Genomic DNA, 141,592 nt, shown 5'->3' on the forward strand with positions numbered 1-141,592 from the left:
GGGTGAGCTGAAGAGGAGAGTCCACAAGTGAGGACCAAGGACTCTGAAGGATCTGAGAAGATTCTGTATGGAGGAATGGCCTCATGCATTTATATGTGCTCTCCTACCTCATCAAGCATTATAAGAGGAGACTCACAGCTGTTATGTTGGCAAAGAGAGGTGCATGGACTACTAAATGCAAAAAGATGTGTGTCACAGTTACTGGCATGCACATCTTCTTCAGAATAAAAATCATTTTCATATGCATACTATGTATGCACTTTTCCTGGGCTAAATGCTCTCATAAACCATCATGTTTTTATCCCTCTGATTTTATGTTTAATTAATGAAGTCCTGTTGAATGTTTGGAATAAAAAAAACAATGCAGGCAGCTGATTTTTTTTCCCCTCTCTCCTTTAACCCCTCCCAAATTTCATGCTTCAGTTTTGCGTCTTTCTCAGTTTCACCTAAATGAGTCACAATAACAAGCTATAAGGCAATCTGTTTTTTAACCAGGACACCAGCTCCACGGAATTCCTAACCTAGCCCAGGTCAGCCATTGTCAGGACGTTTCACCTGTCAGGAATCGGGGATGTGTCGCCTGCTGTTCCTGTGGACGTGGGCCGTGGTTCTGACCCTGGCCCAGCCGGACCGCCTGGCACCTGCTGCAGGACCTGCTGATGACAGAGTGGCCCAAAGCGAACTCACCATGGCTACAGTAAGAGTACCCTTTTATTGGCTTGGAGCACAGATCGAGGAGCTCTCAGCAGGCAGATGCACCCTTTCTCCATTCTTGCTTATAAGAGGGGTAATAGAGGACGTTCACTTGTGTGTATGCGCTTTGAGGGCTTACAATGCTAATATTATGTTACAATTTCTCAAGTGCAAGTCATGTGATATATTTTAAGTGGCAGTTATATTTGTCTCTCTTTTTGCTATTTATGATGTGGTAGCATATATTAATCGTCCCGCTGAAGTGAAGATACACCCCAGAAAAAAAAAATAAACATGTAGACAAAGATTGTATGGTGAAAGTCAAGTAAGTTTGTGGGAGTGTCTGCTCAGCAATGAAAGAGAAAACGCAAATGCACATTCACTCATCCACAAAGAGGGACCACAAACCCTGTTAAAATGCTACACAGAAATTAAATGCAGATTCCTCTGATGGCGTACTGTTTGATCTGAATGTTCAGGCAGACATTCCTTTCAGACGGCAGGGGGTGAACCATTGTTGCCATGTGACCGTCCTTGCAGCCAGATAGCTGCAGGTTTGAATCCCAAGTGGAACAGTGTGGTTTTACCCTTGAGTAACCTACTTGAAAGGCACTCAAAAGCTTCAGGAAAACACACACTGACCTTCAGATTATAGAGTTACATCTGCAGGCAGGGCATTAGAGAGATATCAAGCTTTAGAATATTGAAGCCACAAGTTTCATGATTGGGTTACATGACAACAATGTCAGCTTGTCAGATCATGATTTGAAAATTAACTTCAGCTGTTAATCTCACAACAAAGCAAAAAGAACATTCTTGTGTTAGTGACTAGTCTTTCAGATAAACATAACGTAGAAGACCGTGATTGTAAACTAAGCGCTTAACATCCAGCTTTACAAGTAGATGGTGTGTCATTAGCTGACACACCCTGGATATGGAGATTGTTCTAATCGAAGGCAGAATGTCCTGCGATGCTCCAGTACAATGGAACTGCGATCATTCTTGTTCATATTTTATGATGAAATCTTTATAGGCACTCATCTGCTGAAACATGATACACGCAGTTCGTGGGGCACTATTTGAGCAGCTTCAGAGATGGATATGCTAAAATTATTAATTTGACCAACTATATACTAATTCTGTTAATAACAAAACAGAAATAAAAACTGAGCGCTGTTTAACTTTCCCCAGAGGACAACTTTATGCCGATTATAACTTTCATCTGTGTCTTTCCACCGTCCTGCCCGCGTGAAGGAATACCTGCAGCACTACTACGACCTGCAGGTGGCGCCGCAGAGGCGCAGCAAGAGAAGCGACTCCGCCCTCGCCTCCAAAGTGAGGGACATGCAGAGCTTTTTCGGGCTGAACGCCACCGGGCGCCTCGACTCGGAGACGCTGGAGGTCATGAGGTCGCCCCGCTGCGGCGTGCCGGACGTCCACGAGTACGTCAGCGACCAGGGGAGCAAGTGGACCAAGAGCACCATTTCATACAGGTGAGGGCCGGGCCCGGACTGCGGCTCTGTACAACAGCCACGTACGCGGGCTAAGAACGCGATACAACGGAAATAAGTCCTGTGACTTTTTTTTGTGTTATCCTTGATGCTCTTTTAATTGTGCGTGTACATTGGTGTTTGCAACCGTGCAATTGTCCTTTTAAAGTGAATCGTCAAGTAAATAAACTAGAAACGCGATAACGATGATTGCAAATCATTTCTCACTTAAATTCCCTTCTTTCGTGCCACATGTACCTCCATTCCAGCGCTTATTGTACTTTGTATTATGGTCCTAATGTTGTAGCTTGTACTTCCCCCTAGTTTGACTTAGCATAGGTTAGGTCAGAATAATGTTCACTGCGTGAACTGGACTTTGTGTTCTTGGCTATGAATAACTGTACGAAATGAGTACTGTACCTCATCGAACCTGTGTTTTGTAGTTGTTCCAATGACCTTGATGTGCACTTTTGTACGTCGCTTTGGATGAAAGCGTCTGCTAAATAAATGTAATGTAATGATTGATAGTGATTAAAAAGAAAACCCCTGTACAGTGTCATCGCACTCCATAATTTGCTTGAGCGAGTAAAGGTAATGTGTGGTCGAAACCTCACCTTTCAGAGTCGTGCGGTACACCCCTGACCTGCCATCCGACACGGTCGACTCCGAGATCGCAGCGGCGCTGAACGTCTGGAGCAAAGCCAGCCCGCTGAAGTTCGTCAAGTCGTCTTCCGGCCAGGCGGACATCTTGGTTGATTTCGCCACAAGATGTAGGTGCCGACCTCTAATAACATAACTGGATGACGGAAGCATTTATAATCGAAACTTGGATTATGATAATATTTATTAATTGAGCCAGTGCTTTTGTATTAAGTGACTTATGAGGCCATTGTGGCAAACACCATGTGCAAATATATCATGGGTAATTACAAACACCAAACAGCAGACAGCTTCATAGACATTTACTACAAACCTGGTTAGACAGCACGCACTCCACAAGTCAATTAAATTATGGTCCTGAGGATCCATAAGGTCTTCTGCTTTTTGTTTCTGGCTTAAAGCCAGTAGATATATTCCCCTCTGGGTGGCTGCAGCCAACACCAAAACTAACTGGCTGATGACTGCTATGTCCCCATCTGGTGGCCACGATTGAGACTACATAAATGGCCGCCCTCTAAAAAACTACAATCCCCTGGAGTCTGTGTGCAGGTGAGCACACCTGAGGGATATCGACTACAGTGATTGCCTCAAGGGAGGCCTATGTTTTCAGCATTGTGAACAAACGGGAAGTGGTGGAACAAACCTTGCCTGTGGTCTCTCCTGGTAAAACCTACTATTTTTGAGTTTTTCCTCTTACTGATAATTTTTGGAGTTTTTCAAGAACTTTGTGTTTTGATTGCCGAAGAGACCTTTTTTCCATTGATGCATTTTGTTATGAAGAAGCTTTTTGAGTTAAACTTTTTCCAACCCCTTTGACGAAATTACAAGCTTTACTTTTATGAAACCCTGGTTTTGTGTACTTCTTGACATAGTTGACACTACCCATGCCTGACACCGTGACAACCAACCTCTCATGGTGTCACATCAATATTGATATGAAACAGCTAGAACTGAATTAATAAATTAACTCTTTAGTAAAGTGACTGCTCCCCCTTCCCCGATTGTGTTCCCCCCCCCGTTTCACGGATCAGCGCACGGAGACTCCTACCCCTTCGATGGACCCAGGGGCACGCTGGCCCATGCGTTCGGACCCGGGGACGGGATTGGAGGGGACACGCACTTCGATGACGCCGAAAGCTGGACCACCGGGTCAGATGGTAAACCTCCCCCTAGTGGCAGAGACTTTGAACTACTCTACCGCCAGCAGAGTTTTATCCGTGTTCCTGCACTAATGACTGATGAAAATAACCGATGGTACCACTCAGTAGAAAACAAATGATGAATTATTGAGTAAGCTGATTTTTTCTGGGTTTAACTACTGAACATTTGGTGTCAATAATCACTGTAATACGTGAGCATTATTTGCACTAGTATTACTAAAATAGATTTATTGTGTTACAGGGCTTGTAAATTTCATTAGTGAGTCATTTTATTGTACTGGTCGTAAATTAAGCACAACTCACCTGTTACAAATGACTTCAGGAAGCTCATCAAACATGGGTTAATGCTGTTCAGCATTAGGTAAGGTAGCTTGTTCTGCTGAGTCAGTAATTTAGTGGGGTCAGTAATGGCTAATTAAGGACAGACCCTGAAAAATTCATGCTAATCTTACATTAAATTCATTAATGGGGACATAACATATTAGCTTTTTGCTAACTGTTGAGCACTCTGATTAATATTCACATGCATCCCGAGCACGCGATGATGCCTGTGCTGTTTTTAAATCCTCCCGTGTCTTGTTTCAGGGTTCAACCTGTTCCTGGTGGCAGCGCACGAGTTCGGCCACGCCCTTGGGCTGAAACATTCCAGAAACCAGGCGTCTCTGATGTACCCCACGTACAAACAGAGGGACCGCAATAACGTCCTCTCCCGAGAGGACACCAACAAGATCGGCGCCCTCTACAGTCCAACAGGTACATTTCTAAAGTTCCCAATTTATATTGTCCCGATGTAAAATGAACTATAAAAAAAAAATTTAAGAAATAATGACGGTTATTTTTGAAAAGCTTTTTGAAAATATGCAATTCAGTTTGATTTCACTTTATTTACCCTATGGGGCTGTTGTAAATGGCTATATATATAACCTTACAAAGTATAAATAAATCAGACACACATACATACACACATACATACACCTACTGCACAATATGTGCATGGTTTCAGTTGTAGGTAAAGATAAGAGTACAGCACAAACACATAAAATCACGTAGGACTACAAATCCCAGGCCACATCAGAGCACGAGCAGTGGCTGGAAGAGAACCAATCGCAGGCAGAGAGAAAGCAGGAGTTATGGGTAATGTAGTGGAAACACGCGTGTTGTCTTTGCCACCGCAGCTCCAGCTAGGCGCGCTCAGCCCCCGTGGGCCTCCGTCTTCAACAACTGGTTCCTGGGCCGGCGTTTCCCCTACCGCGTGCGGGACAAGTGCAGCCCCCGCCTGGCCTTCGACGCCGTCGCCTTGCTGGGGGAAACCGTCCTGTTCTTCAGAGGCAGGTAGGGAGGGCTCTGCAACCTCCACCCGGGAATGGAGCTGTCCTTATTCAGATACTGACTTCTGTGTGTGGGAGGACTAACCTTGCCTTATGCTAAAGTTTTAGAACAATATTTTCCTCCTTTTATGAGTCTAAGGATGTCTGTCGATGGATCCATTTTATAAAAGCAACATGGAGCTCAAATCCATGTTTTAGTGTGAATTTTAGCATGGCTAGATGTCTTGCCTAACAGCTCTACCTTGCTGTGATATAACACGAGTTCTCATTTTGTATAGCTTTATTACGGACTGCCAACCGCATGTGCTCTGTCAAATCAGATAACTGCTGTTCTACTTTTCTTTGTTCTTTTTATGTTCACCACAACTAAGATATCTGTGGATGAAGCCCGATCAGCAGGATGATGACAAAGCGGCCCCTGTCCAGAAATTCCTGACAAAAATCCGGTCAGGCGTAAATGCGGCCTACTCCATTCCCAGCAGATCCTCGCTATACCTGTTTGCAGGTAATGGGCCCGTGGGCTTTAAAACAGGGGTGTGCTTTTACTGCCGGTTCCAACACTGAGCTTATTATTATTTGTGCCTTTCCTGTCCTCTTCTCCACTGTTGCACCCCTCCTAACACCCTACCCCGAACACCCCATCCTAATCCCCCATCCCTCAAAACTCCTCTACACCTCCACCCAAGTACCTCACCCTAACACCCCATCCTAATCTGCCTATCCCTTAAAACTGCTCTCAACCTCCACCCTAATACCTCACCCTAACACCCCATCCTAATCTGCCTATGCCTTAAAACTGCTCTCAACCTCCACCCTAATACCTCACCCTAACTCCCCATCCCAATCCCCTAACCCTTAAATCCCTCTCTATCACTCCTTTTCCAATGTCTGAAATTCTACCTTAAACCCCCACCTGCAAACCCCAAAAACTCAATTTTGACACCTTATCCCAATACCCCACCCATTATCCCCATTCTAAAATTAAACCCCCCCCCCCCAAACCCCCCCTTCTACGTGTAAACACCCAGGTTCCAGTTTCTGGACTGTGAACGGGTCCCGAGTACGAAGCCGTCCCAAACCCATCCACAGATTTGGGTTACCCAGACAGGTGAAGAAGATTGACGCAGCAGTGCACGTCAACACCACAGGACACACCCTGATTTTTGCACAGGACCTTTACTGGAGGTGAGCAGTGTTAAGCAGGGTCCCGACATCATATACGCAGCCATTCAATTCCAGAAGCTTCATGATACGGTTGTACAATTTAAATTCATCGACTTTTTGGATTGGAAAGTACACAGTTCATGGTTTGGAAAGTCCTCTTAATGTTAGGGCTGGGCAATGAACCATAAAGATGGCTATCAAATGTTCTTTTTAAGGCTAATAACAATCACAAGCAGGCAGCATTTCATGTTGGCTTTTTATTGTCTTTCTTTAATCGTACGCGATGTGGTTGTAAACAACCAAATGTCAGAGGCCACATGAAATGCTTCCGGGGGGAGAAAACATTGACAAAGTTACCAACTGCAGCTTCAAGCCACTGTTGTGGTGCACGGGTCTCATGCTACCAAATCCGGATGGCGCCAGTGCCAAATGTGAGCGGTAGCACGCCTGGCCCTAGCATCACCCGGACACAGGCAGGTTTCAGCCAACTGGAATGACGACGTTTCTTTGTGCACAACAGTGACCCCTGCTGGTCCATCGGGCACCTGCAGGTCTTATGCGCTACTCAAAAAGTGTCTTCCCCCTGACTCCCCCTGTGTGAGCGAGCCCAGACCAGACCACAGAGTGTATTCAGTGGCCCAAACTGTGAATCACGGCGTGAGCAGAAGTGGTGGCTGTTCAGGAGCCCGTTCACTTAGCTTTGCAGGGGAGTGGGTGCTTCGCTGCTCTCCCAGACTGACGACGGAGCGATGCGGAGTGAGCACGACAGCGTCCAAATTAAAAAGCGGTGTGATCCATCTTTTTTCCAGCTACGATGAAAACCGCAGGACCATGGAGGACTCATCCCCCCGGAAAACCAGTGATGATTTCCCAGGAATTAAAACTCCAGTCGATGCAGCCGTCTACAGAGACGGTGCGTACCATGTCCACCATGTCCTGACCTCTGACCTTTCCCACATTCCTTAGAGTTCTGCAAAGAACAAGTAAAATAACCATGACATAAATTAGTGATTTTTAAAAGTTATTTAAGGACAAGAAGACTATGAGTGCTGTGCAGTGGATTGCCACTGCTTGCTCAATATTGGGGGGTTTCCTCGTGGGTGGGAGGGGCCAAGATTTCTGAATTCATGAGCTTCCAACCAGTTTGAATTATGCTAAATGAATCTGGCATTTCATTATTCTATGGATAGTAAGCCACCTGCATGGAATGTTTTTTTTTTTTTTTTGTGACCTTGAAAAAAAACTTTACAGAACATGAAATTGAAATCAACATGAAATAAACTAAGAACCTTTTTTTTATAGAACTCATTATAACATATATTCACAATCAAATGGGAGTCTAATCAGAATGTTTATGAAATGGCCCTTTTTAGCTGGCAGTCATCTTTTATTTAATTTGACTTATTTATGTATTTTTATTGTAAAGCGCATTGCGTAGAAATCCTTGTACAAAATGTGCTATATGCTGTAAATAAACTTTAGATTTTTGATTTGCGGTTTCGGTTCCCCAGGATTCATCCATTTTTTCCACGGACCGGAGGTGTACAAGTACGACGCGTCGCGGAAGTGCGTCGCCGGGGTGGACAAAGCGAACAGCTGGCTGGGGTGCAAGATGGAGTCCCCGCTAAAGAAGAGGCCCAGGCATGAGCCCGTGTTTGCGAATTTATGCCAGAATGCACAGTAAACGCCACACCAAGCTTAGATCGAAATGACCCCAGCCTGTAGATGTATTTTTGAAGTTTAAATGACGACTACTGATACTTATTTTATCAAAACTTTTATCACAGTTATATAACTAATACACCCTGCTGATTTTCTCAATCGCTTATTCAAAATAAACGTTCTAACGTCATTTTGAATGTTTTTGTTGAATTATTTTCAGTGATACTTCTCAAAATATGGTGCTAAATGTATTTGTCATATGCTAGCACTATTTAAAGCTCTACTACACGGATGATCTGGTCCTGGAGGCCAGTAGTGCTGTTGGTTTTCATTCCTCCCTTCTAATCAAGGACTGATTTAGACCTGGTGAGTGGAATCTCTGTCCTATCAGTGACATTAATCAATCAATCAATCAGATACTCTGATTGAATCAGTACTCAATCAGAGTGTCCCTGATGGTGAAGCCACTCATCCTCCAAGATCATCTGGCATCGCTCTCGCCTCCCAAAATCAGTCGCTTGTGGGTGTAATAAAATTTTTAAATGGAGGACAATTTACAGGTCGGCTCTTCGGTCTGATTGGTTATCGCGCCATATTCCTCATCCTTCCGGTCATATCCCAGCATGCCTTATGGACGCAAAGAACCGGTTCAAGAGTTGGCAGGTTTTCAGAATCATGTCAAGTAACTAATATCTGTTAAATTGGGACACAGTAGCTGAGAGTAAAGCAAGAATTCAAACACAGAGGTAGGGACTACATGCTTTTGTCTTTTGATTAATTTACAGTAAAAAGTGATTTAACAGTGTTTAAATTACACAAAAAAAGAAGCAGTTTGGTTTCACAGTGTGAGAGACTGGGAATTATCCTGGACTTTAGCAATAGTAGTGTACACAGGAACGTGCCTGCACGCACATGCACACACAGCACATACGCGTTTATTACAATAACGTGCTGGCTCGCTCTTTCTGAAACAACTACCTGCTCTCAACATGGCAGCCAGTTACTGGCAATCAGCCTCCTCCGCGGGTGATGGGTTCGTTTTAAACTGCAGAGACCGTCGCCCGCGGCGATGATGATGCGGGCGAGACATGACCTCAGCTGAGCTGCGGCGCGCGAGCGCTAACCGCAGGCGGCGTAACGACCGGGTTCTGCCACCCGCTGGTTTCTGAGGTCATGTGACTCGCCGGTCGCGCCTCCTCGGAGCTCGCTCTGCGCTATAAAGCCCCCGGGGGTGTAGAGTGACGCGCTTCCAGCTGAAGGAGGGCAGGATGTGGCCCTGGGTGCTCGCGCTCTACCTGCTGGGGAACGCGGACGCCGTCTGGACCTTCCCCGTCGCCCCGGAGACCGGGATCAGCCGAGAGGACCTCCGCTTCGCTGAGGTACGTGCCCCCCTCAGGAGGGCTGGGTTGAGAGGGTTCTGGGGTACAGAACCATTCTGAATTCTGACCCCCCTGGTTTTAGAGTGACAACTCAGGTAAACTTACAAGGTCCTTTTAAACTTTACTCACAGTGAGTATGCTTGCATGAATTAGTAATAAACGGTGCACAAACTGTATTGATTATTACTTTTATGTTGTGTATTGATTCGTAATAAGTATTTTGTCTCATGTATTGTTCAAATTTCCTGATTTCCATAATATGACCTTTAGAATAAGTTATTTTTGCTCCGTATTGGCCAGTAATAAGGGTGACCTGTACTAAGTGATTTATCTTGAATACAGTATATATTGCAGTAAAGAATAATTATTGTGCTGTAAGTGCATCTGCTATGCATATGTTGCAGCGTCAGTTAATTGAATTATGTTATGCACCAAATTTGAAGACTTTTCAAATGACCTTCAGTCACCACTAGGGAGCTGTGGAAACTTTTCTCTTGTTCTTCACTAATTTTTCATATTTTTTTTGCGTATTAGAACTCGTTCTTTTGACTTACTCCCACCGTCGCTTGGATTGTTTACTTGAAATGCGATCAAACTAATGTGTTCAGTGTCATTTCTTTATTGAGAATAAAATTTGATTGATGGCTTGTGAGTGTTAAAGGTATTCCTGTGTGATTTTTGTCACTGCTGCAGTTAGATGCCCTGTCAGGAAGGAGAGGTTGGTTTGGACATGAAGATAAATTAGGAAAGTTAGAGCATTTCCAGCTCCTTGTCACTATGTCTCTGAGGGTTGAGCTTTATGTAATAGTACCAGACCTGGCAGGCAATGTCCCCAGACCAGCATATACATATGTGACGTTTCTAAACTGTGAGTTAACTATGCTAAGCAAAAATCCAGAATATACACAGATTACACTCATAACAAGCTCGAAAAAGAAAAACCTAAAACCATAAAAAGATACTGCAGTTCAAACTTATACATAATGTAGGAGTATTTTTTTGTATTTTAGGTTTTGGTACGAAAATGAAAATACCTGAACTAGTACATGGATACCTTTTGTACTCATTCAGGTTATGGTATTTTTATGGTGCAAAAGGTATTGGGATGCATGCAGTGCAATTAACCCCTCTAGTCCTTAAACTATAGCTAAATTTAAATAAACTAAAATATGAATATTCAAGGATCATAAGGAAATCAAGTTCCACCTTTTTTGTAAGGTAATCAAGATTCTTCATTAGCAGTTTGTGCCTGTAAACCACAGCGGTTTCTGTAAAGACATGGCAGACTGGGACAGCCCTCACAGTCCCCTGTAAACCACAGCGGTTTCTGTAAAGACATGGCAGACTGGGACAGCCCTCACAGTCCCCTGTAAACCACAGCGGTTTCTGTAAAGACATGGCCAACTGGGACAGCGCTCACAGTCCCTGTAAACCACAGCGGTTTCTGTAAAGACATGGCCGACTGGGACAGCGCTCACAGTCCCCTGTAAACCACAGCGGTTTCTGTAAAGACATGGCGGACTGGGACAGCGCTCACAGTCCCCTGTAAACCACAGCGGTTTCTGTAAACACATGGCAGACTGAGACAGCCCTCACAGTCCCCTGGTGCCGATAGTGGCGGATCGTCGTTTTGAACGGGTCTCGCTCTCGCCGAAGGAGTACCTGATGAGGTTCTACCCCCCGGCGGGGTCTGGCGCTCCGCGCGGCAGGAGGGACACGGTGGCCTTCCGGGACACGGTCCGCCAGATGCAGGAGTTCTTCGGCCTGGAGGCGACGGGGCGCCTGGACCGGCCGACGCTGGCGGAGATGAGGACCGCCAGGTGCGGCGTTCCCGACGTGGAGAACTACAGCTTCCACCCGGACAGGCCCAGGTGGAGGAACCACACCATCACGTACAGGTGCGCTCCCCACCTCCCGCACCCACTGCCAGGGAAACCCACACCATTACGTGCAGATTGGTTGATTGAAAACTACCAGAACAAATGCTGCCGTGGCAACTGTAGTTATCTCATGGTACATCTGCTGGGTCTACCATTATCAAAGCAGTATTCTTCTAATCTATTGAAGCCATAATCGTTTTTGTATTTAAATGTATGGAAATTAGTTCCAAACACCTTGGAGGGAGTTAATTTAACTTCCTGATTCCCGATTAGCGATGAACGCTGCGTTAGCTGCGTATTACAGCGCTCCCTCCGTTCCCCCTCAGGATAGAGAAGTACACGCCCGACCTGAGGAGGGAGCAGGTGGAGGCCTCCTTCCGCACGGCGCTGAAGGTGTGGAGCGACGCCGCGCCGCTCCGGTTCCTGAAGGTGGAGCGCGGCAAGGCCGACATCGTGATCTCCTTCCGCTCTGGAGGTGGGGGGGGGGGCGGGGCACTGAGGGCGGGGGAGGGGGGGGGGGTAACCCGCCGGCTTGGCTCTCTCAGAGCCTTTACCGCCGTGGGCGGACGTGCGAGCCAATCAGAGCCCGCAAACTGTGCGTCAAACACCGCCATCGTCGCCTCATAACGCCCCTTTCCGCCACCCCCGCCATTGACAGATCACGGAGACTTCTTCCCCTTCGACGGGCCCAAGGGGGTGCTGGCCCACGCCTTCGAACCCGGGGAGGACATGGGCGGGGACATCCACTTCGACGAGGACGAAATCTGGACGGTGGGACACCGCGGATACGGTAGGGCGCGCCTTTAACGCGGTGGACCTGGCAGGACCGCTAAGTCATGCAGATGCACCGCTTCATTAGCTTCACCTCGCAGCAGTAGTTGCTGCGGAAACCTCGAGCGTTTTTAGTCCTCATTGTGACATGCAGCATAAAATACATAAAGTAGTTTTGAGTTACAGGGTTCTGTATGCAGATATGTTTGAGATATGAAATACCTTTGGATATCTTTACAGAATTTCTTTTATTTAATTTCTTACAATTAAGGTCAAGGTAAAAAATATCCCATTCAATATTTATAACTCCATTGAATTGCATTTATTTATTTATATAACCTCTTCACTTTGAACTGTTTTTAGGGTATAACCTCTCTCTCTGACCTGTTTTTAGGGTATAACCTCTTCACTTTGAACTGTTTTTAGGGTATAACCTCTCTCTCTGTGGCTTGTTTTTAGGGTATAACCTCTCTCTCTGTGGCTTGTTTTTAGGGTATAACCTCTTTGCCCTGGCCTGTTTTTAGGGTACAACCTCTCTCTCTGAACTGTTTTTAGGGTATAACCTCTTCGCCCTGGCCTGTTTTTAGGGTACAACCTCTCTCTCTGAACTGTTTTTAGGGTACAACCTCTCTCTCTGAACTGTTTTTAGGGCATAACCTCTTCACTCTGAACTGTTTTTAGGGTACAACCTCTCTCTCTGTGGCTTGTTTTTAGGGTATAACCTCTTCACTGTGATCTATTTTTAGGGCATAACCTCTTCACTGCGGCCTGTTTTTAGGGTATAACCTCTCTCTCTGTGGCCTGTTTTTAGGGTATAACCTCTTCACTGTGATCTATTTTTAGGGCATAACCTCTTCACTGCGGCCTGTTTTTAGGGTACAACCTCTTCACCGTGGCAGCTCATGAGCTGGGACACTCTTTGGGTCTGGGCCACTCCAGGGACCCTTCGGCCCTGATGTACCCCAGCTACAGATACAACGACATGGCCCCCTACACCCTGCCCATGGACGACACTCTGGGCATCCAGGCTCTCTATGGTATGGGGTTTGGAGGAGAAGGGTTTATATAATCATACCACGGTGGCGGTGTGATATTTGTGTTTTCAAACCCAGCACACTGCCACTGAGCTCTTGATTAAACTACACACTACAGGGGCATAAAATAAATCCTCCTCACCCTTAAAACTGCTGGTCTGCTCTATCCAAACCCAAACCTACATTCTATATGTTTGTGTTGAGCTGTTCTTGTCTGGATCACGCCATTGTCCAGGAATTCAGCTAATAGCTCACTATGGCCTTGAAAATGAATATTGAAGTGTTTATTTCTCTTTCCCAAGGGTCCCCAAACTCCAGGAAACAGCAGACCTCGGCGACTCCTGACAAGTGCGACCCTAACTTATCCTTTGATGCAGTGGCACTGATTGGACAGGAGAGGGTTTTCTTTAAAAACAGGTACGCACAGGGACCACTCTTTACAGATATGTTTAAATATCAGAAGTAATGTACTGCTGAGCTCTGTCTTGGTTTGGTAATCTTCAAATTATGCTTCAATAATCTTCCTGAGATTATGCTTTTTATACATAGGGAGACAACCAAGACTGAACAGTGAAATTGTGAGTAATTCCAGCAAATAATCACCTGATTAATTCAGTAAAATAATTGATGTAATTAAGAGTTTGGACGGAAGAAAATGTAGAAGCATCTGTGACACTCCAGGACCTGGGATTCCATTCCCTGCTCTTAGGTGAAACTACAGATAGAGATCATTTGTTTACATTACCCAGAACCCCCTGCTGCTTATTGTTTCCTTTGGTACTGTGATAGTACAGGTTACCTAAATAAAGTGCTGAAATGGAATTGTTTTGTTTTTTCAAATTTTGCCAAATGATAAATGCACTGTCAGACTCTCAAAGTTTGTTTAAGGAAGGAAGATTGTGGAAAGGTGGCATTTATGTGTGCCTGGCTCCCAGGTTCTTACCCAGCATGCTTCAGTGCCGCCTGACGGTTTACACCTGTGCAGGTACGTGTGGCTGCGGACGACCTGGGCGGGGCAGCGCAACAGACTGAGACAGGGCCCGAGCAGCAGCTACCTGCCCGGCGTAAGCTCACCTGTGGACGCGGCCTATAGCCTCCCTGCTAAGGGCGTGAGCTACCTCTTCACGGGTAAAGTATGGGCTTCAAGGCACCACTTAACTCTTACAACACACTCCAGGCTGGAATTAAGCGAAAATCTCTGACCCTCACCCCACACCCTCAGCTAATAATAACCCTCGTACCTGGCAGCGTCTGCGCTATAGACCTCCGAAACGGAGGAAACAGACGCGGAGCGTGCGCGGGTAGCGAGACCCACGTTCCGCTCGGAGGCGCGCGTGCGTTTGTGGAGCGCTGGCGGGTTTTCTAAATCTGACGAGGTCATCAGTTTCTCGCGAGTTTCCGGGTGCGATTACCGGTCTCATCAGCGTCTAGCTTCTCGCCCTGTTTGTTTTCAGGCCCCAAATACTGGGTGGTGCAACAGCTGAACACGCGGGGCCATTACGGCTCCATATACGACTTTGGTTTCCCAAAGAGAGTCCGGAAAATAGATGCTGCTGTACACATGGAAGAATATGGAAAGACTTACTTCTTTGTGGGAGATGTCTATTACAGGTAAAGTATAAGCGTGTTTAACATATCAAAATTGAAAAGTACAGTATTACATATACAGTAGTAGGCAATTTGAATTAAGTGTAAGTTATTGTTTATAAAATGATTTTACTCATGTTTTATATAATCTATTGATTTTGTCTGCATGTAGCTAATTACACAGAAGCAAAACAAGTTTTATACATGAGTCTTCTCCTAAAGAAATGAACAGAACAAAATTTGTGAGATTAAAGAATAGCTCACTGAATGCTTGGCAACAATTTGTCTGACATGTTTCAACAGTGACTGATTCACTGAGATAACAGCCTAATGCTTTGCTCATTTACACACAAACGGTTTAACTCATGGACCTTCTGAGCTAGGTTATTCAACAAAAGACAAGAAGGCCTATAACACACGAAGCTGAACACAGGGGACGTTTGACCACTGACTTGCTTGGGCATCTACTGATTCAGAGTGCTCTGGGCATTTGTTAACACAGAGGTTCTCAGACAGGGGGGAAAGTCCAGCGGTCAGAAAGTAAAAGTCCTACCATGTGTTTCTTCCATCCATGAACTCACCCACCTGATTTCGTTAATTAGTTCTACCTCCTGGTTTAAGAATTGGATTATTAATCCTAATGAGCAAATCAAAGTGATTGGAACAAAATACTGGGGAGGACTTTTACTTTCTGAAATCTTAATTTTCCACCTCTGGACAGATGTATGCCTCAACATTTATCACAAAATAGAATTAATGAGACCGAGAGGCCTTGCAGATCCTGTACAGTAAGCAGTGTGCCCACACGCTAAACCTCACCTGGCAGTGAAAACGCTACTCTGACAGCCTCTAGAGGGCAGTAGAACATCCTGCTAGTGTGCATAACACACACACAAAAAAGATTTGTAAAACAGTCAGCATTTTCACGCATTTTTCTTGCATAACTTGTAAGTAAAGCCCGCTGATGTCCATGCTATTTACAGAATTTCCTGTGCTATCTATACACGTCCTACCAGTGGATTGTAAAATTCACTGATGGATCTAGCCCGCTAAAGTTTGTTTTCTCAATCTGTGTCCAGGTATGATGAAAACAAGAGTGTCATGGATCCGGGGTTCCCGAAGGGTATTGCCACAAACTGGCCGGGAATTGGAGGGAAGATAGATGCGGCTTTTGAACTGTCAGGTACGTTAAAAACTAACCAGCCTAATTAGGGTGCTGTGTGTCAAATCATGTTAGGCTAACATGTATGCATGTTACCAAGTGGGTTTATAGGTGTTCGAACACAATTTGTACATATAAACGCCACAGACAATGATTTTGTAATATTTAAACCACCATAGTGGTCACGCCGTCCTGGAATGAGCGTGAGGAAATGACTTTCAGGACATTTATTTGTATGGTAGGCATTTTGCGGCACGCTCAGCGTGTGATTGTGAAATCGTACTGTCTGTTTCGCCCTCGAAAGGCTACATCCACCTGTTCAGTGGGGCGAAGGCGTATAAATATGAGGTGAAGAAGAGACGTGTGGTCTACACCGTGAAGGCCAACGCGTGGCTGGGGTGCTGATGGCGCTGAGGGAACGGAGAGACAGACGGACGGACGGGATGCAGTGGACGTACGCACAGGACATGATGGAGGAAACTAAATCAATATGTCTCCGAATGTAAAAAAGAGAGGGAGCTCTTTATTGAATTAGCACAAAGACCAAAGACAACGGCCCTGTATTGTATACAACAAGTTGGGAATAAAGGCCGACTGTGTCTTTAACATTGATGTTTCTTACCTAGCCTCATTGAATTTTCATGTGTTTGACCTTACGTTTGTATGACTGTGAGAAAGGCCAGTGTGACATTTGTGTTTCATTTTCCAATTCATGCTGACTTTAGAATATGCTGAAAACTGAAACAAATGTTTTATTTAACATAAAACATACTTGTGAATTGTAAACAGAGCATTATTTTTTGCTTGTAATTGCCTTTCCTCGATAAAGCACAGATATATGTAATTCCCAGTACTTTAAAACAGTTATATAACTCTTTTAAAAATATTGTTATTTAATGAAACCAATGTCAAATGTGAATTTCAACCGATACGGTCTTTTTAAATGCAAGTACAGGCATCAAACAGTTGTTATTCACTGATATAATGGAACATTTGCTTTCAATAATGGTTTGGTGAATGTTAACATTAATTATAAACATTTAATCCAGGAACACTGAATATCAGGCTGGATTCAATCAGTGTTAATTTTTAATTCATAAGTAATTATTTGTTAATCATTATGATTGCTGAATTTGCAAAACATGTTTGTGAAAAAAATAAACAATGGTATTTAATTGTCAGTCAAATTAATGTTGGCATTTAAGAGTTACTTGAAACTATCGATAGAATCCAGTCAATCTAAACATTGTAACTGAAATCATGTGTGCCAAACAGAGGTTAAAACACAGGAGGCAGGAATTTGCTGTTGGGATGGTTGGGATGTTATCAGGCAATTGATCCTGATATGTGGCACCAGTCAAATATCTGTAGTGTTTGCAGAGTCCTGGGTTAGACCTGATCTTTCACCATTATTTAGTTGCATCAGCAGTTCTGCTCCCAGTGTAATTATGCACTTTGATCTGTTGATTTAAGATTTGGGCCAAAATGGAGGAGGATTCCACTATCATTATATTGACTGCTGTTTGTTTGTGAACATACTGTTCCACCATTTAGCTTGATAGTAGATTAAATAAATCTTTCTCTGTTCTCTTGCTCTCTCACCCCCACATGCACACACATAGACAAAAACACCTGGTTGTACTCACACTTGCACACACACACACTGATTTGGATGTAAGTACACACTAATCACATAGTCACGCACATAGTCTGAACTGATTTTTGCACATATTTACACAAAGTATTTCTTTCTCTTCCAAACATGTACTCTGCCATTTACAAATACTCTATCTCTCTCATGCTCACACACAATGTTCTCTTGTGCAGACATACCATGCACACTATCTTTCTTGCAGACACACACGCACACAGACACATGCATACACATTCACACAAGCACAGGCACAAGCACACACACACCCACATGTACACACAGACACATACACACACACACACACTCTCACACACACACACACTCAGACACACGCGTGCACACATACACAAACACACCACTATTATTGCCCCCCCTCCTCCCAAACCCTCCCTCTGAGGGTAGGGACCTATCTGTTTGATGTTTGCAGGAACACTGTCCCCCCCCCTCCCAACCCTCCCCCACTCAAACACAGGCTCTGGTCCCCCTGTGTGAGAGGGAGCTCACACCCCTCCACCCCTGTCCCCGATGTAGCATATAAAGCCGGACGGAGGGAGACGACGGGCAGGCCTTCGTCCCCTCTCTGGAGCCATGGCCCTCTGCACCGTTCCCTCTCTGCTGGCCCTGCTCTTTTTGGGGCTGTGCCGTGCGGCCCCCACCCCCGGTCCCGATGTTGCTCCCTCCGTGGAGGACCAGAAGGCTGCTGAGGTAACCTGCTTTTCCACCTCTGCCTTTCATTTCCCACACCTCCGCCTCTTTCCAGCTTTCTGCAGAAGGGCACAAAAAGGGCTTAAAAAGGGGAAGTTATGTGAGCTGGACATTGTCTGTGCAGAAAATGGATTTTACAGCTGTTATTTTACATTAAGACAGTTTACACACTTTATTACAATAATAATGGTTATAGTTGTTGTAAGTATTTGCAGTGACAGTTGTAGTAAACACTAGTAATGTTATAACTATCCAGAGAAATTTACAGTGCCTTACATTAATAATTAATTAAAAAAATAAAATATTGAACATAGAAACAATGTTTCTAGGCCAATCATAAGAACAATATTAGAACATAGAATTTAATACAATACAAACAAGACAAGGAGATTACAGGCTTAACTGCTGTTTGACCTGTCAGAAGCCTATTTGACTCTCTCCATTTGGGCTGAGTTCCTTAGGGTGCTAGCCTTTGGAGGTTTCCAGCTGGAATGGCTTTTCTTAATATACAGGGTGATTTAAATGCCCACACCCCTGTCAGACCTCTCTCTGTGATTTTGGGATGCCAGGCAGTTCTTCCCGAGCTCCCCTCGATTCGTGCCCCCCAAGTGATGAAATTGGGTGTCGGAGCTGCAGGGGGGCTTACTCAGCTTCTGAGCAGGCTCACCGTTACCCTTCTTATGAGCAGCCTCTCAGTTCCTATGTCTCAGTTAGTCCTGGTGCACCCTGTGGCTATTGATTGGTTTTGTTTGTGCTTCTCCCTGTGGTGCAACGTCACTTGAAAATACCTTTACCATAGCATGGATTTATATTATCTATTTTCATGGATGCACTAATCAGCTTGTTGCCCACGGATACATGTTTGCTGAAATGAAAGATAGATTCAGATATAAATGCTGAGGGAACATCACAGGATCAAGAAATCTGATTGGATTGACAAATTCTTAGCAGAGCTCTGATTAGCTGCATGTGGCCTTCAGCTTACAAAAACAGGTCTCAAACCATGGTCATAACCCTGTTTCCTTCAATTTTCACACCATCGGATGTAGCCGGCTTTACGTTCAACTGCGGCTGATTTTTATCTTGCAGGACTACCTGTCCCAGTTCTACCGCGATGTGGGGACCACAAACTCAACAGGGAGGAGAATCTCAGTGTCGAACTTTAAGAATGATCTAGAAACCATGCAGTCCTTCTTTGGACTGGAGGTGACTGGTAAACTGGACAAAAAAACCCTGGAGGTAATGAACCAGTCCAGGTGTGGTGTTTCAGACATCTCAAGATATGGGCACTTCTACGGGAAGCCGAAATGGGATAAGACCACCATCACCTACAGGTAGAACGTTTTGAACTAAATATTCCAGATTTCAGCCTCTGCTTGCAAGAACTCTGAAATGAAGTAGCTGGTTCATATTCAGTTGCCTGGAAAAAACATAATCTTTGCTATAAAAGACAGCAGCAGTGAAGGACAGTAGCCATAACTACTGAGGGATTCATCAAAACTCCTGAAAGCCCCTCCAATTAGCTAATTACTGATACATAGCATCTTTAACAAAACTGACAGGCCACACATCAGTGCAATTATACTTCTGATCTTGGCTGTATTTGAAATCCTTGATTCCTCTTGGACCCAGAATTTCCTGCAGATTACTTATCATTTTAAAAGAAACATGTTTTTCACTGATATTCAGGCAACCCTACTTTCATTGGATGGTTAGATATTGTTTGGCAGCCTGACTTAAAAAATGAAACATTCCCCAGAATTACCCAGTACACGCCGGATCTGAGCCAGAGTGAGGTGGACACCACCCTGGCCAAGGCCTTCAAGCTGTACAGCGACGTCACGCCGCTCAACTTTCAGCAGATCCAGAGCGGCACGGCCGACATCATGATCCTCTTCAAAGGGGGTGGTGAGTACGGACCCCCCCATGCTCAAACCAGCACTCTGATTTACGCTCGCTCGGGGGGTCTGGTCCAGTCCTCAAGGATCTACTGGTTTTCGTTCTAAATGAAGTTGCTAAAATGTACATTATTTCTTGGATTTCCTGCCATAAATGAGTGACTCTGCAGATAGTCTATAATGAAGTTGTGGTGACTATTTATTGAGGAAAGATAAGATGCTAAGATGTTAATACCAATTTAAATCTTTAGGCTCATCTTGACTGAAGAAATAATACCGATTGGCAATTTTGCACATTCAGTACAACCTCAAATGTATGCAGACTTTTGACTTCAACTAAATGATTAAGCGCTCAGTAACTATGAAGACCAGCAGAACTTTTTGTTTTTCAGATCCAGGACTAGCAACTCCTGTTCTAGGCCAAGTGCATAAAAAGTCTATCCTGCGTTTTTTTTTTCTCCAAATCAGATCATGGGGACTTCTATCCCTTCGACGGCCCCAGTGGGGTTCTTGCCCATGCCAACTCGCCGGGACGGAACCAGGGAGGGGACACACACTTTGATGAGGATGAGGGGTGGACTCTGACTCGCAGAGGTAAGACCCAGATAGCACGACCCAATTCGTTGTGTGTGTGTGTGGGGGGGGGGGTGCAGTGGTTGAGTTTAGTCCCAGCGCTATGGCCCAACCAACACTGCTTCCCAATGCCGCGACGCGCACAGGTGTGAACCTCCTGCTGGTGGCCGCTCATGAGTTCGGCCACGCCCTGGGACTGGATCACTCGCGGGACCGGAAGGCGCTCATGTTCCCCACCTATCAGTATGTGGACACCAACGGATACAAGCTCCCGGACGATGACAAGGCGGGAGTCCAGGCTTTGTATGGTAAATACACGCCATTACGCATGCATGAAGTCTATGGTCTCTACGTTAGCCTGCGAAGCCCAAACAGAACGTAAACACCGGCCTCCCTACCAAACAGTGCAGCCCACTCCTTTCAGTCAAAGACCTTGGTCCCCACCGGAGAAGGACTTTCTATAAAAGTATGAGTGAAGATCTACTCACTGGTTATCGTTAATGGTTCCGAGTGTTTATTTAATCTTGCGTAAACATTTCCCCACTTTTTCCCAATTTGCAATGACCGTTTGTCCCGCTGGAATTACCATTGCGCCACCAGTACCCAAACCCCAGGAGCACTGCAGCAGAAACGTGTGCACTCCTATAAGGCAGGTCTTTACTTCTATTAAGGGTCACGGACACCAACAGACAAACCTGAGCCGAAGCCTGAACCAGTTCCTCAACCATCACCGGACCCAGATCCCGAAGAACCCGAAGAACCAGATCCCAAACCAGATCCCAAACCAGATCCCAAACCAGATCCCAAACCAGATCCAAAACCAGATCCCAAACCAGATCCCAGACCAGTCCCCGGGCCCAATCCGAAAGATGAGCAGTGCAGTCGGGACCTGGTTTTCGATGCTGCCACAACCATCAGACGTGAGCTTTATTTCTTCAAGAACGGGTGAGTCGCGTGCGAATGTCTTCACAGCTTCGGAGCAAAGAAAATGTTGCGTACTACTTACACAGCTGTTCGTAAAACCCCATGCCAAATGTAGCCGTGTCCCAAAATGTATTTTTGTTTTGAATATTTTTTTATTTCACGATGCTGACTTGCAGATACTTCTGGAAGAAAAGTACCTGGTTCACCGGGGTGAGGTTAAGGCAAGTGAAACAGACCTGGCCTCAGATTAGTTACGTCGACGCCGCTTATGAAATCAGAACAAAGGACACTGCCTATCTTTTTCAAGGTACGGTACACCGAAGCTCCACACATTCAAGTGTGAGAAAGCAGAAACATCTGTGCATACTTAAAAAATATTTCTAGCGTCTGTGAGGTAACAATCCAGCAAATTCGAACATACCGCTCCCACAAAATACAAATAGTTATAAACATAATTTCTAGATACACTTGTGCTCGTACCCTTGATGTTCGATATTCTCTCATTAAAAAATAAATAAATCAAATGTTGCTGTTTGCAGGCAATCAATACTGGGGAGTAAAAGGTTACAGAACCCTCCCCGGTTACCCCAAATCCATATCCACCCTTGGATTCCCCTCCTCGGTGACTAAGATCGATGCAGCTGTCCATCTGTCAACAACCAGAAAGACCCTCTTCTTTGTCAACAACCAGTACTACAGGTCAGCCCCGCTCAGTACCCTCATGTTTCACGTCTCCTGCTTTACACGCCGTGCTTTTCACACGCTCGCATCATGGCATGCTTTGCATTTTTAAATAGTAATGGACTTTGGTCCCTTAAAGGTCTGCAGGTTAAAGTTTGTCAGTACACTTCTGTTTTGAACACTTTGTGACCAGAAAACAGTGCTGACAGTGACATTTATGCCGATTACTCTTCATGATTTGGCATTCCAAATTGGGTGAAAGAAGAAAAAAAGTATGGATATAAAGTTGTATACATTATTGCTCCCTGGATTTCCTGCCATAGGTTTGTGTCTTACAGAAAATTGACCACTCTGCATTTGGTCTTTACTGAAGTTGTGGTGAGGGTTTAGATTTTAGAGAGCACAATAGTTTCCCTGAGGAGGAAAGTATGCAAACAATAAATCCTTAGTCTCTTGACAGTCCTGACAAAATTTTAAAAAATACTGTGTGGATTTAGCATGTTCAACTTCAAATGTACTGTATGTTGATTCTGGTCTCTGGTATTGATCATGGACCCCTGGCGTATGTTGCAGTTATGATGAGACAACAGGCAAGATGGATCCAGGATATCCTCGATACATATTTTTTGACTTCCCTGGAATTGGATTAAAGGTGGATGCTGCCTTTGAGAACTATGGTAAGCACATATATTACTGTATACACAAACTTAAAAAAGAGGTAAATTTATGTCAGATAAATTGACAGGAGGGAAGTTTTAATGGTTAAAATATCTTTTTTTATGTTTAGTTTTCAATTTTTTCAATACAATATCTCTCTCACACTCTCTATACATCATTCAAACATGCTCGGACAATTAGTCTAGAGACTAATTAGTTATCAAAATGATGTATATACTTATACTTAATGCTGTGTTCCTTAACTTATAAGAGAGTGCACATAGTCCATTGTAAACTGGTATTTCTCTGTGAATGATTTTCAACCCAGGACAATTCAACCAGACAGCTGCTATGTTTGTTTGACCTGTTGTTTGAAAAAAGAAGAAAGCATTCATGTGTAAGGCCTTGTTTTGATATATCCTGCATTTTGATATATCCTACAGGTTACCTTTATTTCTCTGATGGTCCACGACAGACTGAGTACCACTACCGCACAAAAAGGATCATCCGTGTTCTTTTAAACTATGGCTGGCTGGACTGCTACTAAACCATATTCTCCATCGGTGTTCTGCAGTTGTGTGAATTCTGGACATTTTGATCAGTTTCGCCGTATGAATAAATAATCAAAAGCTATTACGCTGCATTTGGAAATGTAATGTTTCGACCTCAAAGTGTATATAACAAACTTCTTCATATTAGAGTTTTATTATTGTAATATGAGACACTAACACTATCAAGAAGTATTATAATCAATATCTAAATAATATTCTATTTTTGGCTATTGGCTTCTCATTGACAGGGCAGCCTTGTTGGGAATATTTGGGATTCTTACTAGTCTCCATATGGTAGTATATCTTGCATAAAATGTTGCCCGATTAGCAAAACATCAATTTACCAAACAATTAATCAGATGTACACCAAGCAGCGACTGGAACATAGGCCACATTTGTGCACGTTCATTCTCCACGTATCCAGCAAACAATTAGCCTACAAAACGTAGCAGTAAAAACACTCAAGCTGCTAATGTTGCCCGTTCACAATAGGGGTTTGTTGGTTATGTTATTGATAATAAAAGTGTATGTTCCTTTGGCAGCATAAAAGAGGTGAGAACCTAAATCTGTCCAAAAAAATGAACAGAAGTTTCATTATGCACAGATGGAGCAAGAATTTTCAATATCCACATATCTGGACATAATAGAGTTTACCACTGCAAAAATGTTTTTGGTTCTCCCAATTAAAAATTCTTAACTAATTACAATAGCACTTTTGAGTTTGCTGAACTTTCAAGGTTCCGTGGATTACAAATTCTATGCTTTGTTGGCAAGCCTTTCACGTTGGCACAGCAACCATAAATAAGTTGTATTGAATTATGGATGTGAGGTGACAGGTGTGATAGAAAGCACGTCTATTGTCACGTAGGCTACATCATGGCCAGAGAGCCACTGGCGTATGATGGCATGATGGCATGAAGATGCACAATCTGATTGGGAAAGATGGTCATACCAATGGTCTGCAATAAGATCCACACGGTCAGACACAGTGAGCTCTATAATGTTTGGGACAAAAGCATTTTTTTTTCTTGATTTGGCTCCACAATTTTAGATTTGTAATAAAACAATGCACATGTGGTTAAAGTGCACATTCTCAGCTTTTATTTAGGGGTGTTTTCAATACATTTGGCTTCACCACGTAGAAAGTTCGGCACTTTTTAGGCATAGTCCACCCACTTCAGAGCACAGTAATGTTGGGCACAAATGGCTTCACAGGTGTTTCTGATTAGTCAGGTGTGTTCAATTGCTTCCTCAGTGCAGGTATAAGAGAGCTTTCAGTATCTAGTTTTGATTCTAGGCTTTTGATGGCAATAACAGACTCCAAAGGCTATTTGTCAACAGAGTTGTCCCAGTGAAAGTCAAGGAAGCCATTATGAGGTTGAAAAATCGTTTTTAAAAATCAGGCCAGAGACATAGGCCAAACCTTAGGCTTACTTACCAATCAACTGGTGGGAACATCATTAAGAAGAAAGAGAGCACTGGTGAGCTCAGAAGTCACAAAGAGCCAGGTCAACGAACACATTTTGCCAGAATGAAACAACTTGCGTGTTCTTCAGGAGGCAGAGGCACAACCTACATGTGTACTGTACGTATGATTTTTGCTAAAAAGTTGGACTCCTTATACTTTCAATAACACATGTTTAGTTATGCATTGTATAAAATACTGTAATCCACTTACACAGTGGATTACAGCTGAAATAATCTTTACTCATTTAAAAATTAACATTTCTTTCCACTTTTCAATGTTTGCTTGGCTCCCCTTCATTATGGGATAAAAATGGTTTTCTACTGTATGTAGAAAGGCCTAGGGCCCAAAAATATTTTACAAAAACTGCCAACTGGAAAAGAACTGGATTTAATAGCTTGACTCCTAAAAGAGTACAGCGGGTCATGACCCAGACTTGAACCACAGCAACTCCTGTTTCTCTGGTATTTTTGTGTGTGACGTTTGTGTTTACTGATCATAATATTTACACAGCCACAGGTAGCACGGGGAGATGCCCAAAGGGAAAGCTCTTCATTTGAACGAAAAGCGGAAAATTAGATCAGGGTTCCCACTCATTTTAGGAAATCATTTTCCAGGACTTTTCAAGGACAATTTCCATGACTTAGACTTACAGACATGAAACATGGACAACGGTAGCCCAAAGCCAGTGGTGGACCGGGAAGGGGGGGCGGGGGGGCAATGTACCGTAACTGTTCAAAACTTTGTGCTGCCGTGTAATCTCAGCAGCTAATAAAAATGAGAAAAGCTGAGAAAAATGCAGCAAAAAATACTGAAAAATATGCAATCTCAGCTCTAAATATACTATTTAATAGCTTCACTTATAGCCTAGCCTACAATTTTCCAGGACCTCACAAATATTTTCTCTTTTTCCAGGTGTTTTCCATGACTGGAAAACTAGTCGATAAATTTCCAGGTTTTCAAGGTTTTCCAGGACGAGTGGGAACCCTGTTAGATGTCTCACTCTCACGCTAGCTTGCTCAACATGAGTAAATTAAAACCAAAATGCATTTTGATCAGTATTAAAACATTATTTGTTTTATTTTATCCTGTTTCTGTTACAAGTGTCATCATAAAATTATAAACAACACAAATTTATTGTGTTATTGCTGTGAGCAGCCAAAAATAGTTATTTTTATCAGAACACAAATTAATAAGTGTAAAATGCTGATTTTGAAATGTCCTGCATTCCAAAGCTGCAGCATTCCATGGGCTAGCATAACCAGAGACTCAACCACAATTCAAATGGAAAATATGCTTGAGGGAGTACAATTAAACAAAGATGAAATAATGGGGGAAATTTTCATGTTCTGCTTAAAAACATTTCTCACATTATTCTCAGGAAGACAATCCATTTTTTTGCATTCTAAGAATATTTTCTGAATCACATCCAAGTACATAATCAAAACCTTCCAATAAAGAAGTGTTACTGGCCAGTTTTTTCGGTATCCGTGGAAGAGTGAGACTTCATGATGGATGGAGTTTTGTTATCAATGCCTTGGTAATTTTAACCAATCATAGTTTTGGACTTGTCTTCTGACTATCTGAGGAATTCATGTGCACACCTAAGTTCTGGAACTGTACTTGATATGTCACTGACAAACACCCCTATTGTTTGAGTGCTCGAGGGAGAATGCAAGTGTAGGTTCTGGAACACAACCCCTGCCTTTGGTTCCTTGAGTCCAGTACAGCTTGCTGGAATAGGATGGTAGAGGAGCAGAAAGGGTGTCCAGGGCAATGCCGTTACCCAATCGGAAGCAGAGCCCTAAATACCGCTCGCCTTATTCGTCATAATGCAGGCACGACAGGAACTTGTCCACATCGACGTCATCAGGGAAGCATTCCAGTAGTATCTTCTGTCGCTGGTTGATCAGATTGAGGGGGTGCAAGTTATTGGTCAGAGCGGCAGCTTAACAATAATTAACATTTCAAATATAAGCGCAAGCAGCAATAACGGGGTGTGCCACACATTTGCATATGTGTGTATATATATTTGAATTGTTTAAAATGGTTTGAATATTTGCTTTTGAAATTGATTTTTATGCACTTAAACGATTAATTAAAAAATATGTATAATAGTGTAGCGGCAGTACAATGCCTTATTTTGCCTTTGTGGCTGCCTCCTTGTAGACATAACATGCATTACAGGAAGCGCCCAAGAGGTATTCATGGCCAAGCATCAAGCCTAATGATGCAATTTTGCAATAAATACCAGAATATATTCAAATATCTGTTGTTTTTAAAATAGGATATTCAGATTTTTGGACCAATTAGCAGCTCTTATGTGAGCCAGGTCCCGGATATCCTACAAGGCTACAACATTTACTGGGTTGTTTTTAAAAAAATTTTTTTTTTACCAGTTTAAAGAAAACCAAGTGAAGTGATTTCATTATTATCCAATGATTTCACTGATAAATTACTGCAAGTGCTCAGTGTCAACACAATCCAGCGGACCCATTTTGGCCACCTAGGACCAGGTTTGGGGACCACTGATCTACAACAGTTTGCCCCAGCGCGCACCACACAAACAAATGTTTACTCTTGTGATGTTACTTAACCGCCCGCTCCTTACCTTGACCCTTGTCCCATTGGTCGAGAGCTGCAGCTCTTTCACGGAGGCGGGGCCAGGAAGCAGCTGGCGCTGCAGGCGCCTCCTCCCTGGCCCGGCGTGGGGCGCCCCCTGCTGGTCGCTGCGTTTCGGCGGGGTAGCGGTCCGGGCCACGACGGAACGGGAGAGGACCATCAGCGCGCGGGCGGCCGCGTCGGCGGCTGGGCTGCAGCGGGGGGCGGGGCCGCCCGGGGAGGCGGAGTCCCGCAGGAGGTGCTGTGATGCGGACTCTCTCTCCGGGCCACGCCCCTGGGCGGGGGTTCTGGGAGGGGGCGGAGGCTTGGATGGGCTCGGGCTGGGACTCTGTTCCTGAATGTTCCGCAGTACTTCTGCCACCTGCCTGAAGAGGACGCTGCTCTCCTCAGAAGGTTGTTGGGGGCAAACCGAGGGAAGACGTTCTGGAGGGCGGACATGGGCCCCTAAAGTTCCCACTGCTCCAGTGCCTTCCGAAACTGGAGGTTTAATCCACCAGAAGGTGGGCCCGCTGGCACACTGACCAATCGGGTTGAGTTTCGGGGTTTGGCCGTTCCTGCCGGACACTTGGAAGCACAGCATCCTCCTGGGGCTCTGGGGCCCGGGGCCGGAGGGGAACCCCGACTGAGGGGTCGCCGCGGGTCCCCGCTCTGTGGCCGAATCTGGAGAGCTTGCCACCGCTGTGCCTGAAATGCACACGTACAACACATTTTCGCCTCTGACAGGATATAAAACTGTGGCCTTAAAACTGGCACCACTCTCCCACCTCACCCACTGAATAAATACATTAATTATTATTAATACTTATATAAATATTTTTTTTGTTTGTTAGCATGCTAATAAGCTGCCTCAGTGATCACTTTCGTTTTACTGTGATTTCTTGCACCAGTATAACAAAAAGCTCACCGTTGTGTGTCCCTTGCTTTTGAGAAGCCTCTTTTCTGGGATTCGGCTTCACCGGGCTTTGTACGGAAGGAGCTGGCGACACTAATATCTGCGCAGACAAAAATGTAATTAAAGAAAGGAATATGCACACGCAGACTAAACGGTATTCCTGTCAGCACGTACAAACATGGAAATGGAGCGTACCTGACTGGGGCCCATGGGGAACTTGTGCATGTTCTTCTGGTCCATGATGCTTTGCAACGTGGAGTGAACAGGTGATACCTGGAGTGTTGAGGCTGAAAGGAATTTGAACAAATCAGGAAAAGTGCAGAACCACTTAATGTGCTGACATGTTCACTCTTCTGCCTTCTTACCAGTAACCGTTGTTCCAGTCGCCCCCTGGTGGCCGTCTCCAGGTAGCACGCTGTGTTCTGCAATGCTGACTGCCTCTGTGCTTGGAATGGTGCTCACAATCTGACACGAGGCACTCATGCCATCGTCCGTGTCGCTACCGGTGACAGTTTTACAGGGCTCAGGCTTCACGCCGGGGGGGTTAGCCCGAGAGGCCGAGCGGGGGGGTGGGGGCGCGGGCGAGGCTGTCGAGGTGACGCTTGCCGGGGACGTGGCGTCGGGTGCAATGGGCGGGCACCCCTCCGTGGCGGGCGGGGCCTCTCTTCCACAGGGCCGAGTGTTTTTGATGGGGGGCAGGGGGCACAGCGATACAGGCTGACCCGACGTGGCAGAGGAAGTAGAGTGCGATCGGGTTCCTGCGGTTCCCGGAGTGTTTTCGGAGGGAAAAAAGGCTGCTGGGAAACGCGACGGCGACTGTCCCTCGTCCTCCCGTGGAGCCCCGCTTTTACCCGACGCCCCCGGATCGCCACCCCCAGCGGGAGGCCCGTTCGGGTCAGTCTCAGAGCCGGACGTGGAGCGCGCACAGAGCTGGTGGTTCTGTCCACCGTGGCCTTCTGGGATATGCAGGCCCTCCTGGACACCCGACTGGTAGAGGGTCGGGGCCGGATTCCTGGGAATCTCAGCGGAATATTCGGAATCTCGTGGCTCATTGGGATCTGGGTGAGTTCCAGCTTCTAGAGGCAAAGGGCCTGGTGCACCACCCCCTGCTGGCACGGGGCGGGCGTCTCTAACGCACGGAGGCGGGCTCATTTGCCCCCCGCCATTGGATGCAATACTCCCCACGGGCGACTGAGCCTTTGGGTGCGGGCCTGACTGGGTCTCCAGTCCAGAAACGCTAAAGGGAAACGAAGGGGTTCGAGGATCAGTCAGCCTGGAAGCTCGTGGGACGGGGTGCGCCATTTTCCTGCGCTTGCTGCTTTTGGGCTCGGTCATATTCCTCATCTTCGATGTCCTGGACTCCGCCTCCTTTCCGGATGCAGCCTTTTTACAGCCTGTAAGACGAAGCCGCAGGTTACACACTCGACATCGGCTACTATTATTATTATTGTAGTTATTGCTATTGTTATTAATGTTATTGTGTTTGCTTGACTTGTTAATGTTGGAAATGTAAAATGAATGAAAGACAGAGCATTAAAAATCTGGGCAAAAACCCACACCGCTGCTGGAGCACACAAGCCTGTCTTAGTAAAACGCCTCAAAAGGAATGGTGATCAAGGAGTAGGTGGCCATTTTAGCTCATAATGGTCAGGATATGGATTGGGATGCGAAGAGGGCAGAACTGATCCGAGATCAGCACGTCTACTGATGCTTTATGAACATGGGCTCAGAGGTCATGTACAGATTCGTGAAATGAAGCAGTGCTTTATGAATATGGGCTCAGATGTCATGTACAGATTCGTGAAATGAAGCTTACATCTCTGGTCCTCACGAAGAGTCAGAAAGCTCTGCAGACACCTGTCGAGAGAATCAGCAATGTCGGCATGGAAACGCTAACGTGTGTGGCCTCACCCAGAGGAGTCACCCACAGACATAACTGCACATGCACTGTTTTTACCAGTACTCTTCCACTTCAGTGGGGGCATTCTTTATCATCCCTGGGCCCCTCAACAGGAATATTTGGCACCAATAACCTCATCCTATATGTCAGCACCACTGGCGTTTATTTCAAGAAGCAAAGCTTCCCAGTAAGAAGGAAGGGTTGGAAGTCCAGATTAAGGTGTGTGTGTGTGCGTGTGCGGTGTGTGTGTGTCTGCAATATGTACGTGTGTGTGTGCATGTATGCGTGGTGGGGGTGGGGGGTTGGGCATTTCTGTTGATATCAAATGATAATTTCCATTTTCACAGTTTTCCTAGATATGTTTATCAGCAACAAAGACAAAAGCATACATTTAGCATACAGTAAGTGAAAATTCTACTTCTATAATTTATGCTTTAATAAAAAAACAATTTACATACTTTATTTGGTTGAGTGTGACATCTAACTTTTCCCATAGTGATATCTTCCTGGCTGGTACTTCAATCTCTTGGCATGATTCTTTGAGGTGAAAAAAATATTTAAAGATTTTGTAATAGCAGAATTCCGTCATTTAATATTGTAGTATACGTATAGGATGTATTCTTCCATCACAACTTTACCTGTAGCCTTTTTTGCGACATATTCGGTCAGAATTGTTGACAGATTTTTTCCATACAAGGACTGAAATATAAAAAAAATACTACAATTGGTGTGGACATAGTTTTATTTCATAATACAATGTGTAGGGGAATTTAATACTGTATAATAATAAAACACAGCTTGTCTAATGCGGACAAGCAGCTTTGCCAGACAGAATTCGACCGTTCATCTCATGTGTGCACAAAAATGATATGGAAAAAATATCGTGTGACGTTATTATAACTGCGGGGCATTTTACATAAGTAAGTCTACTTACAAACACACATGTAGAAGTTGGCCCATGGTTTCGGCTGTGACTCGAGTACTCCTTCAAATTCGGGCTCTCCAGGACGAACGCCTGAACAGTGGCACACAGTCCTTCTTGCTGAAGGTATCCTTTTAAAACGTGCATCGCGAAAGGGTAAGTATTATTTCAGACCATGCAATTATTTATGATACATCAGTTAACAATGTGTTAGCAACTGTGCAGCCTTTCAGTGTTAGTAATGTATGCAATGGAACTAAATGAACAATAAATATTTGATTTACAAAAATGACTAATTACAAATCTGTATTTGTCCTACAGCAGAACCTATATGCACAGTTATCAACAGCCACAGTACTTAGCGTATATATTATATCGATTGCTAGCTAATGTAAGATAATTATTTTTCGTGATGTAAACAAAACACTTACAAAAAAGGTCACCACATGGACAAAATAGATTTTGCATTACAGATTATTATTTAATAGCGGTATTGCCAAGATTTAACCCCCGATCATTTTATTTTACAAGGATAACATGAATTATTATTAACAGTTTGTCATTTACATAACTAACGTTACTGTTGACACAATAACATGACTGCTCGCTTTTATACAGACAATTGACACTTGCAATAGCCTAAATAGCTTCGCTAAAGTTTCAGGATTGTCGACCTAACTTACCTAAAACAAGCCTCGCCACGTCCGACGGCAGCAACATAACTGATTACTTAGCTATATGGATTATTTTATCTTTTGTCTGCTATAGGTGCAATTTGAATTAAATTTATCTAACTATGTTACAGCAGGTTGGCAGCTTGCCGCTTAGCTACCGATAAATATTAGTGTTGCATCTCTCTGTCCTTCGAAATGGCGCGGAATTTATTGAAAAGACGTCGGAAGGAAGAAATCCTACACGGGACCACTGGTTGCCAGATGCTGATTTTGTTCTCCGAAATATTTCCTCGGTCTCCTATCCTATTTCCTAACTCGCACGCAATTTTTCAGGAGTATATCCCATTTCTTATTCTTGAATCTCTCGTTTACTATTAATTCCAATGTTTACTTTATCAGAAACTTACCCAATATATATTTTTTAAAACCCGAAACCTCAAAAAATCCTCTTAACTGGCGACCACGGGCGAGCGCGTAGTCCAGTCCTCTACTAAATTAAAAGTCACGGAGTATTACAACAGTGATAAATTAGACACAATTACATATATTTTATCACATCCCATCTCACAGTCAGGATGCTGACAGGGGTGGGTGGTGGAGGACTCCTACAAACCCACCGGCACCGCTTCCTAGAGCAACACAGTTACCCAGGGAGGCCTCCCATCCAAGCATTACCCTGCATAACCTCCTTAGCTTCAGCAGAGAACGATACTGATACAGGGTGGTAGTGCTGCTTACAGTATATGACCCTAAGAGGGTAAATGATCCTTCGGTTGACAGTGTCTTACTAACAATTCACTGCTCCCACAGCTCCTAATTATTTACATAGGAGCTGCAAGTATGGTTGGGACAAAACAAGCATACACATTGGGTCCCCAGGACTGAGTTTAAAGCCCCTGGTGCGTATAGCGCGTTAAAATTACTTTTATTTTGAAATACGCGTTGTTTGCAGTCACAGGAAGTACAATCGGGTTCAATTGGATTTTCTCGTGGCGCTTGAAAATGCTGTGATTCTGACAGCTGTTGAAGTATAATAATTGCAACAGGGAGCGCAAAACAATGTATGTAAACTGTTAATTTATGCAAATAACAAACAGTCAGAGTGGTTGAACTTAATCGAATTGTTTTTAGACCTCAACCTGTACGGGTTAGCTTGTTGGTACAACTACGTTTTGCTTACATTTCATCCCTAGTGTTATTCGCTGTAGGTCTATATAGATCTATATATCTCACCTATCAATATCTGGCCATCTAACTGAGCCATAAAGAATGATTGAAAACAAGCTGTCTTGTTTGATTTGTCAGCCGTATAGATCCAGCTAGTTAAGATTTTTTTTTTGGGGTAAAGTTACAGTAACGTTATAGGTGTCTTGGAAACCAAGCTATGTATGACTTTGAATGAAAATCAAAGCACCGTAAACGGCCTAGTCTTGCCTCTCTATTTTGTTTTGAAGACATCTGGTGAGGTGAAATAGCTGGCGCGTTGGGCGGCGGAGCGGAGTCTTTGCCCTGCAGTGCAATCATGAGTCTGGTACTTGACGAACTGTTTATTTGCTGCCGTGGATTGGGAAATGAAAAGGCCACGGAGAGGAAGGTACACGCCATGCTCAGATCTGTAGAAAAAAACTAACAAAAGTATGTTTATGTGTTGTTTTAATCTGCACGTGCTAACGGCAGATACTATACATTCCTTCACCTTGCAGAAAGAGATGGATCGATTCAGACGACTCATCCGCTCCTCCGAAACCGCGCAGGAACTGGATCGCGTGTCAGGAAACAGAGCGTCCAGACAATCAAAACAGCTCACATGGGACACTGTATTTAGGTACATAATATCGCAATGCAATTTACAGATTTTTATGCAGTGTCACTTCGGTTTAGTTACGCATTATATGTGCGTTTTGTCCCCAGATGACAGACTCAGTTTAACATCTTGCCATAGAAAGCTTTGCTGCATTTGTGCATTTAATATATGAAAAGTTTTCTTTTTCTGTTCTGGAAGGTATCTGCAGCGGTACCTCCAGAAAGAGACAGAGCTATTGCAGTCGGGCAAGGCTAACGTGTCAGCCTCCACGCAGGCCAACCGCCACAAAAAGATGCAGGAGCTGAGCAGCCTGGTCAAATACTTCATCCGCTGCGCAAACAAGCGTAAGCGCGCGACGCCCGCATGTTTTTGCGCTCTATTCCTGCCTGCTAGAGGCATTGGTGCCTGTATATTAAAAAAACGTATTTTGTCGTTATTGCAGGAGGTCCGAGGCTAAAATGCGGAGATCTTCTCGCGCACATCGTGGACGTACTGGGCGGTTCCTTCACATCCAGTGCCTACGGGGAAGACTACAGCAGCATTCTGCTGAAAGACGTCCTATCCATCCGCAAGTACTGGTGTGAGATCACCCAGCAGCAGTGGCACAGTTAGTACTGTTAACATTGTTCAATAAACGTGCTTATTTATTGATGGGAGTTCTTCGCAAGTGTAGCCTTGTGTTTAAGGAATCAAACTTAAAACCAGGAGGCTGGGAATCCTAACCCTTGTTTTAGTGTCAAGGTTCTTAAGCACAGCCTCTGCAGACATTCAGGTGTTTCAGTGGAAAATATGTGAGACATAGCCTGTTTACAGGCCACCTGTGCCTTGTGTGGGGACTGCAGACAGTCCTCTAGAGTGCCTGTATTTTCTTTGATGTGCAGAGCTGCTGGATTTGTATTGCGGACTCTTCAACGGCCTCTCCAGAGCCATCAACCGCGTCCTCCTCAGCCGGATCATCCACGCCGTGGTCCAGGGCTGCTGTCTGCAGACCGACGGGCTGGCCCACACGCTCTTCAGCTTCTTCTCCAAAGCCCTGGGCAGTGCCAGGTAAGAGGGTGGCACCGGGCTCGCCCACATGCTCTTCAGCTTCTTCTCCAAAGCCCTGAGCAGTGCCAGGTAAGAGGGTGGCACTGGGCTGGCCCACACGCTCTTCAGCTTCTTCTCCAAAGCCCTGGGCAGTGCCAGGTAAGAAGGTGGCACCGGGCTCGCCCACACGCTCTTCAGCTTCTTGCTCCAACACAGCACACAACCTGAATTACTGCATTCCAACTGTGCGCATGGCAGAGTTTCGGAAAAGAGTATTATTCAGCCAGTTGAGGAAAACAATTGAAATTCAGTCCCTCCATTGAAGAATCCACGCAGAACATGATAGGAACCTATTCATTTATGTATTTATGAGTTGAAGTGGAATGAATTTGAATGAACTGGACTCCAACCCTGCTATCGGTTGCGTTAAATATATAACCATGTGATAACGGTTGCCACAGTAACGCGATGAGCCCTCCGGCAGACCTTGCCCATTGCTCCTCGGCCTGACCCCTCTCTCTCTTTTTGCGGGGGGGCTCGTACAGGCAGGAGAAGCACCTGGCCGTGCTGGAGCACCTGGTCTCCGCCCTCAACGTGTTCCTCCGGGCGTCGGCCACCAACTGGCGGGCGCGGGCGTGTCGCCTCGGCGAGGAGCTCCTCCCCTCGCTGCTGTGCGTGTGGGCCCAGACCCGGCCCAGCCCCGCCCTCAAGGAGGAGATCCTGCAGTTCTTCCACCTGCAGGTGCGCGTGCACCACCCCAAGGGGGCCAAGACGCAAGCCACAGGTGAGCATGGGGGGGTGGGGGCTGTAGAACCACGGTTCTGCTGTAAAACCATGGTTCTGCTGTAAAACCAGGGTTCTGCTGTAAAACCGGGGTTCTGCTGTAAAACCGGGGTTCTGCTGTAAAACCGGGTTCTGCTGTAAAACCGGGGTTCTGTCAGGTTTGCTCTCAATAACAGGGGTCCCCTTGCCTGGGTCTGGACTGTAGTAGGGTCTAGTGCTGAGTTTTGAGTTCTTCTCTAAATGTGCTCTCCCTGTAGCATGGCATTTATAGCATTAACTGTGTATTCTCATCTAATGAAATGTGCCGAATAGCCTCTCACTCTGTATCTCGCTGAGGCATTTTTGCCCCCGTGCTGCCAGTCCTTCAGTGCCCGCGCTGCTTTTGCCTGGCACACAGGTGCCCATGCGGAGGACTGGGCGAAGTGGCAGGGCCTCCTGTACAGCCTTTACGACGCGCTGGTGGGCGAGATCGGCCAGATCGGCAGCCGGGGGAAGTACGTCACCGGGTTGCGGCACATCGCGGTGAAGGAGAACCTGATCGAGCTGACCGCCGACATCTGTCACCAGGTGAGAGCCGCCCGCGCGGTCCTGTTCGCCCACTCTGTGTGGCGGGAGCGAGTGGGGGGTGTGAGTCACCACTCTTCCAGGTGTCTCTTCCAGGTGCCTGTTCCAGGTGTCTGTTCCAGGTGCCTGTTCCAGAGTCCTGTTCCAGGTGTCTCTTCCAGGTGCCTGTATCAGGCCTGTTCCAGGTGCCTGTTCCAGGTGTCTGTTCCAGGGGCTCGTCCCAGGGTCCTGTTCCAGGTGCCTGTTCCGGGTGTCTGTTCCTGGTGCCTGTTTTCGGGTCCGGTTCCATGGGTCTGTCCTAGGTGCTTGTCATGAGTGTCTGTTCCAGGGGCCTGTTCCAGGTGCCTGTTTTAGGGTCCTGTTCCAGGTGCCTGTTTTAGGGTCCTGTTCTAGGTGTCTGTTCCAGGGGCCTGTTCGGACGCTGGGTACAGACCCTTGTCACGGCTGCTGTTCTTCCTTTCGTTTTCAGCTCTTTGGCAATGGCATGCATGAGGTTACCGTGCCCCACCTGAAGGGGGCGCTGCAGGACAGCACCCAGGGGACCCCCAGCAAGCGCAGGCGCATCGAGCTGGGGTGGGACGTGATCCGGGACCACCTGCAGCCGAACCAGGACGACTTTGACATCATACCGTGGTGAGGCTCGCGAAACAGCATTACTGTTCAGCATCACACTGCGCTTTCCAGTCCCTGTCCCGCTTCCTGTTCCCGTCTCGTGACCCGGCCCGGCTGACGGGTCTCCTCTCGCCCCCGCAGGCTGCAGATCACGTCGGTCCTGGCGTCCCGGTACCCGTCCACCCTGGGGGACTCGGAGCTGGCGCCCCTGCTGTCGGCACTGTGCCAGCTGCTGGCCGGGCAGCGTCGGGGCGAGCGGGGTCCGTACGTCCTGCGCTGCCTGCGGGACCTGGCGCGGTGCCAGGCCCGGCGCCCGCGTCCGCGCCCGGGCTCCTCCCAGGGGGCGGAGCTGGGCAAGCTGTGGGCGCGGCTGTGGGCCCTGACCGTGCGCGGCCTCGGCTCGCCCCACACCGAGGCCCTCAGCCTGGACCTCCTCTGCGCCCTCCTCCAGGGGGCGCTGGTGCCCGTCGGCAGGGAGTTCTGGAAGATCTTCACCGGCTCTGCCTGCAAACCTTCCTGGTGAGCGTCTGTAATGATGTGGTGGCATCGGGGCGGGTATGGGCTTGGGGTCCCAACCTGGGGTCCAGAAGTCATAAGGATTAGAGAGTGGGTCCCCAACTAGGGTCCAGTGGGTGTATGGGTTACACTGCTGGTTTCAGTAATTAAATTCAAAACAAAAATTTCTGGGACCCACGACAGCGCTTTTATTTTGACAGTATTTTTGCTATTGTTTATTCGTTTGCTTGTTGTTTTCCTGATTTGGGCGGATGCAGCGCCACGGTGACGTGCCTGTCCCAGCTCCTGCTGAAATGCGCCGTCCCCAAAGCTCTGGACCTGGCCTGTGACAGCCTGGGGGCGGGGCCGGAAGGGGGCGGGGCTCCCTGTCTGAAGGAGGCTATCGTCAGCTGGCTGCTGATGAACGAGCAAGGCGAGGAGATGGAGGACAGCTCCAAACCCCACCTCGTCCTCTGCAGACCCCATGACACGTCCGTGATGACCACATTTCTGTTTTTTCTTAATAAAAATACTAATTATTATAAAAATAGGAATAATAAGTAGGTTTCTCTGATGTGACGATGTTTAAGAATCCTCTAGCCTTTTATCTCTTATCATAACTGTGCTGTTCCTGGGGAGGTAGATGTAATTGTTTTGCTTCTGCCTTGCCTCACAGGGAATTTCCACATCTCCTGGTTCCCAAAATCCTCGTGTCGTTGATGCTGAAGGACAGCAGGGCAGGCATGCTATTTCTCCAGGGCCAATCAGCAGAGAGGTGAGGGAGAGCGTTCACCAAGATGGAATCAATGGGACACATATCCTGAATTCCAGTAAAGAATCACTACATAATATTAAATTACAGGCAATTAGCAGACGCTCTTATCCAGAGGGACTTACTGAACTCAATTACTCAATGTACACAGCATTTACATAGCATCTACTTATACCGCTGGATATATACTGGAGTAATGCAGGTTAAGTGCCTTGCTCAAGGGTACAACGGCAGTGTCCAGCTCCTTACCCATTATACTACACTGCCGCCCCTATAATATAAAACACGCATATCAACATTGAGTCCATAAACACATTAAATGTAACAGAAGAACGTAAGTCATTTAGGGGTAGGTTCTGAGTACTGAAGTTCTTAAGTCTGTCCCTCTTTATCTCTCCTCCCCGAAGCACATGGAGCCCGAACACCCCGGCCTCAGAGGGTGAGGATTCTCTGTCCAAAATCGAGAGCCTGTACCTGCAGTTCACCTTCGACGAAGAGCCCCCCGCCTCCGCGGCGGACCTGGGCGGGGCCGCGACGCGCCCGGAGGATGCTCAGTCCACCGCCGTCCCCGCGCTCCGGGAACGGGTGGAGCAGCACCTCCTCTCCGTCGCCGACCACCTCCTCAACTGCTACTCCCCCGATGTGAGTGTAAGGACTAGACAAACATTTCCCTGATTCCATTGGCGTTTGTAAGACCGCTCTGCTGATGAAGTTGTGTTCTGTTGCTCTGCGACCCCTCCATCCCGCCCCCACCCCGCCCCCCTCCCCAGTCTCAGGCCACGCCCCCAGACTGCCTGGTCCGAGGCTGCTCCCTCCTCACCGGCGTTTTGGCGGGGTACCTGTGCACCGGTCTCCTCACTGAAGAAGAGTCTTACAGGTCCCCGCTCTTCCAGAAGGCCAAGGTGGGTTCACCTGCACCTCATGTTTCAGTTTTGCTCAGTGCTGCCCCCTAGTGTTGCCTTTTAAACGTTCAACACGGCGGTGTCCAGTCTTCTCTGAAGACTGATAAGATGCATATTTTTGTTCTAGCCCAGCACTAAGGCACCTGATTCTACTTATCAGGGACTTGGTTGAAGACCATAATTAGTTAATTAGTTGAAGCGGGTGTTGTAGTCCTGGGGTATAACACAAACCTTCACCCACACCGGCCCTTTTTGGGATATGATTGGACAGCCCTGCTTTAACACCTGAATCCTGAGCAGCGTTTAATGTGAAAGATGTGACTGGTCTTCGGCAGTCTTTGGCGCAGCTGATCAGCGAGTTCGTCTCCATGGCGAAGAGCAAGGCCGCGGAGACGGCGACCGTTTCCACGCTCAGGGACGTCACGCAACTCTGCAGGGACTGCGTCGGCAGGGGGTCAAAGGTTAGACCGGGCCTTCGCCGCCATCCTGTCCCCATCATCATCATCATCATCATCATCATATGTCCAGAGTCCACTTCTGTATTTCCCAGGACCCGTGCAGTTTACCGCTATCCCCCCCAGGTCCCAAGAGTCCTGCCTTTCCCAGTGCTGCTGCTGACCGAGCTCTCGGAAATCTGCAAAGTGATGGTGAGTTGGGTGGAGCTGACAGCTTAATATGTTCATCTGTGTACATGTTATTCTGACCGGAGCACCCTCTTCCTCACATTTCTCCTTTTCCTCTTCCTCGCCTATGCTCCACTCAATGCTATTAAGATATTTTGTCCCCTGAGTCATGATAAGATGCACGGATTACATCTCATTTTAAACGGTGCCTCATCATGTTTCAGAGTGCTTCTCAAAGGCCATCTGGGTGTTCATGAAAAGCCTTGAGTTGTTGCGTGTGGAGCCAACTGGACCTGGGGCAGTGCCTCTTAGATTGCCCATGACCGCTGAAAAACACAACTTTAAACCTGACGCAAAATGTGATTTAAAAATCTGGATAAAGGCTGGAAACGGAGTGTAGCTGTAGAAGATGGTGAGAGTGGGGAGAGTGTTGACCGGTAAAGGCTAAATCTTGTCGGATGTAGAATCGGCGGATATTACTTGAGGTGCAGCTGGTTGCTGGTACCGCGGTGTCATGGGAGATTCTGTGAGATGGGGCTGAATCTGGCGGGAATCGCGTTTAATCCCCAGCTGACAAACTCCTGCAAGCCAGGCGCCGCGGTTGCCGAGGACGACCAGAAGGATGACGACTGGGAGGAGCCGCAGACGCAGGCCGATCGCCAGGACGACCTTGACCTCTTCGACGACGGGGGCGAGGGGCACAGCGGCGCGAACGCAGAGAAGTGGCAGAGCGCCGACGGCAGCGACGCCCAGTATGGCACAGGTGCGTGCCTGTGAATGTGCCCGTCTGTGACTGTGCTTGTCTGTGACCGTGCCCATCTGTGACTGCCCATCTGTGACCATACTCGTCTGTGACTGTGCCTGTCTGTGACCATACTCGTCTGTGAATGTGCCTGTCTGTGAATGTGCCTGTGTGGGACTGTACCCATCTGTTACCGTGCCCGCCTGTGATGGTGCCGGTCTGATGGGCACGGTTACCAATATACCGCCAGATTCTACGGGAGATGTGTTTCTGATCCGGCCATGCCATCTGTTGCCCTGTGCAGGGGTAAGGAGCACGCTCGCTCCGAAGCTCCTGACCAATCAGGACACGGCGTTCCTGACCGCTCTGGAGTTCCTGTGCCTGTGCGCTCGCTCGGAGTTCATCCACGGCCTGTCCTTCCGGCCCGCCGAGGTCCGGAGGCGGCTGCTCCTGCTCCCCCACCAGATCGACCGCGCCAACCCGCTGCACCTCCACACGGTGAGCGAGCGCGCAGCACGGCATGATGGGAAGGGTTAACCCCGCGCATTAAAAAAGGCTTTACAGCTTTACTGATCGATATGTTTTGTGTTCCTAAGGAACAAATAATGTTAACTAACATTTATTTGAATTCTTAGTTATTGTACACTATGGTTCCACTTCTGCAGATCTGAATCATAGGTACTTAAAGCCATTGGAAGAGATAAGTATACTGAGGGAAGAGCCATTCTTTTACAATAGAGAAAAGTAGGGATGCAACTTTAGACCACTGGAGTGAATCCATCCACCCATCCATTATCTATACCCGCTTACCCTGAGCAGGGTTGCTGGGAGTGCTGGAGCCTATCCCAGCATGCATTGGGCAAGAGGCAGGAATACATCCTGGACAGGCCACCTATCTATCGCAGGGCAACTGCAGTGAATCATTTATATTAAACCATATATCTAGTTTCTCTAAGTTGTTTAAAAATATACATATAAATTTTATGTAATATGAGCTGTGATGAACACTGGCAGTTAAGCACCCTCTATCAGTTTAAATGGGACCGGCGTGTGATTGGACGCTGACGTGACCTGTGTGGTCTGTTTGTTTTTCCATTTCTAGTATCTGACTCTGTTGAAGAACCTACCTGCTGAAGACACGATTCTAACGGCTGAAGATTTTGACTCCCTCCTGGGTCCTCTGGCGTAAGAACAGCGTCCGCGTGTGCCGACGGTCACTAGTGTCAGCCGCAAGATACTCTAACGCTAGCTCTCGTAAAACTTAAATGATTCTGGTCTGCAGACGTAGTTAGGGGTCATATTTTAGTGAGGCACTGTTGCTCTCTGTGGAACTTACAAAGGTGGCACCGGTGTAGTGAGTGGTTGGAATGAAAACCTGCATGCTCTGGTCCCCCCATGGCACATGATTGGGCACCACTGGGCTAAACCATTTATGCCAATTAAAACTACATTTCCTTTTCACTATTATGTAAATGACTACATTTCCCTTGCACCATTGTGTGGATGTCATTTCCCAAACAATATCATTTGGATATACCTTTGTGTGTGACACAACATTTTCAACATTCATTTTTGTGAACAAAAAGTTGAACATCCGTTTGTGTGAGAAACTACATTTCCCAGGGATCCTTGTGCTGAATGCCACTGAGTGTCGCTGCGTCTCACGGCCAACAGGGATCTGTGCTCCTTGTACCGGCAAGACCAGGAGATCTGCGCTGCCCTGCTGCTGGGCCTGCTCCCCTGCATCCGCTGTCTGGGCCGGGCCCAGAACCAGAACCAGGCCGAGGACATGAGGGACGTGCAGGGGGCCTTGCTGAAGGTCGTCTCTGGCTTCTGGTGAATACCACAGCTTACCTCACCCTTCATCTCACCCCAGTACACTTCTTCCACCTCCCGTCATGGAGCACCACAGAGGCTGAAGAAGCTAATTCAAGCTCTGGAAACCAGCTGTATGGACTCAAATGCACTGAAAAATGCTCTCTTCTGGTTAGAGATTCCTGACATTATGTCTTTCCTATCCAGAGAGATAGGGTATGATAATTTCAATACATGTCACAGGAGCCACTAGCGTAGTAGTTATGTGAGTAATGAACAACCCGACTTAAATAAACAGCATGTAGGCATCAAAATTTTAAAAAGTAGGCCAGTTGCCGCATTTACTATAGATTGAAACGGACTCTTTGAGTCATGTTTTTAGTGAATGACAAGTTTTATCTTGACCTGAAAATAGTTTTTTCGGTTAAATATTGAACTCTTTGGGCTTGTTTTCTCCTCAGCATTCTTTCCAAGACGGGCAAGTGTACGGCGTCTGTGAGAGCGGGTCTGGTGAGGTGTTTGGTGACCCTGCTGGAGGTGAGCCGGCTGTGGCCTGTGTGGCATTGCTGAATAAACCAGGGCTGCAGGTTTGAGTCCCTGAAGGTGCACTGCTTTTGTCCTCGTGAGTTTTGTCACTGATTTGCTGCCCTGCCCTGCCTCTCCTCTCCCTCCCGATAGGCCGACCCCCGCTGCAAGTGGGCGGTCCTCGCGCTGAGGGAGGAGGAGCTCCCCGTGTCCGTCGTTCTACCCTCCCACCTGGCCGACGCCCACCACCACGTCCGCATGCTGGCTGCCATGACGGTCAACAGGTGGGTTGCGCGTGGGCCCCGCCCAGATGACTGCCCAAATCTAACCGTCATCTGAGAGACCCCCCAAAATGAGCATCCAGTGGCTGAGGACCCCCTTTACCCTTCACCTGATGCCCACTGCTGGCTGAAAGGCAGTAGCTATGTAACACACTAGTCCATGGAAGTATGTGTAAATAGCAAAGCCAAAGAAGTGTGAATAAAACGGTATTCATTTTAACTGTAAGTGTGGACTAAGGAAATAAAAATCACTGCGCGGGACCCTGAATGTGGATGTGTTTTGGCGACAGGCTCTTCCTGGAGTGGACTCCGGACGGCTCGGAGAGGAAGAGGATGCTTCCGCTGAAGCTTCAGCAGAAGGCCTTCGAGAACGTCTACCTGGAGGCTCAGAATGGCATGACGGTCCAGGTAAGACCTGCCCTTCCCCATTGGCCCCGCCTTCTCCCACTGGCCCCGCCTTCTCCCACTGGCCCCACCCTCTCCCATTGGCCCCAACCTCTCCCACTGGCTCCAATACAAATAAACTACAAATAAAAAGTAAGATGGCCTGCAGGCTAACTTGGGCACAATGAATTAAATATGTGTCTATACGTTGGATTACGTCACATTACATTATATTGATTTTAATACCTTTCTATTTACAAAAGCATGTAAACAGGTTCAGTCAGAGCAGTAAAAAGCAAAAAAAGTATAATTGAAACCGTAAATAAGCTCTTGACTCACCTCTTAATGTCAGTCCGTCTGACTGACACACACTAATCTCTTGAATGTGCATAGCCCGACGCTGTCCGCGATAGATGGGCGGTTGAGTGAGTGAAGGTGTGATGGTGTGCCGCAGAGCGGCGGCGTGCCGGAGGAGCGTCCGGACGAGGCGCGTAACCGGCGAGCGACGCTGCTGAAGGGCCTGGCCGTGGTGCTGTGCAGCAGCCCCGTGTGTGAGAAGCAGGCTCTGTTCGCCCTCTTCCAGGCCTACCGGGAGAACAAGATCGACGAGAAGCTGGTCAAGAAGGCGAGTGGAGCTCCAGGCCCCGGCTCCGCCTCTAACTCCGCCTTTACCCCTCTCCTCTAAGCCCGCCTCTGACCCCGCCTCTACCCTAGCCTGTAACCCTGCCTCTACCCTTTGCCTCTACCCCTCTCCTCTAAGCCCGCCTCTGACCCCGCCTCTACCCTAGCCTGTAACCCTGCCTCTACCCTTTGCCTCTACCCCTCTCCTCTAAGCCTGCCTCTGACCCCGCCTCTACCCACCTTAACCCTGCCTCTCCCCTTCTGCCTCTACCCCTCTACCTCTAAGCCTGCCTCCTAACCCTGCCCCGCTCTAACCCTACCCCACTTAACCCTGCCTCTACCCTTTGCCTCTACCCCTCCTCTAAGCCTGCCTCTGACCCCGCCTCTACCCTAGCCTGTAACCCTGCCTCTACCCTTTGCCTCTACTCCTCTCCTCTAAGCCCGCCTCTGACCCCGCCTCTACCCCGCCTCTCGTCCTGCCTCTACCCCTCACCTCTACCCCATACCTCCAACCCCTGCCTCTAACCCTGCCTCTAACCCCACCTCAAGTGTTTGCTGGATTGTTGTAGTTTTAAAAACCTGCTCAGAAGTTTGGAGTGAGACTGGACTTGCGTTCCGGCAGGTTCTGGAGAGCGTCTCGAGAGCGCTGAGCTACAGGAGCGGGGAGAGCTTCGTGAACTCTCACCTGCACTACCTGGTCACTGAGTGGCTGCGTCACTACAGCCTGGGGTCGTTTCCCTACGGGCTGCTCTACCACACCTCCCTCCACGAGTTCTACAGGTGAGTACCAATTTCTGTATTTAAAAAAACATGTATTCGTTCAAACGAGTTGTATGTGCAAATATGCATATTTGTATATATTTCTATTTTTAGGTAACGATGAACGATGCGTACGGAAGTTCACGCTGAGTAATTACTTGATGTTCACCGCCTTATGTTTGGTTCTTTAGGGACAGTTGCTTTTTTATTTGCTAATTATTTCTCTGTTCATTCTTATTTAAAAAAAAAAAAATTTATAACCACCTGTTGGGTCTGTATTCTGTGTAGTCCATTTTTTGAAAAAAAGGTGGAGTAAATAAAATTTTAAAATCTGTACTTGTGGATGTGTTCAGAAAGTCCCACAGAAAAATGGAATATTCTGGAATCGGAATCTGTGTGGAAAGATCTCTAAGGTGTCACTGTGTGTGCGTTCCCCCCCCCCCCTCCATTTCGTGTGACGCTGGCCCCTCAGGTCCTCCTACCACGTCCTGGTCCCTCACCTGGTGTACCTGGACGACTTTGAGCAGGTGAGGGTCGTGGGGGCGGAGCTTGGGCAGGACTGGAAGCAGCTGCTGGCCGACTGCTTCCCCAAAATCACCGTCAACATCCTGCCGTACTTCGCCCCGCCCGGGCAGGACGGCCACGCCGCCCAGCAGAGGGAGAAGGCCCACCGGGTCTACGACCTGCTCAAGGACAGCAGCTGCCTGGGCAAGGAGGTGAGGGGCGGAGCCTCAGACCTGCCGCGCGATTGGTCCGATTGCCCTGCCTGCCTCTGCTGCCTTTTCTAATGGGCATTTAAGAAAAGAAAATATTGTTCTGGAAAAGTCTGGTTTGGGGTGTTGGGGGGTGGGGGGGAGGGAGAGTGAGGCAGTGTGAATCCCATAATTCTCTGCTGTTTCGCTCTGGACGTTTAACGTTTTTGCTGACCTTTGACCTCCTTCAGCAAATTGACAGCCTGATCAAGAGTAACCTGGCGGACATCGTGGTGGAGCTGCTGATGACGCTGTACGAAGGGGCGGGGCAGGAGGAGGGGGAGGAGTCTGGAGACCTGCGCAGGTTTATAGGGTAAGAAATGGGTCAGGTGTGGAATCTTAGCCACGCCAGGGGTGGCTTTGGCTGCCGGTAGGGCTGCGTGTGGTTTGTGTAGCGATTGGGGGGGAGGGAGGGGGTTTTCATATGAAAGTTTGTCCCTGTTTTACTGCACAATACTGACCCTTCTGGATGGTGCCTGCCAGCACACTGACTGTACGATGCAATTGGTGGACTGCAGATTGGCAACAAGCAATGACTGTCAGCATGCACGGAAGTGCAAAATTAGGGCTACATTTTGGATTTATGTATGGCATGTGTTTTTCAGGGAACTGGATCCAGCCCCGAACCCTCCTTACTTCAGTTCGTACGTGATCAAAGCCACGCTGGACTACCTCAGCAAGTGCCACGGCAGCAGCGGCAGGTCTCTGGTCGCCATCCTGTCTAAGACCCCGGTGAGTCCCGCCCGAAACGCGTTCTCACGGTACATGGGTGTCCATGCGCCCCGCTCCTGCCGAATGGCCTAAGCTCAGCACATATGGACTTGGTTAGTACTTGCATGGGAGACCTCCTGGGAAAGCTAAGTTGCTGCTGGAAGTGTTGTCAGTGGGCCAGCAGGGGACAATCTTCCCCCTGGTCGATTAAACCCCAATGCCCCTGGGCAGTGATGGGGACACTGTGATGTAGGAGATGCCTTCTTTGAGATGAGACATTAAACTGAGGTTGTGGTCATTGAAGACTCCATGACACTCATCGCAAAGAGTAGGGGGGGTCTCGATGTCCTGGTTAAATTCCCAACCTGGCTCTCTCAAACTGCCTCCTAATCATCCCCTGATTTAATTGGCTAAACAAAAATAGTTCTCCTCCTCTCCACCTCAACTAATGAGTGGTCCGGGTTTTGGCGCAAGATGGCTGCCGTGCATCATCCAGGTGGGTGCTACACATTGGTAGTGGGCGAGGTCAGATCCCTCTCATCACTGCCAAGCACTTCGAGCGTCTGGAAAAGTGCGATATAAATGCAATGTTTCGGTTGTTCATCTTGACACAGCGACCACCCTTGTATGAAGCGTGCGATGACTGCGATGTGTGTTGTTCCCGCCCCCTTTGTTTGGGGTCAGATCTCCATCCAGAAGATCCTGCTGGCGGTCTGCCAGAAGGTGGCGGAGACGACCAACGCTTACGAGCGGCACCGCATCCTGCTGGTGTACCGCCTGTTCGTGGGCCTGCTCCTCCGCGAAGTGAAGGAGGGGCTGGGCGGGGCCTGGGCCTTCGTCCTGAGAGACGTCGTCTACACGCTCATCCACCACATCAACGGCAGGTGCGCGCGGGTCACTTCCTGTCCGGGGTCTGTCTGTCAGCCTGCGAGCGCTCTAGAATTTTAAGGAGGAAGATGTATCGTTATGCAGCCATGCTTTTACGCAGTGGCTCAGATGCTACGTTTCCATTATATAGATTCTGCGTGTTCAATGTTTAAGGTGCCGAACTGACAGATTCTGATATTGCTGCAGTACTTTAATGCTGGATTTTGTTTAAGATGCTATGGTGCTGTAATGGTAGATACTGGTTAAGACGGTGTTGCGCTTTTTAAGATGCTGCAGTACTGAGGTGGTAGATTCTTTACCACTGCAGGACAGGAACCCTCTGCAAACCAGTAAATTTGCTGAGTAGGCCCAAAGTTTTTCTTATATCCATTTGTATAATAAATAAAATGAAATTTAAAAAATTAAAGATGCTGCAGTGCTGAAACAGTAGACTCTCGCTCAGATGCTACATTGTTGTAATGGTAGAATCTCGCCAAGATGCTACATTGTTGTAACGGTAGAATCTCGCTAAGATGCTGCACTACTGTAACAGCTGATTCCCATTAAGATGCTGCAGTGCTGTAACAGTAGATTCTCGTTAAGATGCCACAGTGATGTAACGGTAGATTCTCGTTAAGATGCTGCAGTGCTGTAACGGTACATAACGGTTAATATTCTACAGTGCTCTAACTGTAGATTCTCGTTAAGATGCTACAGTGATCTAACGGTAGATTCTAACGGTGCTGTCCCTCCTCTTGCCTGTACCCAGCCCGGCCCAGTTAGATGAGGTCACTACCCGGAGCCTCTCGCTGTGCCTGGACCTGCTGGAATCCGTGTGCCGGACAGCTGTCCTGTTCTGTGAGGATGCTCTGGAGTGCCACCTGCAGGTCATTGTTGGAACTCTCACCACACAGGTGACCGACCAGCCAGCCATCTCAGAGCAGGTAAGGGGCTGTGACATCACAGTCTTTAACGTTATGATGGCACTCTATGTGAGCGTGCAGGTGCTCAGATTGCTGAATTTCCTGTTCTGTGTGAGTGTGCAGGTGCTCAGATTGCTGAAGTTCCTGATTATGGAGAATAAGGACAACGAGCACCTGAGGAGGGCCATCCAGCTGCTGGAGCCCCTCCCAGATCGCCCCGCCTTCCGACAGCTGCGAGAAGCACAGCACGCGCTCAAATACAGCACTGGGGAATTCACCCTCCGACAGGTAACACCTGCTGTAGCATCCCTAACCTAACCCTAACACATTCTTTTCTACATTGAGTTCCATAGCATCCATATCCCACAGTCATCTGTGCTGGGTTCCATAGCATCCATATCCCACAGTCCTCTGCATTGGGTTCCACAGCATTCACATCCCACAGTCCTCTGCATTGAGTTCCATAGCATCCATATCCCACAGTCCTCTGCATTGGGTTCCATAGCATGCATATCCCTCAGTCCTCTGTGCTGGGTTCCATAGCATCCATATCCCACAGTCCTCTGCATTGAGTTCCATAGCATCCATATCCCACAGTCCTCTGTGCTGGGTTCCATAGCATCCATATCCCACAGTCCTCTGCATTGGGTTCCATAGCATTCACATCCCACAGTCCTCTGCATTGAGTTCCATAGCATCCACATCCCACAGTCCTCTGCATTGGGTTCCATAGCATTCACATCCCACAGTCCTCTGCATTGGGTTCCATAGCATGCATATCCCACAGTCCTCTGCATTGGGTTCCATGGCATCCATATCCCACAATTCCCTGTGTTTGCACTGTGTCCTGTACCACCCCTACAGTCTTCTCTGGTTGCTTTGGGTCATGTAGCATCCATATTCTAAAATCCCAAACCATCTTCATGGGACAGAACCACATCAAAGACTCTGTACCATAACAAGACATCAAACTCAGAGTACTTAATAAAATCTGTCTCCACCACTGATCTCATCACTGGAACTCCTGCTGTCCTCACGTGACTCAGTAGTGATTGAAACTCCACTGCTAAAACAGAAGCGAAAGCAAAGCGTGTAGTCTCTTTTGTGATATAATGGCCTTGGCATATGTCCCACTGCTATCCCATAATTCTCTGTGGCCACACAGGTTTCCTCACTGTCAGACACGTGAAAGCCCCAACAGTCAGAGTACTCGCCCTGCTGTAGAAGGCAGTGGAGTGCTCATTGCAGTTGTATCTCATAATGCTCTCTGTGTGTCCTCGCAGGAAATTGAGTACTTCCTGTCAGTGTCATCCTGCGACTCCCTCCCCCTGGCCCGTCTGGAGGGGCTCAAGGACCTGAGGAGACTGCTGCGCACCCAGAGGGGCCAGATCAGGAGCCTGCTCCAGGAGTGTCAGGGTGGGGGTGAGAGTGGGGGTGCTGGAGCCTGCTCCAGGAGTGTCAGGGTGGGGGTGAGAGTGGGGGTGCTGGAGCCTGCTCCAGGAGTGTCAGGGTAGGGGTGAGGGTGGGGGTACTGGAGCCTGCTCCAGGAGTGTCAGGGTGGGGGTGAGAGTGGGGGTGCTGGAGCCTGCTCCAGGAGTGTCAGGGTGGGGTGAGAGTGGGGGTGCTGGAGCCTGCTCCGGGAGTGTCAGGGTGGGGTGAGGGTGGGGTGCTGGAGCCTGCTCCAGGAGTGTCAGGGTAGGGGTGAGAGTGGGGGTGCTGGAGCCTGCTCCAGGAGTGTCAGGGTGGGGGTGGGGGTGAGGGTGAGGGTGGGGCTACATGTCTGTGAATGTGTTTACATATTTGCATGTTTGTGTGTACAGTTGTGTATGCCCATATATGTGCTTGCGTGTATGCGTACGTGTGTGTGTGTGTGTGTGTGTGTGTCTCTGTGTTTGTGTGTCTGTGTGTTTGTGTGTGCCTGTGTGTCTCTGTGTTTGTGTGTCTGTGTGTGTCTCTGTGTTTGTGTGTGTGTGTGTGTGTGTCTCTGTGTTTGTGTGTCTGTGTGTTTGTGTGTCTGTGTGTGTTCTTGTGCCAGACTCTGACTCTGTATCTCTCTCCGCGCTGCAGCGGACCCTGCAGACAGTGTGCTGGTGAAGCTGGTCCTCAGCCTCCTGCAGCTCTGCAAGCTGGCTGTCAATCACCCGGGAGGGGCGGATATCCTGGGTATGTGTGGTGGGCCGGGTCACAGGCTGGTAAGCGATTGGTGGCGGCCGCTTGCGAATCAAACGGCGCCTCTAACCCTCGGGCGGTGTGTGCGGCGGTGTTCCGCAGAGGCTGCTGGGAGCTGCCTGGGAGAGCTGGGGCCGCTGGACCTCTCCACCATTGCATTGCCCCATGGGAAGGATCGGGTTACTGCCCGCGCCTCCGACCTCTTTGTGGACATCGAGCTGCGGTGGGCCTTCACCCTGTTTACCTACATGAACAGCGCGCTCACCCACCACCGGTAAGGCTAGCAGAACGCACGGTGACTCACAGTGGTGTGCATTGACCGTAGACTGTAGAAAAATATGAACAAAGTCACAGTGACGTCACCCATTGACTCTCTCATTGGCTTTGTGAAAAGGGTTTTGAAGCCTGGGAAGTGTAGTTTGTGAGCGCCGCCATGTTGTACAAAGTGGAGCCTGAGACAGCGCAGTAGGGACATGAAGTCCGGTCGTCCACTAAGCGCATCGGATACAGTGATTCGGTAGTGATGCAAACTGTCCCTGATTTGTCCACAAAATATTGCCGTCTTGTCCAAATAGCACAATAACTGAACAAATCGGCATATGGGGAGACATTAGACAAGGAAAAAACACCTATTGCGACTACTTTTTCTCGTGGAAAAAAATTATTGGCTTCGTATTTTCACCACATTGTTGCCATTGACTTACTTATTAAAACGGGTGGCTGAAACACCTATACTGGAGCCAGCCGCACTGGCGCTAGTGAGCAACGTCTCACAACGAGACGAGGAAGTGAGCTGCAGTGACGCAGCCTGCTGTTGGCCACTTGGCATCGATAAGCAGGATGCCCCACTGCTGGTTCTGCGGCGTGCAGGAAGCTCGCCTCTCTCTCGGCATTTGGGCCACGCCCCTCGCACCCGTCTCACGCTCCCTCCAGAATCTGCAGCTCCGGTGTGACTTCCTCTTCCTTTCTGCTGTGAACATGACCTCCCTTTGTTCTCCTTGCCACTAGAGGTTAAATGGGTGATAAAGGTTGTTCAATGAAATGATTCATGACTGTTAAAAAATGAATTGAAGCTATTAATGCCCCTCTTGTTTTTCCTTTCTCCCTCTCCCCCCTTTCTTGTGTTTGTGCTGTAGCATCGAAGTGAGACAGGCAGCTGCTCAGTGTCTGAGGGACATCCTGGCCACTCAGACCGGGCTTGAGTTTTGGGCGGCGTACAAAGACAGTAAGGACCCCATGCTGGTCTACTTCTGCCCCTTCAGATCAGCCAAGAAGAAGGTCTGTCTCCTTTCTTTATTTTTCTTTTTATTTATTTTTTGCTTCCCATTCTCTTTGAGTATGACTGTTGTGACCCTTGATGATGAATTGCATTTATGTGACATAATTCTTTTTTTTTTTCTGTTTGTTTGATGAATAATACATTCATGATCTGCTTATTTCCTGACTGTAATGCCAGCCTTCGGGCTGCAGGTTGGCCTTGCGGGTGAGGGTTTCTGTTCTTATTGCCGTTTGTCAGGCTGTGGAGGTGAGAGTGCCGGAGGCCAGCTCGGACTCCCGGGCGCAGCTGGAGAGCCCGGCTCTGTGGGACCCCCAGCAGGGGCAGCACAGCGACTGGCTGAGGAGACTGTGTCTGGCGCTGCTGGACAGCGGGGGGGTGCAGAGCGAGGCTCTACTGCTGTCCCGACCCCTGTGCCAGGTAAAGGCCCCTCTCTCACGACCCCTGTACAGGTATCTATGCATGGTAAGGGTCCATCTCTCCCTGTATCTGTACAGGTAAGGACCTTACATATATGTTTGCTGTAAGCTTAGGGTTGTAACTAGGCAGCTGTTTCGTAGGTGACTTAGGTGCATTAACTGTCTTAACGACTACTTGTATTTTTTCCATAGACTGCGTTGTTGCCGTTCTCGTTGTTAGTGTTAATCAGTTTAACCTTCAGGGTCCAAGTTGAACTATGCGGTTGTTCCCTGCACTTGGACCGGTACTTCTCTCTAGGGGTTTCGTCATACTTGTTCCTGGTTATGGTTATACACTTTGTTGTACGTCGCTCTGGATAAGAGCGTCTGCCAAATGCCTGTAATGTAATGTAATGTTGTAAATGCACATTTTTGTTACAAAAAATGTAGTTTTTGTGGTTAATACATATTACTGAATGAACTTCCACACTTTTGTTTGTGGTTCAGCTGTGGTTTAACACTGGAACTGCTCATTGGCTGGTGTATTGCGCACACAGGTGAAGACGGACTTCTGCCAGAAAGCTCTGCCCCTCTTCGTCCACAACATCCTGCTGCGGGACACGGATGGCTCCTGGAGGACCCTGCTGTCCAATCGCATCGGAGACTTCTTCACCTGCTGCGCCCGCAGCTCCTCCTCCTCCAGCCGCTCCACCACGCCCCTCCTCCCCGACTCTGGTCAGCTGACCTCTGACCCTGCCTCCTTCCTCCTCCCTGACCCCTCACCCTGCCCAGCTCCTTCCTCCTGCTCCTCAGACCCTGCCTCCTTCCTCCTCCCTGACCGCCCACCCTGCCTGTTTCCTTCTTCATCCCTGACCTTTGACCCTGAACACCTCCTTCCTCTTCCCTGATCTCTGACCCCTGTGCACCTCCCTCCTCTCCCCCAGTTGCTGACACTGTCACCCCCCCCCCTTTTCTCCTGAACTCTCACCCCGCCTGCTACCCTTTCTACTCTTCCTTTTTCCTCAGATGGATATTAAAAATGCATTTTACCCTTCCACAGGAGAGACAGATTTTGCGAACCAGGGCCCAGTGGACAAGATCTCCCTGCGCACGATGCTGGCGGTCATCGACTACCTGAGACACCAGCCGAGATCACCGCCTGGCAGGTCAGCTGGTCCCCGTGTGCAAAACAACTAAAAAAACCAGACACAAATACAAAAATGAGCTCGCTCTCTATAGGAAAAACACCCAGATTGGGTCAGAGGAGCTGTAGAACGCTTGGCTGTGCTCATTTAAGGATTTGTGGTGATTTGGTCCCCCAACGCGCTCTCTCCTGATGCCGTGTGCCATGTGCACGCCTCAGCTTTCAATCAATAAAACAGTCAAACAGCCAATCAGCCGATCAGTCCGCCAATCAATCATTTTGTCTGCGGCAGTAGCTCCTCCCAGGGGACCGTCTGCGACTCAAACTTCTGGCTGGAGCTGAACTACCTGGAGGTGGCCCGGGCCGCCGAGACCTGCTCCGCCCACTTCACCGCGCTGCTCTACGCCGAGATCCACGTGGACAGGCGCAGGTCCACCCTGGAGGACAGCCGCAGGTGAGGCCTGGAGGAGGCGGGGCCTACCCTCGTTTAGCGTCGCGAAACCCCACTTGCACCGTGCCGAAGGTCAGGCTGAGGTGTAGCGGCGTGTGTGTCGTATTAGCTGTGTATTTCGTGTTTGCTTTAGGTGTCAGGGTTTCATAACCGGGACAAAGAGAGGAATTCCTCTTTATCTTGAGCTTATTTAATCAGGAGGTCCCCGCGTTCAGTGTTTGAGAATTCTTTTACACTTTGTTCTAACACTGTATAGTCTTCTCTGATTGGCTGGTCAGTGGCACGTTGTGTTTGGATTGGACAGCACAATAGCACAATGAGTTATTTCCAGAACATTCTTTACTCCTAATATTTTGAGGCTGGGGCTGGGGCTGGAAGGTGAAATACCTGCATTCCTAGATGGTTTATGCACTTTGCTCGCGTCCTCTCCAAAGATGAGCTCCACCCATCTGGTGGAATCTTCAGTCGTGGGGTTGTGAGCTGAAATATCATCGCTGTGTCGCACGCAGCTGACTCCACGGATTCCACAGTTCGGTTTCATGCGCACCCCACGCTTTCCTTCGCGATTTAAGCTCTTTCTCAAGAGGCTTTTAAGTTTATACACATTTGATAATTAACTCAGGTTGGCCTTCATTTAAGTCAGGAATACCATTAAAGTTTGAGCTCCTTCAGGGTTTTTCCTGGCATGAAAAGGGTCTTTGCTGCTCCCCATTATTGGGCCAGGGTTAATTTAACTCTCCTAATGATAACGATTAAATTATTATTACATCACAGGCATTTAGCAGACGCTCTTATCTAGAGTGACTTACACAACCTTTTTACATAGCATTTGACATTGTGTCCATTTATCCATACATTGTATCCATATCCATTTACACTGCTGGATATATACCGAAGCAACACAGGTCAAGGGTACAACGGCAGTGTTCTACCCGGGAATCGAACCTGCGACTTTCTGGTTACGAGCCGAGTTCCTTTCCCACTGTGCTACACTGCTGTCCCATGATGAACACGTCATTGATTAAAGGTTTTGTCTGCCTTTGCGTTCTCCTGGCGCGTACCTCTGTGGTACTGTACCAACTTCCTTATCTTCGGCCTTGTCACTCACATATTTGCTTGGGTACACGCAACAGATTTATCTGTGCTGGAAAAGGCCTGTTCCAATTCACAATATAGATATGTAACAGACAATTAGCCAAAGCAGCTTACAGAAGGTGCATTTAACATGATTCGAAAACCACTGCAACAGCAATGGAAAGGAAAACTTTTTGTTCCTTCTTTTGTGTTTGAGGAGAGCGGATTAGCTTGGGCCCCTGATTTCTGTGTGTTTCTTCAGGTCTCAGTCCAGGACGTCCCGCAGGATACTGTTTGACGACGGCAGCCAGAACTTCGCCATCGCCGGGCTCACGGAGAACGGTGGGGAGGACACAGGCATCAGCCTACAGGTGGAGCCACCCGACTCTGCATTACACCTCTAATCCTTCAGCCAGGGCAGTCAAACACACTACAGCCTAACATCTCACCCTCAGCCTAACATCTCACTCTTAGCCTAACATCTCACTCTTAACCTAACATCTCACTCTTAACAACTTGCACTTAGCGTAACATCTTACCATTAGCCTAACATCTCACACTTAGCCTAACATCTCACTCTTAGGCTAACATCTCAGTCGTAACCAAACATCTCAGTCGTAACCAAACATCTCACCCTTAGCCTAACATCTCACTCTTAACCTAACAACTTGCACTTAGCGTAACATCTTACCATTAGCCTAACATCTCACTCTTAGCCTAACATCTCAGTCGTAACCAAACATCTCAGTCGTAACCAAACATCTCACTCTTAGCCTAACATCTCTCACTTAGCCTAACATCTCAGTCGTAACCAAACATCTCAGTTGTTACCAAACATCTCACTCTTAGCCTAACATCTCTCACTTAGCCTAACATCTCAGTCGTAACCAAACATCTCAGTTGTTACCAAACATCTCACTCTTAGCCTAACATCTCTCACTTAGCCTAACATCTGTCACTTAGCCTAACATCTCAGTCGTAACCAAACATCTCAGTTGTTACCAAACATCTCACTCTTAGCCTAACATCTCACTCTTAGCCTAACATCTCTCACTTAGCCTAAAATCTCTCACTTAGCCTAACATCTCAGTCGTAACCAAACATCTCAGTTGTTACCAAACATCTCACTCTTAGCCTAACATCTCTCACTTAGCCTAACATCTCAGTCGTAATCAAACATCTCAGTTGTTACCAAACATCTCACTCTTAGCCTAACATCTCTCACTTAGCCTAACATCTCACCCTTAGCTTGCGGCCCGACTCCGCATTACAGCTCTGTACAGACCCAAAGCCGGCTGTAACGGTGCAATGCATCACCTGACTGCAGGTGGCAGTACATCGCTCTACAGTGTGTCTGAGCTTAACACAAGCCTTCAGCTCATGCAGTGTTTCTCTACTGCTTTCCCTCAGGACCTGCTGATTGAGGTGTACAGGAGCATTGGAGAGCCAGACAGTCTGTATGGGTGTGCGGGAGCCAAGATGGCCAGTCCTCTGACCAGGTAACGTTTAAAAAATTGTGTAGTATCACTGTCAAACCTTCCTTAGTGTGTGGCCCTTTAAAATGGAATTTTTGGTGACTCTTTTTGCAAGTGGTGGCAGGTAGGGCAAATATCTCAAACTCTAGTCCTGGGGAGCCGCGGTGTCCAGTCCTGGGGGGGCCGCATTGTCTGCTGGTTATTGGTGTGCATTTCATTGAAATCATTGATTGGCTAATGGTCACACACCTTGTTTAAAAGGCCTAAATTAAATGCTGATTCAAAGGAAATCCCAAGAACGTGCAAATGCTGCAGCCCTCCAGCTCTGGAGATCCAGATGGGCCAGGAGATCCCTGATATATAGTTTTTAATATAGATGTGTAGATTACTGAAGATCATTGTGATACTGTATACACATTATAATGCTGATGTAACAATCGCTACTGATAATTGAAAGCAATGGCGTTCTAGAACACTGACTTAGAATGTTGAAAAAGATTCCAAAAACCTGCTCTCCAAAGGGTTAAATTGGAAGCGTGTTCTGTGCTTGGCAGGATCAGGACGTATGAACATGAGGCTCAGTGGGGGAAGGCCCTGGCGACCTATGACCTTCACACCAGTCTCCCGGACGTCACACGACAAGTGGGGATCGTGGAGGTAACCTCGGGTGTGGTTGTGATGTCGGGGGGGGGGAAGGCAGGGGAGGTTTGTGGTCTCTGACTGTGACCCCCCCCCCCCTTACAGGCCCTGCAGAATTTCGGGCTGTGCGGCACCTTGGTGACGTACCTGCGGGGGCTGGAGAGCGAGGGGGCGGACTGGGGGGCGGAGCTTAGGGAGCTGCAGTTCCAGGCGGCCTGGAGGAACACGCAGTGGGACTGCCACCTGTCCGACAGGTGAGGAGGGCGTGTGCGCGTGCATTTGGGAGGGAGGTTGACCGTTCTGTCGAAGCGTTGGGTCTGAGCGTAACAGGACGCGCGTTTGGTTTGTCCGTGTTGGTTTTCAGGAGTGAGAAAGCGGACCCAGGCTTTAACGAGTCGGTGTTCTACGCCCTTCAGGCTTTGAGGGATAAAGAGTTCTCCGCGTTCAGCCAAACGCTGAGAAACTCCAGGTAGGCCAGAGCTTTACCGATTACGAATGAGCGCCAACCATTCACCGTCTGCACCACAACTCATACAGTACACAGCCCTGAATCCCTGACTGCATGTGTGTTATTGTGTCTGTATGTGTGTATCCGTGTGTATATGTGTCAATGTATGTGCGTGTGCATTTGTGTTTGTGTGGTGGTATTTGCGTGTGATTTGTGTGTGTGTGTGTGTGTGTGTGTGTGTTTGGTGTGCGTGCTTGCGTGTGTGCGTGCGTGCGTGCGTGCGTGTGTGTGTGTATGCGCATGTGGGTGCGTGCTTGTGTGTGTGTGTGTGTGTGTGTGTGTGCGTGTGCATGTGTGTGCGTGTGTGTGTATGTGTGTGTGTGCGTGCGTGTGCGTGTGCGTGTGCGTGTGCGTGTGTGTGTGTGTGTGTGCTTGTGTGCTTGTGTGTGTGTGTGTGTGTGTGTGTGTGCGTGTGTGTATGTGTGTGTTTGCAGGGTCTCTGAGGTGGAGGCTCTGTGCAGGGACAGTCTGGAGGCCGTCTCCTCTCTGTATCCAGCTCTGTGTGACCTGCAGAGGATCAGCGAGCTGGAGAGCGTGGGAGAACTCTGCTGCAGGTCAGTCTAATAAAAGGGGGTTCCTGTAATAGACTCGTTTGTTGAATATTATTAGTGGGGAACTGCCATTGACCCCGATTCATTCTACTCTGTTTAACCCAGTTTTAGTGCTCATAGTCGCCACCTGGAGGTGGAACCTGATATTCATTGGGTGGCATATCTCCATATCAGTGGTTCTCAAATTAGGTCCTTGGGGACCACTGTGTGTGCTGGTTTTCATTCCACCTCAACTGCAATCCCAGAATTTTAACAAGCTGTTGATTTTTCTTAATTAGGTGCTAATAGGGCCAGTGTGGGTGCACATACCGGATTCTACTAATCACTGTACTTAGCAAAGACTCTAGTGGTTGATTAGTAGAATCAGGCGTGTGCACCCACACTGGCCCTTTCTGGATAAGACTGGAGAGACCCCAGCTCAAAAACATGAAAAGCACCTAATTAAGAAAAATGAACAGCTTGTTAAAATTCTGGGATTGCCGTTGAGGTTGGAATGAAAACCAGCACACACAGTGGTCCCCCCGGACCGAGTTTGAGAACCACTGATATAGAGATACGCCACCCGATAAATATCAGGTTCCACCTCCAGGGGGCGACTGTGAGCCAAATATCTCTGGCTCCTCCCTGCCCCCCGGGTCTGATTTCTCAGCGGCGCGTCTGGTTTCCCCCTCAGCGGGCTGACGGAGCTGGGCGTGGCGGAGATGCTGGGGCGCTGGCGGCGGCACTCGGAGCTCCTGGCCGACAGCGACTTCGGCCTGCTGGAGCCGGTCCTGGCGCTCCGCACGGCGGCGCAGGAGACGCTGGTGCTGCGCGAGCGGGACGCCGGCCGGAGGGAGGGCCTCCGCGCCGCCCTCGCCTACCACCTGCTAGAGCTCTGCAGGCTCGCCCGCGCCGCCGGGCGCACCCAGGTGAGGGCGGCGGGGGTCCGCCGGGGGGGCCGCTCGCAACCGAAACCTCCGCTGACCGGTCCACACACTCCTCCAAATACTGACTGTCCAAACTCCCAATCACTGACCGTCCTCCAAACTCCCCCACATCCACTGACCAGTCCCCAAACTCCCCCAAGTCTACTGACGGGTCCCCAAACTTTCACTACCCCATCCCACGGACGGTCCCCAAATCCCAACCTGAGGGTCTCAAAACCTTCATCACCAAATCCACTCACCGGTCTACAAACTCCCCAAATCAACTGAATGTCTTCAAAATTTAGGACAACATCATCAGTGGCTCGACAGTTCTTTAAAATGACAAAAATTTAACTCTAATATATGCTTTAATTTTTTGGAGATTTTGGTGAAAAGCCATATATTCACATTTGTGTACATGATGGTAAATAAGATATTCAAATATTGAAGTGTGGAGGCTAGAACGAGGCAGATTCACAGTCAGATTTGAATGGCGGTGTGTCAGTATTGGAGTGAGTAATAGGAAATGGTCTTATAGCGTGAGGCCAGGTACTTGAATGGGTTTGACCTGGCTCTGGCCTAGATTTGGCCTAGCTCTAGTCTGGTTTTGGCCTGGTTTTGGCCTGGTTTTGCCCTTGTTCTGGCCTGGTTCTCACCTGGTTCTGGCTTGGTTTTGACCTGATTCTGAGCTGGTTCTGGCATGGTTTTGACCTGGTTCTGAGCTGGTTCTGACCTGGTTCTGACCTGGTTCTGGCCTGGCTCCACCCCCCTGCAGCTGGCGGAGAGGGCGGTGTTTCAGATGAAGCAACACGGCAGACCCAGCGCTGGGACGGGCACGTCGCCATGGCAACTGGAGGAGGCCCAGGTGTTCTGGGCCAAGCGGGAGCAGAGTCTAGCGCTGGGCATCCTCAGGCAGATGATCGAGACGCTAAGCGACCAGGTGAGAGGCGCCTAGCAACCAGGTGTGGCTCACTGAAAAACCAGGTGAGGATTGCGTTGACCCACATTCTTCCACTGAGTGACTGCAGCTGAGGTCTGTTTGTATATTACTGGATAAATGGCCTCAGGACTGGAAACATTTGCGCACTTGGAAAGGTATGTCCATTGTGTTTGGACAGTGTGTACATTTCAGAAAAAAAAAATCTTTAAAGGCTTTGAAGACAATGTGTCAAAGTTTACCCCTGAGCCGATTAAACATTTGCCCCGTAGGTTGAGTGTGAGGGAAAAAACAGATTTTTTTTGTAAGATACAGTGTGTGTTGTGGTCTTTGGGTTCGTACATAATTTAATCTCGAGTGTGAGCTGACTGTGTGTGTGTGAGCTGTGTGCTGCTCTTTGTGTGTGAGCTTTGTGAGTGTGTGAGAGCTGTGTGTGAGCTGTGTGTGTGTGTGGCTGTGTGAGCTGTCTGTGTGTGTGTGAACTGACTGTGTGAACTGACTGTGTGAGCTGTGTGTGAGCTGACTGTGTGTGAGCTGTGTGTGTGAGCTGTGTGTGACTGTGTGTGACTGTGTGTGTGTGTGTGACTGTGTGTGAGCTGTGTGTGTGTGTGACTGTGTGTGAGCTGTGTGTGACTGTGTGTGTGCTGACTGTGTGTGACTGTATGTGAGCTGACTGTGCGTGACTGTGTGTGTGCTGACTGTGTGCTGCTCTGTGCAGGTGGACTTTAACCCTGCGCTGAGCCCCATGTACGCAGAGTGCTTGCGGCTGTGTGGCAGCTGGCTGGCAGAGACCTGCTTGGAGAGCCCAGGTGTCATTCTGGAGACGTACCTGGAAAAGGTAATGCCCCGCCCACCTTTGGGGCCATCGCTCTGACATCATCACCGTTAGCGTTGATAGACCAGCCACATAAGAGCTGTAGGGCAGTAACATGGGGCTTTTACATGGAAACAGTCTGAGCAGTAATGCGTTAAATACATGAAATACGTTTAAACAGTGTGAAGTACATCCAGATATCAAAGCCTTAGGGCCTCTAGAAGCAAACTAAGGACACTCTTTCATAAAGAAAGTCTCCTAATTTCAGTTTAGTCCATCCTGGAAATTAGTAGAAAACGGGACTAAATTAAAATGGAGTCGTTGCCCATTTTGATAACTCTCTCTGATATTAAACCCTGACTCTGAAAAGTTCAAAAATATCAAAATAAAAGTCAGAAAAACAAGTATGAAAATAAGAAAGCGAATGCAGTCTGTGCAGTCTGTAATAAACGGTGAGCGTGTGGCCATGTTGGGCAGGCGGTGGAGGTGATCGAGGACCACCCCGGCGGGGAGGACGCCCGTCTGCTGGCCCAGAAGACGCAGGCCTACCTGTCCCTCGCCCGGTTCTCGGACGCGCAGTACCAGAGCATGGAGAACTACATGAAGTCGTCCGAGTTCGAGAACAAGCAGGCCCTGCTGGAGAAGGCCAAGGAGGAGGTGCACCTCATGAAGGAGCACAACGTCAACACCAACAGGTGGGTTTCCGTAGCGACCGGTCGCTCAGCGACGGACCGCCACGCGATAACTGTGCACGGGAGACGAAACTGAAAAGAGGTGGGGGTCGGTTCAGCTGTGTGGATCCATTACTGACATTTAGCAGACGCTCTTATCCAGAGCGATTTACACAACTTTTTAGCATTTTACATTGCATCCATTTACACAGCTGGATATATACTGCAGCAATGCAGGTTAAGCACCTTGCTTAAGGGTACAACCGCAGTGTCTTACCCAGGAATCGAACCTGTGACCTGTAGGGTACAAGACCAGCTCCTCATCCATTATACTACTCTGCCACCCAGCTTTCTCAACCTTGAAAGTTCTGTCTCCCAACCACTAAAATCAGAGTATTTAAATGAAATGGGTCGTGTGGAAGAGTTTGATAAGGGGTGAGTCCAGGGACAGTACCGTGGCGGTGGGTGTGCTGTATTGTAACGTAGCACCAGTGGAAGGCATGTGGGCGGGGCTAACGATGTGGGCAGGCTTAACGGTGTGAGCGGAGTTGATGGTGTGCGCGGGACTAACGATGTGGGCGGGGTTAACGGTGTGGACGGGACTAACGGTGTGGGCGGGGCTAACGGTATGGGCGGGACTAACGGTGTGGGCGGGGCTAACGGTGTGGGCGGGACTAATGGTGTGGGCGGGGCTAACGGTGTGCAGGTACACGGTGAAGGTGGAGCGGGAGCTGGCGCTGGATGAGCGGGCGCTGGCGGGCCTGCGGGCGGACCGGCGGCGCTTCCTGCTGAAGGCGGTGCAGAACTACACGCTGTGCCTGGCGCTGGGCTCCGACCAGGACCTGTGGGTGTTCCGCCTGGCGGCCCTGTGGCTGGGCAACGCCGACGACGCCAGCGTCAACAAGGCGGTGGAGGTGGGCCGCCTAACCCCCTGACCCCCCCCCCCGAACAGTGCGCATCTCTCCCCCCACCCCCAACACGAGCCGTGTAGCTTTCTCCCCCCTGCCACTCCCTACCCCCTCAAACACAAACCGTGTACCTCTCTCCCCCCACCCCCCAACACAAACCGTGTACATCTCTCCCCCTGCCACTCCCCCACCCCCCAAACACAAACCGTGTACCTCTCTCCCTCCTCCCCCCAGCACGAACCGTGTACCTCTCTCCCCCCTGCCCCTCCCCCAGCACTTCCCCAACCCCTCTGGGATTAGAGAATGCCATGATTCTACGCCCCCCCATTCCATGCACCTGTCAATAACACTCCATCATCATGAAGGCAATGGTGACCATACAAACGCACACACACTCACACACACACAGACACAGACACCCCAGCCCGTGTGTGGCTTAAGAGAACCCCACATGTTTTTAGCCTGTTGCTCACGTGCCTGTTGCTCGGAGACCAGGCCGCTCGGATTGCACATGCTCAGTGCTGTTTTCCCTCTGTTGCAGGAGGCCGTCGAGAAGATCCCGTCCCACAAGTTCCTGCCCCTGATGTACCAGCTGGCCGCGCGCATGGGCACCAAGGTGCCCCGTGGGACGGAGGAGGACCTGGGCTTCCACGACGTCCTCAACGAGGTGACCCTCCGCCCGCTCCCAGGAAGAGTGGTCCTGAAGGTCCTCTGCCGTCATCTCTAAAATGGCGGAGAGAAAACTGGCTTTTATAATGTAGAGGTTGCTGGTTTCAGTCCCAGATGGGGTACACTTCTTGCTCAACAAAAGGCTCATTCCCTATTTTTTTAGCAAAACAGTTTCTTACAGTATCCACGATTTAGCGAAATCCATATTGTGGTACTGTGTCATACCGGTATTCATGTTAATACCGACATACGCCCCCCCCCCACTCCCCCTTAACACAACATTATATGCCCCCCCCACCTCCAGCTTATCTGCCGGGCATCGCTGGACCACCCTCATCACACCCTCTTCATCATCCTGGCGCTGGTGAACGCGAACAAGGACGAGAACTTCGCCCGCACCCGACTGTCCAGGAGCACCCCCAGACAGCCCTCCCAGCTGGACAAGGTGGGCGGAGCTAGATAGACACTTCCTGGGTGGTAAGGTGGGCGGAGCTTGATAGACACTTCCTGGGTGGTAAGGTGGGCGGAGCTTGATAGACACTTCCTGGGTGGTAAGGTGGGCGGAGCTTGATAGACGCTTCCTGGGTGGTAAGGTGGGTGGAGCTAGATAGACACTTCCTGGATGGTGTCAGCAGGCTGCTCCTGAGGTCTGAGCGGAGGACTCTGCCTATTTAATCACAGATACATGCAAATAAATGCAAACTTCTGTGAGCGAAAGGTTGTCATTAACAACCTGGAGCCTTTCTCCACCAAGTATTGCATTGATTAACTTCAAAACTAGCCTTGTTTTGCTCATACCCGGAGAGACGTTTTAATGGATGGGGATTTAGAAAACAAGAACATAATAACGTGTACCTTTGTTTACACAACAGCCAGTTAAGACGATTTTAGCTCATCATTTGCCTGTATATCAGAAGTGCCATTTTGTGGCACTTTTATATATATGTAACGATTAAAAAATGTAGGACAAGAAATATAACAAAGAAATGTAAAAATGATGTTGGACACGGAGCAAATAACGCCGATAATGACGTAAAACTTGTAGTGAATGAATAACGAGGCCGTCGTTCTGTTTTTGTGTCTTCTGTTCCAGGAGCGTTCGGACGTGGCGCTCAGGATCATCAATGAGATCCGGAAGCAGAGAGGCCGGATGGTGAGCGGTTTGGAGGCGCTCTGTAACGCCTACATCACCCTGGCCTACCTGGACGCCAGCCGCCACAAGAACGAGAAGAGTACGTGACCAGCCCCGCTCGAAAAACAGAACACAAAATGGCGGTCGGTCCTTTGTGTCGACTTTGACTTTGGTAGCAAATCTAAAGTAGTGAACAGATTGAAGTTATTTCTGTGTCAGTTTGAGAGGCAATCAAGAATTCATAACAGAAAACTGAACTGTTTAATTAACTGTGGGAACACCACAACATTGGAAATTGTTTGGAGAATGTTCCTGAGAAGAAAAACAGCATCCACAAGGAAACTCAGGACTGAGTTTGAGAAGCCTGGTTCTAAATGCTTTGTGAGGTTTCCCCCTTGACTTGCAAATCGTGATCACATGACTAGCTTTAACATTTCTCTTTCCTCTGTTCCAGAAGCCATACCCATTCCCTCTGACCAGCCTATTATGAAAATTAAGGACCTGGATGATATTGCGATCCCCACCATGGAGATCAAGGTAGGCAGGAGGCCTGGTTTGAGTATTCACATACTCAACATCACTGGTTTGAGTATTCACTACTGGCAGTTCGGAAGGTTAGAGGGTTAGGGTTAGAGCTAAGATTCTGATGTTAGGTGCATTACTAATGAAAATGTTTGTACTGTATGAAAGTTGTATAAACATATTCATTAGAAAAAATTTTATTCATATCCAAAATGTTTTGGATCCAAATATTGTTAATTTACCAGTCAGGCTCGCAAATCTAAACAATTATTCAGTCGCTGCTTAGACTAATGTTCTCAATCAATCAATCAATCAATTTTATTTGTATAGCGCTTTTAACAAAGGAGCTTTGTCACAAAGCAGCTTTACAGAGAACCGGCCCCGAGAGAGTAAGCCTAGGGCCACAGTGGCAAGGAAAAACTCCCTGACTGATAGCAGGAAGAAACCTTGAGCAGAACCGGACTCAGAGGGGGAACCCATCTGCCACAGGCGGGCACCGGTTTCTCTGCTTATTAATAATAAAGTAAGCGAGCTGGGCTTGCTGAGTGGCTCGTTCGGAAGTTCTTATAACCCCAGTGGACATTTAAATTAGACACTGGTGTCCAATTATCATCATTTCTAACAGACTAAAGGGGAAAGGGGTTAAGGGACCGTGTAAAACTCCTTAAAAGCTTACCTTTGTTTCAGCAGTACATCCGTATTTCCACCCCTAATGGGCATTTTTACCTTCTCAGTCCAAAATGTATAAAAATAAACAAATAAAGAGTAATAAAATTAAGCAAGAATGTTGAAATATTTTGTTATACAAAAATAAACTGAGTTTTCCTGCATAAACTGTCATTGTAGCTCCTCAGATAAAATGAATTGACAACAGCATAATTTCCGGACCGTGTGGCCCTGGTCTAAACCCTAACCCCCCCTGGTGTTTTGGCGTGCGCAGGTGGACCCCACCGGTCGCTACGATGACCTGGTCACCATCGAGTCTTTCAGGCCTCACTACCACCTGGCCGGGGGCGTCAACCTCCCCAAAATCATCGACTGCGTGGGCTCCGACGGCAAGGCCCGGCGGCAGCTGGTCAAGGTGAGGTCACGGGAAACACGCGCCACGGCAACCGTTGTTCAGAAGCACCTGATTGGTGGTCCTCCGCAGGGTGACCTTGCCGTTGGAAAAACTGCAGAATCAGAGTGCGGTCAGCGGCGTGTTTGAGCCTAAGCTTTTACTGTACTCCTTTTCTAACAGAACTAAACCCTACAGAAAGTGTTGAGCGCTCAACAATGCTGACGCTATCGCAAGTTCTCAGTGTTAATTATTAGCCTGACATCTTTTTTGCGAGCATAACAGCTGTCAGAACTGTAGCATAGCCGGCCTTTACTGGAATATAACGCTCTGTCCTCCGGTTAATGGTTAGCCGCGGGTGTGTCGAGTTTTGGCCATGACAGGGCTCGGCTGTATTTGAGGAGTTAATAGGGGAAGTCATTTTTCTTCATTTCTGTGCTCGATCTGATGAATGCGATTGTCACACTCGGCGTGACTCCTCTGGGAGGGACGGAATAGCCAGCTTTCCCGCAGGGAAATGGGAAAATTTATTTTACTCAAGTGCAGATTTTCAGTACTCTGCCCAGCTTGCCTATATGCTGCACGCTTCAGTGTTCTATTCACCGATTGGCCGATTGACCCCTGAGCACGGTTATTCCGTACTCTGATTGGTCGGTGCCGTGACGCCGGCCCGCGCTGATTGGTCCGCAGGGCCAGGACGACCTGCGGCAGGACGCGGTCATGCAGCAGGTGTTCCAGATGTGCTCCACGCTCCTGCAGCGCAACGCCGAGACCCGGAAGAGGAAGCTGAACATCCGCCGCTACAAGGTGCCGTCCCGCCCAGGGGGTGGGGGGTGCGGGGGGGCGGGGGGTGGCGTGGGTACAGGCTGACCCGCGGGGCGCTCTCTTTCGGCAGGTGGTGCCCTTCTCCCAGCGCAGCGGGGTGCTGGAGTGGTGCTCCGGCACGGTGCCGCTCGGGGACTTCCTGGTGGACCCGCAGAAGGGCGCTCACCATCGCTTCCGGCCCGCCGACTGGACCAGCCTCGCCTGCCGCAGGAAGATGCACGTGAGGCCCGAGATCGCCCACCGCCCCCCCTACCCCCGGCTTTGATTGGTTAACGCTTCAGCGTTACGTGACATGATTGGTCCACGCTAAGCTATCCCCACCACGACTCAAAAAAGGCACACATCCAGTGTTTGTGTCCATTATATTTTATGTTCAAATTCAAACAGACGCCTGTTACAGAGTCCGTTGACAGAGAATATCTCAGAATCAACAAAAAGATGTGTTTGAATTCAGGTGATTTAAGATCAATGAGCCGTTGAGCATTAGATTGAGTCACTGAACATACAGGTATTGATTTATAGACTCCGCAGAGCGGAGCAGAGCTCAAGAGAACAGATACGAGAGTGACAGAAAGAGGGCTGCAGTTCTGCAGAGTGGTGACCTGCATTGCGACGGGCCCAGAAACAGCCATCTCCAAACCAGAACGGGGTCAGGGTGCAGAGAGGGAATAAAAAAGGGATTTCAAACTCTTTTTCAAACGCTTCCTTTCAACGGCTAGCCAGTTTATGCTTTGGAATCAAGGCGTGCGATATGTTCAGCCAATCGGTAACTTAAATTAAGCACCTGTGCCGAAATGCACAGAAGATCAGCAGACAAGGCTTTTTAAACTTTGATTTTGTTACACGTTTTGTGTTGCGTGTTCCATGTTTCATGTTCCGTGTTCCGTGTTCCGTGTTCCATGGCCCGTGCCACACGCAGGATGCGGTGAGGTCCGGCTCGGACACGGCGCAGGCCTTCAGCGAGGTGTGCCAGAACTTCCGGCCCGTGTTCCGCTACTTCTGCATGGAGCGCTTCCTGGACCCCGCGGTGTGGATGGAGAAAAGGCTGGCCTACACCCGCAGCGTCGCCACCTCTTCCATCGGTACCACAGGCCCCGCCTAACCTAACCTTAATGCCTAAGCGTGTTTATTGGGAATATGGGCGTGGCTGCGTGCTTTGGGGCCGGTCTGCGGAAGGTGATACCAGCGGCTGAGAAGACGCGCTCGTCAGACGGCACCGGTGTTGTTCTAATGTCAATGCGCTCGTGACCTTTGACCTTTCTCTCCCCAGTGGGCTACATCGTCGGACTCGGGGACAGGCACATCCAGAACATTCTGATCGACGAGCTGAGCGCCGAGCTCGTGCACATCGACTTAGGTGAGGAGGATGAGGAGGATGAAGAGGTCTGTTCTGGCCTCCCACTCCCCTTAAGGGTCTCTGAAATCTTCAGGTGTATGAATATTATATCAAGGACTTTGAGGTTGTTGGAAATAACAAAACTCTTGACAGGGGTGTTTCAATATGCTTGAAGGCTTTTGCTGAGTGATTTTGGGGATCATTTGGAAGTGTCATCTCCATGTTTTATACATATTACACAGGCCCTTAGAGGCTGATCCTAGGTGAGTCTACTAGGTGATGCACTACTCAGAATGGTGTTTGGATTCAGCTTTCAGAGCCTACAGAAGCCCTCAGTTGCTAGGATATTGGGGGAGGTTTCTTATTTTTTATTTATTCATTTTTAAAAAATGTTTTTATTTATTTTAAACTATTTGCTCTGTTATTTATCCAACCTTGTCTGCTGTGTTTGTTGTTGCACCACTGCTACCGTTTACCCTAATTTTTATCTTGATTTTATTTTTGTACTTAGGTCTTAAATGTTTTTTTTTAATATCCTTCAATCACCCTGTTTGTTTCTGTCTTTTTATGTACAGCACATTGAGTTGCACCCGCTGTCGGAAATGTGCTTTATAAATAAAGTTTGATTTATTGATTATTTTATTTGTATCCAGCAGTTCTTGTGATATTGACCAGTCCTTGAATTTTTGGACCCTGAAAGGAATCCTATTATTGCTGGTATGATGACGAATATGGTCAGTGTGTACTGTCGGAACATTTGTTGTTGGATGATGTCTTCTTTTGAACTTCCTGTGACCCCCCCCCCCCCTTTCCAGGTGTGGCATTTGAACAGGGTAAGATCCTCCCCACCCCTGAGACCGTACCCTTCAGGCTGTCCCGGGACATCGTGGACGGGATGGGTATCAGCGGAGTGGAGGGTGTTTTCAGAAGGTAAGCGCTGTTATATTAAAACGAAGGCTTCCTTTCGTGGGCGTGAGCTGCAGAGCTCGAGAGAACATTGAGTGTGTGGGTTTGCTCCAGCGCGGCTTCTCATCGTTGTTTGGCCTCGTTTAGATGCTGTGAAAAAACCATGGAGGTCATGAGGAGCTCCCAGGAAGCCTTGCTGACCATCGTGGAGGTGTGGCAGAGTCCGCCCATCAGAGTTCAGCTTACAGAAACCCACCAGTTGGAGTTCACCGTGAAACTCTGGGTCTCCCTCCCCCATCCAGAGCAGGGGTCTGGTCTCCAGAGTAGAGAGTTAAACCCTTCGAGCTGGCAATATACTGAATAATATATACTGGCTGTTTACCCCCCCGCCCCCTCCCCAGGTGCTCCTGTATGACCCCCTGATGACCCCCTGTTTGTCCCCCCCCCCCTCCCCAGGTACTTCTGTATGACTCCCTGTTTGCCCCCCTCTCCCAGGTGCTCCTGTATGACCCCCTGTTTGCCCCCTCCCCTCCCCAGGTGCTCCTGTATGACTCCCTGTTTGCCCCCTCCTCCCCCCAGGTGCTCCTGTGTGACCCCTGTTTGCCCCCTCCCCAGGTGCTCCTGTATGACTCCCTGTTTGCCCCCTCCCCAGGTGCTCTTATGACCCCTGTTTGCCCCCTCTCCCCAGGTGCTCCTGTACGACCCCCTGTTTGACTGGACCATGAACCCGCTGAAGGCCTTTCACCTGCAGCAGCAGCATGAGGAGCAGACCGAGCTCAACGCCACGCTCAGCTCCACCCCGGGGGGGGACGTGCTGGACGCCCCCGGCAAGGCCAGGTACGCTCCACCTGCCCCGGGTCACCCTCACATGATCACATGACACTTACCGAGAATGAAAAAAGAGATGTTGGCAAAGAGCACTGGTTCAAAACTTGTTTAAGCCCGTTGTGGTTGTCTAATCTGGGCCTAAATCTGTGTTTGTGCTATTGGCACAACTGTAGTACAGTATTTTATGTTGAGCTTCCTTTTGAAAAAAAGGTTTAATTACTTACTTTGTCAAAAGCTACACATGCTTTTGGAAAGTATTTCTTTGAGAATTTTATGCTGTGTTGTGGCTGTTTTGCATTATCTGTTGTAATATTTGTGTGCAGATTTCTTGGCCAAGTTACAGTTTTTATCTCATTGTGTGATTCTAAAAAATTCTAAACACTGTGTGTGTATGTGTGTGTGCACGCGTGTGTGTATATTTGTGTGTGTGCATGTGCGTGCGTGTATACGTGTGCGTGTGTGTGTATGTGTGTCTGTGTGCATGTGTGTGCGTGTATACGTGTGTGTGTGTGCGTGTGCGTATACTTGTGTGTGTGAATACGTGTTTGTGTGTGCGTGTGCGTATACGTGTGTGCGCGTGTGTGTGTGTGCGCGCGTATACGTGTGTGTGTGTATGTGTGTGTGTGTGCATACGTGTGTGTGTGTGTGTGTCCAGTAGCGACACGCAGAGCTTCAACAAGGTGGCAGAGCGGGTTCTGCTCCGCCTGCAGGAGAAGCTGAAGGGGGTGGAGGAGGGGGCGGTGCTCAGTGTGAGCGGCCAGGTCAACCTGCTCATCCAGCAGGCCATGGACCCCAAGAACCTCAGCCGCCTCTTCCCCGGCTGGCAGGCCTGGGTGTAGCCGCTGCCAGCGCGGCGCCACGCAGCTAATGCTAACATCTTCCAGATACTTCCTGTTTCCGTTTCCACTGAACTGCTTTGTTCTTTGTTGCTGTTTTTTTTTCTCCCTCAGTTCCGTTTGCTTTTTAAAAGAGCTGCATCTCTTCTGAACATCACCGTGCACCCTGTGGAAAGATGTTTTAAAAAATTTTTTTTATAGAAACGGTCAGTGTAATCCATCTTTAATCAGCCTGTAGGCCGCGTACATTTCAGTCATACGGTTAAGATTTTCATAGTACGCTTAAACGTGCCTTCTGTTTTAAAAAAAATACTTCCAGAATCTTAATTTCATCCTGTTGGAATCCTGACTCTCAGGAAAAATTCAGGTTTTTTCCTTCACACCCCCTTCTCTGGTCTGGGAAGTCCTCTTGGTACAGATGCATACAGAAATTGTGTATCTCATTATCAACTCTGTAAAGAAAAAGACTTTTCTCTCAACCTTCTGAACCCACATGCAAATATGAAGAAAATGAAGTAAGTAATGCAGTAGATATCCAAATAAAAACCATCCCCAAAATGCTGCCCATTTGTAGTCTATGAACGGTTCGTATGGAAATACTTGAAACTGTAAATTTGAAAACCTTCATGCGAATACTGCACTGAAGTGCACTTAGTGAAAACGTGATCAAACCCTGTACTGGGCAGTTTATGCAACCGAGCTTATGAATGTGTTATATGCGCTTATTTTTTTCACAAATAAACTTATCGGCCTTTTATACGTAAGCATTTGATGTCTGACAGCCGTTTGAATGAATTCCTTCTGTATCATTTTAAAAAAACTTGCCTAAAAGAGTTGGTGGATGTAAGAATGTAAAGACTTCTAATAAAATGTGTAAGGGAAAGTGAAAGGTGTTTTATTTGCAGTACGTGCATTTGGTGTTTGTAGTGTGCTGTATCGATGTATAAATATCAGACCTGTAAATACGTATTTGTTTTGGATTCAAATACATTTCTGCACTTTACTGATCTTGTCTGGTGTATTGGAACCAATGAAATACTCTCAAAAGGAAAGTCCCGACCTTCTGGCATATGTGGGTCCCCGATTGGCACATTTTAATCACTAGTACCCCAGGAAAGCATGGGATGAATCATAACCGGCCCTCTGGCTTCGGGGACTGGACTGTGAAAACCAGCAAGTCACTGTTGCACTCCTGTGTTTAGATTACTTTAGAATTATCATCTGTGCAGTGAAGGGTGTTCAAAGGTGGTGTGAAGTCTAGACAGATGATTGCATTTAGGCAAAGGTTGAGCATTCCCGGCTACTCCAGCCCAAAGCTGCGCAACCCGCCCACCTCTTACCTCTGTTTGCGTGAATATTCGGCTTTTAGGGGGGGAAGTCACGTTACGGCCGTGCAGTATGGCCATTGGATTTACTGAGCCAGAACAGCAATGCTCAATGCCCTCGTGGTCTCGGTTGGACGAAACCAGCAATACTCGAGAATTATATCCTCAGTGAGGTGTTCAGGTGCGTCGCACTATGTGTCGACCGCTAGACAGTGGAGCAGCGCATTCGTACCGCAGCTCCTCCCACCTTCACACCTGCTGCTGTGCAAGCGGCTCGTTGGACCCTCATGCCCTGCTGGTCACAGCTGAGCCACTGCTGAACACCATACTGAGGAAGGAGCGTGCTGCTAGTGCCCGTGGGGGGGGCTGTTTCCCAAGTGTCTCAATGAATGATGGCTGGACGTGCGTCTAGATGTGCTCTTCCAATTATGATGCTGACGCAATCCGGTCACAGCTGAATTGAGAGCAAATTCTGCTATGTGGCTCAACAGATGAATATACAGCAGCCTTTACCTTGGGGAGGTCTTACCAATAAGGACGGTATTAGGCGGTAAAAAACTTAAGTAAACTTTTTTTTCATTGTCATTGTACAGCATTCAAATCAGGAGATGACAAGTGGAATTCTGTCCATTTTCTGTTTTGTTTTCTGTTGTCTGCCAGTTTTGGTGTTTTAGGGAGTGTGAATAAGTTGCTTGAAAGAACTTTCATTCTTAACGCCATAAGACAAAAAAAATATGGGTGCTGTTTGTTGGTTTCTCCCCGCTGTTTCTGAAAGCGCTTCTAAATTCCTTCCTTTTGTACGTCTTAATTGTCGTGATATTATTTTTTAACCTGACTCACCAAGAGCAAACACGTACTGTAGGCTTACCCACTTCAGTACAGTGAAAGTGCCGCGGAACCTTGGAGGCGAAGCATCGCTTCGTTTGTTCCACAGAGGAGTGGCTGATCTTGAAATGTCACACCTAGACCCAGCTCAGACCTCTCCTCTGCCCACCCTGTTGCACAACACGAGCGGACTTTTACGGGGATGATTCCGCTCCAAAGGACAGATGGAGGCATAGCTCGCTGGAGGTAAGACTTTCCACTTCTCTCTGGAGTCACACGGTGTGTGTGAGCAGCAGGCAGTAACGGTAAAACTGTAGCTACTGGATTCTTTTTTCATTAGGCTGCTATGTTATTTAATTGATGGCCATCCATATTTTACTGCTATGATTGATTTATGTATAGCCTAGAGTTTTGATCTCCAATGTTTTGTTGATGTTTTCGTCCTAATAGCCCGCACAAGTAATTCATGACATTTGTCATTCCTGAAACAATGGTATGAATCCAGCATTGCAAAATGAGTAAAGATTCTGTCTTTCGACAGAAGCATTCAGCTTCATTATTGTAACAGCACAGACTTGGTACTATAACAAACTGACTATTACATGTAACCTACATTGTGACCATTGTGTTATCATTGATTTTGTAGTAGATAGCAGGTTGTTCTTGATGTTCTTTGATACCACACTTTCTCCAAATATGAATAATTCACTATTGCCTTTTGAAAACTAATGGAAATTATTTCTTCACAAATAATTTTAGGCCAAGACCTGCGGCATAAGTACAACTATGACCACCAATGGGGTAAATTTCTTCTTTTATATATTTTATTTTATTTTTATTTTGTGAAAAACTTCAATATGTAAATCAACAATAAATCGCTTTTACCCCTCAAGTGCATGCATATACAGTTAAATGCAAAAGTACATTGACAGAATTTGTGTTGTTTTGGTTCTGTACTCCAGCACATTGAATTCGAAATAAAACAATAAATATGAGGTTAAAGTGCACTCTCAGATGTAATTTAAGGGTATTTATATCCATATCTGCTAATCCATGTAGGAATTTTTTTACATAATCCCCCATATTTTAGGCAGAGAAGGTAATTTGAGCATAACTATGATTCGCATAATCTTAAAGTTGTCATATTTAGTTCTTGGTTACAAATCCTTTGAATTTAATGACTGTCTGTGACCCATAGATATCACCCGACACTGGGTATCTTCCCTGGTGATGCTTTTGCCAGGCCTGTACTGCAGCTATCTTCAGTTCCTGTTTGTTTCTGGGGCATTTTGCCTGCAGTCTTGTCTTCAGCATGTGAAATGCATGTTCAGTTGGATTCAGGTCGGGTGATTGACTTGGCCAGTCAAGACCATTTTCGGGAGTTTTGGTCATGAAACACTCCTTGGTTGATTTAGTGGTGTGTTTGGGGTTATTGTTCCTCTGCAAGGTGCAGCATCGTCCAATGGGTTTGACAGTTGAAAGGAGGTTTTTCTTCACAATTGAAAGTATTAGTCTCTCATCGACTACAGTGGTCATCTGTGGTCTACCAGATTGTTTGCTATTGCTGAGCTCACCGGTGCATTCTTGCCTCTTAACAATTTATCAAACTGTTGAAAACGAAACTCTCTGAGCAGTTATAACTAGAAAATTACTTACAATTTTTGAGCATTCAATATGGATTATTAACAGCATTCTGTGTTTTATGCAGCTTTTTTACCCAGGAGTGTGAATCTTTATTAGGAGTGTGAATTTTTATCAGCGGTGTAAATCATTATTAGGAGTGTGAATCATTATCAGGAGTGTGAATCATTTTGGAGGATGGTGTACTTCTGTGTCCAAAGTGTAAATCTCCTCCTGTTTCTTAGTTGTCTTGTGTTTGAGCATTGAGAGAATCTCAGTTTACACATATCGTTTTTAGCAGGATTCTGGGCCCTGCTTTGTGAACCATGGCTTCCAGCAGGAAGTAGAGGAAAGGCCCCCTCCCTTCAACCCATCCACGAGTCTGTATCCGCAGCTGTCCCAGGACCGCCCCTCTGACGTGCCCCAGTACATCCCCCATAATGCCCCTAGTGTCTCAGCTCTTGCCCCTGCTGTTGCCCCTGCTCTGACCCCTGCTGATGCCCCCTCTCTGACCCCTGCTGATGCCCCCTCTCTTACCCCTGCCGCTGCCCCTGCTGTTGCGCCTGCTCTTACCCCTGCTGTTACCTCTGCTGTTGCCCCGGTTGTTGCCCCTGCCCTTGCCCCGGCTGACACCAGCGTCACCATGAGCAGCCCTATGCCGGAGCAGGCAGCACCAGCGCGGTACAGAAAAGGTAACTGCTCCATCGTTAGAGATTTTATGAATTAATCTATAACAGATGGTTATTATAATTGTTTTTAATGAGCAAGTATAAGCAGCTCATATTTTATTGTTTGGCTTTTTTTTATTGTTTTATTTTTTTTGGCTGGACCGCAACAGCGGGGCCAGCCCTACAAACGCGAATGTCTGTGAGTGACTGACTGACTGAGTGATGAAGTTACACCATTGGTCGGCCGAGTTATGAAGTTACACCATCGGTCGGCCGGATCACGTGTGTTAGGTCCAGCCATATACTAGGTTTTAACCTGGTCTTGTTTTTCTAAATGTGGTCATTGCAAAAAATAAAAATTCTAATTTGTACCTTGCTGGGGTTCAGTCTGGGGGAAACCCTGCTGGGGTTCAGTCTGGGGGAAACCCTGCTGGGGTTTAGTCTGGGGGAAACCCTGCTGGGGTTTAGTCTGGGGTTCAGTATGGGGGAAACCCTGCTGGGGTTTAGTCTGGGGTTCAGTATGGGGGAAACCCTGCTGGGGTTTAGTCTGGGGTTCAGTATGGGGGAAACCCTGCTGGGGTTTAGTCTGGGGTTTAGTCTGGGGGAAACCCTGCTGGGGTTTAGTCTGGGGGAAACCCTAACCCTCGCCGTGTCCAGTAAAAGAGCTGTGGCAGAGCCTGGGTGGAGCATATTCAGGTTTCCTTGGTGACCAGTGGTTGGATGTTCAAGCACAACCTTCTTTCTCCTCTTCTCTTCTCTCTGCTCCCCCCCCCCCTCTCTCAGGAGTTAATACAACTTGCTTTAAATGGCTTGGGGTCGGATTGGTCAGCGTGTTGCTGCTCCTGGTGGTTGCTGCTGTTCTGCTGTGGTACTTCTGTGAGTACAGCGCTGTCGCGCTCCTCCTCCATCTTATCGACCTTGCAGTGTCCTCAAGCATCACGTTTAAATGGTTTTTGTTCGAGAGAAGGCAGTCGGCCTGGCCAATCTCAGCCTGGTTTCAGGGCAGGTGGTACGTCTATTTGAACTGTTTTACATTACAGGCCAAATTAGTTAGCAGAAGTTCTCATCCAGAGCAACTTTCACAGTTCTTGCATTTTACATAGTGTCCCTTTACAGGGCATTGGAAAAGTCAGTACACTCTCCCGGAGGAGTTTTGTCTTCTCTGATATATTTGGAAGTATGAATATTTGATCTTCATGTCAATACTATTGGCAGATGAAGGTAATCTAATTTTACAAATAACATAAAAAAATTAGACTCTGCAATCATTTATTCAACAAAAATCAACAGAAATCCAATTTCTGTAAAAAATATTTCGGATAAGTGTTTTTGATCATTGTCCTTCTCTCAAGATCCACTTTCGGTTCAGTTTAAACCGTGGTCTCATGTTCTCCTCAGGTCCTCTCTGGTACAGGGTGGGATTCGTTGTGGTCTTAGCGAGGGAAAGCAGGCGAAGCCCCAAGGCGGCAAAGCAGCCATAATAACCTTCACCCCCCCCCCCCACCCCCCAACACCATGCTTTATGGCTGGTGTACACTTCTTCTGTTCAAGGGCCCCTAATGCAAAACTGGACTTCTAGCATCACGACCAAACAATCTACTGTTGACTTATCTGTCCACGGCACACTCTCCCAGTATTTCTATCCTTCACCTAGGCGTTGTCTGGCAAACTTTATTTGTGCATTATCTGCATGTTACAAATGATTGCAAAGTGTGATTTTGTTCTCTTATTCAGTAAATTAGTTCACCTTTATCTATCAATATTATTGAAATGAAAATAAAATATCCATATATGTCTAAAAGGACAAAACGTTTCAGGGAGTGTACATACACTCTCACAACACTGGACATAAACTGAAGCAATTCAGGTTTAGTACCTTGCTCAAGGGTACAATTCAGTGTCCTTCAAACCTTATAGGCCCAGTTCTTACAGTATGTAATGCTAACTGTTACACTACACTGCCACCCTGAGCCTATTTTTATGTATGTACTCCATATGTAATATCACCTGCTTGCATCTGTTTGTATAGATTTATTTGGGAGGTATTGTGTATGTTTGTGTGTGTGTGTGTGTGTGTGTTTTCCCATCCTTCTCTTGCACCGTCTCTTTAGTGTCCTCCAGGTGTCTTTCCGGGTTGTCCTGCAATGGCGGGGGTCACTGCATCAGCGCCTCCCAGTGGTGTGATGGGGTAATTGACTGTCCGGGGGCGCAGGACGAGGCACAGTGCTGTAAGTCCACTGCCACCTGCGATGACATCATTTTGGGGGTTGGGGCGGGGATTCAGTCAGTCAATCAAGCCTTGTTGGTGTGACTTGATTGACCTTGTTGGTGTATGGTTGTCACACTGGTCAGCCTGGTGACTGCAGTGGCTTTCAGGCTGAAGTATAAGAACAACACAAATTTTGAAGTGGCTCATGGGATAAACTGTTCAGGTTTACAGTTTACAGTGTACAGTGTTTTTGGCATATGTTAGGACATAATTAAGTGTTTTAATCCATTTAAGGCAACATTTGAAAAGGGGAAGTGTCACAGAAAAGGTATTTTTCTCATTAAGTGGGGTGTCTTGGGAAGTTTGGGAACCCCATGCTAACTTGTTTGCTTCTTGTCCCTTTTTCTGAGAGTGGATCTAAATTAGCATTAATTCAGAATGCTCCACCCGCTCCAGTGTGTTATAATGGCTATACCCTTTCATGAGTTGTTTTTTGTGGTAACAAAAACAGTTATGAAACTAAAATCATCTGCATGAATGATAACCGTAATGAAGTTAGCGATCTTTGTCCTACCACATAATTGTAGTCCCATTATCATTGTTGTCACCAAAACAAAGTTAATCTAGCGGCATTTTTATCAGTATCTAAAATGATGAAATGAATACTGAGCCTCCTGCCTTTTTTACTGCATTTTAATTAGGGCTGTGTCACAGAAAAGTGATTTGCTCATTAAATGGGTTTCATTACTTTTTACTGTGAGCGAATCTGTTTAAATTTACTCATTGTGTCACTCGTGATTACAGTGGAATTGGATTCAGAATTCATCACATATTTTTAGCTTAACAAAAATGAACAATGACAAAGAAAGAATGAGTGATTCTGAAAGAGAGTGATTCTGAGAGAGAGTGATTCTGAAAGAGAGATTCTGAAAGACTGTGATTCTGAGAGAGTGATTCTGAGAGATAGTGACCCTGAAAGTGATTCATAAAGAGAGTGATTCTGATATACTGTGATTCTGAAAGAGAGTGATTCATAAAGAGAGTGACTCTGTAAGAGAGTGACTCTGTAAGAGAGTGACTCTTAAAGAGAGTGACTCTGAGAGATAGTGACTCTGTAAGAGAGTGATTATGAAAGCGAGTGACTCTGTAAGAGAGTGACCTCCCTGCGGCTGTCTGGTGCTCTCAGTAGGATTCTAAGTTCATCCTGCAGGCGTACACGGGCTGACAGCGGACTCTGGAGGCACCGTGGCTCCAGGGCTGGGACGGAGAGTGTCTCGGCGGCGGCATGCGGCCTGATTGGATACGACAGGTGGGTTCCGTGCGGACTGATTGGATACGACAGGTGGGTTCCGTGCGGCCTGATTGGATACGACAGGTGGGTTCCGTCGCTCTGCGCTATGGAAACGGTTTGAAACCGTTAACTGTCCTTCCTACTGCCGCTCGTGCGGTTTTAAATGTGGGGTCGCTCTGCGGTAATAACCCCTGATCAGAGACGGGGGGGCTCCTCTGACGCTCGCGGTGGTCGGGGACGCAGTGCTGCGGTGAGCCTGTCCGCGGGCTTCACTCCGTAGTCCAGGCCGATGACGCCCTCTGATTTTGGGGTCCAGGAATTCACAAAGCTTCAGTCTCCCATTGCTCTTGTCACCGATGTTGTTGTTTACCTAGCCAGCACTACCGCATAACAGCGGTTCCACACATTAGCTATTTCATCGGGGCTGCCGTCGAGGGGAGTGGGGAGCGGGAGGGGTGGGTTGGACGGCCGGGTACGTTGTCACAGGCCCTGTAGGAGGTCTCTGAACTTGTGGTAAATATTATTGTCTCTGGTCGCTGTCACCCGGCGTCCCTGGCTTACTCACAGTGGTATTACACGCTGTTTCTGGGTAATTGCCTCGTGCCGTGTCAGGCTTATGTATGTGATCATTATTACAGAACATACACTGGAACGGGGAAACTCTCCGTAACTAATTAGCCGCCGGTTGTTTACAAGTTCCTAGCAAGACTATTTTCTAATTTAACATTATGTTCTTTGTTTTAAATCTTATTTACTAATTAAATAATTCATCTAAGGTAATTTTTGGCCGGTGGCAGGTAATTTTTCTTACGTTGAGCTATTTTTATTCATTCTAAACACGTTTGCTTTTTCTGAGTTGCATTCTTACGGCGACATGATGAAATTTGTTTTTCTGTTTTTCCACTTTCCCACAGAGAGACGTACGTTACCTCTGAAGAGGTCGGTTTCTATGACGCTGACGGGTACATGCAGCTGATATATGGGTCAGACCCTGATCTCATTCTGCAGCAGAACCTCGTCAGTAGGTGAGGCTCTCTACTGCAGCATTCCTCGGTTGGTAACGGGAGCACCTGGTGCTATTCTACATTTCAGAATACAGCATCGTAGCTGAACATGCCCCTCTAATGGTGTCTTTCAAATAATTATGTTACCCATTTTGACATTGTGTGTGCATGAATGTGCGAGAATTAATTAGGGGGTGGGGGGGGATGGCATGGTGGTGCAGTGGGTAGCACTGTCGATCCCACAGTCCAAAACCTTGCAGGCTAGGCTAATTGGAGAGTCCAAATTGCCCATACACGATAACCCCCCGGCCCTCGCCACCCTGACCCCTGACCCCCGACCTCCAACCCCGACCCGGACCAAGCGGGTTAGACAATTGGTGTAGATCGTCCTAACAAAGCCTCTCCTCTTCTCAGCGAATCCTGTCCTGCCAATCTCGTCGTCTCACTGCGCTGCATCGGTAAGTCCTGTCCTGTCTCGTTTCTGTTCCTTCTGACCTCTGAGATCAGGTTTGACTGTGCGCGGAGGAGATAACACGTTTATTGAGTTTACAAGTAGCATGTAGAAGACAGTGGACAGTAAACAATGTGCTAACACTTTCTATGAATTTTCCTTCATAAAAACAAAAGAACTCCTTCATAGGCCCTACATGGATGTCAATAACCACAGAGGAGGCATACTGAGTCACATGACATGCCAGGGCAATGTCACTTTTTGCATCAGTGACATAATGCACCATATGTCTATGTGCAGGTATTGATATAAGCATTTCTGAATTAGCATATAGTGTGTATGTACCACTTATGGGGGAGTTGTGTAGCTGTTATTAATAGAGTTGCCAGATATCCTCATCCAGGGGTCAATAAATCAGGAGTCCAGTTAATAAAAAAGTGAACAAATCAACTAATAAATCAAGAATCCTATCTGTCAATAGATCAGTAATAGGCTCAAATGAATCCGGCAGGCACTATTATTCAGTGAATCTGACAATCATTAAGTCAATCAGTATTTCAGACTATCGTCCAGTAAGTCGGTCAGTGATGAAATCAAATCTGTACAATTACAGGGAATATTCCTGCCTGCCAGATACTCATCCAGAGGGTGTGATGTCACTTCCTGTTTCTCCTGCAGATTGCGGTACCCGAGTCCCCCCGGCTCGGATCGTGGGAGGGGAGGTGTCCACCAAGGGGGCATGGCCGTGGCAGGTCAGCCTTTGGGCTGGGTTTACGCACATGTGCGGCGGGTCCATTATCACCCCCTACTGGATAGTGACGGCAGCGCATTGCCTGGAAACGTGAGTTCATGCGAACCGCTGCACTCCTCCCTGTCTGTGCCCGGTGTGAATAAACACTTAACCTTTCTGTGTTGTTTTTTTTTAAAAAAAAACCTTCCTGTACAATTGTCCATAAACTGTGGAGAGAAGCTAGGTAATCCTGAATATACATGCATATATATATTATCAGAACCCTCTTCATATTTAAACTCTATGCAAAATGCATCCTTTATTTAAGAATGGCATGTGTTTTTGTTTTGTTTGGTTTTTTTTATCCCAATCAATTTTTAGAAGTCTGTATGTGCAACATGGAACTTGTTTATGAGAGCAGCTCTGTCAGCACTGGCTTGCTCCCCTCCCCCCGTGCTCCTCTGGTCTCTGCTGTGTAGGTTTAATGATCCCAGTGACTGGACTGTGTACGCCGGACGCCTGGACCAGTACGACATGTTCAGCGCCACAGGAAGCTCCGTCTCCCGCCTCATCTCCCACGCCTATGACAGCTCATCACAGACCAATGACGTCGCTCTCATGAAGCTGAGTCGACCACTTAAAATGTCAGGTAGATCTTGACCCCACCCACCCTGTGCCCTTTCTCTCTATCTCTCTCTCTGTCTGTCTCCCTCTCTCTCTCTCTGTCTGCCTCACTCTCTCTGTCTCTCCTCTCTCTCTCTCTCTCTCTCTCTCCCTGTCTCTCTCTTTCTCGCTCTCTCTCTGTCTCAGTCTTGCTCTCTCTCTCTGTCTCTGACTCTCTGTCTGTCTCTCTCTCTCTCTCTCTCTCACACTTTCTTGCCTTTTTAACGAGTGGAACAGCTTGACAGGCCGTCTAGTAGAGGCGGCGCCCCTTGGGGTGCTGAAGACCAGGCTTCACACAGTGCTGGAAGCTCTCCTGGTTGTAGGTAAAACCTTGAGAGCCTAGGTGGTCTTGACAGCCTGTTCTTGTTAACGAGCGGTCGTGTATGTTCAAGGGCAACAAGAGCAGGGCTGCTGTCTCAAAACCAGGCCTGGGTCAAATACGTATTTGTTATGGATTCAAATACTTTTCTGTGCTCTATTGATCTTGCCTGGTGTAATTGAGCCTGTCAATATGACCAGAAGGTGGGGCTTGCACTTTTTGAGAGTATTTAATTGGTTCCAATACACCAGACAAGATTAGTAAAGCGTAGAAAAATATTTGAATCCAAAACAAATACGTATTTGACCCAGGTCTGCTCAAAACCTCAAAAACAGTGCTTTACACATACAGTGATGATTTAACTTTTTCCTGTCGGGATCTGCTTTTTGAGGTCAGAAAGTATCTGAAAACGAACCCTGAACTGGTGGACCGCTCGGTCCAGTCGGGGCATTTTTCGTTGTTCCCTCGGCAGTACGGTAGAGGTTTAGTCACCACCCCCTTGTCTGTGCTGCAGATGTCGTGAAGCCCGTGTGTTTGCCGAACGCTGGGATGGACTTCGTCGCCCCCAGAACGTGCTGGACTTCAGGATGGGGAGCCATACGCGAAATGGGTCAGCGAGCACCATAAATCAAAACCAGTTCAGCCGACAAGCAGGCCGCCATTTTGGATGACTCCCAGACAAACCCAAAATGATGGAGCTGTCTTATGCTGTCACTTATGCTATGACACTACGGTTTGGGCAAGGTGTTTCGATTTGTTCAAGTTGCTAAGTGTGATAAGTGATTGACAGCTCATCATAGCTCCGCCCATTACAGGGTAAATGAGACCTAACTCTCTTTGTCATTCTCATGACAGCACTACAGAACGATCAGAGGTTTTGACTGTTGCCAGTAGTTCAGTCAGTCTTTTTCTAGCAGCCATATCACACTGTTAGGTTCTCCTGCCTGACATCTGAAGCTAAGTAGGACTGGGAATGTTAAAAATAAAAGATGGGTTATCTGCTTCAAATGTATTTAATGAATAAAGCCAAGATATAAATCAGACCTGGGTCAAATACAGATTTGTTTTGGATTCAAGTACTTTTCTGTGCTCTATTGATCTTGCCTGGTGTAATTGAGCCTGCCAGTATAACCAGAAGGTGGGGTTTGCACTTTTTGAGAGTATTTCATTGGTTCCAAGACACCGGACAAGATCAGTAAAGTGTAGAAAAGTATTTGAATCCAAAACAAATACGTATTTGTCCCAGGTCTGATATAAATCCATATTTTGGCTTTAAAGGAAAGTAAAAAACTTGCTTATTCCATGTTCGAGCGTTCAGGTATATGTTAATTAGCCGTGTCGCTCGTTAAGAAGGTGGTGGGGTCAGGTGGTTTGAGGACTCCCGCTCTCTCTCTCACGCTCCTCATTCTTCCAGGACCCTCCTCCCAGTTTCTGAGGGACGCCGAAGTTCCGCTGATCGACAGGTCGCTCTGCAACAGCTCGCTGGTGTACGACGGAGCGATCGCCGGCACCATGGTGTGCGCGGGCTACCTGGAGGGCGGAGTGGACTCCTGCCAGGTAACGCCCGCGCCCGCGCGGGGCGCGCTCAGACACCCGAGGTGCACGCGCCGGGAGTTTCCGTCGAAGGGTCGCGGTTTTACGTGCGTTTAAAAGAGACCGCAGGAAGGAGCGCGTGACGCTCGCGGCGCTCCGAACTTCAGGCGGGGGCGTTTCCGACGAGAGTCGTCACGTGTGTCGAAGCGCGGCGGGAATCGGAGACTGTCAAAGCAGCCGATTGGTCCGTCGCGGCAGCAAGTAAATTTCCTAGCGTCGTCGCAGCGTGGAAATACTCAGAAAAGCGAAAGGCGGTATTATTAGTAGCATGGAACCCTACTAACTAATTTTCGGTAAATGCATCTCTTGGGCAACCGCCTAAATTTAAGTGGCGTGCCAACAAGTGAACTCCAACTGAAGTACAAAGCAAATATACAGTGTCTTCAGAAAGTACTCAGACCCCTTCACTTTTTCCACAGTTTTTTATTTTTAATAAATTTGCAAAAATTTCTAAAAACCTGCTTTCACTTTGCCATTATGGGGTATTGTAGTGCAGATTTTATGAGAATAAAAATGAATTTAATCAATTTTAGAATAAGGCTGTAACGTAACAAAATGTGGAACAAGTGAAGGGGTCTGAATACTTTTCGAAGGCGCTGTCTGCTGCACCCTGAAGTGGTCTCTGAAAAGCGTAACATTGTAAAGAGGACTGGCGCCCAGTCATCTGTCACAGTGCTCCTGTGACACGAGTAACAAAGAATACATCAGAGAGCGGTGTATTCAGCTGAAGATTAATAACAATAATTAATAACTAGTCGTGTGTGTGTTCTCTGAACACTCGTGAAAATAGAGTTTGTACACATTACACTCCCAGAAGGCAATTCTTCTCCCTCCTACTATGCAAAGGTGAATCGTCGAATACCAGCCTGAAAGTTCAAATTCCTATTTGAGTGGGCGGGGCATCACATGGGCGACGTTTGCTTTCGTGGATTTATCTTACGCAAGGGGTACAACATTTCAACATGAATTTGACACTTCATATGAACAGGAACCACCATTGTGAAACGATTCACATACTCACACAAATCTTACCTGGCACGTAAAACTATATTATTTCGTAATTAATATTAATGTATTTTGATGTATGTAATAAACCCATTTTCTTCCAGAACGGCTACCTATAAGGTAACCATTTTTGTGTAATCAAAAGTAAAATCTTTGGATAAGTATAAGTCCAAGATCTTTTCTGATTTCAGTGTGTTGCAACTGAAACGTTCTTGTCATTCTTTTTTCAAAAATGAATATTCCAGAACAACTTCAATGCTGTGAAAAAGTATTTGCCGGTTACAGTTTATGTTGCGGTCCAGCAGTTACAGTTTGAAACAATTTCTGAATTTAAATTCTGTCTGCCTGCCAAGAAAAGCAAAGGAAAACTAAGCATTTGTTTCTGTAAAATAAACCCTTTGGTTTAATTGGGCTTGGTGACAGATAAATGTTAAGTCCATTTATATCCATATTAGGCAAGTGCTTCCATGTTTAATGAGTGCAGTCGGAACAATTCAAATTTTCACACGGGTGATATGGGTGTTTGATAAGCTTTTCATGAAATAAATGAAATAATTTTTTTTTGTTTTCAGTTTATTACATTTTGTCTAAAGAAACCACTGTGTGACAATGTGCAACAATATAGGAAATCAGGAAAGGGGCAAATACTTTTTCACGGCACTGTGTTTAGATTTTTAAAATAATTAACCCCCCCTCCCCCATCACTGTGCTTCCCAGGGCGACAGTGGGGGACCCCTGGTGACAGAAGAGGCGTCTGTATGGTGGCTCGTAGGGGACACTAGCTGGGGCTTCGGCTGTGCCAGGCCCAACAAACCCGGTGTCTATGGCAACGTGCCGGCCTTCTTGGGCTGGATCTACGAACAAATGCAGGTAAATTTACCTGTGGAGTGAGGGCTGGTGGGTTTCAGCACTCACCATTTCATGGCACGTCAAGTCAAGCAGAACGAAAAAATGTCTGCTGGAGGTGGTCTGAATGCATTTTGTTTTTGAATCTCTTCTTGTTTTTTTTATACAGAACTACAGATGAACAAACCTGTTGGATCTCACCGTACACAAATTGCCAAAGAAACTCCAGAAAGTCTGATATCTTTAGATCTAAGATTTCCATTTCTTTTAGATGAAGAAGTAGGTTGTTTACTTTATTCTCTTGTGTACTCTAAAAAGATTTGAGTTTAAATATTTCCCCCCATCAATGGACTGTTGAATGTAAATACACTAAATACATTAAATGTAATACATTAAATGTAAATCTGATTCACAACTGAAGTGTACCACATCTGATACATTTCAAAGAACCAACACTGTCTACACTTATTTATTGGTATTTTCATAAGATCTACGCATGTTAAAAAATTTCAGAAATTAAACTATCATCATTAAATTGTAGTATAAATATAACGCGTTTGGACAAATTCAGTGACCAAGTGTCTTCAAAATAAGCGACCTTCAATCATTTAATATTTTTTCACTGCAATGTGAATTTAAATTTCTGCGCTGTTGAAAAAATGAAATGCTTGAATATCTCATTCAACATCTGGGGCAGACTATAGGACAGAATATTGGACTGCTGGACTAAGATGTGGGGGTGTGCCTTTTTAACCCACAGACAGATGAGAATTTCAGAAAAACTTACAAGTGATACAGTTAATAATCACTTTATTCTTTTATTCATGTATTACATAATTTACAATCCATTTTTTGGCACAGAAATAAACACACACAAAAAAAAAACCACAAGTTCTGAGATGGTCAGAGGAAACTGTTGTCATTGGTACTTCATTTGAACAAAAGATATTTTGATCTCATTTGCAAAATCTAGCTTTTATTTCCAACTCCACAGGGAGTTCCATAATGCTGCCTTTACTTATGTAAACACCAACAAACCTGGGCTAAACTGAATTAAAAAACAGACCCTCTCCTCACCCGGGACAAAGTCGAACACCAGCGATAGCGGTTCGTTTGGACTTAACGGCATCGGGCCTGTTATTACCCACAAGCGCCTGGGTCATATTTCGGCTGTGGATGGACGGAATGTCATTAAAGGGAATCCTGTTCTAATGCATTAGTGTGCACTGTGGCCGTTCCACACAGAGAACACACTGCACCAGACAGGTGGACACGTTTCTGAAAATATAATGGCAAATATTTCATAGCAGTGTAAAAAATATACGTCCGTGTGTCTCAGTCATTTGCATATTTGCCGAAATACTGCGAGTTGCCATATCTTGACAGTTCCTTCAACATGAGCCGTGGGTGCATGCTGCATGCGACTGGGGTTCCAACGTCTGACATTAGAATCAGAAAAGGAACCCCGGGGTAATGTGAAGCTTATCAGGACAGGGCTGCGTTTCCATGAGTGCAGCGCCGTGGAAACCAACAGCAAAACGGCGTATCATAGAGACAATCACTGCTTGTGCATTTGATCACGACCACGTCCTTACCTTATGCGAAACAATCAAACGCGAATAAAAATGGACGGGGAACGACTCGTCGACAGAATGTCAGTAAAATCCACAACTTGCATATTTTCCAGTTTATAAAAATCTATTGCTGTTGGAATGACTGGTGCTGGATTATAGGAAGCACTTAGAGCTGGGATTCTCATATCTGGTCCCCACGGCAGCAGGGGGGTTCTATAGCGCCCCCATTTGCTCCCGAAAAGCGACGCCTGCCAGCTGGAAAAATAACTGAGGAGCACATCTACAAATCTGGGCGCAGTAGTGAGCTCCTAAATCCTTCAGTTTAGGAGTGCATGTGCTCCTAGGGGGAAAAAATGTCAGCGTAGAGCCTTGCAGTAGCGCTGCTGGTTTTCATCCTTCCCCTCCAATCAGGAGTAATTTAAAACCCGGGACAGCAGGTGAGTTAAACCTCTGGCCAATCGGTGGCGTCAACCGATCAGTTAACTGTCGGGTAGAAATGAAGCCCAGCAGTACTGCAGGCCTCGAGGGCCGGGTTAGAATGGTTTACAGTACACGCGAGATTAATCTCATTAAGTACAAATGACATCATTAACATCGGCATTTCAGGTGTGAAAACGCGAACACCGGTCCACGCACACAGAAGGCACAGGCGGTTAACGGTGTGATATATCTGAGGAACAGCGTTTCCCTCACTAATGCAATCGGCGATATAAAACTACACTCCCCACGCACAGTGATTTGAGATGTCCCAGCTCTTGACAGGAGCAAGTTCAGCTCTGTGAGCGGAAGACCCCCCCCCACGTAGCCGCGGAGAAGGCCGGCTTCTGACTGGCTCGGGCGAGCGCGTGGATTTGCGGTTAGCGCTGCGCTCCCGTAGCGTCACTGCGTCGCCACGGCCCGACAGTAGCGTCGCCATGGTGACTGCAGCATAACGTCCCAAAGTCATGGGACTGCACTCTACACCAGTGAATCCTAGCCCGACAGGTGCATTCTGGGAGCTAAACATCCACTCTCTGGCCCGCAGAAACACCGGAGATGGCTGCCGCTCACTCTCCTATGCTTTGGGAATCTCCAGAAACGACAGACAGACACAACAAAGCAAAGTGACCTTTTACGGTGCTGACGCTTTTAAAGCAGTGTATACAAGCACGTTGTCCTTTTTCATCTGGGAGCAGTTCACAAAACATGAACAATGGTTATCTACAGTATTAAATATTACATTTTTAAGTGGAAAACACACTTTTCATCCTTCCTAACGTTCCGTTTCCTTCACACACTGACACATCGGCTGTGACCGAGCTGGCTTGGCGTTATGTCTTGTAGTAGTGCAAGAGATTTAATTAGTGCTCAGCTAAAAAAAAAAAAAGAATTATACCGCTCACATAAATTACAAAAACGACACAAAGAAGAGGTGATTTAGCGGTGCTTAGTATAAATACATATTGGATAGTCATTATAGTACAATTTTGTAAAGCAATAAGGAATGCTCTGACAAGGCCATTCCAACATTCAAAGACAATGAGATTGAAGGCACAAAGGAACTGTACTCTTGGGAGACACGGTAGCAGACTCCTGCTCTGACACACCCGACTCCATAAAATGGAGAGGGTAGCTGTGTGCAAACCTGTGTGATTGCTTCAAGAAAAATGATTGTTGAATGAATGTAACTGGGAAACAAAATTCCGGTCAAGCAGAGGTTTTTTTTTTTTTTTTAAATAGAGAACCCTGTTTGTTCGCTGACAGCCAAGGCTAACCGCTTCACAGGTTTGCGGTGTTGAGATTAAAAGGGGCCTGTTGCCCAGGCGCGCCACCAGGGGGCAGCGGAACGTAGCACGGGTGACGCTAACTTGTCAGAACGGCATTCCGCCAGGGATAGCGCCTGCCTTGTGATGTCATCTGCGTTCAGCCAGAGGTCGTCAGCGCTGTATGGAGAATGTCCTGACTGTTAGGAGTGGTCCGAGGCGTGTTCAGTCTCCGCCCCCCCGGCCCCGTCAGGCCCCTCCCCCTCCCTCCCTCACTTGATGCGGTTGCGGACGAGCGAGGACTCGTCGGTGAGCTCCCCGGGGCTGTTGCCGCGGCGGCAGCGGCAGGGGAAGGCCAGCAGCAGCAGCAGGACGGTCAGCACCAGGGCGCAGGTGCCCATCAGGGCGTAGGACGCCGCCCACAGCCAGGGCTCCCGCAGCGGGAATCCGCCCGCGCAGTCCGACGCCACGTCCGTCGCCCCGAAGGGCCCCGAGATCTCCGACACCGGGGCCCCGCCGCTCTCTGGGGAGGGAGGGAGGGAGGGAGGGAACCAATCAGAGCCCAGCGCTGCCCGACGAATCGAGACTTTGCATCTACTGAGATATACGGGAGCTTCTCCCTGCAGTGGCTCTTCAATTCATTTTTAAAGTACAATGAAATGACCCCGTTGATTTCACATTCACATTGATGTTTGTAAGAATGAAAGTCAAAATCGCTTTGTGGATTTAGCCATGTGCCCTGAGCTACAACACTGTTTCCCTGGGGGTTAACTTTCAAAACGAAGCTTCGGTTCCGGCGAGGTACGTGCGCGACCTAGCGACGGCAAGGCGGGTCTGCCCGAGGCTGCCGGCCAATCGAAAAAACGGGTCCTCTCCTCGCGCCCGAGGAGAAGGGCGCGTGGGACGCTGGGTCGTCGCGGTAACGGCGCTCCTCACCTGCGCAGGTGCTGACGGCGAAGCCCACCCTCCTGTCGGCGCGGTCGAAGACGACGTAGAAGCCCTCCATCACGGTGGCGCCGATCACCAGCCCGTTTGTGGAGGAGGACACGCCGAAGCGGTAGCAGTCCAGGCCGTCCTCCATGTCCGCGATTGGCTGGATGTACAGCTGTGGGAGGGGCCACGGAAACGCGTCGCTCTCAATCGTTTTGAACACGTCGACTTACCAGACAGCTCATATTGAAGAAATGACTAACTGCTACAACCGCACTGCCTCCCCCAAGACCTTGTTAAAGAAAACACTGCCATCTTCTGGCTGCTTTGTGTACTGCACAGTCAACATATAAAAACAAAGCCTTTTCCCATTTAAGCCCGCGGGCAACTGAAGTTGCTGTAGTCTCTACCACTCTTTTTCCATCTGTGATTATTTTTTGGATGACTATAGATGCTCATGCAAGAAATCTCTGGGAAAAATCTGGGCATTAATGGCCTAAAACTAGTGACCAACAAGCCCTGGATATGTGGCCCAGTGATGTTGAAAATATATGTTAAATAAGAGAAATGTAGACATTGCAGGGCGGTGACCAGCAGGGGGCCCTGTAGCAGGCCGTTACCTGGGGCAGGATGGTGAGGCGGAAGGACTGGCTGGCGTTGGTGGCCCGCAGGTAGATGGACAGGTTGGGGAAGAGCCTCCAGGGCGTCTCCCCCTTCAGCCAGCAGGCCAGCTTGGTGCCCATCCAGAAGCCCTCGGAGAAGTCCTGTATCTGGAGCAGCAGCACGAACATCGGAAGAGTGAGTACCCAGAAGACTCTCCTGGGTCAACCATGTTACTGCATCCCCGTGTTAACAATGGGGGCGGCAGTGTAGTATAATTGGTAAGGAACTGATTTTGTAACCTAAAGTTTCGATTCCCTGGTAGGACACTGCCGTTGTACCCTTGAGCGAGGTACTTAACCTGCATTGCTCCAGTATACATCCAGCTGTATAAATGGATGCAGTGTAAATGCTGTGTAAAAGTTGTGTAAGTCACTCTGGATAAGAGCGTCTGCTAAATGCCTGTAATGTAATGTAACATGCACAGACAGACACACTGAAAGCACGAACGGTAGGACTCGGGTCTGTAAACTTAAGCTGTCTGAGCAGGATCAGGTTTTGCATGTTCACGTCACAACCTTTTCTGTCCTGGGAAAACAGTGCAAGCTGATCCTAGATAAACAAACTTTCCTCCACTGAAAACCTTTCTGTGTTAAACTGTTGTTACTGCAGAAGTCAGTCAGTCCGTGTGACAGTTACTGCTGTTTGCAGTCTGTTTTTTTTTTTAAACAGCAGCCATAGAACCTTGAAACACACGGCTGCTCTTCCCCCACACGCTCCCGGCAAATTCACGCTTCCAGGCTCGACGGTGGTCATGTGACGGCTAGCCCAGGGCTTCCCCCCGCCCACCGCAAGGAGGAGGCGCGGGGGGGGGGTTTGGGGGGGGCGCACTCGTACCAGGGACGTCTGCGCTATGGCCTCCACCACGGCGGAGAAGACGTTCTCCGGCAGCCTGAGCAGCGTGGTCCCGCTGTCCACGATGGCCTTGTCAGAGTTGTACTGCGAGAGAAAAAAAAAGCAGAGCTTCAGAGGCCTGAGGCCTACGCACATACAGCACAGTGCACAGCACAGAGCACAGAACACTGCAGGGACACCGCAGCCAATGGGACAACTAGGAAATCAACATTCAGCTCAAAACTGATATTTCATGAGGTACACCTTAAGTAAATGCTGATTTATTGATTAGTCTTTAATTCTGGAGTTGATTAATTGAGTCTTACCTCCTTGCAGTCCAGGTTCAGGTTTTGGTTCCCGACCTCCAGCTTCAGGATCTCCACTTGGTAGTACCACTCCTCTTTTATCGGGGTGTACCACATGGACCCCCGGTACAGAGTCGGCTCGATGCCACCCAGGATCTGAAACGGGGGACATCGTTCGCTAGAGACCGCGTCGAATCCTGGGATTGGAGACCCCATCTGGGACACACAGCGCTCGCTGGCCTTGTGTTGGGTGCTTAAGCTCTGAATTATGCAGCTATGCTGCGTGTGCATGCGTGTGCGTGGTGTGTGTGTGTGTGTGTGTGTGTATGCGTGTTTGTATATTAAATAACACACGTACATAATAACTTATCCGTATTTCTCACCCGATTAAGAAACTCTTCGTCCCACAGAACAGTGGGAACGCTGTGATTGGTCGGCCTGAAAGAATGGGAGCGCTGTACCCAGGCAAGGCGCACGGCCTGCGGCTGAGGGAGACCCCCCCTGCCCCACCCCCCACACCCCCCCCCTCTTTCCGCAGCTCCTGGCCACTCACCAGACTGCCTCCAGCGGGGTCGGCCTCCCCGCCCCCGGCCGCGGCCCCCGCCCCGCACATCTGGAGGGAGAAGACGTCCGGCAGCCCCGTCTGCCGCACCACCGAGGCGAAGAAGGGCTCCACCGAGCTGTCCGGCTGGAACGACAGCGGCCAATCGGGGAAGAGACGTCAGAGGCCAGCCACGCCCCCCTCGACGCAAACCGCGCGGCTTGCCCTGGTCTCCTAATGCCACGCGCTGCGACCTTTAACTTTCACTTCTACTCGAAGGTGCACTTTTTCCCCCCTCTTCTCCTTTTAAACTTCACACTAAACAGCAAGTTTGAGCGCCACTGAAATTAGTGTTAAAAAAAGTTCCGTTCCGCTGAAATTATAGTTACAAAAACAATTAGAAAAGACAAAGCACAATGAGACCTAAAGAGACTCCGTATCCAAATTCAGTTCAGATTTAATATTTAAAACATTAAAAAAAATATTTAAAACATGTCTGCAGAATGTCAGTCTATATAAGAACCTTCTGCGCGTTCTAGTTTACAGTTGCAAGTCTGACAGTCGAAACTTTCGAACCCAAGACCCGTTGTGCCACAAAAGTAAAAACTTCTCAAAACTTTTAACGCCGCGCGACTTGGGGTGTCAGCCACTCCCAGTTTGCAAACAGAACCCCCGCTCAGGCCCGAGATTCACCATCTCAAAACGATTTCAGGGTGGAGGAGACACAGCTGCTAGGGAAGACTGGCAAACCGTTACCAACAACAACAAAAAAAATAAAAATGAAGAACATCTCCTCCAGCCCTTACTGTGCCTTCATAACTGCACATATTGGGAGGAAGTCCCGGGTGTTACTGTTTCACGGGGTAACGGAGGCTGCAGACTGCGTGTGTGGGGAGGGCACCGGGGTTGGGTTTGCCTTGTGACTTTCAGAGGCAGGAAGTGGCCGGTGTATATTACACTACACTATAGGCATTTAGCAGACGCTCTTATCTAGAGCGACTTATACAACTTTTTACATTCACGTTGTAGGTAGAAGGGTTCACGGGCAGTGCAAACAGCACGGGTCTGGCACGGTGAGTCAGAGATCCTGATCCCGGTCTGTTTGCTCTCCGATAACCTTAACAATCCCCAGGACGTATTGCTCTTTACACCAGGGATAGGCAACCCGGGTACAAGAGCACCAGAAAAGTTCCTGGTTTCGGCTCCACCCAGACCTATAGCGACATAAATCTATTATCAGGGTTAATGAACGCAGGCCCCTGTGTGCTGGAGCGTTCCGCCATTCAGGCTCTGAATATTCAGCCATGGACTCTCCTCATCACTGGTATCCATTACCAGGGTTGCCATGTCATGCCTGAATCCCGCACTACGCCTCACCTTCCCAATGGGGAATCTAGTGAGTGGCACACTGCACATCAGAACAAGTACAGAAACTAAGTTTGCCAAAAATACGCATTCTACGTATAAATTAGTATTTTTTTGTTTTTCTTCAGCATTTGTATCATCTCTTGCATCACTTTATCTCAAAATAGCTTCACTAATACAATACTTGATTCATTTTTTCTCAAAATTCAGATTCAGAGAAGGACAGAGCAGCCCCCCCCCCCCTCCCTTACCCGCGCCAGCGTGGAGTAGGCCAGTCCCAGGATGCCCTGCCAGTTGACCCCGGGGAGGAAGAAGCCGTCGGAGGAGAGGATGGCGGCCACGTTGACGGCCACGGAGCCGCTGGGTCCCTGCGGGATGGAGAGGACGTCCTGCCCCAGCTCTCCCGCCCAGTTCCCCTGGGTGTAGCGCACCGCCACCGTCCTCCCGCTGGACGAGTACGAGCTGGAGCTGCAGACAAAAACATCCATTTAGACGCCTGCGCGGTTCTAAGTCACGGTAAAGGGTGCTGAGAGAAGGCCTGGTGCAGGCGTTTCTGTTCCGGTCCGACATAAATACACTCAGCTAATCAAGGTCTTGAGCAGAGACTATGATTCAGTCGATCAAATCTGGTGTTTTAGCAAACCAAAGACTGCACACACGCCTGAGGTTTTTCAGGGAAGACTCAGACACCCCTGGTTTAAATCTATCATCATCTTTTCTGCGATTAAAAAAAAAAAAAAAGGCTTCCCTCGTGTTTTATTCCTCTCCAGTCACGTCGCTCACAGACACCGGAGAGCCGGTAACGTACCAGGAGGAGGACATGAACGCAGCGGTAACCCAGGGAACCCTGGGTAACTCAACACCCGCTAACCTTAGCGTGGAACAGCGAGCATCTTCTTACCACACCAGATAGGTAAACTACCCTTGTGAACATCCCGGAAACCATTTTTTGTCTTCAAAGGCATCGGCTATGTTTAATTACCCTGGTCATGGCTGACTACCAGTCGATTAATCAACCGGTCTTTACCTCTGTGTAGCAGCATTTGCAGAAGTGTTTCCGCACAGACGGACGTTTTTCCAGAGGGGATAAGCGACAGACAAAAGCTCGGCTGTGACAGGTAAGCGTAATGCCCTCTGATAGGTGCCGAATGGTGCGATGTCTTCCAGTGTGTGTAGCAATACAGGGTCAGGACGGTACTCACAGAGCTCTGTTGAAGTAGTGAGTGATGTATGGATGAGGGGCGGCTGCCACGGCGAAGTTGCTGCTACCCGTGTCCACCAGTATATTCACCTGCAAAACAACCAATGGGGATGCGTCATAAACATTCATCGACCAATCACAGAGCCCGATGTACAGCAAGGGACCAAAATGATCCAGGTCTGCGGGTTCACAAACCAAGCCACCCAAACTGTCACACTGAGACTTACCAGGGTTGCCAGACAGTGAAACCCCCCCCAAATGTATTTGTAGGTAATTCACTGAATGAGATTTCCTTTTTTATATACAAAGTAAATGTATATGTTCATGTGTGAAGGCCTCATCTTTTCCAAACTAATGAGAAAAACATGCATGACAGTCAATGATAGGGGATTTCCAACGGAAATATGGGTGTGGCAAATATTTGGAAAATTTGTAAGCAGGGATGGTGGGGGGTTTGAGGAACATTTGGAAGTAATCAAATTGCAGGTACTTGCACAGTAAACGGCAGTACACTGCACAATGTTAAAATACTGTCTGGGAGCATGTGACTCAACTATCTTCTGAAGTAAGATTCACACTCTTGTACAGCCCCACATTTGCCATCACTGTGTTAAGAGAGCAGGACTTGCGAACTGCTATGAGGATGATTTCTCTGGCATCAGCACATCAGCAGATTCCCAAAAAAGGACATTACATGACATAGCCTAATTTACATACATAATTACATAATTTGGGTTACTGCCTGTTGGTCATATTTAGGGCCATTGTCAGAGACTGATTAAGCTTAGTCCAGGACTAAATTGATGTATAACTTCCATTCAAAATTGTATTCAGTCCACAGTCAGGTCTGCTACCACACCGACTGGACACTTCAATGGAGGATTCTCCAGACTCATCACAGACTCAGTTCCTCCCATCACCTCTTCTTAACTACAGGAGTTTCAGGTCAGTAACATGACTGATGTTGTATCAGGGCTGCCTAGTCCTGTTCCTGGAGATCTACCATCCTGTAGGTCTTCACTCCAACCCTAACAAAGAGCACCTCATCCAACAGCTAGAGCAGGGCTGCCCAGCCCTGTTCCTGCAGATCTACCATCCTGTAGGGTTTCACTCCAACCCTAACAAAGCACACCTCACTCAACAGCTAGAGATCTCAGTGAACGGCTAATTAGTAGAGTCAGGTGTGCCAAAGTATGGTTGAAATGAAAAACCTACAGGATGGTAGATCTGCTGGAGCAGGGTTGGGCAGCCCTGTTTTACAGTATAGATCAGGGTTTCTTAAACTGCGGGCACATCCCTTAATTAACTTTTATCAGATGAATCAAATTGGAATATTCTTGAGAATCTTGGTGAGTCCCTGAAATCAGCTATAAATTGACGGAAAATGAGTAATTGGTGGACAGATTAGGGCTGTGTGAGCGGTCACATGATCTATCAAACTTTGTGGCAGGTTGGGGTAAAATTCAATATTCTAGGAATCTACATCCTGACGATGAAGTCAAGGTTTGATTCCCACCTCAGTCAAATCCAGGGGCTAAACCGGCTGAGCAAGAAACATCAATTCATACAACTACAGACATCTACAAGTGTACCAGAATAATCTTCCTACTCATTTCAAAAAGCAAAAAAATAAATAAAAAAATGCAAAGACCACACCCCAAAAGGCCTTTAAGCGGCTCTGTCTTCAAGCTACAGTGGCGGTTATCCTTAAATTCTGAAAGCACTGATTGGCTAAATCGACCTCCAGTGGCGTCAGACGTGCCTGGTGCATGCTGGGAGCTGGGACTGAACTGAAAGAATCTCTCTCTCTCTCTCTCTCTCTCCGTCGCTTTGGCAGAGCTTCTGCCGGCTCCGGCACGGTCCCCCCCTCCCTCTCCCCCCTCCCTCTCCCCCCTCCCCCCGCACTTCTAATCACCGCCCCCTAATTGGCAGCCGCTCAGTCGCGGAGAGCGCATCTGCTACCTGTTTGTACCAATTAACAGATGTGAGGCGCCGCGCCGACACCTCCAAGCCTCTCCAACGGGCTAACAGATGTGGCAATTAGCGGCTCATTTGAATGCCGCCTCGTTTAGCACGAGGGCCCTTAATTACGCCGCGGCTCGCGCTCCGGTCTCCGCTTCCTGGCTCGCGTCCCCCGTCTCGCCGCGCCCGGCGGCGGCGGCGGCGGCGTCAGCCGAGGGGAAGCCCCGCCGCGGCGTCTCCTGACGCACTTCCAGCTCGCGGCGGCGGCGGCTAGGTCCCGGGCGAGGAGCCGCGTATCGCGGTTGGCGGGAGGGGGGGGAAGCGCGGCGGCGCACCGGATGGCCGGAGCGGACTAGCGGTTTCGGTTCAGCCGGGAGGCGAGCGGAGCGGTGCCAAAGCTAACGCTGGTCGCGCTCGCGGAGCCGTTAGGCCTACATGACACATTAAGCTTGTAGCTAATGAATTATGAAACGCCAGCCAGGCTAACATTATCGCTCTCGTTAGCGCTGAATAACTGGCATTCCGGCACTTATCCATCTCAGGACGCCATTAAATATGGAGCGCTTGCAAAAGAGGGGAAATTTAACTGCTTACGCGCCGAGGCTGCCCCACACCTGGCTCCTGTGGGGGGGGGGGTTCAGGCCAGGGTTGTCTGTGAAGCGTGTTGCGACAACTGTTTATGAAATGCACAGTATAAATACATTTTGATTTGATTTGAAACCAGCTACAGCGTGGCACAGGGGTTTATAGGGATATAGGTTTAATCTGAATTATTTTGATAACTTTTCAGCTTTATTACATGTAGGCTACAAATTCACATGTATAGCTTAGAGTTTTTTGTATTAATATAAGTTGCAGAAGTTTGTTGAATATGAAAATAATGAAACAGCCTCCTGAAGCATGTTTCTGGTTGACAGGTGTTGTGGGGTTTTTCTTCATTATGGTGATAATTCTTCTATCATCAGGTTTTCCTTCCTTGGCCCACCAGGCCCTTACTAAGCGCACCAGTTCTCTTTCTTCTTAATGATGTGCCAAACAGTTGATTTGGTAAGCCTAAGGTTTGGCCGGTTTGACTGTTTTTTTTTTTTTTCTCTTCTCGTCTTATTTCTCAGACTCATAATGGCTTCTTTGACTTTCATTGGCACAGCTCTGAGTCTCCTGTTGACAAATAACAGACTCCAAAGGCAAACAAAAGTCTAGATTCAGAACTATATAGGCCTACAAGTATTCTATCAATTTATTTATCAATCTATCTGCAGCATCTATTTAGCAATCTGTATTTATTTTAAGTTGCAAATATACAAGAACTTGCACATTTTGTAAAATTAACTTAACAACCAAGTATCATTTCTGGAATTAAAAATATTAATTTAAATGATGTCTTCTTTCATGAGGCAATTTCTGTTATTTGATGCTTAACCCACACAAAGTTTGAATGACCACATTCTCTTCAGATGGTAAGATGAAAGAACGCAGGACCAAGTTGAAAATTTAGGAAACACTGGGCAGCATTGCTTTGGAATAGAGCTCGTTTAATTTGTGTGAGCTAAGACAGCTGATATCGTTCGCTGTAACTTGGCCTCATTTTTATATCAAGAAGTTTAACCGACAGGCCTAGATTTAATTAGTGATTTTTAGACAGAGCTTTGTATGCGTGTGTGGCTTGGCATTTTGTACGCTAAAGAGCTGTTTTTGTTCAGATGTGCCATACTACACAGGCAGAGAGGTGGGCAGAACACGAAGGCGGACTGGCCGACATAAAGCACAATCGTCGGCCATTGTGTCCGCATGACTTACTCCCGTCTTGTGTTGAGCTCAGGAATAATCTCCATCAGCTGCCGACCCAGAGGCCCAAGGAGCATCATGTGAGTTCATGTGAGCCGAGGCTAGAAGCACAACACGGGGCCCCCCTCTCGCCATCTCCCTTTCTCTGCCTGTCTTCAATAATTAGCATTGTTGAAATGGCAAGTAGCTAATGCCAGTGCAGAACACATATAGCCTACTATACGCACCAAACATATAGGCTACGTATTCTCCCGTTCTTTCACTAATTTGTCATCTAGGACATCTTAAAGTAGCCTACAGTTGTCCTTCTGTGGTATCGGGAGTTGCGCAGATTCAAACACAAACGGAATAGAATATTTTTGGATTATGACCAGGACACCCCTTCGCCGTCCCCCACGTAATAGCCCACACGGCTTTTTTGTATGTTCAATAAACATCAGCGTAAACTTCAACTACAAAATCAACAGTGCGTTCATAAAACACACTACTTGCTATTTTTCGGATTCCTTTATCAGCATTTTCAGTTTCTACCCTGTTGCCCCATGGCCTAAGCAGAAAAGTCTGTATGTGGCTGTCCAATGCTAGATAATATTACGTGGGGATTTCGTGGAAATGGTTAGTTATTACTAATATCAGGCACCATGCCAACTGTGTCCAATTACTGTGACAAATTGCTATTGGCGCAATCAGAATTGCACAGTAAAATAATTTTAGAATAAACAGCAATTGGCCTGAATTCGTACATATGATAGCCTATTAATGAGTAGCATGTTTCCGAATTCCAATGCTTTAGGGAGTAAAACAGGAACGCGAGTACCCGGATTTCAGAGTAGCCTTACCTTCTGACCCGGAGTCCCAAGCAACATCTCCAGGTAATATCCGCGACCCGCATCTCCTTTTAAATTATTCACCATGTCCAAAAAATTCACTAGTCCAGCTGGATCAGAAGCCAGAGAAAGGCCATTGTCGGACTTTTCGGTTCGGTTCAAATGGCTCCAGTCTACATTCACAGAAGAATTGAACTTCCCAACAAAAATCTTAAGCGGAATTGTATATAGCGCGTTTGACGTCCCGGTGCATAAATAAAGCCAGAATGCCCATAAAACGAGCTTCATCTCATAACTTTTTGGCATTGCGAACGTTTTAAAAGCAGACGGCCAATTCCAGAGTTAACTAGCTAAATAATGTTTGCTAAATCCAGAAGAACAATTCGGAGCCCAGGATCACAATATGTCCCGTTGTTTTAAACTTTCCCATTCCGAGTTCCGCCGTACACAAGTCAGGGTGCGATCTCCGATAACTAACCCGTCGAACAGACATCTGCAGCAGCTCCTGCTTAACGGCTACATACCTTCAGATAACTTGGAAAAAGTTTCACTACTTATTTATTTATTTATTTGGGACACGGAACTGCCCGAAAGTCACATGACGGATATGACGAATCGCCAGCGCAACATTTTTCCCGCAGGGATCGGGAAAGGGTGGCGCGTGTGGAATGTTCTTTTGCATAGATGTTGAGCTGCAGTACGGCGACCATCTGCAGTTGTGGCAGTGCGTTTTTCGACTGGATTCAGAAGGATAATGCTATCTGTTGTCTCTGCTATTGCCCACGGTAATGTTCAACAATAAGAAATGAAAAAAATCGTTGAAAGCAAAACCCGATTTTGTAAATCGGTAGGCAATCGTATAGTATTACTGGGATACATTTAGATGATTTCTCTTAAATAGCCTACTGTGTATACAGTGAGCCCCATAATGTTTGGGACAAAAACGTATTTTTTTCCTGATATTGCTCTGTACTCCTAAATTTTATATTCACAATCAAACAATTCACATGTGGTTAAAGTGCAGATTCTTAGCTTTTATCAAATTGTATTTTTGTACATTTTGTTTTCAGCATGTAGAAATTTCAGCACTATATTCTCTATATGCTGGTTTAGTTTTAGATTTTGACAGTTCTGTAAATTCTGGTTCACTCCTATCCTTGAGCACCATGAAATCTTTAGGATACACTTGCAAGATGTAGCCTGTGTTTATGCAAATGTCAGATTAAGATATGATTGAGCTAATTAAATGATTAAGAGCAGAAGTTGGCACAAAATCTTGAAACGGAGCTGCCACTTGTAGTGCACCCCTAACTTAAAACATTTGGGATACTAAGCAGAATTTAAATGTGAAAAAAATGCAATGTGCTCGCATGGAATAACAGGATTTTGAGATTATGAATGTTTATAAGGGTTGATTTGTGCTTGCAGTAATAGGCCTCTGTGTTGCAGCTCATTTTCTGAGACTGCTCCAGGCTTTGAGCAGAATCCAGGCCTAATATTTCCAGTTAATATACCATTTTGGAACAGAGCAGTTATAAATTTGTTGTGAATACATATCATGAAAAATTGGTGTATTCTATTTTTAGTCATACATAAAAGCTACACTGGGTTACTAAGAAACGCAAAGGTACCCCAGTAGTTTGCGACTTGAACAAAAGGTTAGCGTCATTTGTGGTAGATACAGTAGAGCTAAATTGAACTACAAAAACGGTTTTAAATGCAGAATAAAAGAATTTGTGTGAGTGGATGCTTCAGTAAACAGAACCAGGCATTGATCCTCAATCAGCACTGCACCTGATCCAGAATCAGCACTGCACCTGATCCAGAATCAGCACTGCACCTGATCCAGAATCAGTGCCGTGTCTGATCTGAAATCAGCACTGCCGCTGATCTGTAATCAGCAGAAGGGCACTAATGTGATTCAATTCAAATTAGGAGAAAAAGAAAATTCAGTGATGAAATTTATTTTTAAAATGATTCATCTTTTAAGGTCAGGACCGGTAGTGTAGTGCGGACCCACAGGAAGCAGGGCCGTCAGAGCTGGAAGCTCCGCCCCTCTCGCAGGGTCATACGTGACGCGCAGACACATCAACGTGTTTTTTTTTCTTTCCCAAGTGATCCAAGTGCTTCTAAGTGCGGACTGAAATAAACGGAGTCCGCGTGTAATCCCCCCCCCCCCCGCCTCAGCTGATAAGCCGCGCGGCCCGAGTATTCCCTGCCTCCCGTCACCGGGCAGAGCCCGCGAATCAAACCCGCGTGCGGAATCCGGTCCGAGGGGTACGATCCGGCTCGCGGCCCTCCAGCCAATGAGGGGAGGCCAGCTCGTTGCCAGGCAGTTACGGATTTTTTTATTTATTTTATCCATTCTTTTTTTTCCCTCTCTCTCTCTCTCTCTCTCTCTTCTTTTAAAAGCTGGAGGGGTCGATGTTTTACGTCACGAGCTTGCGGCTTCTTGGAACTACGAGAGAGATTAGGAGGCATGACAGGCGTGGAAAAAAAAATAAGATGTGAGAGAAGAAAGGGGGGCGGTCTTTGCTGGTTTTGTAGGTCAGTTGATGCTGAATGACTTTTTTTTTTCCCCCGCTTAAGCAAAAGAGTCTAGTGTTCTTTCCCAATTCAAATGAAAGGGTAACCACTTGATTGGATATGACCCGGCCTTTACCCTCACATATAGGCCTTTGTGATGTCACGCGTGACCCATCCATCCTCTGCAGGCTGAGACAGACCGTTTGGAGACCCAAAATTACACCAGTGCCGGGGGCTGCAGAGGCAACCTCCCCACCCCCCCCTGCTCATCAGGAGAAATGACAGTGAGCATAAGATGCTGCAGTTAGCGATGGAAAGCCTTTATTTCTGCAGACCGTTTTTTTTTTTTTACGAACGTCGTGAAAACAGCAGAGTGGTGGGTGGGCGGGGCCAGATACCAGATATGAATACGTCACTCAGTCCCTGCAGCCGCTGGCGACCTACGTAGCCCTTGGCTTCGATTCAGCCGCCTCTCTCCCCCTTCCCCTCCCCCGTCCTCAGCTCCTCCCAAACTCAGACGCGTACGCTGGGCTTCACCACCACAGGGAGAAGAGCCTGTAAACTGCTTCGCTGCAGTGAGGGTCAGAGGTTAATGGCTGAGGGTTTGTGAGTGAGCGGAATGCCGTAATTCCATTATTATGACATCACAGTCAGACCAGTGAGCATGAAAGCTGCACGGCGTTATGCAGTTACGTTCTGTGTAACGCACTTAACTTGATGGATAGCGGGAAGGCCACGCCCCTCTGTGGTGTCCGAGACCGGTCCACCGGGAAAAGGCCGGGTCACATGGGCTACTACCCCGTCCTCTGTCGCTTCTCTAAATCACTCCACCCCCTCGGCGGGTGTGTGCACTCTAAACCAGAGGTGGGAGCAAAATTTCAGACTCTGGGGGGGGGGTTTAAAACGTCTCACGCCTGGAGATAGAAAAGTTCCTGACCCTCGTGGGTGCAAAAATGCGAGCCCCAGCTGAGTCTAAAAATTTCAGCAATGTACAGTAATTATGCATTTCAGCCCCTGATAAATATAAGTGGCAAAATGTCTGTCCCTGGTGACTGTGAAACATGCAGTACTGGATGGGTGTGAAAATTCCACCGAGGTCCACAGAAAACACACGTCAACGTGCCAAACAATTAGCATGCAAACAATTACAACGGAATCATTTCATGGCGCGAGTGTGCACTGTTTTTGTTTTTGCGTTCTTTTAGTTCTGGCAGGCGCACGCGTCCTGTTTTCAATCGATCGACCGATCAATAACGGAAGAAATTTACAAGGCTGCTTCTCTTACAGTGTCAGTTTAATGAATGAAGTGGCTTCGGCAAAAACCCGCCACAGATGACAGCGCCGTGCGTCTGAATGTCTGAATTGCCAAGAGCAAGCTCTTTATCTGCGCTTGTTTGCTTTTCCTCGAGAAAAGAGACCAGGGTCCAGATCCCTGGCACAGGCGAAGCAAGCTTGTCTGCACAAGCAGAGACTGAACAGAGCATGCTCGGCATCAGATGAAGGCTACCTGAACTGACACTCGGCTTTGGGAACTGTACACAGTAAAATATTAATTAATTAATTAATTAGAGTTCATTTACAGTAACTCTAACAGATTTTCTATGGATTGGAGAGTGATAAAATGGATGCTAGAAGGGTAAAATCTCCTCTCAGTATAGTAAAATACACACTGCAGTGAATCTTTAACATGTCAGTGTTTACAGTTAGACAACGGTGGCAAACCTGGGTTCTGGGTGAATAGTGATTTAATTAACCTGACCAAAAGGTCTACGTTCCAGTAGGCCTGAATTTCAAACCCAAATGGATTATCTCCTCATTTTAACACTGTAAAAAATGTACATTTATAGATAATTCAGCAATTAGGTCTACATTCATAAAAGCTACGCACTCAGTGTTTTTCAGTATAGCTAAAGAGGCCTAATCTCTCTAATCTTTTTAGAACAAGGCTGAGTGACCACAGTACAGCCAAATGGCATTATGAATTTATTGGATTAAGCACAATGCATATGGAACTGCAGGGTGGTAACAAGCTGGCCACATCAGCTGTCACCATAAAGAAACAGGCCCTGGTCGGGCAAAAAAATTCCTACCGGTGCAGACGTTTGGGATTCCGCAGCGGACGTGGCGTTTTTGCGATCCGGTGCTGTTCCGGCGTTTTGTTTTTGCAGTTCCGCGGACGGCCACACGAGGGCTCTGCAGTCCCTGTTCTGTCCCCTGTTGGAGCGGAAGGGGTTGCGACGCACTGACAGCAAATTAGCCGGATTAACGGAGCAAACCCCCACGCAGTTTGTCGAGCGGCAGATCTTCTTTGCTGGAACACGGCTTCCTAATCTGCACAGAGCTCCGTGAATTACCGCTGACCAACGGGGAGGATGATGAGCGGTGGATAACGGCCCCTCCTCTCCCGCCGCATTGAGACGCATCAGAACGGACATTCATGAGACCCCTTGTCCCCCCCCCCCCCCTCTCCTGCTGCCCCCCCTCATCCCTCCCCTCCATCACACATTTAAACACAGTCGCCCCTCGGGGTTGCTATCCGTGCCAAAAACACACAAATACTCTATTTAAAAAAATATATTTTTGGACATTGCCTTAATAAACAATACATTACCAACATAAGTCAACCGACAGAGATTCAGGCTCCTGAATTCTTTGCCTCCCCCTTTCACGAGAAGGCCAGTGTTAAGCGCTCTGAATGTCGGTCACTGTGAAACTGTTCTTCCACACCCAAGGAAAATAACAAAACAAAAACTAAATTTTTCCAAAAAAATTCAGCTTTCAATTGATGGCATTTGCAAAAAATAAAACAAAAAGAAAAGTGTTTGTGCATGGAGGCTCCGCCCCCTATTATATCTGGAGCTCCTCCCACAGAGAGGACTACAACTCACACAAAAATCACAAAAACTACAGTCCTTTCCACCCCGATAAATCCAGAAACAGAGCAATTAATTCAGTTAAACATTATGTGGATCAGGGTAGAGTGCAACACAATTAACCAATAAAATTAGTGTCCACTACACTAGTATTTCCCCCTTTCCGATTTAGTATGTGGTTTTTCCCCACGAAACTCCTCTTTTTTTGGACTATGCCCATTCTTCCTTGTATAAATAAAATAAAGTTTAAAAAAAACAGCAACTAAGCTGGGTAAGTGCCAACTACTCATCTGTTGACCAAACATTTTTACAACAACATAAATACTACACAAAACAGTGACAGCTAGCTGAACTACACACACGCGCACACACACACAAACCGCATTTTATTTTCACGTACTACCACAACGATGTGTTTCCCTGATGTTTTCTTCTAAACACGTAAATTGACTATTAAGGGAAACGCGCGAGTTACAGGAATGCACTTGCAGAAACACAGAATCGTGGAGACCCTTTTAATCGTGCGAACAGCTTTCAGTTGGTGGCCCACACAGTTTAGTTTCAGAGTGGATTAGCTGTAGAGTATGTCACCCCGGCCTTGCAGAAATACGAGTGTGGGCGAGACACAGTTGTACTCACAGGTGAAATTCTCTCTCTCCATTGTCTCAGAAGCAGATTGGGGGCCTTCGATTGAGCTGTTGTGGCACTTCGTCCCTTAACTTTGAGTGTGCCTGTGTGTGTGTATGCGTGCGTGCGTGTGTGTGTGTGTCTGTGTGTTTTGTGTGCCTGTGCGTGTGTGCGTGAGCGTATGTGTGTCTGCGCGAGTGAGTGTATGTGTGCGTGTGTGCCTGTGTGTGTGCGTGCGTGTGTGTGTGTGTGAGTGTGTCTGTGTTAGTGCATCCACGTGTGAGTATATTTGTGTGTGTGTGCATGCGTGTGAGTGAGTGTATGTGTGCGTGTGTGCCTGTGTGTGTGTGAGTGTGTCTTTGTGTTAATGCATCCATCTGTGAGTGTATTTGTGTGTATGTATGTGTGTGTGTGTGTGCGTGCATGCATGCATGAGTGTATGTTATGTGTGCGTGTGTGTTGTGTGTGTGTGCGGGCATACTGGGGGGGGGGGGGGGGGTCCAGGTACCTTGTTTTCCATTGCCCCCCCCTCCCCCAGGCTTCCACCTGTTGTGGGCGTGCCCCCCCCGTAATCGCGGGGCCGTTTGCAGGGGTGGGATTACGGGGACTCTGAGGTCTCTGAGCGCTTAATGCGGGTCTTAGACGGCTCCGCGTCTGCCGCCGTTTCCCCTGGACACGGGATACGCCGTAATTACGCCCCGGGAGCGGCCGGGCAGCCTGGGATTAAGGGCGCGCCCGCGCGGTAATGACCCCGGCACATGGCGCCCCGCGCAAATCTCGTTCTTCGCCCGGCCGCCGCCGCCCCTAACCTTCCCTCGTGGGTCCCGCGCCGCCGCCGGCTACCTGCCTGTCCGTGGGCCGGGGCCGGGGCCGGGGCCGGGGCAGTACTGCTGCCCCAGATCCTCTCGCACCGGGCAGCGGAACACAGAGAACCACACATGACGGAGGTCTTCCCCACATAGTGAGGCAAATGCCGCCATAGCCTCTAGATTGAGTGGGGGGGGGGGGGGGGGGGGATCTGTGTGGGGTTAACGGTTCAGGGTTTCACTTTGAGTGAGGGAGGTCTTGTTTTGAGACGGGGATCTCAATCTCGGGTTCTGGAGGGCCGCTGTGTCTCCCGGTTCTTCGTGCCTTCCTGCACTTAAGTGCTTAATCTAAGTCACTGATTGGCTGAAGTGTCTGCACACCTCGTCCCCGAGGTCAGAACGGGCTGCTGGTCAGGAGGGAATCGCAGAGCCCCGTAGAGACCGTGGCCTTCCAGTGCTGGAGTTCCACCCCCCTGCTTTAGGATCGGTGTTTACAGCACCCCCCTCCAGAGGCGCATCGTCCACCCCCTAACCCCGGGAGCAGAGCTGAGCAGCAGACCTGGGTCAAACACGTATTTGTTTGGGATTAAAATCCTTTTCTGCGCTTTACTGATCTTGTCTGGTGCATTGGAACCAATGAAACACTCTCAAAAAGTGCAAACCCCGCCTTCTGGTCATATAGACAGGCTCACTTACACCAGGCAAGATCAATAGAGCACCGAAAAGTATTTGAATCCAAAACAAATACGTATTTGACCCAGGCCTGCTGAGCAGTCATGATTCTTTCTGTTCCTCTCTACTCTTTCATTTCCCCCTACTCTTTTGGTTTGCGTTGAACTACGTATTTTCATATTTAAAAAAAAATTCCCTCTCAATTTGTCTTCAGTTTTTAACCTCTAGCTATAGCACTCTCACGTCAGGCCTGTGCCACCTTCACCCGCTGAAGGACCGCTGCGGTAGAAACTCCTCTGAAACACAGCCGGCAGCCCTCCTGTCTCGCCACCAGCGTCTGGGCCCAACATGAATCGCCTCGGTACGATGTCCCGCTGCACGACACCGTTTTAATCAAAAGCTGATCTCTGTCGGGAAGATGCATCGCGAGCAGAGATCGACTCCGACAGACCCGTTTGGCTGCTTTTTATGTCCCGTGGCGGTTGCGATGTGAAAATTTTGCTTAAACGCCTTGCTATGCAAATGATTTTCATGATCGGCTCAAACCCTGCGGCAGCTTTCTGTTTTTTCGACTGATCCCCGTGGATGTGACGGAAGACGCCTGAGTCCCGCGTCTGAATCGCATTAATGCGCAGGAAAAATGAACTGCAGGATCCTTTCATTCGTGCAGCCCTCGACAGGCAAAGCTGTAATTCCCCGGTGTGAAAATAAACCAAGAACAGTCTTAAGCAAAGCGTTTGTGCTCTTTGCATGGCAACATACCGTCTGGCGTCTGATCGGTTGGGCCTGCAACCTCTGGGCCAATGTCCGGGTCTTCCGAAGCCCCCGGTTCTTAAGGAAGTCCCCCTCTCCCGTCCTCGTTCTAGAGGGTCGTACGGACTGGTGCCTTGCATTTCCACCTTAAAACCAAGAGCCGAGAAGCCAGGTGAGGAGAGAGTGATCATCAGGTTGATGAGTCGCTGAGTAACGCTGCCAGCCCACAGACCCCGCGGCTCACCCGGGCCAGGGTTAGGAGCACCTGCTCTACGGCCCAGCTGGCTCACCCGGGCCAGGGTTAGGAGCACCTGCTCTGCAGCCCAGCTGGCTCACCAGGGCCAGGGTTAGGAGCACCTGCTCTGCAGACCCCGCAGCTCACCAGGGCCAGGGCTAGGAGCACCTGCTCTGCAGACCCCGCAGCTCACCAGGGCCAGGGTTAGGAGCACCTGCTCTACGGCCCAGCTGGCTCACCAGGGCCAGGGTTAGGAGCACCTGCTCTGCAGACCCCACGGCTCACCAGGGCCAGGGCTAGGAGCACCTGCTCTACGGCCCAGCTGGCTCACCAGGGCCAGGGTTAGGAGCACCTGCTCTGCAGACCCCACGGCTCACCAGGGCCAGGGCTAGGAGCACCTGCTCTGCGGCCCACCTGGCTCACCACGGCCAGGGTTAGGAGCACCTGCTCTGCAGACCCCACGGCTCACCAGGGCCAGGGTTAGGAGCACCTGCTCTGCAGACCCCACGGCTCACCAGGGCCAGGGCTAGGAGCACCTGCTCTACGGCCCAGCTGGCTCACCAGGGCCAGGGTTAGGAGCACCTGCTCTACGGCCCAGCTGGCTCACCAGGGCCAGGGTTAGGAGCACCTGCTCTGCAGACCCCACGGCTCACCAGGGCCAGGGCTAGGAGCACCTGCTCTGCGGCCCACCTGGCTCACCACGGCCAGGGTTAGGAGCACCTGCTCTGCAGACCCCACGGCTCACCAGGGCCAGGGTTAGGAGCACCTGCTCTGCAGACCCCACGGCTCACCAGGGCCAGGGTTAGGAGCACCTGCTCTACGGCCCAGCTGGCTCACCAGGGCCAGGGTTAGGAGCACCTGCTCTACGGCCCAGCTGGCTCACCAGGGCCAGGGCTAGGAGCACCTGCTCTACGGCCCAGCTGGCTCACCAGGGCCAGGGCTAGGAGCACCTGCTCTGCAGACCCCGCGGCTCACCAGGGCCAGCGTTAGGATCACCTGCTCTGCGGCCCAGCTGGCGCTACGGTTAGCCCTTAGCCGCGCGTGCGCCACCCGCACCTGCTCGACAGATGTGCGCGGCTGCGCGAATGTTGCCACGGCAGCGGGACGGCGTCTGCGCCCCCTGCAGGCACGGCTCTGCGGCACTTGCGATTCGTGCCGAAGACCCCGAATTCAAAAAGCACCGCGCCCAGAACGGCACGGACCGCGTCTCCTTACGGTCGCTGCCGTTTTCTCACAGTGAGAGTCCACGCTGCCCGTCAACCTGCCGTAGCTTAGCAACCCTTACCTACTGTCACGCCCCTTTATTTTGCCCCAGTCAGCTATTTCACCTCCACTGGAGTCCCACAAGATTCTCTTTCTGATTTGAATCTTTCAACAAACAGGGTTGAAGACGGTCAACAAAAAAAGTGCCATTTGGGTTATAGAGCTGAGACTAGGGCTTAAGATTATGGTTATGGCCAGAGGTTAATTGTCAGAGTTAGGGTTAAATATTATGGTTAGGAATTCATATTTCCATGTGTGCCAATGTCGCCGGTAGAATATTGGCCAAAAATCTAGTGCAGAATGTACTAGCAGTGCAATCTGTGTGCATCCCTAATACATCTGTCAAATGTGATATCAGCATTGTCTGTTTGTTGCAGTTTTTCAGGTCATTGTGTGTAAAAAGGATATTTTCCCAGCAGCCCTTGCTGCATTGTCCTTGGCTGATTCGGAACGCTGGCGAGCATCTTTCTGAGGCTGGGGAGAGCCGCGCTGGAATGCTGTGTCCTAGGGCAGTTAGTGATTGAGACGTCTAACATTATGAATATTGATATGTGGAATTTAAAAAAGACACGCACAGAAATACAGGCATGTATGTATGACAAGAGACACACAAGTACACACACACACACATGCACACTTGCTTGCAGAAATGCAAAAAATAAATATCACAAACATACATGCAGGGACACAAATACACACGCTGTATATGCTCTCTGTCTTTCTCTCGCTCTCTCTCTCACACACACACACACACACACAGGGGGGTAGGGGGCAGGTGGGGACTGAAGGGTGGGGGCTGGGGGGTGGGTGGTGGGGTAAAGTGGGGGTAGGGGCAGGTGGGGGCTGAGGGGTGGGAGGTGGGGGGCTGAGGGGGGGGTGATGTGGCTGGGGGGTGGGGGCAGAAAAAGGGTGGGGGCAGAGGGGGGCTTCATGCATTTTTATGACTGCACAGATAAGGTCAGCTGTGCACCGCCGTTGCCTGGCAACGCCGCGACCCCCGCATCCGGACCGGGTTTTGGGAACCCGAGAAGTCAAACGCGAGATTATCATCGTGGCCGTGCAGGTACATCTGGCACAAGCTCGTGGCCTCTTTGATTGCTGCTCCAGGGCTGGTCAATGGTGGCGGGGAGTGACATCACAAAAGGCTGTGACATCACACGCGTACAGTACAGTATTTAAACTGTAACTGTCTCAGCCACAGCCGAATAGAAGTTACAGGACTGGAAATTATTATTATTATTATTACTGAAAATGTCCCCCCCGCCCAAATGATGCTTTGCACATAAAGGTGCACAGAAGAGCAAGAAGTGCCGATATTGCTCAGCGTTCAGGGGGAATTGGCCTGTTGAAGGGGTGGGGGTGGTGACGGACTCAGGTACTAGCATCAAACAGCTTTTTGCTTTTAGCTGCTTTTGTTCCTGCCATGTTCTCTCTCTCTCTCTCTCTCTTTCTCTCTCTCTCCCTCATTCTTCTCCCTGTCGTTTTCTCCCCCCCCCACTATCCTCTCCTCCCCTCATCCCCTTAGCGCCCTAGTTTAGCACTTCAAGGTTGGCTACAGACGTGTAGCTCCCTGCCTTCGGGCCAGCCAATAGAAGGCAGGCAGCGGTTGCGGGCTGCAAGGTGGGGTGTCACGAAATTGGATTGCTCCGGGAGACGGGGCTGTGGAAGAGGGGGAAGGGGGGAGGAGCTGTCAGGTCAGCCAAGGAAAGAGACGTGAGGGGATGTTGATCGCAAGACGAGACAGAAATGAGAACCACCGCAAGGCAACCATCCCCCCCCAACCAAAAAGAAAAAAAAGAAAGGAAAAAAAAAGCTCAACAAAAATACAAAAGCAGCAATAAATAAAATCTAAAAATACATTTTCCTTTCGTTGCACCTAAACCTAATAACAAGAGGAGGGTTCCCATTTCCGTCCCCCTGCACTGAACACATGGAAGGATGGTGGGAGGGCTGCATGCGCACTGCTGGCATGTTGCTTAAATTACTGCTCAGAATGAGTAATTTCGTATGTTTGGATACACACTGCGTGTCACTCCCGCGAGCTGTAAAAACACTGTTTCTGTGCCTCGGCGCTGACGCAGGGTTATCACACTTCCGAGCTGCGCGATCGCGAAACGTCGCCGGCTAGCCGCGCGTTCCGGCGGAGGCGTTCGCTAATTGACGGAAGGTGTCGCAGGAAAGGGGCCGTCCTTCGGTCGCGTGGAGAGAGCGCGTAATCCGAGAGAGAGAGAGAGAGAGAGAAAAGGAAAAAGGGGGGGAACGCGACATTTTTTTCAGAAGGAATAGCCGCCGGTGGGAGAGCGAGCGGGCCGTTTCTGGCCGGGCTTCCCCTTTAAGGCGGGCGGGCGGGCGGCGCGTCCGCCGTCTCCTTGTTTCCAATGTCACGCCGGAGGAGCCCCTCTCAAGGGCGGCGGTGAAATATCGCCTCCCGTCGCGCGGGCTCAATATTCTCCGACACGGCCGCGTGTGACGCGGCGATAACTCACCGCGTGAACGGACCGGGCCCCGGGGTGTCCCCTTCAAAGGGGGGGGCGTGAAAACATTTTTAAAAGGATAAAGCGTGTGACCTTGATTTGAAATAAGCCTTTGTTATTCAACGGCACCTTGTTCTGTTTGTCATGAGTCTGTGTAAAGCGTTACGGTGGAGCCACATTGTAGAAAGGAAGAATTCTCCCTTTTTAATTTCCCTGTGATTTGTGATCACAGAACTGTGTCTCCAGTCACCGCTGTGCCACACACAAACCAGGAACACTCACCGATGAGCCAGTGACTATTTTACACTCTACAGGCCACACAGTACTACAGGAGAGACAGTGACTATTTTTCACTCTACAGTCCACACAGTTCTACAGGAGAGCCAGTGAATATTTTACACTCTACAGTCCACACAGTTCTACAGGAGAGCCAGTGAATATTTTACACCCTACAGGCCACACAGTACTACAAGAGAGACAGTGACTATTTTACACCCTATAGGCCACGCAGTACTACAGGAGTGCCAGTGACTATTTTACATCCTATAGGCCACACAGTACTACAGAAGAGCCAGTGACTATTTTACACCCTATAGGCCACACAGTACCACAGGAGAGCCAGTGACTATTTTAAATCCTATAGGCCACACAGTACCACAGGAGAGCCAGTGACTATTTTACACCCTATAGGCCACACAGTACCACAGGAGAGCCAGTGACTATTTTAAATCCTATAGGCCACACAGTACCACAGGAGAGCCAGTGACTATTTTACACCCTATAGGCCACACAGTACCACAGGAGAGACAGTGACTATTTTACATCCTATAGGCCACACAGTACCACAGGAGAGCCAGTGACTATTTTACACCCTATAGGCCACACAGTACTACAGGAGAGCCAGTGACTATTTTACACCCTATAGGCCACACAGTACTACAGGAGAGACAGTGACTATTTTACACCCTATAGGCCACACAGTACTACAGGAGAGACAGTGACTATTTTACAACCTATAGGCCACACAGTACCACAGGAGAGCCAGTGACTATTTTACATCCTATAGGCCACACAGTACTACAGAAGAGCCAGTGACTATTTTACACCCTATAGGCCACACAGTACTACAGGAGAGACAGTGACTATTTTACACCCTATAGGCCACGCAGTACTACAGGAGAGCCAGTGACTATTTTACACCCTACAGGCCACACAGTACTACAGGAGAGCCAGTGACTATTTTACACCCTACAGACCACACAGTACTACAGGAGAGCCAGTGACCATTTTTACACCCTATAGGCCACACAATTCTACAGGAGAGCTGGCATTGATTTAAGGAGATACAGATCTTGTCACTGGTACCTGGTACCTGGTACCTGTGGGTGCTCCAGGAGACTTTTAAGGTATAGCAGTAAAATACCTGAGCTAATTTTTTTGCACACAGCTTGTAGTGCATCATTAAATTTAAATGTTATATAATTTGCACCAGAGTAAATATATCTACCCTGGGTTAGCTGAGATTGCCTCCATAATTTAGAAGCACAAATTCTTGCTGAATGTGAATATGCACTTTTGAATCAGTAATCAAAAAGAAAAAGACTGAATAAATTATTTAAAAGAATAAATAGTAAAATTAATTCAGTTATTGTTTGAAAATGAATCTGTGTTGGTCCTAAAGTGCTTGTGAAATCTACAGCCATTAAAAGGCTACATTTAAAAAATGCAATGTGTCCAACATATCTAGAAAAATAAATTTCATCCACCCAGGCTTTCATCAGATAATAAATAATAATAATAATAATAATAATAATAATAATACATAATAATAATAATAAATATAGCACCAATGCATGACATCCAAGCATTTTATATGGCCAATGTTATGCCATTTAGCATGCACCCAACCAGTGGGGAAATCATGCGGTGGCGAAAGGAAAGTACCCTGTACCATTGTGCCCAGTTTAATAGGTCTGACCCTCGTGGCTAGGCCAAAACTGGGCACAGATGAAAATGGCCAATGACATTTCCAAAATGGTAGCAGTCCAAGATGGCGGCAACAAATAACATGCAGATATACGGTCCAGGTGAGGAAATCGATCACTTGAGCAAGTAATGGATCACTTGAATTTATGAATTTTCTGAATTTATGAATATTTGAACATATGAAAATTCTGTGCAGGTTTTTATGGAGCTTGATCCAAGAGGGTATACAATTTTTTTTTTGAAGAATCGGTGAAGAAGCATTTAAATATTTTTTAAAAAATACGAATTTGCCGAAAATCAATATGGTGGACATGGTGGCTAACTCGGGCAAATTTGTTCTCCAGACAGAGACATGTATGGAGAAATAAAGCTTGTAACAGTAGTGCAGAGTGAGAAAAAAGCTTGATGAAATACTCAGAGGTTTAATGAATTACTGGAGCACCCAATTCTCATCAAGTTTTTCATGCTAGTACACGATTACTAGTAGCATATATCCACCAAATTTCGAGATGATTGGACCTCATCTGATTCTGCTAATGAGTGTTGAATTTTGATTGGTTTATGATGGCCATGTTTTCTGAATGTTTATGCAGCAACAGTCTAGCCTTGAGATCAAGACACAGCATAAACAAATTCAAGTTATTGGGTCATTTGGTTCATGAGTTATGGCCATTTTCACATTTTCTCTGCAATAGCACAACCTATTGACTGAGTGACACCAAATTGTACATGTGTCCTTGGTTTGATATGCCAAAGAAATATATCCAGTTTCATGACGACCTGACTGTGTTCAAAAGTTATTAGAATTTTTGTGATAAACCACACCCACATCAAGCTTTATTGGCTCTTTATTAATCCTTATTTTAACATATCAATATTATGTATATAGAATTCTGTATAGAATATTGATGGAGCTTGTGTTTCACAAACATGTGTTTCACATTTTGTGCAAATCGGTCGATTATTGTAGCATAAGAGGCATTTGAAGTTCCAAAAAATTAGAATTTGAAAAAAATCCAATATGGTGGACTTTGTGGGTCTTTGAGACACATTTAATATGAGAATCTGAGAAAAAAATAATTTTGAGAAAAATCATTTAAAAAATAATAATCATAATTGTCATCATCAGCATCATCAAATAACAGACCAAATGACCACGTGTCCATTTCGAACGTCTATGATCTGCAAGTCTCCTTGTGCTCTCCCTAACAGGGTAATTCTTATTAAATTCTGAAGGTTCTTCTTTCCTTGTATGGCTTTCAGGCTTAAATAATGCAGCAGCAATAAGATCCAAGTGTCCCGATGAGGTATCAAGCGCAACCTTGTGTGATGTTGGCTGCTAGTGACTGACAGAAGAAGCAGTTGATTTTGTAACGTGTCATTTGTCTCCTGCCTGCCACCGTGAACTCCCTCTCCCTCTGGTGAAATCTGGGTGCCCCTGTGTAGTTTTTTTTTGGGGGGTGGGGGGTTTCAGTTCACCTCACCACCGGGGATGGGTGGTCCCATGCACCACGCTGATTTAAAACCTGTCACAGAGACACCAGCTAGCCCTTCATCATTAAAACTGGCCCTGCGCCGGAAACTTAATTCGGTGATGCGCTGCTCTTGGGAGTCATGCTGTAGTGTGTAGCACCTGGGAAATAGACCACCCATCCCCCCCCCCCCACCTCGGATTAGAGATCAGTGGACACACCATGTAGATGCACTGATTTCACTTAATTGATTACATTTGTAGCCACAGTGATGCCATGACTTGGCAAGGCAGTTGAGCAAGACCTTCGTCTGCAGAACCATAAAAGTCGGCCATCTTTATTCTGCTTCTGGTCAGGCAAGGCTCTATTTTTAAACATAGTGACAGTTTGCTAATATCTGGCACTGTACACATCTGCGCCTGATGAATCAGATTTCTTTCAGTTTAGACGAAAGACTGATCTCATTGGGGTTGCTTTCATAAAGCTTGGCCTACCGCTGGTGGGATGAGGCTAGTCCCAGTGCCGTGGATTCCTAATCATTAGTGACGTAGTCGCTGCTGAGGGCTGAACCTGTTAGGGGAGTTTCCCTTAGCATCAGAGGCCATGTGGAACTGAACCATTAACAAACGTCATCTTGGAACACCTAAAATGATTTTACGTGACACTTTCTTGTCAAATGGGGGAATGGGGAATCCCCGTGTTTCCAAGATGGGCGGACCTCCCAAACTCAATGTAGGGAACCTGGGCACTGATGCAGCGCCTGCCCCCAGGCAGACGGTCGTTTCGTGTTTCTGGTGCTCGATGGCGCAGGGGTATCGGCGTATCGGCAGACCGAGCGCTTGTCACGGCCGAGAGGGCGGTGTTTATAGCGCGCTCGCGTGTCCTCCCATCGAGCGGGTTCCGACCGCGGATCGCTCCGGCGCGCGGCGGGCGGTAACGCGACCCCGGCGGTAACGCGACACGGGCGTGCCCTTAAGTGCCGCGCCGCGTCGGGACGGGACTGGACGGCCGCCCCCCACCCCTTCCCCCGAAACTCGACACGCCGCCGCACTTTGACCAGCCCGCACTGTTTGTCCTCGTTAGCGCCATTGTTTTGGGGGCAACAGAGGGGATCGCTTTACCACCGGCCCCCTCCCCGGGCCGTGCTATTCTGGGCCCGCGGCCCGCGCGGTGGAGGGGAACCTGAGAGCGGCGCGGGCGGAGGAGGAGGAGGCCGTCTGACACCGTGCCGGGTGCAGCGGGCGGGGGGGATGGGGATGGGGAGGGTGGGCTTTTGTTGTAAGAGACACCTCGCTTCAGACGAAGAGTTGTCAAAATAAGGAGGTCACGCGGCCTGGGGGGAATTGCCTCCCCCGGACTGTCCGTGCAGGCGAGCCCGGGCGCTTAGTTACACCGGCAGGCGCAGAATCAAGCGCAGCCCAGGGAAAAGGGGGCAAGGGCCAGAAATAAGAGGGGTTCGTATAAAAACTCTTATATTTTCGGATCTTCCCCCATAGTGGAGGAGGCTCAGGGGAAGCGGATGGCAGTTAGGACTGTTCTTCCGGCTGAGCCCCTTCATCATCCTCAGAGAGAAAGGACAGTGAAATGAAACCCACCCGCCCCGCCCACTATCCTCAGTTTGTGGCTCACATGCCTACAGAACCCCCCCCCACCCCCCCCAACTCCTAGTTCATGGCTAAAGACGACTAAAGACCTTCATGTGGGGTTCTTTATTTATTGAATCATGTGGCCGAAAGTCCAAGGGTACGGCTTTGACCTTCCAGGCGAGGACTGGAGCTGGAAGTGCCCTTGGAAACCCCACCCCCACGCAAACGCCAGCCAATCCGCAGGAGACGGGGATCTCCCTTTCAGAAGCATTTAGCGGTAGTTAGCCACCCTGTTCAGGCAGCGGTTGAGTTAACCAAACCATGCGAAATCCACCGCGTGGAACGCAACACTGCATACGCATGGCGTGACGCTGCACGACCCAGGTCTCTCCAGAACAGCTTGACAGAGATCAGATATGGAGTGTCTATAAGCTTCCTCTGACGGTTTAGCATCTGCCTCATTAATTACCTTACTTATCATTAATTAACAACTTATTGAACACAAAAATGAACTCACTCAACTCACACTGAAGGAAAAATGTATCAAAATTAGTCCTTTAGCCAATGTTACGATTAAACCCAGTGAAACATATTTTTTTTGTTGTGGGGCAAGATCTTTTATTTTTTAAATTGGTCGTAATTAAGGCAGGGTGCTTGTCACAGAAAATATTGGCTAAAGTGATGGAGCAGTCACGGCAAAGTTGTTGAAAATCACGGAAAACAGAAAAGAGTGGCATAAATCATGTTTTAAAATTGTGTTTTAAAAAGCGTTCATTTATTAAATTAATTTGTAGCTTTTTTGGGAAAAATTCGAAATAACATGCGCAACTGTACATGCATGAAGTTAAAAATCAGCAGGCAGTTGCTACAAGGAACAAATGCGAGCAAAATGCATTAGGCTGGGGCATTTCATTCGCTTCGGTCCTGCGTGGAAAGTAAGAGCACTGTTATTGAAAACAGAGCGTGCTCAAATTGCATTACTAAAATAATAAAACAAGGTTACCTTGTGCCCATTTTCATTTCATTAGAGTTTGTTTTGGTACCTGTTGTACTTTGCTATTTTTGTAGTTTTGATGGAGTGCCTGTTGACACTGACAACGTGACCGTAACCCGGAAGGAACGCTCAGCTTGTTGCCAGGGGCCGTCAAACAACTGACACAGGAATTCTGATCCCAGAATCTGTACGCATTGTCACTCTTTGTTTCTGCATTTGGCATTATGGTTAAAATGCTTAAGCCTTTACAAATCACACTCACAATCACACTCTAGGCTACAGTAAGGTTGAAAGTTACCATCCCAAACAGCCAAAAAAAATCAGGGAAATGTACAAAAAAATAGGGAAAGTCATGAAACTGTCTCAAAATGCAAAAATCGTGGAATCTGTGACACCCGTGACTTCCATGACAAACACCCAGCCATAGTCACATCAAAGTCTGGAAGCAGGGATTATGTTTTTTTCAGCTGGAAAAAATATTTGATGAGAAAAACTGCGTTACTTCTCCTGCGTTCCGAATGCACATTTTTTTGGAAACGGTCCTGATAATTATTATTTTGTATTATACCACTTTCTGAAAGTCCTCCTGTGCATAGTCTGAGTTACACCTTGAATGAGTTCACCGGAATATCACTTAGAGCCAGGAACATAAGCCTTAAATGTTTGATTGAGGTTGTTTGTATTGAATTTCACAGTATAATTTAATCATAGACATTGTGCAGCTGTAACACAGAAAAGGGACTATGACAAGTCAAAACACCTGTCTCCCAATATAATTTTGTCATTGCTTTTAACACATAAAACATCAATGCTGACTCTAAACTCCATTCCACTTCCCTGTCTTATGACTTATGCATCTGTACACTGGAGTCCAATTATCCAGTAATCAGTAATTATTCAGTAATCTGTAGTTATCTATGTAGAAATTAACTCCTGGAGATGGTCCCCGAGAGGAGATTAATCACAAGATTTCAAGTGCTGAAGTCTTGAATACTCTTATTACAATTCATGAAACGAATGCCATCCATCCATCCATCCATCCATTATCTATACCCGCATATTCCTAATCAGCGTCGCGGGGGTGCTGGAGCCCATCCCAGCATGCACTGGGCGAGAGGCAGGAATACACCCTGGACAGGTTGCCAAATCTATTGCAGGGCACGCACACCATTCACTCACACACTCCTGCCTATGGATAATTTAGAGTCTCCAGTCAGCCTACCTGCATGTCCTTGGACTGTGTGAGGAAACCGGAATATGAAAGGGGTATCACTAGTGTTTAAATTCTTATGAATGTGAATACCGGAAAACAGAACTGAAGTATGTGTGTTTATATGTCAGTTTGAGCCTTGTCATATTTTAAAGGTTGAACCCTTTCCCTTAATAACAAGCACCTGATTCACTTCCCCTGAAAAAAAAAAAATATATATATTTATTTATTTATTTATTTATTTATTTTCAGAAATACTACTTGAAATTTGTAACGATGTTGTATTTAACCCCAAAGACCACACATGTGCAGCTCAGACTAGCTACAGTGTCAATATGATCTGGAAGCAAATTTACCATGGAGCACTTAAGTGATCGGTTTTGCCAGTGGAGGCAGCCTAGAAGATCACACTCTCTGGAAAACCATGTAAAGTTTCCCAGAAATGGATCGCTATCATATGGTTTGTTAAACCATGTCTGTTTTATTGAAAGCTCATGAAAGACTGGTGTAATGGTAGATCTCTCTTATACCGCAGTGTTCACTGTAGCCCCCTCCCACTCTGATAGCACTTGTACCCCTCCACCTCACACCCCCCCCCCCCCCCATTCATCCTTTTTCCCTCTGCCACCAAAATGCTGTCTCCCAGATGTTGCCCTGCATGGCACTCTTAAGTTGGAAAATCAGTTATTCCAAGTTGGCCCGTCTTGTGCAAGCCATCTGTAAAGATTGGTGCTTCCGAGTAGCTTTTAATTGGCTCCTTTACAGTACTTCCAGTTTGGCACCAACATAGTCGTCGTATCACAGCCTGTCTTTATCCTCTTTCGTTAGCCTTTCCGTTAGCCCTGGGTTTTTTTTCTGGATGTTAATAGAGGGAGCGTTGATGTGTTTTCAGTGTTCCTCTGACATTGCCCTTCTGTCTGTTTGCCGTCAAACATGCAAGCAATCAAGTGTGAAGGAGAGGCAACCAAAGAAAAAATAGAAAAGTGGCATTTCTGCTACAAATGAGACCCTGGGTGTTTCTATTTAAAATGAGAGAAGAAAGCTACCATTTCCATTGCCAAGCCTAAACCTAATAAGAGTACTCAAATGGTTTAAGGAAGCTTATTATCTTGATCCATTTGAGTTTGTAAACAAAATAATAAGAGTATTCTATACTTTCAATATTGGAGTAAGTACAACTGGAATTGTTGTTACAGATAAGTATGTAAACAAAGTAAAACTTACTCAATCTTATCAATGTAAACTGCTTAATTCACTAGAGTACCTGAGATTTATGTGAAATATCTTTAAATACTCAAAGTCCATAGGTTTATGATACGTAAGATTGTGACAGTTCTGACAAAGTTCACTTGCTGAAGTACTGCGTCTTTTAGCGGTGAGAGAAACGTTTTCAAGAAGCACAATGCAAGGGGAACCATCCCCACACACAGTGGACTCTCACATGGTTTGAATTCACCTGAAGTTCAATAACTGTCTACACCGACGCTGTTACTAAGCAGACTTTACTACTGTAACACTTTTTCATGGAACACTGTCCAACATTTTCATGGAACTGTAATAACATTTGTTTTGCAAAATCAGTCGGAATCTCGCTGTGCCGCATGGAACTCTGGGAAAGTGGGTGGCGGTAACTTTAGAACAGCGGCAGACATCTTACTTATTTTTCTCAAGTTGTTCTTCATGACAAATAATCTTGATTTGGAATTAATAAGAACTTTAAGTTCTTAAATCAAATTGTAAACCTGGTCATCTATACCTTAATAATGAAATGCATTCCAAGTAAGTAAATTTCATAATATAACAAAATTGCTTGTTGGACTTTTATTTATGTATTTGTTTGGGTATGGCCAACTCAAATAATCTCTTCAGTGATATTCAGTCATTTTTATTCAGACAGTGTAAATTATATTATTGTCAAATTTACAAGACCGCTGAATTATTTTTTACAGTGTTCCCATGTCCTCACTGGCCTTCAATACAAATATATGAAGGCCTAGTACATTATCAATTGGGCTTGACATGCAACAAAAACACACGCGGTAAAACGTGGAAAGGCCCAGCTTGCTTTCAGAAGAAATTTGAAGTGGGGTCATTTACATAGAGCGTTTGCATGGATGGAAATGAGAGACAGGCCAAACTGGTTCGGATGATCTGTTAACTCGCACCCTACTTTGCAAAGCCTCCGGTCTGTGATGTCTTCATCAGCACTTCCTGATATTACGACCAGTCATACCTGTTCATTATACCTGATAAATGGCAGCACAGTGTCGTGAATATTTTCACCAGATACCCATTCATCGGTTGGTGTAAACTGGGTAACGGGCCTACCACTGGGAACCAGGGGGTTCTGGGCTCATACCCCATGTGCTGCTGTACCAGCTGTACATGTGTATGCAGGTATATAACCTCAATCTACCATTACGTAGGAAGCTGTGTAAATGAGGCCTGTGTGAACACAAGGTATGAAAGTCATTCTGGGCAGGGACAAGTGCATGTAAGTTATGTATACTACGAGTAATGCTGACGATTCTGTTGATGATTCTGTGTTGACTTGACTGTTTTTAGGTTGGAGCGTGAGATTGGGTTTCACTGGTTGATTTCCCAGTTGTTCATGGGGTGCCCCCAGCCCTCAAATCTCATAAGCCAGAAGATCTGGTGGACCCCCTGCGATTGGTCCCGCCTAATGGGAGGGAGCTGCCAAATGAGGGGCCGGCGGAGGCGGGGCAGGATGTTCGGGGTGGCAGATGGAGGTGATGGTGCTGCCCTGATGAAGAGACTCTTGGAACCACGCCAGTGCAAGAAGCTGATTGGAGTAGAACCACGCCAGTGCAAGAAGCTGATTGGAGTAAACCCACACCCCCAGGCGGGTGCTACAAGTTGGCGGTAGTTGGTGGTGAGTTTTTCCCCTGCACGTAAAGTACCTTGAGATCATGAGATGCCATACCTCATCACCCCTGTTAAAAATGCAATGAATATGTTAATGTGTTAACAGTGTCTAACCATGGAAACCAGTAAAATTGCAAAAAAAGTTGGTTTAGGTCTGGACAACAGCATCTGCTAAATGTCAGTACTGTAATGTAACACATTTAAAGGCTGGACGACATTAAGTAGCATTACATCTAAATTCTGAAACATCAATGCAACTGTGAAAGGCATACGTTTTGCAAAAGTATGGTATTATACAACCAACAGCCCTATGCAAAGTCCATAAGCATATACTATGAGCAGGCTTATTTGTTTTTTACGTCCAGTCCCTGGTGTATTTCAATAAGAGGAAACTGAGAGAGGCATCTCGGGTCAGATGGTGAAACCAGGAGAACAGCGTACTGTCCCTCACATGCGGTGACCAGCCTTCCTGGTTGCGCCACCTCTCACGAGTGATCATGTGACCAGACTTTTTTTCACGCAATCCTCAGCAGCAGAGGGTGAATCCTCCTCCTTCCTTCTGCTGGATGAGCAAACACTGTTTTTCACCCTGTGTGACATATCATCGTCATCAGATAGCATATTCTATTAGTGACACGATTAACAACAAAAATAGTACAATACAAAGGGACCATAGAGAATGTGTTGAGTTACAGTACAAAATTTTACACTTTGACTAAATGCGGGGGGAAAGCTACCTTCATTCAATGTGAGGTAGGTCTGTTTATGGCGAAGGGAAATCAAAAGGGGAAGAACAGAACTAACAGAAGGCTGCACGTATTCAATAACAATTTCAGCATTTTCCGGAAAGCGCTGTGCTTCCTGTCCTTGTCAAATGAAAATGAAAAAAAACAACAACAAAAAAAAAAACGCTTTAACCGCTCATCTCCTGGAACGCGGAGCCGCGGCGGTTATGGTTGTGCTGGTTGACGGGTGGGCGGGGCCTGACCGCCTCGGACGTGGCGAGAGTCGGCGAGTGTCGAGCAGTGACGGGTCTTCTCTGGAACGCGGCGTGTGCGTGTGCGGGGTCTGGCGCAGACGCTAAGCCTGCGCGACAGCGCTTTCTCACAGGCTGGAAGGCCGGCCGTTCGCCGGGCCAGAGGCGAAAACAAAGCAGGCCGGGCCAGATTAAATTAGCCCCGCGCGGCTTAGCGTCCTCTCCAATCTGTCACCGCAGCCGCACGCATGATGGGAACATTTCTGCTTCGTTTTAAATTCTTTTTTTAAAACACCATTAATAAGCTAATTATAAGTCTAATAATACTAGTACAGAATAGCTTAACAATTGTCTGACTGGAGCAGGTTGTATAAATAGGCTAATGCAGCATTAAAATTTGCACTTGGTCAATCTTCTTTGAACCTAGGCCATAATAATAATAATAATAACACATGTATAGTATCTAAGATAATACTGGTTCACCACATGGACTGCATTGCTTCCTTTCTTTGCCGCCACATCTTCAGTTCTTTAAGATAATTCAGTCACATTTAATTAACATGGTGCGGCTGCATCTTGCTTTGCAATACTAAATTAACAATGAAGATGCAGCACTTTGTTTCATGGCCTTGGCTTCCTGACTCTAAGCATGTTTACATTCATTCTGAATAGCCTCCAGGAAAAAAGTGTGTGGTTGAGGGTTAGTTTCATCAGAAAATAAGAGGATTTTTTTTGTAAATTTATTTAGAGAGCTAATATTGCAATTGTATTATATATATTATTCTCTGTATTATTCTCTGTATGAGCGTGAGGACAAAGATGCCGTAGCTGTCCATTCAGTGGCCTTGGTCCTTACAGTGGTGGAGGTTATTGCCCTAATTTGTCAAGGTCAATCAATTGATCCCTGCAAGAGCTTGATGACACACGTCCTAGGGCCTATTAAACACACACACACACACACACACACAAACACACACATATACACAAGCGCACAGACACACTCACACACAGATACACGCACACACAAAGATGATTCTTGTGTCAGTGTCTGTGTACTTGTGTAACTGTAGTTTTACATGAATATGGTGTGCATGCAGCCTGTGTGTGTCGTTATATACACCTTAGCTGTATTTCATACTGTATTTGTCTACTTGCTGTCTTACTAGATACATAAATACTACTCTTGGCGACATTTCTGTGTGTAGCCCGCACATATATTTTAGTGCGTTATTAGTATAATTAGCATTATTCTGTCATTCGGTTGATGCGCCTTTCTCTGGTTTTCACACCTCGCGAGCTAGTGCGCCTCTGCACCTTTAAGGCAATGAAGAATTTAAGCGGCTGCAGGAGCGGAGCAGAGGGTTATTCCGTAATGCTCTGAGGCGGAGAGGGCTCGCGCAGGGACCAATGTGATTAGACCAGCAACGGGAAGATGCGCGTGCTTGCTGCTTGCTGGATGCGGAGAGGTGGCGAAGAGGCTCGGGCTTTGGAGTCTAATAATTATTCCTGCGGCTTCAGATCATCTGGGTTGGGCTCACACTCTTATTGAATTGTTCCTGAATACATTTTTTCTCCTTTCTTTTGCGTTGCTTATTTTAATTAAAATATTTATTCATGTAATTATTTTGTTTTGTTTGAATCCATTTATTTGATATTTCATTTTGATTAAATATTATTGCGGTTTATACACACACATTTCATTTTACACATATTCCCACCTGTAGGCCTATGCGTTTTTTGTTGTTTGTTTTTTATGTGTGCGGGCGTTTTTTTTTCCTTTCTTTTTTTTTTTGTTCGAGCACCGGTCTGACTCAGCATCACACCTGGCCTGCCGCTCTTACCAGCGAAGCTCTCCTGCGCCTTTGAAACGCAGGCAACGCTGTAACCAGCGGCGGAGCTGCACCGGGAGCTGCGCAAGAGTAGGATCACAGCTTTAACGAAGACAATCACGGGAGCACACACGACCTCCAAAGAGGGATCAGAGAGAGAGCGCGCGCGAGAGAGAGGAGGGGACAGAAAGACAGCACGAACGTTGGCAGTGGAAAACTGGAACGCCTTTCTCCTGGCTTTACAACGTTCTAGCCTTGCAACTGACAAACTGAAGAACATTAAAAAAAGGATACAGGAGAAAGTAGGGAGAAAGAAGAAAACGGCATAGCTCGGGGATTGAAAGGAGCGGGGCATGTGGATATTGGCTATTCTCTTTTTCCAGAGCATCTTGAATGGTGAGTTTTATCATTTATTCATTTTAAAGTTGAAATGGTACTTGAGCGTGCTCAGTTAAAATGTAATCGTTATTTCAGTTACTGATGAAGGCTAGAAGGGGTAGCTCTAGGTTGTATGTTATACCCTTATTTTCTGTTGCTGCTGTATGTCATTTTCTGGGGGGGGGGGGTCTGGAATTGCGCTGTAATCGTTTAAACTAGCTTACCTCGTCACATATTAGGCCTTATCTGCGTTTAGCTGCGTGTTCTCTCTGTATTATATATAGCACGCCGTGTTACATTTAATGAGCGTTCTTAAATTAATCGAGGATAGGCTATCTACATTTTCAATATTTTTATCCCAAGGAAGATGAATGGGCTGTATTTTGTTAAGTGGCCTGATAAAGTATTTATAGATGTGACCTTTCGGCTTACTGCCTAATTATTATTATTTTGCCAACGCCGTTTAATAACAATAAACTTTCGCTTGTTGAGTTTAATCCTCTCATCTCTCGTGATACCATTTGATTGTGAAGACCCTGAGTGACACACACACACACGCACACACACACACACACACACGCACGCACGCAGACCTTTCCTAATCTGTGTATTCACAAATTAGGACCGTGAACGTATGAATGTGGAACACAGCTAGAAATGTATGGCTGCTTTTATGCAAGCTGATTTTAAACCACCCAAAAGCGATGCAACCCTATAGCACTGCTACCCAGTGCACACCAGGGGCATGTATTCCTCCCAAAAAATTCACATTTATTTGACATTAATATATGTCATTCAACAGATTACATTTAAATGTAGTTAATTGCATTTTTATAGGCTCCCCTTGATATCCAAATATGTACCTGTGCATAGTGAATTAAAAGCAATGGCACAATTCAACAAATACACCAGTAGTTTAGTATTAATGTGAATGAATATTAAAAAGACCACAAGCTTTCAAGGAAAGCATTCCAAATAATAACATTAATTAAAAAATACAGCAAAGGACAAATGAGCATAGAGGTGTAATGTGCTGGGTGCGGGGCGCAGATATGTGTGTACAGGCTCGCATTGGCCCAGCTAACCTATTAAGAAAAATAAAAAAGACAGGGGGCTGTCTTTTCTTCCTTTTTAAACCCCCCTTTGCTCATGGCCAATATCATTAAAGCCCTGAAAGACCTGGGGTAGAAAAGAATAAAGCCAGTGGCCAGCACATCCCTTATCACTGCCATCCACACGCTCGCTGGAAAACAGATTTTTCTGCATTTCATTTGACGGAATATAAAGGAGAGCAACCTCTAATTCTAAATAAAATAAAATAAAATAAAATAAAAAAATAAAAACCAACCTGCGCAATGAATCAATCATTTTATTTGAAAAAATGTATTTTTGGTCGGGGGGAAACAAATTGGTGTGAGAAAGGGGGGTGACCGATGGGCGAGAGTGGGCAGGGTGTGTGCGCAAGGCGAGAGAGAAAGAGAGGGAGTGGGAAAGAAACCGAGCCGGGGAAGACAGAGGAAAGAAAAACGGGCGTTTGGAATGCATTTCTGGGGGAGAAAGAAAAAACGAACGGACGTGCAGGTGATGGATGAACAGAGGGACGGAGAGGTGATGGAGACCTGTGATGTTGATCACTGCAAAAAAAAAAAAAAAAAATGGGGGAGGGGGGAGGGGCACAAACCAAAAAGAATAAAAATGAATACAAATAAAATTAGATCAATAATGCAACAAGGACACTGTTCAGGCAAGAGATTTTTTTTTTTTTTGGCGTGCTGAGGGGCAATTATGATTAATCAGCAAAGACATTACCCCCCAAAAATGGTTGCCCATTTCCTACCTCCGAGTACGCCTCCCCCTCCCCCTTCTTAAATATCTTATGAAAACATGGGGGCAGCATCCCTTTTTCACTGCTGAGGTCATTCGGCCGCTTTTTTTTGTGTTTTTTACTACGGAACAGAAACAATTTTTTTCTCTTTCGGTGAAATTTGCGTCGAAGCGTAGGCTGGATCCCCCTCCGTCCGAGAGTCTCGTACGATTCTTACGGGAGAGATTTTCATTCGTCGCCCCTTCCTTCCCCCGTGGTGACTTTTTTCGTCCCGTGTCCACTGTGAGAGGGAGTGACATTGCCTCGGGAACGATCCCCTTATCAGACATGGCAACAGGCGCTGACACCATTTGATTGGGAAGGTTAAGTCCGTGTGCCTGTGCACTAAGATGGCTGTGCTGTCATTGTTTGCCTCCGCGTGCATCACGCACCGCAAAAAAAAATTTCATTCGGTCAGATTTTTTTTTTGTATTGTTTTGTTTGGAGAACCCTTCCCCATTTATTGTCCCCCCCCCCCCATCTTTATTGTCTTTTGTGCACTGAGTACTTGTCAAGACGGCTTCGTCGCTGCGTTGATTCGCTTCATTTTCGATGCGATATCGTCGACCGCGCTGCCAGTGTCAGTCAGTTTACGCAACCCTCCAATCATATGCCCTCCCAACATCCCCCCCTCCGCAACTCCCCCCCCCCCACCCTTTTTTTTTTCTCAGCTGAAAGACTGGATTCCAGAAAATTCTAGCTTTTAGAGTTGGGTTGAGCACATGCTCCTTGGTCTGTCTCTATGGAAACGTACGTAACGGGAGTCAGTGGAGTGCGGGTTTTGTCCAGCCAGGCCGCGTACAAACACAGGTGACCCGGAAGTGCTTCAGAGGTCGCCAGAAACTTCCATCTTGTCTTCTGCACGCAGACATTAGGCTTTCTCTCAGTAGGAAACGACGCATTTTCAGACTGATTAGAGTAAATTCCATTCATTTGCATGAGGTCACTTTATGGCTGCCAGCCTGAAAGGAAGATTTTTTTTTCTTTTTTATCACTGTATTTTTACAGGCTTATTCTGATTTTCTTTTCTTCCCTCAGTTATTAATTTTCTGGCCATCAACCATTTCCCGTGTAATTGAAAATAACCAGGGAAATTTTAGATTTCCTAATTTTTTGTTTTCAGTTTTTGATTTGATATCTGGATCTTTTAAAAAGTACATTCTGGAATTATGTAGTCTCAATTTTTGATTAGGAAAAATTTGTATGTTTAAAAATTAGGGTAAAAAATGAGTCAAACAACCAAACTAATTATTCTATATAATGGATGTCTCTCATTACTATTCTTAATTTCATTTACTCAGGAATTATTTCCTGAAATGTACAGTGTTACATATTGAAGATATTTCATTGGAAGTACAAAAGGCCATTTTCTAGATATTTAATTATTGAATATAGTCAAGCTCCTGTTGTGTTTTCCTAAGAAAGGAGAATTTTTATTTTTATGTTAAGTTATTATATGCATTAACAGCAAATCGTGTTGAATTAATTCTCTCCAGAAGTGTAGTACTTAGTCACAAGGCCTATTTATTTAGGAAAATAAGCCATTTAAAAAGCAGGTCATTTGCAACACAAAGGTATAATCAGTAATTATTTCACCTTAACCGATTGATGTTACCAGCCATAAAGTGTTATAGCCTTAAATATAAATAACAAATCTATGGGATTATTATTATTATTATTATTATTATTATTATTATGACAGAGCATTCTCATTTACTGAATTTCTGAGAAAATATCTTTGCCATAAATGTTTAAAAAAATAAAATGTACTCGGATACGATTTCACATTTTGGTTGTATGTTGTGGTAAAGATTGTCATTAAAGATTGGAGATTCCTTAACTGTCTTAATCATTCTGTGAAGTCAGCCAGTGTCTGTTTTTGTTTTGGGCCTAATTTTATACGCAGTGAAAATTTTTTGGTCCCTTTACCAATTTAAATTAGCCTTCAGGTTCTCCATCTGTATATATGTTTTGTTTATTTTGAGGACCATCATGCCCCTAACATTAAGTTCTTTAATTTTTTGCCTTAAAAACAAAACCACAGCTCACTCCTATTGTAATTTTTTGCATTGTAATTGCAGGACCTTAGAAAAAAAAGCTTCTCAAAAAAAAAAAAAAAAATGCATTTGCTTTATTGTATCTACAGTTTTTTCTGTGAAGCGGCGGAGAAGTGATTTTGACGGCCCTCGTGTTTTTTGAGTGCTCTCATTTGCCTTCGATTAAAATACAAATGCAGTCGCAGCAGTGGATGCATCACGGACGGGCTGGGTAGACCCGAGAAACAGATTTAATGTTGTTTTCGCCGAGAAATGCCCGGGGGCAAATCTGATTCAAGCTCAATTGGACGCTAATAAGCACCGCAAATATATCGCTAAGGCTACTTACTCCACAGTTAATACCACCGCATTACTAACGGGATTGGGGATGGGGAGATTAAAATAAATACATTTTTTTTTTTAAAAAAACACCCAGAAGATGAATCAGAAGCTGAGGGATCCAGGTCCACATCGACTTCAGCGCACCGATATATTAAAGTTTCAGCGAGGCCCTTATTGTTGTCCGTTGTCGCCATCAATTAATGTAAATGGCGGAATTTGTGGGCGCGCCGGGATTTCGGAGTTCGTTATCGGTGACACACCGTACCCCGGCTGCTCGCTCGCTCGCTCGCTCGCTCGCTCGGGCAGATACAGGGCCCCGTATCGTCGCTGAACGAGGGTACGTGAGGTATGGCATCTAAATACCTGTCAGTGCCACTTAGGGTGGTGCTATAGCAGGGATAGCGTCCGGGGTGGGGGTGGGGGGGTAGGGGTTGGGGCGTTTGGGGGGGCTTGTCGGAGGATGATTTGAATTGAGCACGGGCCCAGAGAGATGAAAAAAAGCTCTGTTTTTTTTTTTTTTTTTGCGCGAGCTCATCTATCGAGAGAGGATTAACTGAACTGATTATGTTTTCCATCTGTCGGAATAGAGCGGCGCTCCTTAGCGCCTTATGCCCTTGACTCCGGCGTATCTGTTTAAAAGATTATTGCGCCTTGTTTGGTTGCCGCGGCGTCGCTCGGGTTACACTGGAGAAGGGGAGTGGGGGAGTGGGGGGGTGGGGGGGGTGGGGGGGGTGGGGCGATGCTGTAGCGTTGTATTGATGTCATTGGCCACGCCTTCCCACCTATGATAGCAGGGCCAGTTTTTATTGGTTGTGATTCTTCAGAGTGTTACCCTTAAAATGTTTCTCGTTCTTTCAGCTATGCTGAATTTCATAGGGACCTTTGTGTGCTAAGCTCTTTGTGTTTTCATGAGACTTTTTTTGTCTCTGTACTGTTGTTTTTCTGTGCGAGTGTGTGTGTGTGTGTGTGTGTGTGTGTGCATGGAAATAGCCTCACACAATCTGTTAATCTTTGCTTGTGTGAAATTTGGCCTATTGTTCTAGCTTAGTTCGCTCAATCCGCATTCTGCCGATTTCTCAGATACAAATCGGCGACTGAAAGAGAAAATTTGGCGATGACAATAGCGGATCACTTCTCTTTATGTCCCTCGTCGGAGGGTTGGTTTCAAAACACTGTTTCGATACAGATCCTCGCTAGTGTGGGATCACAGCAGCATGTATACACTTTCTCTGTGGTGGGGGGCAGAGGGGGGCATAGTTGTAGTAGCAAACGAGTCTGTGCAGGCAGACAAACCCAAATTGAAACCCAATCTCACCTAACTTTTTAAATTCTGAGTAAAGTTATCCTTTCGTGTATTCAAGCATTTTTAGTATTTAAACAGTCAAATGTCTGGGTATTTTTATTTTATTTTATTTTTTTGTTTAAATTAAGAATAATCCTGTAATGTTCTTAAAAACTCTGAACAGTACTTCCCTGTGAAATAAGTATGTGGCTGTTTTGACACAGGTTTGCCGATTTTTTGTGTTTGTGTTTTTTTTTGGAATTCAAATATTATTTTTCAAAAAATATTACTAAATATTTCAATAAAATATTAAATATAGCATTTCCCCCCTTGTCAGTACCTCAAAAGACACAAATTTTAGATATAACAGAACTCCATTAATATTGCCTATTCATGGTCATGCGTCCTAACCCATAGTAATTAACAGAATTGGCTGATTTGAAATATTTTTTTCACAGATACAGCTGGATGTTTACTGAAACGTTTGAGGCTGAGTACCTTGCTCAGGGGTACAACGGCTGTTTGTCAGATTTGCACCCTTCACCCGAGGTCCAATCCTATTTGCCTAACCAGCTCACTACCAGTACTGCTTCTATCACAGTTTTTTTTTTTGCATGCAATTTTCTGCAGCATAAAGCTGCCAGTATTTTAATCTGCAAGTTTTAAAATAGACACACGCACAGTCGACCCTATCATTGCTGTCTCTCATCCGCTTGATTCCATATTTCATATTTATCTCTGCAAATACATCTAAAACTAAGGATTGAAATTGGGGCAGAAACCGATGAAGAGGAAATGTGGTTTGGTCTGCTCGTAAACGATAGGCCTCACGTCTTTAACTTGTTTTAGGATACGTTATATTTGATAGTTGACTGTGGTTTCCCCAGAAATTTGGATTACGCTAGTATAAATGTACGGTATATACATTCATTTTAAATACGTACGGAAATCGTGTGAAAGGCCTAAATTAAACTGACATTTTAAAAAAGCATTTAGAAGAAAATGCTGTTTCAGTAGCCACCATCATCACTAACATCCTCCTTATTGTTATTCTAATCATCATCAACACCGCCTTCATAATTTCCATTAACAGCAAATCAACTGAAAATAAATGCTTAACATGAAAATGCATATTTCTCATATTATAAGTAACATTAGCTGTAGTAGAAGTGCTGCAGTTGTAGTAGTAGCATCTGCAACAATGTAGTAGTAGTAATTATGGTTGTATTCATAGCAACTTGGAGGTAGACTATATTGTTTTTATTTTGAGAGATTAAAATTGTTGGATACTACCTGCAAATTGTACAGGTTTAAGAGATCACATTTCAGTTAAATCCTATATGATATATGATTGATTTGCATTGAGCATATATTTATTTTTAAGAGACAGAGCAATTTCAGGTGTATAAAAATGGCATGCCAGAGCATTGCCCTGATAATTGATTTTTTTTTTTTTGAAGTATCAGAAAAAAAGCTTCAAATTCTAAGCTGTTAAATTAATTATGTCACTCTAGAAACTGGGACAACAATTATTGAATAAATTATTTTGTTATCCATGCAGTGATTACTTTAATCTGATGTTTTAGATGCCATAGCTGTTTTAATTTCATGTTTTGCTCTATAGATAAAAAGGAAAGTCTCTAGTTTATAAAGCTTTTTATGCATTGTAAGCAGAAATGTTGTGCTGTGGTGATTATATCAAATCATACATTAGTCTTGTATTCAGCCAGTAAAATATCCTGTGAATCATTTTTAAAATGAAAATATATGTATTTTTAAAAATGCATACAGGAAAAGCAAAAAATTTTTCTCATTGTGTAACTCTCTTTCCACACCAAATAAAATACACAGAACAGTAATGCACTGTAAATTCTGTGTTATGTATCTACATTTTTTCTGAATCATTATATTCACCTTACTAAGTGCAGGCTTTGCAGAATTATTAAGGTCCATTTGCACGTGTGAACTCATGTGCTGGTTTTTAAATTTGAAAGTATTTCCACAGGAATATATCCCATAGCTGATATTCCAGGGAACAGGTGCTAATATTTAATAATGGAAAACCCTGATCGTCCACCCATCTTGTCCCCGTAATGAAGGTACCTAGCTCATATGTGAAACAGCAGTCTAGCGGTATAATTAGTGCAAGACACAGGAGAGTGAGGTAAGTTTCCCTGAATGAGAAATATAATTACAAATCAGAATCCGCCTCTGGATTCTGCTGAATAAGGAATATGTAATTGCATGTGCTGTATGTTAATAGATTTTGTATGAAGATGTTAACTGTGATCTGGCCAAAATACACTGAGAGAGAGGGAGGTACAGTAGGGAGAGGAGAGAGATGTGGAGAGAGAGAGAGAGACCATTCAAGAAGAGTGCACATCACATTCATTAAAGCTTTTTAAAATGTGTTTTCAGAACAGCAAATATGGTGTGTTGTTGTATTGCTAAAAATGACCTCGTTATTATTCATAATTTTGGGATATTAAGCCATCCTGTTTTCCTCCATCAACATTATGAATTTAGTGGCTGCAGACATTTACAATCATCTTTAAAAACTGTGCTTATTTAATTCAGCAATGGGGATGGCAGTAGCTGCAATGAAAACAGTATCAATGTGGGCTTCTACTTAGCTGTAGGTGTATGTTTCACCAGTATTGATATCACAGAGGAGGCATAATTTAAAAAAAAAATATTAAACATGCAATTAATATTTCAAAGACTTGCCTTTTATTAAATGTTAACAAAACTGTGTTATGCTTTCTTCATGGGAACATACAAATCATGCATTGATTTGTCTTGGAGACATTAAAAACGAGAGAATTTATTTCTTGAGATGGGAAGCCATCTTGTGAAAGCAGAGCTTGATGGTTTGGCATTTTCTCCCCCCCCCCCCCCTTCTCTCTCTCTCAAAAATTCAAAATTCAAAATGCTTTATTGGCATGACATATTTTCAAATACGTATTGCCGAAGTGCAATAATCAATCAGAATTATAACAACAATGACAGAAGAATAACAATATCAGCGAATATGAAGATGAAAATATAACAGACATAAAATGTATATTAGTGTATAATAATAAACATTAATTATAATACTGTAAGTAAATGATACAAATATACATTATATAATTAAAGACACACATATATATATCCACACATATATAATACACACATATAGTGTATATAGAATGTGTCTCTCTCTCTCTCTCTCTCTCTCTCTCTTCCTCTCCCTCTCTCTCACCCTCCCCTCTCTCTCTTTCTCTCTCTCTCTCCTGTCTCTCTCTCTCTCACCCTTAAATGGAGCACTGCATCACTGACTCTGCGCATGGGCACCGTACGGACGCACGGAGCACGTGTCAGCGTTAGGTGTGGCAGCAACGCAGTGCTGATGACATGAACATCGCAGTGTGATATTTAGCAGTGCCGTGCACTTCAGGACGTTCCCGTTCACTGGTTCTCCTGCAGTGAATTACATTTGCCGTACTTGTGCTGCAAGTCCATCTGAGCTGGAATCAAATGCCCTGAGTGCACTAAGCTTTTTTTTTTCAGAAGGCAGAAACTGTAGGTACGGTCATGTACTGTAGATTTTAGTCAGGTTTATTTGTGCATAACCCTCTCTGCCATTTTGATGTGTGTGTGTGTGTGTGTGTGTGTGTGTGTGTCTGTGTTTGTGTGAGTGTGTGTGCGAGTGTCAGTGTGTGAGTGTTTGTACAAGTGTGTTTGTGTGTGCCAGTGTGCGTGCGAGTGGGAGTGTGAGTGTGTGGGTGTACTGTATGTGTGCAAGTGTGTGAGTGTGTGTGCAAGTGTGTGAGTGTGTGATTGTGTGTGCGAGTGGGAGTGTGAGTGTGTGTGTATGTGTGTGTGCGAGTGTGTGTGTGAGTGTATGTGTGTGTGTGTGTGTGTGTGTGTGCGAGTGTTTGTGCGTGTGTATTTATAAGGATCACAATCAGCTACTGATTCATTCTCTGTCCCATGTGGCCTGGATTACTGTCCCCACACTCATACTGCAAATAATAACAGAAGATTGGGCAGCTTTAAATACTGTACTTCTGATCAGACCGAATGGTCCTGTGATTTGTTTTCAAACTGCTTTTATCAGAACTAAAATGGTTTCATGCAAAAGCATAGCCATTGTACAGCACCAGGTGCAGTCAGGTGAGAAGGAACTGGCTGTTAATTGGTGATCTGTATTTATCTCAGCAGGATAATTAATTAGACAACAGTCAGAAACTGATTGACGATGATTATCACTTAAAGATGAACTGGCTGCCTTCCTGAGGGGTGGAGTCCTACAGATAGCATGAGGGAAGGGCCAAGTGGAGAGCCGGGGGGGCGGAGCCAGTGTGAGTGCTTAGGGGCGGAGCCTGTGTGCGTGCTTAGGAGTGGAGCCTGTGTGAATGCTTAGGGGCGGAGCCTGTAAAGAGCCTATTTCAGAAATTGTAACTGCCTGCCTGGCAGCAGAGCATTTTAGTTTAGTCTGTGTGCGCCTGTGGGTGGAGTCTGTGTGTGCCAGGGGGTGGAGTCTGTGTGTGCCAGGGGATGGAGTCTGTGTGCCAGGGGGTGGAGTCTGTGTGTGCCTGTGGGTGGAGTCTGTGTGTGCTTGGAGTGGATAGGTAGATTGTAGATGATTTACCACTCTCAGCCAGCCTTGCAGATATGTGTTGCGCTCCTGTTTTTAATGGGCTGACAGGAAGGCAGATGTGGGTTTAATGTGCAGCTTGTTATGCCTTTGATGATTTGGCAGCATAAACATGTTCTTTTGCTTTCTACAACTTCTGCTCCAAACATTACCCAACCCCTGCCAAACTGGCTTCCATCACGCTGTTACTTCATGGTTCATTTTTTGCATCGTATTTGAAGTGACAAAAAATGTGTGCTGATGTTTATTCATTCAAAAACTGTGCAGCATAAAATTATTTAATCCAATCAGAGATTTGTCAGTAATGATGCTAATATTTTGAATATTCTGTTACTTCAGTAAAAACATGAAGCCCTGAGTACTGAGTTTCTGACCATGCTGGTGCTGACTGTGGCTGTCACCCCAGGTGGGGGAGTTTCCGTTGGCAGGCTATTTAGCAGTGATTGCAAAGTATTATCAGCAGGGCATGTGCAGCCTGGCTCCATCTGCTGTGCGAGTGTAGTCCTCCATCTTAACCAGCTGTGTGAGTGTAGTCCTCCATCTTAACCAGCTGTATGAGTGTAGTCCTCCATCTTAACCAGCTGTAGGAGTGTAGTCCTCCATCTTAACCAGCTGTGCGAGTGTAGTCCTCCATCTTAACCAGCTGTGTGAGTGTAGTCCTCCATCTTAACCAGCTGTGCGAGTGTAGTCCTCCATCTTAACCAGCTGTGTGAGTGTAGTCCTCCATCTTAACCAGCTGTGCGAGTGTAGTCCTCCATCTTAACCAGCTGTGCGAGTGTAGTCCTCCATCTTAACCAGCTGTGTGAGTGTAGTCCTCCATCTTAACCAGCTGTGTGAGTGTAGTCCTCCATCTTAACCAGCTGTGCGAGTGTAGTCCTCCATCTTAACCAGCTGTATGAGTGTAGTCCTCCATCTTAACCAGCTGTGCGAGTGTAGTCCTCCATCTTAACCAGCTGTGCGAGTGTAGTCCTCCATCTTAACCAGCTGTCGAGTGTAGTCCTCCATCTTAACCAGCTGTGGAGTGTAGTCCTCCATCTTAACCAGCTGTGCAAGTGTAGTCCTCCATCTTAACCAGCTGTATGAGTGTAGTCCTCCATCTTAACCAGCTGTGCGAGTGTAGTCCTCCATCTTAACCAGCTGTGCGAGTGTAGTCCTCCATCTTAACCAGCTGTGTGAGTGTAGTCCTCCATCTTAACCAGCTGTGGAGTGTATCCTCCATCTTAACCAGCTGTGAGTGTAGTTCCTCTCAGCTGTGGGTGCTCATGTACCTGGTGGCCTGCAGGGTTTGGCTGGCAGCACGTGCTTGCCACCCCCCCCCACCCCCCCTCCAAACTGATGGAGGACATTACAGCAGTGAGGCTAATTGTGAGAGACTTTCTAAGATTACAGCTTTAATATTATAGGCAATAACATTTAGAGCAAGTTTACAATTTACAATGGCATTTTTAAGGCTTTTACACTAAGTTAAGAGGATAATGCATCTCAGTGACAGAACAGCGATACTCCAGCAGAACAGCGTCATTGTGCCTGCATCTGTGACAGTGTGCCACCGTGCAGCAGGGGAGCGAACGGGCCACCATAGGCACCAGGATCTGAGCTCCTTCCTGTTCCTGTTTCTCGCGTGCGGCTTCAGGATCAGAGCCTGTTCCTGTTCCTGTCGCTCACGTGTGGCTTTAAGATCTGAGCTTGTTCCTGTTCCTGTATCGCGTGTGGCTTCAGGATCTGAGAGTGTTCCTGTTCCTGTCTCGCGTGTGGCTTCAGGATCTGAGAGTGTTCCTGTTCCCTGTATCGCGTGTGGCTTTAGGATCTGAGAGTGTTCCTGTTCCCATCTCGCGTATGGATTCAGGATCTGAGCTTGTTCCTGTTCCCATCTTGTGTGCGCCTGGCGGCGCCGTGACAACCAATCCTCGCCAGGCATTTGTGAGACGCTGACAGATAGCGCCGTCTCTCTGTCTCTCTCTCTCTCTCTCTCTCTCTTCAGCTCTCTGAGAGAAGAGACAACGTGCTATTCTTTCATCCTCCGCCCTTCCAGAGCACCTGCGTGTCTGCAGCTGTCGACAGGAAGTCTCAGTGCCGTCAGCCGCCAACAGGAAGTCCAGCTTGGTTGAACACGCCAAGCTGGAAAACCAAAAAGAAAAACAAAAAACTAAATCCGAGCAGAATTTTGAGCAGAACGGCCTCCATAAACTTACGGAGGCCCTGTCTGCGGAGATATTTTTGTGAAAGGGTGATCGTCACGTCCTCTCAGAGTGGCTGCGACTGCCACAAAACAGTGTAACAGCGGAATTATCGACCGCAATTTTTACTGCGCAGAAAATGCTAATTTTGTGTGGCTAACAAGCACTTGAAAGATGGTTCTACTTTACTGCTTATAGACCCAGAAAGGATTTCTGCAATCTGAAAAGCTGAATTTAGGAGTCAATTTAATTCACAAAGCAAAACAAAAATGTGCATGTGAACGCGTGCATAAATGCTCGTTTGTGGATGCGTACGCGTTGGTGCGCGTTTGCGTTCGTGTCTACTTTGTGCGTTTGTGTGCGTGTGCGGGCGAGTGCACGTGCGCGTCCCTAATGTGTTTTTACACCGAGCTGACGGTTCATTCTAACCGACGGGCAGCGATGTGTGAACTAGCAGCAGTGATTAGAGTTCATCTTTTATTACTGTTTGCTGCCGATTTTCACCCATCATTTGATGCGTTTTACTGTGGCCTCACCGGATAAAAAAAAAAAAAGATGTTTAAAAAAAAACCCGGATTAATATTTAAAAGTCTGCACGAGTTCCCAGGAATATGTAACTTTTTAATTCTTGTAAATGTCTCATTAATGTGTTGCTTGCCCGAGGTCTATAATGGGCCTCCTCTCCCTCTCTATCAGCCTGTCCCCAGAAGTGATTATGCTAATTGCTGTTTGATCAGATGATTAAATTATAATTTGATTAATCCTGAGTGCTAAACGCTCAGAATACATTTGCGTCTGCTTGGCTGCCTGGCTTTTATAGAGCCAACGTGCCCTGTCACCGGGGTTGCGTGGCGGTGCGCGGGGTGTGGGGGGGGGACCCAGGAGAGAAGCGTTTTCTGGGGGAGGAGGGGGGACCGGACACACTGATGGAAAATGTAAAGTGGAGAGGGGGAGGGAGGGAGGGTAGGGTAGGAGGCTCGCATGTTTTAAAATAAACAGCTTTTTTTTATAGAGGGATATAATGAAGATGGTTAATTTGGGCCGAGGCATTGGGGGGGGGGGTGGGGTGGGGGGGGACGTTTCGCAGGTTTAGACCGTGATGATTACAGTAGCGCTAATAGGACCGCGGGAGCCAGCTGGCGGGTTGTCACGGCGAGCGCGCCGCGCCAGATGTTCGCCCGACGGCGCCGGCGGGCACGGATCGGGGGGGGCCCGTCGCGCGACGAGCGCCGCGTTTCGCCGCCACGCACCTGTACGGCGGTAACGGGCGCTGGAGCGGAGGCCTTCGGCCCTGGCGTGCGCAGTTCCTGATGGTGCTCATCGTTACCCAGCACCACCTTGATCATTTAAAACGCCTCGTTGCGTAGCGAGCTCGTCTTACTTTGTTTCCTGGGCCTCTGAAACGTCGACCACAGTTTGAGGAGCGTGGCACTAATGGTGAAAAACCCTGCGATGAGCTGTCTTTGGCTTATTTGTAAAATGATAAGTTTTTCACAGATAAGCCAAAGGTATGTCATTTTTATTGATGAAAAGTTATATTAGGAACAGAATTCCGGGATCCTCCCGAAGTTCTGTTCCTGATATTTAACTTCTCATCAATAAAAGGCTAAAATATGTCTATTAAATATAATTCTGTATATATCTATTGTGTAGAAATGATAGATACAGTATACATGTATACTTATATATAGTATAGAATACATTTTCCCACAATGGTGAGCAAGAGTATAATATTGAATTAGCTTGATTTTTAAGTGTAATTAAACGTAGTGTGTGTTCTTATTAAAACGAATACAGATTGCTGAAAATGAAACTAGCTGTTGTGTTCAGTAAAGAACTGTGTTATCATTTGGCCTCTTAGTGTTCTGTACCGCTGCAGCTCTTCCTTATCTTCTCGAGTCAAGTTCCTGTAGGCTAAACACGCATTTCTGCTCTGCCAATCACAGTGAGTTATTATGACAGCAAAGCAGTGCCTTCTGGGTAATCTGTGGACTTGTTTCGTCTGGCCTGCATGATTGGCTGTACGTGCACGCGTCCTAACATGACCCTATATGGCGCTTTGGATTTCGGCTCCTCCTGTATCCCAGACTGCCCCACTCCTGCTGACTCCGGATCAGGCTTTAAGGGCCGTGTCCTGAAAACCATGGTCGTTAGTTATTGAGTGAAGGTGACATAGGGGCTTCTGTGTGGCCAACATCTTGGTGCTGCGTGTGTATTCTGGAGAGTTCGCAGTAAAATATATGGTGGTGAATGACACTATAGACATTATATACAGCCCACCACTTTCCTTGAGTTCAACCTGATCCTCTTTGAAAGGGTTATAGAATCAATGTCAAGTTTTTCTTCAACTGGCTTAAATTTCTTCGGTTTTTTTTCTTCTTCTCGGGTTTCCTGATTCCATTTGAAAAATGTCCCTTGTACAGCGCTGTGACAAGCTGTGTGTAAATGATGGATTTATTGAGTGATCAATCGATTGGCCGATGGTCCTGCGCAGGATTTGAGCCTGAACGCACTTATTTTGGAATGCGAGCCACCAGTGAGACACAAACCGGAATGTTCTGCCAGACTAGGCCCGAGGGATGAACGCTTGACTTCTGGACTTGAGTTTAGTGGCCATGCAGTCCGCTTTGGGTCGGTTTTCCATGGACACGTCGGTGGCTGGCATCAGGTGGAGCTGAACTACAACTAAAGAAAGTCACAAGAATCTCTAAAAAATTATTTTTTCAACCAAATTTTCACTGTTGTCTTTTCCCAATTCCGAATTCCCAACCATATTTCTTTGCTGGTCTCATTATCACCACCGTTGATTAAGAGTGATTTGCAGTAAATCCCCCGCTCTCCTTTGAAGCTCCACAAACTGCTGCTTCTTTTCACTACACGTCCTCGCGAACGTGGCCTATTCCGTGGTCACGCAGCTGAACCGGGCTTGGTCTCTGTCTCTACGCGGTCCCCCAGCTGAACGCGTGGCTTGTGTCGTCTAGTCCCAGTGACGGGTCTTGTGTCTCTGTCTCTACGCGGTCCCCCAGCTGAACCGTGTGGTCTTTGAGTCTCTGTCTCTACGCGGTCCCCCAGCTGAACCGCGTGGTCTTTGAGTCACTGTCTCTAAGCGGTCCCCCAGCTGAACCACTCAGTCTTTGAGTCTCTGCCTGGACGCGGTCGTGCAGATTGGGTCTTTGTGTGTGCAGCTGGAGCAGACGTGCTGCAGGTGCCGGGCGGGCCGGAGGACTCTCTGGCACGCGACGAGGCGCAGGCGGAGGCAGATGCCACGGGGAAATGAGCTCGCGCTCCGCGGCTCTCCCGGCCGCAGCTGCCGCAGACACAGTCTGCATTTAGGAAACTGTTGGATGCATCCACACACTGGAGCAGTGTCTTAACACAATGAGCCACCCACCAGCCCCAAATCAGGGCTCTGAGCCCTGAGGTGGCTGGGCAAATGGGCTTACCGGGTTCCTCTTTTAAACGCGTAATCCACACTTACAGCCGGCTGTTCGCTGAAGATTTCAGGTCAAGGACCTCACCGTGGGGGACAAAGGCAGAGCTGCACCTGGGATTTGAACCTGCAACCTCCTTAGGTGCAACTCCGTCCTGCCGCGGCCCTTCGTAACGTGCTAATGCATTTAAAGCACGCGTTAACGCATGCATTTTGGGTTTCTTGCGTGCTGTCGGTAGGGAGGGTGTGTGCGCGCAGACTTATCTGTACAAGACCTCTGGAGCTATGTGTCATTATTCTGCAGAAAGCTTATTGGTAAATAAGCGAGCACAAGAACACATATAAAAAGCTGGCACACACTGGGGCCTTCAGCAGTTCAGTAGCGCTGGGCCATTATTCCAGAGAACCTCTGTGTTGGTGGGTGGGCTGCGTCGCTCCCATTGACTCTAATTGATCGGCTTGTTATGCGCGCACAGTGCGTTCTGTCCTCAGCGCCGCGACGCGCCGGCAGCGGCCCGAGCGCCGGCAGGATGTGGCGGTTTGCGCGCCGGTCACCGCGCGCCGCCGTATTTAGCCTTCCGCTCCTCGTGACGGAAAAACCCTCCAATAGGATTACCGCCGGGTTGCTAAGAGACGTAAAAATAGCCGGGTCTGTGCGGATGAAAATGGGTCTCGGGGCTACTTGTTCCATCTATCCGCAGCGGGGCTGCGGCTTTGCCCTTCGTTCTGAGTAATAGGGTTTGATCGAGGGGTTGCCATTTGTCTTTTCTTATACGGGATTGTGAGTTTGGCAGTTCCTCAATGAAAAAGGAGAAAACAAACAAAGCAAACAAAAAAGTTACCCTTGCTAATTGCTTAATTTTAAGCACGAATGTTTAAGTGTTTAAGTGTACCTTAATTAGCATGATATTACCACTTTATAAAGCAGTTATACATAAATGATGGGCTTTAGGATCGATCACGCGTATAGATTATCTGCTGCGTGGTTTGAGTTTTTCAAATATGTAACAGTCGCTGTGTATCTCCTCCCTTCTGCCGGTTCCTCTTAGTTTACAATAGGTCTACATTATTGTATACTTGCGATTTATTGTTTAATTTCCATTCACTTAAGTACCCTGGTATGTTTGCATGATGAGAGCTAGGCTATAAGAGTCATGTTTTTTTAATTGTTTAAACACGCATTAGGAGCTCCCAGTTGAGTACTGATTTCTCATTTTCAGTGATGACTCGTGCCAACATGGGAAGTTGAGTATGCGAGGCTCTGCGTCGCTATGAAATAGTTATTGGAGAGGGGGGTAACACCTCTGCCCTTGCAGGAATACCGCAGGTTTGCAAGCATAACAGTCCAAAACGTCAGTGTGACCGCGCCTCCTCCTACAGCACAGTGTCCCGATCGCTGCGTCGGCGGAATTGGGATTACTAGGGCAAAAGCGAGAGAGGGTACATTACCGTGTTTTTTTTTTTCATGGGTTAAAAAGTAACCGGACCAAGCCCAACCCTAAACCTCAATCAGCCAATCAAAAACACAAGAACGTAATTGATTGGCATTGCATCGTGACAGGTTTCACTGAGGCTGTGAGTAGCCAGAAGACCGAGGGGTGGAAGTTGTAAAATGATTCCCTGGCCCCCCAGGTGACGCTAGCCCAGAGATGCCCCTATGTAATGGAGCTGAGCATTCCTTTCATGACCCGTTTGCCAGTATTTATTAAATCGGCGGAATAACCGACCCAACAGTCTCTCGTTAAGTCGTTAGCGGGGCTAACGCCCGCGCGCGCGCTCATCCAACGGGCCAGTTAGACGCTCGTCTGCTCCAGCGACGACTGGCGGGGAGCTGCTTCTCGCCGCGGATAAGAGAGCTCCGTTAGCCCAGCGGAGCGCGCTTCCTCATCAGATTCCCGCCACGGCCCGGGCGCGATTC

The 141,592-nt window shown here is 47.1% G+C and overlaps 7 protein-coding genes across 9 annotated transcripts in view; 5 read left to right on the forward strand and 2 right to left on the reverse strand.

Moving 5' to 3' along the window:
• The first annotated feature begins 556 nt into the window (after positions 1-556).
• On the forward strand, positions 557-23,762 carry LOC135236753 (uncharacterized). The gene is made up of 20 exons (XM_064303267.1): positions 557-697; positions 1,948-2,186; positions 2,805-2,953; positions 3,875-4,000; positions 4,589-4,756; positions 5,179-5,335; positions 5,703-5,836; positions 6,360-6,516; positions 7,305-7,408; positions 8,007-8,176; positions 18,156-18,329; positions 19,419-19,663; positions 20,089-20,237; positions 20,696-20,821; positions 20,947-21,108; positions 21,472-21,745; positions 21,901-22,031; positions 22,264-22,423; positions 22,979-23,082; positions 23,506-23,762. The coding sequence occupies exons 1-20, from the start codon at positions 572-574 to the stop codon at positions 23,607-23,609; spliced, it is 3,159 nt and encodes a 1,052-aa protein (XP_064159337.1). The 5' UTR covers positions 557-571; the 3' UTR covers positions 23,610-23,762.
• LOC135235470 (matrix metalloproteinase-20-like) lies at positions 9,245-17,161 on the forward strand. The gene is made up of 10 exons (XM_064300908.1): positions 9,245-9,536; positions 11,193-11,434; positions 11,743-11,891; positions 12,075-12,206; positions 13,063-13,224; positions 13,524-13,638; positions 14,207-14,349; positions 14,676-14,832; positions 15,888-15,991; positions 16,275-17,161. The coding sequence occupies exons 1-10, from the start codon at positions 9,426-9,428 to the stop codon at positions 16,373-16,375; spliced, it is 1,416 nt and encodes a 471-aa protein (XP_064156978.1). The 5' UTR covers positions 9,245-9,425; the 3' UTR covers positions 16,376-17,161.
• Positions 23,763-25,978: 2,216 nt separating the features above from the next.
• On the reverse strand, positions 25,979-32,443 carry LOC135236442 (protein NPAT-like). Its single transcript, XM_064302830.1, has 10 exons — positions 32,098-32,443; positions 31,427-31,545; positions 31,131-31,191; positions 30,951-31,029; positions 30,409-30,449; positions 28,958-29,986; positions 28,788-28,879; positions 28,605-28,692; positions 27,690-28,384; positions 25,979-26,979 (listed from the first exon to the last, which is right to left on the reverse strand). The coding sequence occupies exons 1-10, from the start codon at positions 32,132-32,134 to the stop codon at positions 26,899-26,901; spliced, it is 2,322 nt and encodes a 773-aa protein (XP_064158900.1). The 5' UTR covers positions 32,135-32,443; the 3' UTR covers positions 25,979-26,898.
• Positions 32,444-33,003: 560 nt separating this feature from the next.
• Positions 33,004-70,963, forward strand: atm (ATM serine/threonine kinase). Its single transcript, XM_064303269.1, has 62 exons — positions 33,004-33,149; positions 33,543-33,682; positions 33,792-33,913; positions 34,091-34,236; positions 34,335-34,499; positions 34,774-34,939; positions 35,464-35,702; positions 36,099-36,268; positions 36,735-36,898; positions 37,019-37,396; positions 37,651-37,863; positions 38,049-38,147; positions 38,552-38,786; positions 38,915-39,046; positions 39,382-39,693; positions 40,240-40,432; positions 40,716-40,909; positions 41,514-41,596; positions 42,086-42,247; positions 42,688-42,763; positions 42,905-43,035; positions 43,323-43,440; positions 43,871-44,041; positions 44,660-44,817; positions 45,269-45,512; positions 45,740-45,861; positions 46,154-46,280; positions 46,944-47,143; positions 47,896-48,070; positions 48,173-48,337; positions 49,333-49,465; positions 50,117-50,212; positions 50,321-50,492; positions 51,355-51,496; positions 51,735-51,914; positions 52,450-52,627; positions 52,953-53,058; positions 53,332-53,490; positions 54,824-54,932; positions 55,972-56,060; positions 56,591-56,693; positions 56,781-56,929; positions 57,040-57,144; positions 57,618-57,737; positions 58,408-58,642; positions 59,415-59,579; positions 60,295-60,414; positions 60,868-61,085; positions 61,768-61,975; positions 62,511-62,636; positions 62,943-63,083; positions 63,732-63,870; positions 64,225-64,307; positions 65,233-65,373; positions 66,040-66,156; positions 66,245-66,394; positions 67,094-67,256; positions 67,445-67,531; positions 68,326-68,440; positions 68,564-68,627; positions 69,105-69,253; positions 69,900-70,963. Exons 2-62 carry the CDS (start codon positions 33,611-33,613, stop codon positions 70,081-70,083), a joined length of 9,378 nt encoding a protein of 3,125 aa, XP_064159339.1. The 5' UTR covers positions 33,004-33,149; positions 33,543-33,610; the 3' UTR covers positions 70,084-70,963.
• Positions 70,964-72,332: 1,369 nt separating this feature from the next.
• LOC135236756 (transmembrane protease serine 2-like) lies at positions 72,333-85,214 on the forward strand. The gene is made up of 14 exons (XM_064303271.1): positions 72,333-72,476; positions 72,990-73,031; positions 74,149-74,542; positions 75,302-75,394; positions 76,630-76,801; positions 77,983-78,036; positions 78,933-79,043; positions 79,437-79,480; positions 80,152-80,314; positions 80,683-80,852; positions 81,700-81,795; positions 82,600-82,742; positions 84,501-84,653; positions 84,799-85,214. The coding sequence occupies exons 2-14, from the start codon at positions 73,017-73,019 to the stop codon at positions 84,808-84,810; spliced, it is 1,620 nt and encodes a 539-aa protein (XP_064159341.1). The 5' UTR covers positions 72,333-72,476; positions 72,990-73,016; the 3' UTR covers positions 84,811-85,214.
• Positions 85,215-85,422: 208 nt separating this feature from the next.
• On the reverse strand, positions 85,423-98,899 carry bace2 (beta-secretase 2). Its single transcript, XM_064301249.1, has 9 exons — positions 98,368-98,899; positions 93,783-93,871; positions 92,832-93,048; positions 91,228-91,362; positions 90,696-90,830; positions 90,373-90,474; positions 89,496-89,645; positions 88,882-89,050; positions 85,423-88,468 (listed from the first exon to the last, which is right to left on the reverse strand). Exons 1-9 carry the CDS (start codon positions 98,659-98,661, stop codon positions 88,218-88,220), a joined length of 1,542 nt encoding a protein of 513 aa, XP_064157319.1. The 5' UTR covers positions 98,662-98,899; the 3' UTR covers positions 85,423-88,217.
• A 24,111-nt stretch (positions 98,900-123,010) lies between these two features.
• Positions 123,011-141,592, forward strand: part of dscamb (Down syndrome cell adhesion molecule b) — a 151,441-nt gene continuing 132,859 nt past the window's right edge. Inside the window, exon 1 of one of the 3 annotated variants that reach the window (XM_064301649.1) lies at positions 123,011-123,919. In XM_064301649.1, the coding sequence (XP_064157719.1) occupies positions 123,877-123,919 (43 nt within the window). In that variant the 5' untranslated portion in view covers positions 123,011-123,876. The remainder of the gene's footprint in view (positions 123,920-141,592) is intronic. The other 2 variants (XM_064301646.1, XM_064301647.1) reach the window with 2 other exon arrangements.

This window comes from Anguilla rostrata, chromosome 12 (genome assembly GCF_018555375.3).
Source record: "Anguilla rostrata isolate EN2019 chromosome 12, ASM1855537v3, whole genome shotgun sequence".
NCBI lineage: Eukaryota > Metazoa > Chordata > Actinopteri > Anguilliformes > Anguillidae > Anguilla > Anguilla rostrata.

Coding starts and splice junctions, on each gene's coding strand:
- LOC135236753 (XM_064303267.1), top strand. CDS start 572: ATGTGTCGCCTGCTGTTCCTGTGGACGTGGGCCGTGGTTCTGACCCTG. Junction 5,837..6,359: donor CTCGCTATACCTGTTTGCAG/GTAATGGGCCCG, acceptor GTAAACACCCAG/GTTCCAGTTTCTGGACTGTG. Junction 7,409..8,006: donor TGCAGCCGTCTACAGAGACG/GTGCGTACCATG, acceptor TCGGTTCCCCAG/GATTCATCCATTTTTTCCAC.
- LOC135235470 (XM_064300908.1), top strand. CDS start 9,426: ATGTGGCCCTGGGTGCTCGCGCTCTACCTGCTGGGGAACGCGGACGCC. Junction 13,225..13,523: donor GGGCATCCAGGCTCTCTATG/GTATGGGGTTTG, acceptor CTCTTTCCCAAG/GGTCCCCAAACTCCAGGAAA. Junction 14,350..14,675: donor CGTGAGCTACCTCTTCACGG/GTAAAGTATGGG, acceptor GTTTGTTTTCAG/GCCCCAAATACTGGGTGGTG.
- LOC135236442 (XM_064302830.1), bottom strand. CDS start 32,134: ATGTTGCTGCCGTCGGACGTGGCGAGGCTTGTTTTAG. Junction 28,693..28,787: donor TCCCCATGGGCCCCAGTCAG/GTACGCTCCATT, acceptor TTGTCTGCGCAG/ATATTAGTGTCGCCAGCTCC. Junction 28,385..28,604: donor AAAGCAAGGGACACACAACG/GTGAGCTTTTTG, acceptor TGTGCATTTCAG/GCACAGCGGTGGCAAGCTCT.
- atm (XM_064303269.1), top strand. CDS start 33,611: ATGAGTCTGGTACTTGACGAACTGTTTATTTGCTGCCGTGGATTGGGA. Junction 36,899..37,018: donor GACTTTGACATCATACCGTG/GTGAGGCTCGCG, acceptor TCGCCCCCGCAG/GCTGCAGATCACGTCGGTCC. Junction 38,787..38,914: donor TCAACTGCTACTCCCCCGAT/GTGAGTGTAAGG, acceptor CCCCCTCCCCAG/TCTCAGGCCACGCCCCCAGA.
- LOC135236756 (XM_064303271.1), top strand. Junction 79,481..80,151: donor CGTCTCACTGCGCTGCATCG/GTAAGTCCTGTC, acceptor TTTCTCCTGCAG/ATTGCGGTACCCGAGTCCCC. Junction 81,796..82,599: donor GGGAGCCATACGCGAAATGG/GTCAGCGAGCAC, acceptor TCATTCTTCCAG/GACCCTCCTCCCAGTTTCTG.
- bace2 (XM_064301249.1), bottom strand. CDS start 98,661: ATGCCAAAAAGTTATGAGATGAAGCTCGTTTTATGGGCATTCTGGCTT. Junction 93,049..93,782: donor CACTACTTCAACAGAGCTCT/GTGAGTACCGTC, acceptor TTTTGTCTGCAG/CTCCAGCTCGTACTCGTCCA. Junction 91,363..92,831: donor CCTACTCCACGCTGGCGCGG/GTAAGGGAGGGG, acceptor CTGTCGTTCCAG/CCGGACAGCTCGGTGGAGCC.